The 144179-nt window shown below is 45.9% G+C and overlaps 1 protein-coding gene and 1 long non-coding RNA gene across 2 annotated transcripts; one reads left to right on the plus strand and one right to left on the minus strand.

Moving 5' to 3' along the window:
- Positions 1-50278: 50278 nt before the first annotated feature.
- Positions 50279-69184, minus strand: LOC146202120 (uncharacterized). The gene is made up of 7 exons (XM_084584025.1): positions 69156-69184; positions 68572-68622; positions 63618-63683; positions 56428-56481; positions 54608-54804; positions 52955-53120; positions 50279-50456 (listed from the first exon to the last, which is right to left on the minus strand). Exons 3-7 carry the CDS (start codon positions 63652-63654, stop codon positions 50314-50316), a joined length of 597 nt encoding a protein of 198 aa, XP_084440151.1. The 5' UTR covers positions 63655-63683; positions 68572-68622; positions 69156-69184; the 3' UTR covers positions 50279-50313.
- A 19514-nt stretch (positions 69185-88698) lies between these two features.
- On the plus strand, positions 88699-110473 carry LOC146202121 (uncharacterized). The gene is made up of 4 exons (XR_014703648.1): positions 88699-89079; positions 89998-90071; positions 94271-94560; positions 110317-110473. It is a non-coding gene; the product is annotated as an uncharacterized LOC146202121 (long non-coding RNA).
- Positions 110474-144179: the final 33706 nt, after the last annotated feature.

A 144179-nucleotide genomic window follows, 5' to 3' on the forward strand; every position in this document is an offset into this window, starting at 1 on the left:
CCATGAACCGGACGGTCACGCAGCGTTTTTACCCCAAATAACATTCATCAGTTTAGCGCAAATACCCTCTCAACGGTGCCAGTGATACCTTAACGACTTCGTTTTTTTTTTCTTTGTTACTTCTTAGACATTTGTTCTCTTCGCGTAAATTGCACAGTACACTTGTTGTTAGAGAGCCCGTCTCGGCTGCGGTAGGTTGCTAGTTAGAAACCCGCCGCCGTATATCCACCCATAAAAGTGGGTGCAAGCGTACCCCGGCCTGGCGCTCGGCTTTTCTAGGGGTGTGAGCCTGGGGAAGCTCCGTAAACCCCGCAGCGCCTTCCTGGTGGGCCAAACCCAGTTTCGAACCGCGCAGTCTGCAAAGGTGGTTCATCTCAGCCTCAGCTGCAGTGAGCAGCAGTGCCTGCACTGCAGTGGGTGCAATGAATGAGCCGTCTATTGTGACATAAAGGGTCACGTCCATTTCATGTAGCCCTCTACCTTGTGTTGCTGCCGCTATTACGGGAATACAAGCCCTTCCACGAAGCCAGTGCTTCTCCAAGGGCCATTCATACCGCCCCCCTCTCCCCCACCTCATCCTGGTTTTCAAGCGAAGAAATTCTGCTCGCCAGGTTTGTGTATGACATCAGGCTTGACATAGAAGTATTCTGAGCTACACCCAGCTTCTGCCCCCAAAACAGGTTTGGCCGCCGTGGTGAAGGGGCTTTTGCTATCCAGAAAAGCTGACTTCCATAGTTTTACAAAGGGTTCATAAGAATCAAACCTACGCCTTTAGCCCGCGCTGCCCATAGACGACTACTAATTATACTACCATACGAGAGCAACTCGTCTGACAGAACCCAGACTCAAAAGGAGAAGGAAGAGCGGTAGCTGGCTGGCGAACATGGCGACGAGCAAAGAGAGTTGGTTGAGAATATAAATAAAGTACTGTAAAAAGAGCTGAAGGCGCAAGCAGACCTAGCTAAGTGCTTTCACTACACAATGTACCACTACGCGATAAGAGACATCGGTCGCTAAACCAGGCAGTGAGGCAGATTATACCATGACTTTTGCGCATGAGTCAAGGTGAGAGCTGTAAAGAGATAAACAAAGCTGCTGAACAATTTCCGGAAAGGGAAGGGCATGTCTGAAAGGAATGGGGTATAAATGGCCGATAGATAAGAGGAGATGCTCACATTTCGGGTTTTTCTTAACACATAATGCTGATAGAAAACGCCACAAAATGGAAGCATAGGTAATACAATCGCGCACACTCACTGATGGCACCTTGATATCGTGTCCACGCAAAATGGAGGCGAAAGGCCAGGCGAATGTATGCAGTGCGGTGTTAGTGCAGGTTTAAAAGCCCCAGGTGATCTAAACTTCCGGAGACCTCCACTACGGCGTCTCTTATAGCCTGAGTCCTTTTAGACGTTAAACCCTTTAAATAAAAAACCAACCAAGCAAAAAAAGAAAAGGAATGTGGAAGTCTTGGTCGCGAACGCTACGCAGCGATAGCGGTTTAGAGAATGAGCTTTAATTCGGCTGATTCGGGATGAAGTGAACGGTCACAATTCCGTCTTCACGACAGGGAGCAGGAATACTTGGAGTGGCGCACCGTGAGTGACCACATCAACCGCTGAGCAGATGTAGACCACTGATATTTCACATTTGTAACTATGTGATCACGACACTTGCGTCTAAACCCCTGAAACGTAAGTCAATCAAATGAAAAAAAAAGCAATCTACTGGAAAGAAACACTAAAATAAATTGATAACAAAATACCGTGACATTATTTGTAATCCTTGTTGACGTGGAAGACTTTACAGAGACTCGATGCTACGAATATTCGAGAGCTTTGTCTTCATTCGTGGATGCTCTGATCCTAAACATTTACTTAGGCTTTGCAAACACAGTTTAATCGGCTTCATAATTTTACTCTCGGCCAAATGCCCAGCGCAAAGACAAGTGTGTGACTTTCGAAAGCTTCTCGAAGACACGGAACCAATTGGAAATCTGGTGTGGTGTACGCGCACTGTTTTTGTGCATGAGGTTTACTGAGATTTTATCCTTTTTCCAGGAACGCACCCTTCGTTCTGGCACCAGGCAAAGAGTGTTTCACAGGGCGGGTTGCCAAGGCTCCCTGCCACATTTTCTGCAGAAATTCGTTGCACAACAGTGGAGTGGGCATATTTTCTAAGGAGAAGTTAGGTGCTGGGCTGGTCTCATTTATCATGTGCAGAGACACGTGAGTTATTTCTTGACACCCATTTCTCTCACCTAATCCATGACAAAAGGATACACTGGTGAACCCGACCACATCTCGCTAGATTCGAGCGCAGACGACGACAATGCCCGCATTTCCAAGAGCCTAGAAGATGCTAGCACTGCACGTGATTATTGTGCAGCAGTTAGTTCTATCGATGACGGAGGGGACGTCGTTCGCTGAACAGCACGTGCCAGAAAAACTAACCCCCCCCCCCCCGCCCCCCATTTTTTCGCCTGACATGAACGGCGAAAATGGCGGCCGAGGAGGATTCACGCATGCCCAGGACGTTGCTGAAGAAAGGCTCAGTGCCAGCGTACGTTTCGATAATCCACTCTCGTCATTGCATATATTTCTCATGCCTGAATTAGTCAAGCAGATTAAGGTATAGCTAAACATTTCTGAAATTGTTTCGAACATTAATAAGTCAGCTTATTTGCCAACCTTATGAAGCAAGACAAGAGCTGAAAAGGGTCTACAGCACACCTACATTTTTCAGATTCCTGCGACTTCTTCCCTTCCGAAGTCGAGTAAAAACCACTTCTGTCTACAATTACCGGGTGTTTGCCAAACTAATCCGAATGCAAGAATTTTGTGGTTCACTAGAAAAAACCGAAACAATTCATAACCTAACCCGGCGCTAAAAGGCACCTGATCATGGCAGATAAACAATTCGTTGTTGCTACTAGCGTTTTGCAATGCTAATACCCACGACCTGTACCGGTGGGGACAAAAATAAACGGCACCCTTTTTCCTTCCAAAATTTTTCACGCGTTGCATAATTGTATGTGTGGACCGGTAGTAGACATCCGTGCCTTTTCATTAGGACAAATATTTTTTTCTTACCTCCAGTGCAGAAGACGTCATTTTAACTTGAACGTAAAAGCGGGCTCCGCTTACTTATATCCGTACCTGTACATCGCCCCAAATGTACAGGTGTAGGTAAAAACGTCCCCGGAAGATTCGTCCCTGGAAAAAAAGGTCCCAGGAAGAAAAGGCCCCTCAGGATGCGGCTCCCAGAAGAAAAGGTCCCCAAGGCGAAATTTTGTATAAGGAAGGTAATGTTGCAAAACTCATTTGGTCAAAAAAAAAAGAAAAAGAAAAGTTTGTTCTTTGCATTCTATGTTTCCTTTTATAATAGATGCAACCATTCTGTCGGGACTGGGTCCTCTGGATGCCTGATTAGTAGCCTTGAATAACCGCTAACAGAAAGAGCTACTGAAAACGCCTTGCAGATCTTTCGATGACGAGGTTCAGCCGTTCCGGTGACCACGGTCTGCCTTACCGGTGGTGATAGGGAAATTAGGACGGCCACCTTGAAACACCCGAACCTGGTGGTCAGTGCGCAAGCAAGACAAATACGAGGCCCCTGTCGGAGTATCAGATAATGCTACGGTCATGCAGTGCAGGTCAAGCTATGAAAGAGCACACACGTACTACACTTCGATCAATGACGTCGTTGAAGCGCAGATACGCAGATCCAGATACGCACTTCCCCTTTGTTTTCTGCTGTAGTCATCTTTTTCTGTTTCATATAAGCATGCATCATTGCAATTAACTCGCCATTTAGACTCACAGTCTATGTCTTTGTTGCTCAGTGAGGAGCTATAGCACGTACGGAATAAAAAAAAAATCAAATCAGGTTCAAGTTAAAATCAATAAAGAAGATGCAAGGAATATTAAGCATACAGGCGCAACGTCGTTAGTGCCCTCTTGCTAATTAATCGTGTAAAATCTCACTTGCGGCCATTTTTCCCACAGTTAGAACAAGCACCCTTTTTTCGAAGCAATTCATCCCCGAGAAGCCGAGTCCAAGGCCAGGCGAAAAATTGACGTTTCGATACATTTTGACTTCACCCGTATGGGGAATGTTTTCCTACTTGGTTAAAAGGGACTTTTGCCGAGGACGTTCCTAACGGAACCCAAAATGTACACTCATGGACAATTTTGTGAGATGCCAGAACACCATTTTAAAATTGCCTTGGCCTGACTAGGCGGCGATATTATAGCGGCAAGGTTAGACTGGGTGATGATTAGGCGCATGCGCATCCTATACTCGGCCGCTTGCCAGCGTGATAGCTTGTTTTGCGTGGGCAGCTGCTTTTTTCGCCGCTTGTCCGCCCTTCCTCCATGTCAGCCATCATATGGCCGCCGTACTCAGCGCGTGGTCCGGCGACTGCGATGGCGGAAGCATTCACGGTGATGATCGCATTTAATCCTGTTATTTAAGGAAATAAAGCGCGCTTTTTCTTTCCTTTCACTAATCATTTTTAACTTCTTCCCTAAGAGTGAGGCCGGGATTTTGCATATCGTTCATTGTAGTCTGCTACCACTCTGCTTTGTCATTATTAGTGTTACGATTAAGAAAAAAAAAAACTGCGCATTATTTTCGCCTTAAGAACAGACGGGCGCCGTGAATGCGCCCGTCATCGTAGGTCCCGGGCCGCGTGCCGTGTACGGCGGCCAAATGGCAAAAAGCGGCTGCCGGCGGCCAAGCTCAGAAAAAGCAGCTGCCCGCGTGAAACGAGCTAATCAGGCAGACCAGGGGGTGAATATGGGACACGCATGCGCATAGTCATTACCCAACCTAACCTCGACGTTATCCTTCTTATAATCTGGCTGCTGGCCAACTTTCATTCCTGGGATCAGTTATTTAGGGAAAAGCAAATTCGGATTACAAGAGATAACAAGGAGAGTACATATATGCGGACAAAGACACCAGGCGACCAGAATGCGGCAACAGGTGCTTCCAGACGCATCAGAACGACGCACGAACTGGCCTATCAATATGTCCTCATATGGAGCGCGAATGTTCTCGGTAAGAAAGCTACTCAGGCTGGGGTGAGTGGCGTCCACTTGCAACCGTTACCTTGTTCATCGGTTGACGAGAAGTCGGAGCTGTGTTTTGAAGCCACGCATTCGGCGCTGGGATCTGTCGACCCGGAATTGTCTTCGTCAGTTTCACTACTCCTGGGGCACAGAGGCTATAGTAGTGGAGTAGTGGCCATAGGTGGAAGGGCTGAAATCTTGACTTACACCCTCCCGAACACTTTTGGATTCTTCAGAATTGAGCACTTCAAGTCCAGAGAGCAGGTGGGCAATCTCCTCCACGAAGTACGATATTTGTCTGGAAGCTTGAAAAGCAGCCCCAGAACGGCCAGCGGCATCCCGTAGAAAGGTTACAGCGCCTCTTCGCACTTGGCGAACAAAGCTGCTATCCTTGGAGGTGTCCATGACTGGGATACGATCCATCGAAGTGCTCGCGGGATGGAAGCGGCACTAAACTTCGAAGTTCCACTGGATATGCCGGAGCTGGCCCTGATACGTAGAGCAATAAACGGCATTCAAACAGTGGGCGGGCATGGCTCTGCACGAACTCGCCTGGAATGGGCACGGTTTGAACCTCCTTTTTTATGGTCCGTTGGGCACCTAATGTATGCATTTGCGCACTCATCAAGAAGCCGGTCTGAATTCGTGGCCCTATACAGACAATGATCGCACATGGTGTGGCGACACGGGAGAAGTTTTGGACTGGCTGGTAACGCTCGGCCCGTTGAGCACAAAAAAACATCCGAGCACAGGTTTCGGAAACTTGACCCACTTCTGGTCAAGGCAGGAGTCGAAGCCGCTGAGCAGGTACCAGTAGCCACGCCCCCTTGGCAACCTCTCTTCGGCGCCCTCATCGAAGCGCTTGTATGGTGCACCTACGGAAATGTGTCGATAAGTGGAAATATGACTGCGGTTCCTGCTACCCAGCTTTATCAGGCTGACGGCGAGGGCCTTGGGGATAAGGGCGATGCGGTTCTCTTCTATATTAGCAGATGCTGGGAAACGATTCTCGTGCCCGATCAGCCCACTCTGGAGCAGCTCGCGACCAAAGTTGCGAAGAATGGTCTTCATCGCTGTCGACCGCCTGCGAGCCCTGCACGACAGCCACACGCGCCCTCCACCGCGCAGCAGGGAAAGCAGAAGAAAAACACGACGACGCTTAAATTGTTTCTTGTGCCTATACGATTGCTTGGCTAACTCTCAGGGGATGCCGAGAGGATCGCTTTTTATTTATTTATTTATTTATTTATTTATTTATTTATTTATTTATTTATTTATTTATTTATTTATTTATTACAGGTTCCTGCAGCGCCCGAAGGCATTATTGCAGGGGGGGGGGGGGGGGAGATGACAAATAATCTTGCTGGGAGCGCCAGTGGTACAATAAAATACATAAAAATGAAGAAAATAACACGACACAAGTGATAATGCAGAATGAGAAACATGCATCTAAAGGGGGCAACTGCGCGACGTACAAAGTGATGAAAACGCTCAAAAATGTAATGAAGTAATTAAGGAAACACACGCAAGAGAACTGGCCCCCACGTCACACATCCGATAAAAAAGCCCGAAATAAATTTTCAGTGCAACACTCAGTGATGCCAGCTGGCAGTCGGTTCCACTCATTGATCGTCAGTGGAAAGAACGAGGTTTTATACACACCTGTGCGGCATTTTATTTCGCGGATCTTCCACTGATGATCAAGTCGTCTAGATAAAAAGTGAGGTTGAAGCAGGTACCGGTCTTTGTCAATACTGAACTTTCCAAAATAAATGCGATACATGATCTGCAGTCTGAAATGTTTTCTGCGGTGAGCTAAAGATTCCCAACCAAGATGATGTTTAATAGACGTGACACTAGATGAAAAATTGTAATTGTTAGACACAAATCTGGCAGCATTATTTTGGACGCGTTTGAGCATGTCAGATAAGTAAATAAACTGGGGATCCCATACAGGGCATGCATATTCAAGAATTGGCCTTATGTAAGTGAAATACAGGAGCTGCTTGACATTTGACTGCGCCTTGTTGAAATTACGCTTTAAAAAATCAAATATTCTGCAGGCTTTCGATGTAATATGCTCAACTTGTCTCGTCCACGTAAGGTTAGATGTGAAATATACGCCGAGATACTTATATTCAGAAACTTTTTGCTGGGGAACATTATTTATTGATTAGCAGGTCTGTAGAGGGGAACGCTTACGAGTGAACGAGACAAGTTTGCATTTTGAAATGTTCAAAGACAGTTGCCATTTTGAGCACCAGTACTGGATAAAATTTAAGCCTCGCTGAAGTTTAATGCGTCAGAAGAACTTTCCACAACATGGTAAAGCACACAGTCGTCAGCATATAGCCGAACTTGGCAGGTGAGGTCAAGAACAATATTGATACGTGGCAATATTGATACCCAGCACCTCCACCAAGATGATACGTGGCAAGGCTAGTCCACGAAGGTTAGTCCAGGCTGGCACCGCACACAGAACACAGAAACACAGCAGCGTCGACCTTATTCTAGCATCAATCGTTGCTACCACTTTGTCTTCTTCTGTGTCACTGTTGCTGATCGTTATCTTCAACTTCCAGCGATGCAGGGCATATATGTCACAATATCATTAATAAAAATGAGAAAAAGAAGGGGTCCAAGGACAGACCCCTGGGGCACACCTGAGGAGACGTTTACGGAATCGGAGTGGCAGCCATTAATTACAACATGCCGCATGCGGTCCTGGAGATATGAATGAAGCCAGTCGATGATATTGGGATGCAGACCAAGACAACGTAACTTATGTAATAATAGCTCATGAGGTACAGAATCAAAGGCTTTTTTTAAAATCCAGAAATACACAATCAATTTGATATCCGTGGTCAAAAGAGGAAAACAGATCATTACTGAACTCAAGTAACTGGGTGGTACAGAAAAAACCCATTCTAAAGCCATGCATAATTGAAGTAAAGAAGCCATGAGAGTCAAGGTATTTCATGACTGCACTGTAAATTATATGTTCTAATGTTTTACAACACACGCTAGTCAGAGAAATGGGTCGGTAATTAACAACATACATTTTCGAACCGCTTTTATGCACTGGGACAGCATTAGCATTTTTCCAGTCATTTGGCAAACATGCTGAGTTAAGCGATGTTTGGAACAAGGTTACTAAATAATGAACAATTTCATTCGCACATGATTTAAACAAAGGTAGGTACACCATCAGGGCCGCTGGCGGAGGCGGCCCTGATGTTACTAAGCAGTTTTAAAACACCCTGGTAAGTAAAAACAATTTCAAGCATGGCTTCGGTAATAGATTCACGAGTGTTCGGAAGTTCTCCGATGTACGCTGGCGCAAAGGCAGACTGAAAATATGCATTAAAGCGGCAAGCTTTATCACCATTAGTAGTAACAAGGTCGCCATCGACGTCTAAGTTTGGGATTCCGCAAGATTAGAAAGATTCGCGGAAACATGTGTAGTGGTGCAGGCGAGCGAAGCAGATAAAAACCACGACGAGACACGTGTGAGACAGCGCCATGCAGTTCTGCTTACCAAAGGTGGCCCACTTGGCACTCTCATTGCAGCGAGAGGCCTCAACCCAGAAGACTTCAACCCAGACGACTTCAACCCAGAAGACCTCCTGTACACCCGCTGAAAATTTGAGAATAGGTGGAGGACGTTTCGACCCCAATGCCTCTAATCATTCGCTTGACCAGGTGTGACTGCTCTCCAATCGAGCGCCAGCTATCCTGAGGAAACCAGCTACCACAAAGCGGACACTCGGGCCTTTTAGCGGACAAGCAAGTAAGGGTCTGACCACCTGCCAGGCGGCGTAGCAATGTATACTTCCACTTCACCTCAAAGGTAGACAGCTCATCATATGTTCATTGGATTGCATCCAAGCGTTCTGTTTCTGTATAGACGTTGGTGTTGCGTCGGCCATGTGCTGCCGGTGCCGGCGACCTCACTGCGCTTTAAAAAAAAACAAAAAACGCGTCGCTTCGTTTTTCCGCTAAATTGTTTCTTCTTGCCTTCCGAATTAATTTTTTGTGTTTCTTGAGCGAATACCATGTCAGCCAATCGTTTGTTATGGTGTTTTAACGTCTTTTGTACGAGTAACATAGAATATGAATCGCGGAGGAATTTACCATGCAGCCATCTGTTCGTCCTACGGAAGAGCCTGTGCGTTACTTCTCCAAGGCGTAATCTTACAAAAGTAATTTGCAACACCTCCCGTTTAAAATACAGCTTGTTATTAGCGGCTCAACCATGTCGGAACACGAACGTTTATTTGGCAGGGCTCGAAAAGTGTAATGCGCATTTGAAGTTGAATTGTGAAGGCTGTTTCCCTCAATGTATATGCACGATGTTTGCGCCTTGGTTGATTCGCAAGCACCTCTTTTATTTTACGCGATGCTTGTCATTTCTAAACCATTCTTCTACAGTAAGCTCTAGGTAATGCTGACAGGAACTATTGTAATCTTTATTTTCTGCTGCGAACAGCCGCAGACATATGGCCTTATCACTTTTCTTGTAAGGCGCGGATTGATCTGTGCCGCGAGTATTTATTCTGCGTGCTTTTCTAGCTTGCGCTGTGAGGCCGCTGTGAAAGATTCATACTTAGTGCGCGACTCGGCGGTTTAGAGAATTGGTATTTTGAGCTTATCTCATCAGCTTATTTGTGAGTGTCTGAGGGGGGGGGGGGGGGGCAGACAGAGAGAGAATAATGGCGTGGACTGCCCTAAACGAATCTGCAGGACGAATGCGTTTCGCTTTATCGTGACTTCTTACTTTATTTGCTCGGCTCGCTGTGCTTGCTTCCGTTCTGTTCGTGCCCTGATTGCATTTGGCAGTTACTTTCTGCTTTTTCGTTTCCGCAGTGCTTTATTCGCTTTGGCTGCAGGCTGTTCACCTAAACGTCCCTGATTGAGCCCTGTCGATTTTTGATGTGGACGAAATCAGAGAACTCATTTTGTGAAGTTGCTGCACGTGAATGAACGCAAATGGTTGAAACAGGGAAGCGGCGTTTCGACCGTTTGTCCACGTCGAGACAGCGGTGCTGAGTTGTACGCGTCCGCTGGCCTGGAAAAGTTCAACCCGACCTCCTGAGTTCGCTCCGTATGAACAACTCAGAACGTGGCGTCGCATCTCGATGGCGTTCCATTTCTTCTCAGGGAAAACTTGGGCCAGATTTACTGAAGACTTCGATCGCATGTGAGTGCGCGCCGCGTGAACCAACCAGGCCTCGGCGGTATGGTGCTGTGTTCTCGTTCAAGTCGATGAGCGTCAGTAACAGTAGCGGTGGTGGTAGTGGTTCATTAAATATTAAACAAGGAAGGAAAAGGTCTACGAGCCCGTCCTCACTGTTCGCTTGTTCGTGGGCTTGCTGGAAGAGGACAGAATGCGCCGAGGACGTCTCTATTGAGCGTTTCGTTAAGACTGCTCATACGACTAAACCGAACTGATTTCGCATTATGTAAAACGTAAATTCTCCACCTAGGGACATGTGCGCAAGGGATGCTTTTAAGAAGGCCGAAAGTGTTCTATAAGTTTCGCTCCGTCTCTGCTTCGGCGGCCGACACCCTATCTATGTCCGAGTCGCTGAAGCCGACGTTTTACTCCGCACCTGGCTGCGTTATAATCACTGCCGAGTAACATGTTAGCGCGTTGCAATTCTGGCCGTTTTCATGCTTCCCTTGCCGGTGCAGCCTCAATTTATAGCCGTGGTTAGCGTATTTAAGATATGGGGCGCTCTAACACTTGCTTACCGATGCAGAGCCCTCCAATGTGACTTTGCCCGCCCGCTACAGTCGTTCTTGGATCGTAAATATCAAAAATTGCTACCATGCGCGGTCACGCCGAAGTCTACGGAGTGCGAGGGTTGTGGGCAGCCGTGACACCGCTTAAAATGTCGCAAAACTTCCCACCGAAAAACATAATAGGCATGTTGTACTGGCGCCGCGAATCTGCTCAACGAGGCATCTGCTTGCCTGCCGGGGTGGAGAGGAGGTAAGCGCAACGGGTGAGAGCCCATGTTGCACGGTCAGTCAAGGCGCCGCCGCTGCCTCGACGAAAACGAAAACGCAACACTGAAAGAAGAAAACGCTAAATTGAAGCAATGCTGTGAGTCGCTTGCTGCCCGAGCAAAAATGCATGAACAGCGGGTAGTACAATGTGATCAGTATTCGCGGAACTCGAACTTGGAAATCAAAGGCATACCTGTACAGACAAACGAAAAACTAGAAGAATTCATTGTGAGAATGGGAGATAAGCTCGGCGAAAGCATCTCTCGTTCTGATATCGACGTTCTGCATAGAACATCCGTCGCGAACAGTGAAACTGATAAAAACATTGTCGTGCAATTCACAAGCAGACGGAAACGAGATGCCGTTGTTGAAAAGGCATGGAAGGCCAGGTTGACTTGCGAAAATTTTGGGTTTCAGGCTAAAGATTTAGTCTTCGTCAATGATCATTTGTGCCCAGAGCGGAAGCGACTACTTGGCAGAACGATTGGTAGGAATAAGGATATGAATTGGCTAAATCTACGCGCGTAAGTACTGGAGCAGTACATTGCTCAAGATCAACACTATGGATGATGTATGGTCAAAATCAACTGTAACTAAGAATCCATCAGTACATTTTCGACTCTTTGCTTCCAGATGGCTTCTCATCATCTCCTCTCCTCTTTAGCCTTAAACGAGCTAGCCTACAGTACTGGCCCGGGTTGCATTAAAGTTTTTCACTTGAATTGTCGTTCCGTAAACAATAAAAGTGAAGAAATAGCGTCATTAATTGACTCCTTTAAATTGTCTTTTGATATGATCATGTTCACGGAAAAGTGGTACCACGATGAGTCAAGTCATCTAAACCTTAATGATTATAGTCAATTTGTTCTTAAGAGATGTGACCGCAGGGGCGGTGGTGTTTCAATACAGGCTTTGAAAACACGCAATCTCGATGTAAATAGCAATTTTACAGAATCTACCCCAGACTACGAGATTTTAACTGTAGAAAACAAGAAACACATGTATAGTGTGCTGTACGTCTACCCAATGGAAATTTTGATGCATTGCTACGTGTTTTAGAAATTCTTTTGGACCATGCATCGATGAACGAGACTACGTTATACCTCAGTGGGGATATCAATGTTGATATAACTGCTTCTGCGTCGCAGGAAGAACTCCTTACAATGCTGGACTGTTACGGTTTTCGCCATCTTATTGATGTGCCAACGCGTATCACCTGTTCGACTGCAACCTCAATTGACCTTATCATCACTAACGTTGATAAAAAAAAAAACATGCTAGAACAATTCTGACCGACGTCAGTGATCAATTTCCCATGTTTGCCTTCATTCCAGACCACAGTTATTTTCCGATACCAGAAAGGACTGTTTCATACATTAGGACAGCAGCACTCTTGAGCGTTTCTACGCGGACGCTAGTGAGATAACATGGGGCGATATTGAATGTCCCAAGTAAGTTAACAAATCATATGACACTCTGTTAACTAAATTAAAGGCAGTTTACGATAAGGGTTTCCCACTAGTATGTAGCCGTAAACGGAGAGCAAAGAAACCATGGGTCACCACAGAGTTACTGCGCAAAATAAAGAAAAAACAGATTTACGGGCAGTTTCTGACGTCTAGGAATCTCGCAAAACTTAAACAGTACAAAAAAAATTCTGCAACCGCCTTAACAAGGAGCTACGCAACGCAAAGCTTGCCTACTTTGCTAGAAAGTTTTCTAGATCGCCCAGCGAAACGTTTAAAATATGGGATCATCTGAATAAAATTTCGCTTTTTAATACAAAGACTACAATTGATAGCATCACAAGGAATGGTAAACTTATTTAGGGCGAAGAGCTTTCAAATGAACTAAACAGTTCTTTTGTTAATTTCACAAAGGACCTTTGCGAAATAGTGAAAAGGTAGTGAAAAGGTTCTTTCACTACTACCCCAGGGTATGATTATAAGACACCAAATGTTCCTGAGTCGATGCTTTTTGATCCTGTGACAGAGCACGAAATAATAACAGTATTCACAAACCCTAAAAACTAGTAAAGCAGAGGAGAAAGACGGCTTTCAAATCGGGCCTTTTAAGTTTGTGATTAACTTGCTCGCACCGTACTGGTATACGCATTTACAATCTTGCTCTTTCCACTCGAACGTTTCCGGACCAAATGAAAATCGCAAAGGTGGTGGCTATATATACGGGAGGTGCGAAAACAGAACTCTCCAATTATAGACCAATCTCAGTTTTTCCTGTACTTTCCACGGGCTTAGAAAAAATAAATTATACCAGACTAATCAAATCTTTAGGAAAACACTCGGCGCTTTATGACTGTCAATACGGATTCAGGCAAGGGAGGTCTACAGAAATAAAAGGAGCTGACCATAGATTCCATTGACGACCGAAAAATTGTTCTCGGAATTTATATTGATTTTACGAAGGCTTTTGACAGTCCACCATCGTCTGCTACTGCATAAGCTACTCCATTGTGGCATCCGTGGAATAGGCTTATCTTTAATTGAATCCTACCTAGAAAACCGCATGCCAATGTCAATGATCACACATCATCAACAATTAAGGATATTTGTTCTGGTGTCCCACAGGGCAGCATTTAAGGCTCCTTACTCTTCAATATCTATATTAATGATATATTTTACATGCCCTTACCGGTGACTTTATTAGCTTACGCAGACGATCTCACAATACTTCTGCCCGGTGATAATAAAAGAGATCTATTATTGTATGAAAACCAATTTTTACAATATTTGCGCGAATGGTCGGGAAAGAATAATTTAAAAGTAAATGCTAATAGAACAAATGCAATTATTTTCCGTCCAAATAAAAAGTCTATCTCCATTATCTTTAATCTCATGCCGGGTAATATTATAATCGAAGTTGTAGACAAGAAAAAAAGGCCTCGGTGTGGTGCTCACGCGAACCCTCAGTTGGGACAAACATATAAACAATATCCGCAAGAAATTGAACCGAGTCAATGGCGTCCTGTGTCGACATAGATACATACTTCCAGCCAAGATAAAAATACTTATCTATAATGCATACTTTCTTCCTATTCTTACCTATTGCTTAAGTGTCTGGGGTACCACAACAAAACACAACAAACACAAGCGATTAGTTGCACAGAAACGTGCTGTCAGATTGATTGCAAATGCCCCAGGGGTCTGTCCTTGGACCCCTTCTTTTTCTCATTTTTATTAATGATATTGTTCTTGACCTCACCTGCCAAGTTCGGCTATATGCTGACGACTGTGTGCTATACCATGTTGTGGAAAGTTCTTCTGACGCATTAAAACTTCAGCGAGACTTAAATCTTATCCAGTACTGGTGCTCAAAATGGCAAATGTCTTTGAACATTTCAAAATGCAAACTTGTCTCGTTCACTCGTAAGCGTTCCCCTCTACTGACCTGCTACTCAATAAATAATGTTCCCCTGCAAAAAGTTTCTGAATATAAGTATCTCGGCGTATATTTCACCTCTAACCTTACGTGGACGAGACAAGTTGAGCATATTACATCGAAAGCCTGCAGAATGTTTAATTTTTTAAAGCGTAGTTTCAGCAAAGCGCAGTCAAATGTCAAGCAGCTCCTGTATTTCACTTACATAAGGAAAATTCTTGAATATGCATGCCCTGTATGGAATCCCCAGTTTATTTACTTATCAGACATGCTCGAACGCGTCCAAAATAATGCTGCCAGATTTGTGTCTAACAATTATAATTTTTCATCTAGTGTCACGTCTATTAAACATCATCTTGGTTGGGAATCTTTAGCTCACCGCCGAAAACATTTCAGACTGCAGATCATGTATCGCATTTATTTTGGAAAGTTCAGCATTGACAAAGACCGGTACCTGCTTCAACCTCACTTTTTATCTAGACGACTTGATCATCAGTGGAAGATCCGCGAAATAAAATGCCGGACAGATGTGTATAAAACCTCGTTTTTTCCACTGACGATCAATGAGTGGAACCGGCTGCCAGCTGGCATCACTGAGTGTCGCACTTAAAATTTATTTCGGGCTTTTTTATCGGATGTGTGACGTGGCGCCCAGTTCTATTGCGTGTTTTTCCTTCATGACTTTGTTTTTTGAGTGTTTTCATCACTTTGTTCGTCGCGTAGTTGCCCCCTTTAGATGCATGTTTTTCATTCCGCATTATCACTTGTGTCGTGTTATTTTCTTCATTTTTATGTATTTTATCACTGGCGTTCCCAGCAAGATTACTTGTCATCTCCCCCCCCCCCCCCCACAATAATGCCTTCGGGCGCTGCAGGAACTTGTAATAAATAAATAAATACCATGGCATTCTCATGCGGTTCCTTACTTTAAGCAACATGGTATTTTATTTGTTTACATAATGCACCCGTTGAAATTATGATGTGCATACAGAAATGTAATTAAAACAATTAATCAAATGTTGCTTCAGCCTTTAATCTACATCAATACACACCAGTGTACAGTACACGATGTCTTTTACCCTGGTTTCTACCCTTTTGTCGTACCTCATATCGTAAGCAGTCACTACCCTATAATTTAGGAGATTACCTTAACATATTGCCAGCAAATATATGTACATAAGACATCTAAAAAAATAAGTTATTATCTGTCATGTGCAGTTTCGAGTCAATTGCGGAATAATTGTTACATCGGTTTGTTGCATTTTAATGTATGTTGTTTCTATTATGTGCATTTATTTTGTTGTGTACGCGATCAGTGTTATACTGTTGTACTTTTGCTTTTTTGTGATGATGAGAATGTTACGTTCCCCATAAGCTTGATGTTCGCTAAACACACTGCTGCCCGTGTATTCTTGGGGCACTGGGTGCTATCTCAAGCTGCATTAAGCAGCTTTTTGCCCAGTGTGCCGTCTTCCCACTGTAATGTGTGTGGACAAATAAACTTGAATTCAATTCAATTCAAGTTGAATAAAAGTAGACCTACTGAGTTCACGATGCGACCGGGGTCCGACAACGCAATCGCGTTGCTATCTTAATAAGCGATGCTTAATTAAGCGCACCCATATTTAAAGCATCACCCACTGGATTAGCAGTGACGGTGGATTGGATTCTGGCGATGACGCGTTTCATACAGTCGGGAATGAGTGAAACGCGATAAAGCGAGCGCTTACGACCTTCAATAAATTCTACACTTCATAAATCTTAAATTCGCTTAAGCAGAAGGAGAAAATGTTCTGAGATGCAGCTCTTAACAAGCACTGCTTATAGGTCATTAAATGCATATATGTACGGTGCGCTTGGAGCACCGCGTTTAATTCATTAAATCTCGTACCTGACGCTCATCATATTCGTCTTTACTTTGAACTCACGAACTATAATGAATGACTTGAAAAATGAAGCACCACAAAAATATGCAGCACTGCACTAAACAAACTATTGCTGGTTTACGCAGCAACATATTTTGTTTCCTGTGCGAATTGTACCGATCGTCAGGAAATTCACGATGATGCACCGATACTGTTTGAAGTAAGACAGGAATGATAAGCGGCTTGTTAACGCAAGGTGAACTCAAACAGTACCCCCTCGGTCGTATTGCTTCCCGAGCTGGGACGAGTGAATACAGTCTACAGTGCGTTTTTTTATAACTTTCGATCATTTACCCAAAGGAAAACCATAGGTGGAGATGCCCCGTGGCTTGTGTCACTTTGCACTGGCAACGGGTGGTTTGTGAAATGATGCAAAGCAGCGGGAAACCAGTTCATCACGCAACGACCCCATAGAAACGCACGGCTAGCAGACAACGGCTCCGATCCCAGATTTACTTAGCAACTCCGCCACCAGCGGCGTGGGAGCTAATGCAAGGGAATGATTCCTTTTTTTTTTTCTTCCTGGCCGTGAACGTGCACTACTGTATCTCATCCAAGCAACTTGTTTCTCGGACATGAAGTGTTCCTGATGATTCAACGGCGTTTTGCTGTTGCTTTTCCGAATATCTTGGCATCTCCTATTCACGCAGTCTTCCATTTCAACACACACTTTTTGGCTATCGTTCTTCCTAGCAGCATATTCAGTTCTTGTCAAAGAAGTTCATTGATGGATATCGGTTCAGGATTGGCCTCGATCAGCGATAAAAAGTCGTTGCTTTTCTGCCGTTTCAAAGCCGGCGTTATGCTTTGAGCGCCTGTGGAACTGAACCACAATGTTTTGAACCACAATGTACTCGGAATTCCTTTCATTTTAACATTTTAGCTCCTACAATATTGCTGGCGCACTTTGTTCTTTCTCGATTTCTCTAAGCTGGCTTTTTTGACAGCGCACATGTGCGCTGTTAAAAAAGCCAGCTTAGAGAAATCCAAAGGCAATCCAAAGGCAGTTGTTTATTTCCTTGGGCTCAGCATTCTTTTTCTATAATTCTTCTTCTTTATAATCCTCAAATATTTTCGAGCTGTGATTTCATTTTATCGCCTCTGCATTTGATTGATGTCAAATTCGTGTTTAATTTTAGTATCTATAAGTATAGTGTTTACCCCTGATTCTATGCTTTTAAATTAGGCCTGTAAGTTATATTCTATTTATTTATTCTGTAGTGAACTACACGAGGATATTCTCACCTACTTCATCATCGTCTTCCGCGTATAGACCCCCTTCCGCGTATAGACGACGCTCTTGATTGCCTCCAAGGTGCCGAGTACTTTTCATCTCTTGATTTACGTTCAGGTTACTGGCAAGTACCAATGGCCGCCTGTGACAGAGAGAAGACCGCATTTGTGATGCCGGATAGCCTCTATGAATTTAATGTGATGCCCTTCGGTCTGTGCAATGCGCCCTCCACATTCGAGAGGATGATGGATAACATCTTGCGGAAGTTCAAGTGGCACATCTGCCTCTGCTACTTGGACGACATTGTTGTCTTTTCCACCGACTTCGCTACGCACCTAGAGCGCTTGCGGCAAGTTTTGGTTGGCCTTATTGACGCCGGCCTGCAACTGAATCTCAAGAAGTGTCACTTCGGTGCCAGGGAGTTGACTATTTTGGGGCACATCGTCTCTAAGGAAGGTGTTCGCCCTGATCCGGCCAAGCTGCGCGCAGTGGCGGAGTTTCCTAAGCCGGTTTCGCTCAAGCAACTTCGAAGCTTCATAGGTCTATGCTCCTATTTGCGGCGCTTCGTGCAGAATTTTGCTTCGATAATTGCACCCCTGACGAAACTACTCGGAGGAAACAATGACTTAACTGCGTGGTCGGTCGAGTGCGACGAAGCGTTCAACGCATTGCGCCGTCTTTTGACTTCGCCACCAATCCTTCGCCACTACGACCCGACAGCACTCACCGAGGTCCATACTGATGCGAGTGGCGTTGGCCTCGGAGCTTTCTTGGCACAACGGAAAAACGGTTTTCACGAATACGTCGTCGCGTACGCGAGTCGTGTCCTCTCTAAAGCTGAATGCAACAACTCAGTTACGGAAAAGGAGTGTTTGGCAATTGTGTGGGCATTAAAGAAATTCCGACCCTGCCTTTACGGTCGCCAGTTTGACGTCGTCACGGACCACCACGCGTTATGTTGGCTGTCCTCTCTTACAGACCCGTCCGGCCGCCTCGCACGATGGGCTCTCCGCCTACAGGAATTTGACATCCGCGTTATATATCGCTCTGGCTGTAAACACATGGGCGCCGACGCACTGTCTCGTTCTCCCCTCTCCAACGAACTTGCTTGCTCCACGGCGGCTGATCCCGTCCTCTCCTCTCTAACCATCGCTGACATGCCTGCGGAGCAGCGCAAAGACCCATGGCTCGCATCTCTTATCGACATCGTGTCCACTTCTCCTAACGCTGCTGCACCTTCTCGGGCTTTACGCCGTCAAGCACCACACTTTGCCCTACGAGACGGTCTTCTCTACCGCAGCAATTATATGACTGATGGTCGACGGTGGCTTCTCGTCATTCCCCGCCATTTACGACATGAAATTTGCGCCTCTTTCCATGCCGACCCTCAGTGTGCCCATCCTGGTGTAGTCAAGACGTTTCAGAGAATCTCTCAACGCTACTATTGGCGCGGCATGTACGGTTATATTCGCAAATACGTCCGCTCCTGCATCGCCTGTCAGCGCCGGAAGTTATCCACACCTCGAGCTTCTGGCCCCTTACAACCACTTCCATGCCCGACCCGCCCTTTTGACCGCATTGGCGTTGACCTTTACGGGCCACTTCCCTGCACAGTTTCTGGGAACCGGTGGATTATCGTCGGCATCGACCACCTCACCCGGTATGCCGAGACCGCCGCTTTACCCGCCGCTACTGCCCGTGAAGTTGCCCTGTTCTTGCTACATCATTTTGTTCTTCGCCACGGCGCACCGCGAGAGCTGCTGAGTGACCGAGGACGCGTCTTCCTTTCCAACGTCGTTGAAGCTCTACTGGCCGAATGTCACATCATACATCGAACCACAACAGCCTACCACCCTCAAACTAACGGGTTGACTGAGCGCTTCAATCGTACTCTCGGAAATATGCTGACGATGTACGTTGCCGCCGATCAGACTAACTGGGACGCTGTTCTTCCTTTCGCGACATACGCTTACAACACCGCCACGCAGTCAACTACTGGATTTAGCCCTTTCTTCCTCCTTTATGGGCGTGAGGCGTCGTCCACGATGGACACTATTTTACCATATCGTCCCGACTCTTCCGAGTGTACTCTCCTTTCAGACGTTGCCAAACATGCGGAGGAATGTCGCCAGTTGGCCCGGTGTTTTACATCTGAATCTCAAGGCCGCCAAAAGTATCACCACGACAAAGATCAGACGCCACACGTTTTTCCTGCAGGATCCCTTATTTGGCTTTGGGTTCCCGGCACCCCACCGGGATTGTCATCAAAATTTCGAACCGAGTATCACGGCCCCTACCGCATTATCCGTCAAACCTCCCCTGTGAATTACATCGTGGAGCCACCCACTACCTCTTCGGACATGCGTCATCGCGGCCGCGAAACTGTGCACGTGAGCCGCCTCAAAACGTACTACGATCCGCTCCTCTTGCCCTCACCATAGGTCGCCAGGATGGCTCCTCCTCGCTCCGGGGGAAATTGTAGTGAACAACACGAGGATATACGAAGACGAGGATGAAGTAGGCGAGAATATCACGAAAACGAGGATAAGGACGACGAAGTGTCGCTGCGCTACTCGAGCTCGCTTGTGGAGACCTAGACTGGCTGTGTTCTTGTGTGGTTCGCCTTTCAACTTCGAGAGGGCTATTATCTCTGTTAAAACACAGTAAAAACCCCCTTTCAATTCATTTATAATACTCTAAGCCTTGCTCAGGTTAAGACAGGAGAAGGCACGCAAAAATACACGGATGCTTTGGGAACACGTCTGCAACATTGTAACAACATGTGCTGCAATGCAGTAAAAGCAAAAATAACTCCGCAACTAAAACATCAAAAGAGGAAAGAAGGAAGTATACGAAGAATGCCGGCACAGGTATATTCGTTAGGCAAAACAAGATAGAGGGCAATCTGCTTCGCGTTGTCGCGGCTTTATCACGAGAGCAAGTCTCGTCAGATTGGACTTCAACAATTTTACCAGAACAACCATTCCACAGTTGCACGCAATACAGGAAAAAAGAATACCTCATCGCCATAGAAACGGTCGAACGAATTTTCTGGGGTTCATTTTACTCGAGTGGCGGTTATTTATTTATTTATTGTTTTAAGTAATCACTTTTCTTAATATCGATAGATTCATTGCAGTAGTTAGAAAATGAACTTCTAACAGCTGACTTCTCCGGGTAGCCAAAGCAGGCAGAAGCCAAAGGACATCCCTTCAAATGTCCTAATGCAAAAGCCATCATTTTTTTTTTTTCATTTCGCTGCTTCCCTTCAACACAAAATGTAGAAAAGAAGCATCCTACTTGATCAACGAAAAAATTGGAAGAAACGGGTCGCAGTGGTCTAAAAAAGTAGAAAAAAGAGACATAAAAGCGGCTAAGAAACTCTCGATACAATCCCTGAGTAATAAGACTATAGCAGAGGCTTATAATTACAGCACAAGGTACTGGGTTCGAAGTACAAAAATCCATTGAAGATATAGGGGTGTAATGACAAAAATTAAAAGGAGAAAAAGTGTCATGTGTTACATCAGATCAAGATTGACCACTTAGAGCAATTGTTTTACTTAAACGAAAAAGAGTGGTAGAAGCCTGAAAAAACAATTGGCCGTGGCTTAGCTCAGCTAAGCCAGGATATACGTAGCGAAAGCATTTGGGCCTGGCGCTGGGCTGCCTACCCCTCTCTAATTCAATCTAATGCCATCCATTATAATTCAATCCAAACCAATCCAGTCTAATCAAATCCAGTTCAGTTAATTCCAGTGAAATACAATCTAATCAATCCTGCTCAATTCAACCCAAACCTGAACCAGTTCAATAGAGTTCAATCCAATTCAGTCCGATTTAATCGAGGCCAACCCAACCCTGTTCAATGCTGAGTACACGTTCGCCCGAAATGCGCCGCTTCCAATCATCATCATTACTATCATCCTCACGCTAGAGAAGGAGAATTAAGATGCGCTACACACTATGTCTAGTTATGTTGTTGCATCAAAGACGAGACATAGTCTTCTTCTGGTTGCTTCTGGTTTGCCAGATGGCGTGGCGAGCGCCCGGTGTCCGGCAGCTGCGGTGGTTGCTAGGACGCGGCTCTGTGCCTCCCGCCACGCAAAACGCCTCGTTCGTGGTCAGTGTAGCTTTCGTTACAAAAAGTGTCAAGTAGCACATCGGCATACTCGTATGTTATTACCAACGTTACTAAAATTCGGCCCAGAATCTACGTAATTTTTTTTAAAACAGGTGGTGAGAAAATTGTGAGTGGATGGTAAAATCATTGACCATTGAAGGCTCAGTAAGATGAGCACGATATATAAACTTCTGTCCTATCGCAGAGACGGCATTGATTACAACGGGGTGACGTAGGCTGTAAAGGAGAACTTGCAGTTATGGGTAGGGAACAAGCGGACGTTAGAGGAGCTACAAAATGGGTTCTGAAAATACATGAGGTTAGAGAACAATCTTACCTCATTGACGCAGAGTACATAATAGTAGGAAATGTACACAGACCACTAAAAGCTAAATTTTGTGGATACCAGACGACAATGCAGTTCAAGAATAAGACTGCGGCAATTTAGGCGACTTGTATTTGGAATATGGAATGACCAATGTTTTAAAATATATTTGTTAGGTAAGCAGGGGCTCATACAATGGGTGAAAATGCATCGAAGCCTGTAGAGGTCTGGAACGCTCAGGCTGTTTGATGAGGAAGGAGAACCGCTGATTGCAGACCGCCTCTGTTTAATGAGGGGACCCTGTAGCCGCTGCTGCTCGGCCGTCGGAAGATACCGGTGACGTTGCTGCTCTGGACGATAAGTGTGCTGTCCTCTTGTGCGAGCGTTTAAGGTCATGCTCGTCACTTCAGTCGCATAATCGGCTGCGCGATTATCAACTGTGATGCCGCCGCCGAGGTACAGCGAGGACTTAGGGAAGGGGGTCCTCTGCCACCTTTGATATTGATGCTGTACCTTCAACGTTAGAGACCAAACTATAGGAGCGGACTCGGCTTCAACCATTCCGTTGTCAAGCAAGGATAATGGATAGAACAGTTATTAACTGGGTTCTGGTATGAGGATAATATATAGTACTCTAATCGCTGAAAAGAGAACATATTACAAGGATTCGTGGATATTGTTACAGTCCATATGATAAATGAAGATGAGGAACTCGGGATAGTTGGATGAAAAAGAAGAAAGTGGGAGTGGAAGTGCCGCCAGTTTCGTGTGCACCATATCTTGGGCTCAGAAAGGTTGTGTTACAAAGAGACAAGAGTGTTACATTATTGGTGTAGAGTGTGGTTTCGATCCCACGTCATTTCGCCATCGACGCACCCCTGGAGCCTCATCGTAGCCGCGCCTTGCTGGACTCCCGCCACTGATCGTTACAATGCCTCCGCCGACTGAGCCTAGCCCAGTGCTTCTTGCCACATCAAATCAGGCGAGTTCCGGCCTTTATCAACCTCACCGAGAGCCTCGTCCTTTCACTGCCGCAGCGGAGGAGGACGTTGGCGACTGGCTCCGCCACTACCAACGGGTAAGCCGTTACAACCGCTGGGACTTCGCCACTCAGCTCGACACTTCCTGACCGACACCGCCCTTGTCTGGTTTGCAAACCATGAGGACACGCTGACGACATGGGACAGCTTTGTCACCGAACTTAAACAGTGTTTCGGCGATTCATCAGCGCGCAAGAAGCAGGCCGAGCAGACACTAGCCCATCGTCCCCAACTACCTGGCGAGACCTGCACTACCTAAACCGAAGCTGCCCTTAAATTGTGCAGAACCATCGATTCTCGCATGTCCGAGGAGAACAAAGTTGGACATCTTCTGAAGGGCATCGCAGTTGATGTCTACATCTTCCTGATCGCCAAAGAAGATATCTCGACTGTCTCCGCTGTTCTCCGTCACATCCGCACATTCGAAGCACTGAAGACCCGTCTAGTAACCCCTAAGTTTGGAAGGCTTACCAATGTTACAACCGTCGCCAGCGTTGACGAGCATGTTCCTCCGGACCTTACTTCAACTATCCGGCAGATCATTCGCGAAGAGTTACTCCGGCTTGATTCCCGCTGCCGGAACACGTCACCGGTGTCCTACCACCCATCTTTTCCGCGTGAACCTGCCTACAATCTTCAATCGTACCCTGAGTTTTCTTCTGTTCACGCAGCACACCCTGCCTCTTTCGAAGAATGCTCGCGACAACATTTCTCAAGCCCTGTTTCTTCTAGACATCTTGATCAGCCTAACGACCTTCGGCCGCGAAGACCTAGGCGAGCACCCCGGTTCACAGATCAGAGCGATCCTGGCTTTTATCGACAGCATGACATCGAATCCTCTCAGGACCAACCCCTTCTTCGGCCTACTCCTGTCTGTTGCCGGTGTGGCACCCCGGGCCATATTTCACGACAATGCCGCCGTAGTCAACCATCGCGGTATGATACCACGTGAATATATAGGAGAGGGTACAACAGTTGCTTCGCTTCGCGTTCACCGGCTTCGTCGTTGAGTTCCATAAAACTTTATTTGTCCACAGACGTAGGAGGCCCCCTAACCCCGGTCTTCTGACCAGGAGGCTTAGGGGACGGGGGTCGAGGCTTCCGCGACTAGAGACAAGCGAAGATGCACTGCGTTTTCATAGTTGTAGCCGCCAGGCGAATATTTTTCGCTAATCCGCGAGAATTTCGCTTCGCAGGAGTTGTATTATCAGCATTCTCCCTGGCACCCGGGGACTAAGGGCGTTGAAAATATGATGTGATCGAGAGTACCCCTCTCCCCACAGCTTTTACATTTATCGTCTGGCCTGTCCTCTACGTGTGTGAGGTACAGGTAGGCTGGTAAAGCTGTGGGTTTGGGTTGTTACCACGCGACTGCCGCTTTATTATCTAGTATCCGGTCTGCTGGTGGCAGTGCCCTCCTGCTCAATCTGTATTTTATTTCGAAAGTAACATTACGCCAGGTTTCGCCTCGTCACGTAGCCGGTGGGCGGATTGGCCTTGAACAGCCGGTGCCTAGCAGAAGTTTCAATCGAGCTCCGCTAGATGGCTCTGTAGCCGGCGCCGCGACGCTCGCTCCCGCCAAATGTTTGCCTTGCTTTGTTGCGAAAACAACATTTCGAACGCTAAAGCGAGACCTTGGGTGGCCGCAGCTACGCCGTGCACGTGAAGAGGCATAGCTATCTACATCCCCCCCCCCCCCCCATCATAAAAAAAAAGAAAAAGAAATAGCCGGTCTCCGGTGGGAATCGAACCTCCATCCCTCGGATCGAAGCCACGCCTGGGACTGCTTTTTTTTTTTTTAGCATGATATGTATTCTCTGCCTTTAAATGCAGGAAATTTTTTTTATACGTTATTTGCAAAGTAATCAGCCTGTAGGCGAAACCTTCAATTGAAACATACAAGACCGCACCACACAATTTAGCGCGAATACCTTAAAACGGTGGCAAGGAAAGACAACATATCAACAATGGCAGCCAGTCCGGTTCATAGTCACTATCTTCGTAAATGTCTCTAAGCTGCTGAGCCATCTGGCCGAAATGCGCACTGGGGGAAACGAAAGGCTCAGCATTCCGATCCAACATACGCGTTTTCCACAGGCTGTGCAGTCCAAGGAGGAAAATCATGTCAAAGGGTTCTTGGTCATGTTCGGTGGCCATTAAGTAACACACAGTGTGGGTATTCAAAATAAAGTCTTCGGTGTTCATTTCCAGAACGTCCCAAAATAATATTGCATCTTTGCAGGCAATAAAACAGTGTTCTATGGTTTCAGGTGTGTTACAAAGCTGACAATTAACAAAGAAATTAAAATATTTTTTTTTGTGAAGCACATTTTAACAGGCATAACTTCGGCATGAAGTTTAAAGAAAAACGTTTTAGTACAATGCGAGATCGGTATTTTGCGCACCCTTTTTAACACATTATGCCCCATACAATTAGAATAGAGTGAACGATATAAGGGAGGCGGGGACAACATAGATATCCATTCTTTGTATAAATGTTTCCGTGAGCTAGAGAATGAGAACTCATAAGAAAAGCGAACTGCGAGAAAACGCACTGAATCGTAAACTTATTTCATAAAGCCTAATAATAAGGGCTGATCGGTAAAATTGGAAGAGACCACTAAGTTGGGAAGAAGGTTCACAAAGTTAGTTTGCAGGGATGTTCTGGTAATTGCATGAGAGATATTACGGAAAAAGAAGAAACGAGCAAATAACTGTCTGACATAGAGATGTGTCAAACCTAGTCCGCCAGCAGAAACAGGCCTGAATAGGTTATCAGGCCGCATAAGCTCAAAACTGGAGGACGATATGAACGTCGCACACGTTCGGTGAAAGCTTTGGATTTGTTTCCTCGCGAAATACAGTACCTGTAAAACATAATAAATTCTTGTAGCCAGAAACATGTTACAGGTCCGCGCTGGACGAAAAATTGATAGGCGGTGTGCAACAAAAGTCTCGGCATAGCTTTGGAGTGCCGGGATCCGCTCTTTCCAGTAGCGCCCACTAGGCTTGTATGCATGAAGGGGAACTCCAAAGTATTTAGGGGGAACACGAGACCCTTCAATTCCAGCATAATGAGTCAGCATTGCTCCCCATGAACCGAACCACAGACGCGAACTTTTAGACTTATTCATTTGAGCGCCAGATACAATGCCGAACTGCTCAATGGTGGTTATAATTTTGTTAATGTTGGGTTTGTCAGTGCAGAAAAAAGCCAAATCATAGGCGTACGCAAGCACATTGACTTCATTACTAGAGGCTACATAACCACGGATATTGTTGTTTCGCAGCACACTCAAACAAAGTTGCTCTAGGTAGTGGGCAAAGAATAGTGGTGACATAGGACAGCCTTGCTTCACAGATGATCGAATTGGCACAGGCTCTGAGAGGTAACCATTAACAATCAAGCAAGTGGAAAAGCTGTCGTAACAAAGTTGCACCCCTTTAAGTACAGTTGATCCAACATCCAGAGAAAACAGAAACGACTGCCGGACACGATCAAATGCCTTCGCAAGGTCAATCTGGAGTAGAGCAAGCTGCTCATAAGAGCCAGAACAAAATTCAAGAATTATACGTGCAATATGGATGTTATTTTGTATGGAGAGGCCCCTCAAGCCACACGTCTGATGAGGGCCAAGAGAACCGTCACCACTAATTGTAAACGATTTGTTAGTACTTTCGCAAAAATTTTGTAGTCCAGATTTGCCAGTGTGATTGGCCTGTAGTATCCACTGAGAGCAAATTTTCTTTATCCTCCCTAGTAAAGGACTGAGGAAGGACTCCGACATCAAAACTTAAAGCGAGAACCTTAAAGGGTGCCATTGGATATCATTCCCTGTATCAACTTGGCAGTAGCATGACAGCACTCGTCAAGTAAGGTTTGTTGCTTAGGGGTTTCACATTGCAAAGCACGATTTGTACGAGATCGAACTGGGGCACCCCTGTATCTTTCAGCGTCCTGTTTTTGTAGTTCACACTTTACCCTAGTAATTTCGCCTAAATATACCCCAGGTGCCTCACATTCTAATTCATAGAGGCTATACAAGCTCTTATGCAATGTCCTCTCTTGAAGTGTCCTGTAAAATGACCTGACAGACCCAATTTCAATAGCTATCGCTCGTACCTCCTGTTTAAAAAGCTCCGGAGCAGCAAATATTGGCATGGCACCTGTCAAACACACTCGCAGCTGTGAGCGTATCCGAAAGGAAAACTCTTGGTCATTTACAAGCGAAGCATTTAGCTTCCAAAGCTCACATTGCGGCCTAAATTTTGAAGAGTAAGTTCTACCGAGCCGAGCAACCACCATGCAATGATCTGAAAAAGAAACCGGTGCAATTTCACACAACAAATCACGGGAAACCAGCGATGAAGAAACATAAATCCTATCTAGGCGCGCATGGGACCTCGCCTGGATATGCGTGAATAGTGCAGTTGCATGACATGAGGCCCCTGTATCAATCAGTCCTGAGTCATCTATAACACGCGACAACACTTCACCACTTGTCTCTGAGTGCACTAGGCAGGGTACGATCATTCAGGTAACATACACAACTAAAGTGTCTCATTAGCACACCATTCTTATCACAATATAGGAGATTAGCTATGCCTTCAAACATATCAACACGCTCAACTGCACTATTGGACGCATATTGGTCCATGGCTACCTGTGGAGCAAATATCACGGCTTATTAGCCGCCCTTCAGAGTCGGTATAGTAAGATAACGCAGAATAAGGGAGAGCCTTTCGCAAAAACAAGAAGCAACCCGCCGAAAAACCAGCAGCATGCGGCACGATAACATTGTAACCAGACAAAAATGAAAAGGGTTCAACGCTGCTCAACCGAATATGGAGCGAAAGCATTAGCTGCGGGTTACCGAGCGCTCTTCTTCTTGGTCTTCGTCTTCGCGGCTGTTCAAGACCATTCGTGAGTGCGGCTACGGACTAAACGGCGGGTCAAAACCTGGCGTAGTATTGCTTTCGCAATAAAAGGACCCTAGTGCCCTCTCTCTCCTGCTCACTTCCAATGTTCGTTTCCTGGTCGGTGACAAAATCAAGCCGCCTGCCGCTGAAAAGGTTAAGTTGTACCTAATTCAGATGATACCTAAGGCCTCGCAGATTCAGCGTTGCAAACACCAGCTCCTCAGAGGTCGCCATGGAGACCAAACAAGTGCTAATTAGACTTGCATTTTTTTCGCTCCGGAGACGGCGACGTCGCCTCCGGACCTCCACCACGACTGTGGGAACGCGAACGTTGCCACTTCCCCTTGTGTTTCGACGTTCGCCGGTGGCGGCTTTGCTTCACGCTTACCGGATTACAATCTTCACTTGAGTCAGATGCGAAATGTGCCCGGCGCTTATGAAGATGCTCTTCAACAGGAGGGACGGCCTCAGCTGCAGGTAGAGTGGCCTGACCTGCAAGCTCTTCCTCAACATTGACCTCATCGGCTGAAGTAACCAGGGTGGCATCTTTGGTAGGATTAGAGCAAGTGGACGGCTCCCTACCATGTGCCGGATTCGGCGTCTCATATTGAGGCAGCGTCTCTCGTTCTTCTACTTTCTCCTCGCACTCCTTGAAGTCACAGTAGCGGCTGAAAGCACACCAGCCTCGTCAAGCACTTCCGTGGCGTCCATTATATGCTCTTGTAGAGCGTCGTCGGGGGGCCGCACACGATGCCGCAGCTTACCCGCGTAGGTAACGACGCACTCTTCTGCGGTGTGACCGAAGAGTCGGCAGTCCTCACAACGCGGCATACGGCAGTGCCTACGAATGTGGCCAACACGGTTACATCGGAGGCATAGCGGTGGCCTGCCTGGTATTAAAACAAGGCTCTGTATACCACAAATAGTCAGCACATGTGACTCCTTCAGCGAGAGACACAACAACATCCCGGTTCAGCATTCTCAAATCTTCCATTTTGCCACTTTCCAGTTTTCAGTCGAAATCGAAGTCACCTTCCCGTACGCCTGTAGAGCCTCACGTATGAAGGCGTCTTCCAAGCGCTCGGGAAGCCACGGAAGCTTCATTTTCACCAATTTTGGTTCTGGGTCCGCGATGACACAGCGACGGTCCTTAACAACGAGATCACCGCAAGCCACCAATTTCTCTTTCAATTCTACCGATTTGCAGGTGATCCTCTATACATGGGAAATTTGAAATTATTACACGTGATTATGCACAGAAAAGGTTATGTACACACATTATTTACGAAGCACTCAGCCGTTGCTGTGCTGCACAACAGAAATCACAACTAAAAGGCAGGCAATGATAAACACTGTGTCACCAGCGGAAACCAGTCAGGTTGAAAGTCATTTCCATTATAAATGTCCTTCAGTTGCAGCATCGTTCTGCTAAAATGGAGTCTAAGTGGAACAACAGGTTCAGTGTTGCGATCCAACATGCGTGTCTTCCACAATCATTGAAGTCCAATAAGGAAAAACATGTCATATGGTACGTAATCAGATTGTGTAACAGCTAGATACCGCGCACTGTACGAATTTAGAACAAAGCCTTTCTTCCGAACTTGTTCCCCCGAACTTGCGGGGAACAGCGTGTTGTATCCAGTAAGCTAGCGAGCACCGCAGGCGCGGTGGGACTGTGCGGACATCAATGGCTTGCCCGTCGCCCGAGGGTACGTATAGTACGTCTTCGGACGCGCGGCCGACGCGGCGCTGTCGAGGGAGTGCGTTGGTGTGCTCCTCCTACGGAGGGATATTCGCGGCCGACGAAGAGCATGGCTTTTCAAGCACGTTTTCAATTAGGGCTCCCTACTTGTTTGGAAACCGCACGCGGCATATACTTCTGGAGAGTCGAATTCAGCGTGCATGAGCTGCAATGGGCTGCGAAGCAGCACGCATGTTTAGCTTGCCTCCGAACAGGCCAGAGCCATGCTCGTAGGAGTTCGCGGCTTGTACGTTCTTTTTCCTGCAATGTATTTTGACGCCCGGTAATAAAAAAAGTTTGTGAAAGCCTAGTAAAAAAAAAAAAAAAAGTCTGTCAAGCCTGTCAATAAAAAAAGAAAGAAAAAAGGTCTGTCAAAGCCTGGCATTAAAAAAAAGCCAAAGCGGCAAAGGCCGAGCGTAGATCTCACACCAAAAAATAAACCGGAGTATTCACACAATTTCTCGAAGCCTAAGTCACCAGCAGCGACTGTTGCCAGATGCAAAAACATTTTCAGTCATTTTTCACAGCCGCCCTTTTCATCCAGCCCACAAAACAAATTACACTATGCTGTTAACGACGAGGTCGTTTGCGAAAGTTGTTTAAAAGACTTGACATGAAAAACTGAGCATGTTACACAGTTCAGCACGCAGTTTTCGGGCCAAAAGTTCATCTTAATCACGTCCCCATATGCCACTTGCGCTGCTCCGAGAGGAGGTATTCAGAGGAGAACTTGTCGGAGGAAACGCCGAGGGGCGTTCATGAATCCGAATCGGCCTTGGAGTGGAGTAGCGGCTGTATTCACCGCTCCAAGGAGTGGAGGTGGAGCGTCGAGTCGAGGCGCGTTTGTGAATACGGGCGTGATAATCGGATGTGAACAATCACGAAAAAAGAAGAAACGGGCAACTAACTGCCTCACATGTATAGGTGCACTAGGCCGAATCCCCTGCACAAACAGGTTTGAATAGGTTATCTCGTCGAACCGGTTCAAAATTTCATGACCAAATAAACGTCGCGATTATTCAGTGAAAACGCTGGATGGTATGTCTAGCACAGTGGAAGACCTCAAGCACGTAATACATTTTTGTTGCTAGAACCGTGTTGCAGGCTTGGGCCCGACCAAAGATTGAAAGCCGATAGTATTAGCTCATCTTAATTATCCTTCTCTAGCGTAAGGATGATAGTAGTCATGATGATCGGCTAGTCAGTGGCGTGTTTCAGGCGAGTATATACTCAGCAAGAGCGCTCACTCGGGCCTGCTCTTTCATGTGAGAGGGTTACATTAGAATCAGACTGCCATGACATCTCAATTCACGCTACCCCTATGCCACAGACAGGAGCAGCCAATTCGGGTCGCTCCTTTCATATAGGAGGGTGATAGCAGAATTAGCCTGCCAGGACCGTTTGCATTCTCGTTGCCCCTACGACACGCAGGTACATCCATACGGCTCGGTTGAAGCGCGACTTTATATGTGGGCTGGTAGCTTACGCCATCGCGTCATACCCTTAAAGGATGAGCTTAAGTGTCCCCAATAATACCGCACCATACACTGATAGGGCATAGGGGAATAATATAGCAGGCAAAAGAAGCTTCCGCCGTTGCTTCCGCAATTCAACTAGGGTTAACCAGAGCTAAACCACAGCCAACTTTTTTCAACAATTTCTGCATACGTTTGAAACCTCTCTGCCGTCCTCGTGCAGTTCAACGACTTTTACATCTATCGTCTGGCCTGTCCTCTACGTGTGTTTCTGCAGGTTTCAGCAGTTACCAGCCTGTAGGCGCCGCTAGGCGACTGCCACTTTCTTATCTAGTATCCGGTCTGGTGGTGAAAGTGCACTCCTGCTCAATCTGTATTTTTCAACAATTTCTGCATACGTTTTGAACCTCTCCTCCATCCTCGTGCACTTGAGCGACTTTCCGTGACAGAGAGGTTATAACAGTTGTTCCAAATGGCAGTTTCTATGAGGCGCGCGCCGGACCGAGCGCAACTCTTCAGCGGCATCGTCAGGCCGCGTTCAATCATCCAGCAGAACGTTTACCTCTTTGCATCTATGTTTATAAGAGTTAAAACTAACCAATATTTTGCAATGGCCCATACCGTGATGTCTACGTAGCCCTAAATGTAATCATCCATGGAACTGATATTGACATTTGGCAAGCTTTATTACTGATGAAGATACAAGTTATTCGAGCAGTAGCAAATAATAAAATTTATGAGACACAACAAAGACAGGCCATGGAGAGAAACAGAGAAAAGCACAAAAAAACTTGAATGCAGCGACAACTGCTTTCGGAAGCGAGAGAACGGCACACGGGCCTTCTTATAGGGAGTGTGATGTTCAGTCCACTTGGTAAAGCATCGACTCAAGTTGCGCTGATAGTGGCATCCAATTGCAATGGTTACATTGTTCATCGGTAGGAAGGCTATTTTTGGAAGCCACGCAGTCGGCAGTGGTATCCATCGAAGAGGAAGATCCTTCGTGAGTTCCACCCCGACATCTGGAACTCACAGTGGCCATAGAAGGCAGTAAGACACTTGTGGAGAGGTTTATGTTTAGGTCCATCGACTCCGTGCGACCTTTTGATTCTTCAACGTTAGGTGGTTTAAGCTCAGCGAGCAGCTGGGCAAGCTCCTCTATGGAGTTGGAGATTTGTCCGTAAGATGATCCAGTCGCCGTAGGATGATTAGTAGCATCCCGTGGAGCAACAGCATCTATTTGTCCTCGGCGACAAAAGCGAGAACGTTTGGAGATACCAGAAACGGAGAGTTTTTCCTGCGTGCTCACAGGTTGGTAACGGCAATTCGACTTGGAGTGCCTTTGAACATTCTTGAGCTGGCCCTGGTATGCGTGGCCATAATCGGCATTGAAGCTGTGGCTATCCATGCTCTGTATGAACTTGCACGGGATGCGCACGATATGAACCTTCGTGTGCTAGAAAAGCTTTCCGTCCATTGGGCACTTAATGTAGTAATTCACACGTTCACCTTCCAGAAGACCAGATGAATTGCTGGCCGTTTTATCCAGGCAGTGATATCAAATGATGTGGCCACACAGGAGATCTTTTCGGCTGGCCGTCAACGTCCCACACGTTGAGCAAAAGGAGCCAAGTACAAGATCCGCAAACTTGAATCGCCAGTAGTCGAGGTGGGAGCCAAAGCCGCTGAGCACGTACCAGTAGCCGAGGTTCGGTGATGATCCCTCCTCGGGGCTTCTATTCCGGCGCTCGTAAGGTGTAGGTGCGGATTTTGGCCGCAAAGTACCGCGATGACTGCGGTTCCAGCTGTCGATCGTTTTCACAATGCCGGAGTCGGTAATGTGAATAAGTAGATGTGTCTCTCTTCCATGACTGTACTTGCGAGGCAGATATTTTCCGCTCTCTCAGTGCACTCGAAAGCAACTAGCGATCCGAGAAGTAAAAGAAAAAAATACCTTCGTCTTCATCGCTGCCGATCACCTGGACGTGGTTGTGTGATTCTTCTTCACGCTTCTGTGCGTAGGGCACGTACACATAGTGGACGATTCGCCAGAGTTCAGTGCATGTGTAAGAATCGAAAAGAGGATCACGACTTTAACAATATCAGATATAACTTATTTATTAAGAATAAGTCTTGTTGAAATAATTTGAAAAAAAATTAATATGATAGAAATAGTGAACAATAAAACAAAATATTTAAAAACAGTAATAAAATTTGTAAGCATAATCCAGACATAGAACCGCTAACAAACAAATCTCCCTGTCGCCATTTTACAACTATGAAGTAACTTATAAACCTGTTTAAGGACGTGGTTGCCCCAAAATATAGGAGGACAAAGATTTTAAACGGCAGTCTCAAACGAGCAAGACGAAATTTCAAATAATTTCATCTCTATGAAGTTTGCAACAGTCCACAAGGACCTTAACTTCTTTCTCTCTTGTCTGTGAGCAAACGGGGATTTTAGCTCAAACGTTTCTCTGAATGCAACATTCTGGTCTAGCAAATCTTGCATATCGTCGTCGAATCGCCAGTATGCGTTTGTTGCATACATTTCTTCCCAGCTCACTTCGAATTTCTCCTCACAGCAGCCCTCCAGCACGCATTTCTTCCCGCATTGCTCACCGCCTGCAAGCTACCCGCCCACAATCACATACTACAACATTTAAAGCTTTTCTTTCCTAGCTCCGCCGTAGACTGGAATGGCCTTCCACACGACATTGCTGAAATCACCTGGCGATCCACTTTTTGTAATTGTATAACTGCCATATTTAACTAATAAAATGTATTTTTTGTACATAATACGTTTACACGTGGATCCATCCCTTATGTAATACCCTCGAACTGAGGGTCCTTTAGGTAATAAAGTGATGTGATGAAAACACAACCATGGAAGGCATTAAATGATACAGGTGGACCGAGAGAGAGATGGGCATTGCAATGATAGTAGACGTCTGCCTTGATAGGAGATGTCAGCGGCGTTTGAAAGCCACGCAGTCGGCGGTGGTATCCATCAAGGTGGAAGAGCCTTCGTCTGGTGTAGCATGACATCCGGGACTAACGGTGACGATAGAAGGTACAAAGGCACTTGTGGAGATGCTTATATTTTGGTCCATCGGATCTCTGCGACTTCTTCCTTCTTCGAAGTTAGGGTGTTTAAGCTCAGCGAGCAGCTGGGCAAGCTCCTCCATGTAGTTGGAGATTTGCCTGGAAGATGAACCAGTCGCCGTAGGATGATGAGCAGCATCCTGTGGAGCAACAGCACTTATTTTTCCAGGCGACAAAAGCGGCAACGTTTGGAGATGTCGGTGACGAGGATGAGTTTTTTTCAGATTGCCCTCGGGATGGTAACGACAGTGCAACTTGGAGTGCCTCTGGACATTCCTGAGCTGGCCCTGGTGTGAGTTGCCATAATCGGCATTGAAGCTGTGGCCATCCATGCTCTGTACGAAACCGCAAGGGATGCGCACAATATGAACCTTCGTGTGCTAGAAATCTTTCCTTTCGTTGAGCACTTAATGTAATTCACATGTTCAACGTCCAGAGGCCCAGATGAATTGCTGGCCATATCCGGACAATGATCTCATATGATATGGTCCCACAAGATATCGTTTCGTCAGGCCGATAACGTCCCGCACATTGAGCACAAGGAGCCAAGTACAGTCTCCACAAACCTGATTCGCCTGTGGTCGAGGCGGGAGTCAAATCCGGTGAGCATGTACCAGTAGCCGGGGTTCTGTGATGACCTCTCCTCGAGGCTTCTGTTCTGGCGCTCCTACGGTGTAGGTGCGGATTGTGGCCGCGAAGTACCGAGATGACTGGGATTCCGGCTGCTAATCTTTTTCACAGTGCCGGCGTAGGTAATGGTAATAAATAGATGTGTTTCCCTTCCATAACTGCACATGCGAACCAAATATTTTTAGCTCGATAAGCGCACTCGAAATCAACAAGCGACCTGAGAAGTAAAAGAAAAAAAGACCTTCGTCTTTATCGCTGCCGATCTCCTGGACGTGGTTGTGTGATTCTTCTTTTTCTCGCGTCTGTGCATAGGGCACATACCCACAGTGGAGGATTGGCCAGAGTTCAGCGCGTATGTAAGAAATTAATAGATGATCTCGACTTTCACTGTATGGTATATAATTCGTTAATTAAGAATTAGTGTTGCTGAAATAATTTGGAACATTTTCAGATGATAACAATGATCCAGACAATTATCTCATATGATGTGGTCCCACAGCAGATATTTTCGGCTGGCCGGCAACGTCCCGCACGTTGATCACAAGGAGCCAAGTACACGCTCCGCCAACTTCATTCGCCAGTGTGGTCGAGGAGGGAGCCAAAGCCGGTGAGCACGTACCAGTATCCGAGGTTCTGTGATGATCCCTCCTCGGGGCTTCTATTCTGGCGCTCGTACGGTGTAGGCGCGGATTGTGGCCGCAAAGTATCGAGATGACTGCGGTTCCGGCTGCCAATCTTTTTCACAATACCGGCGTCGGTAATGTGAATGAATAGATGCGTTTCTCTTCGATGGCTGCACATGCGTGGCAGATATTTTGCGCTCTATCAGTGCACAGAAAAGTAACAAGCGACCTTGGAAGTAAAAGAAAAAAAAAAATACCCTCGTCTTCTTTGCTGCCGATTACCTGGACGTGGTTGTGTGATTCTTCTCTTTGCCTCTGTGCATAGGGCACGTACACTTAGTGCAGGATTGGCCAGATTTCAGTGCATGTGTAAGAATTGGATACATGGTCTCGACTTTAAGTGTCTGATATATAACTTATCAATTAAGAATTCGTGTTGCTGAAATAATTTGGAAGACTTTTAAGATTATAGGAATAGAAACCAATAAAAGAAAATATTTAACAAACGGTAATAAAATTTGTAAGCGTAATTCAAACAGATATTCGCTAACAAAGAAATCTACCGGTCGCCATAAAAAAGCTATCGGGTACTAACTTATACTCGTGTTTAAGGACATGCCCTCTGACGGTTGCTCCAAAGGACCGGAGGACAAGGATTTTAAACGGCAGTCCTAAACAAGCAAGACGAATTTTCAAATAATGTCTTGCCTAAGAAGCATACCAACAATTAACAGTCCACAAGGTCCCACAACTTTATCTCTTGTCGTCTGTCAGCAAACGGGGGTTTCAGCTCGAACGTTTATCTGAATGCAACCTAAAGCTATGTCCTGTCTAACAAATCTTGCATATCGTCGTCGAATCGCGCGTTTGTTCGATACATTTCTTCACGGCTCACTTCCAATTTCGCCCTACACCAGCCCTCCGGCACGCATTTTATCCCGCACTAGTCACCCTCTGCAAGCGGCCCGTCCACAATCTCATACTACAACATTTACAGCATTTCTTTCCTCGTTCAGCCGTAGACTGGAATGGCCTTCCACGCGACATTGCTGAAATTACCTGCCCCTCCACATTTTGTTATTGTATAACTACAATATTTAAATAAAATATGTTCTTTTGTTCATAACACGCGGTTTCACGTGTACCCATCCGTTATCTAATACCCTCGAAATGGAAATCATTAAGGTAATAAAGTGATGTGCTGTGACGAACACACATCCATAGAAGGCGTTAAGTGATACAGGTGGAGCGAGAGAGCGATGGCCATTGCAATGATAGCAGAAGATGCCTGCCTGAGGTGAGCCTGGCAGGTTAACTTTCCTGATGCCTGATGAGAGTGAAAAAGAAGTGACGACAAAAAGAAGGATGAAAGAGACATCAGTCACATGCAATGTCACACACGCATACACAGATCAGTTCCAAATGTTACTTATCAACGTGTCCTTAAGATAAATCAATAAGGCTTTTGTGGCTCGTGCAGCCGATGACCCATCGCACCAGGGAGCGAGGACACATCAAGACGCCAAGTTCTGTCCTGGAATAATCCTAATTAGAATATAATGTCCTACGACGTGCGACAAACCTTTGGCAGCAGGATATCAAGTGTTCAAAGCCGTCACGAACATCACGTGTAGAGCTCAAACGGCTGCTGGATATGCCGAGTTTTGAAGAAAGTAATTTGTGTACGACAATCCAAGCGAAATCAGTGCAGGCAATTAGGATAGCGTCTATCCAAACTCTTTGGAATTTGAAAGTCACAAGTGGGGTGAATTGGACACAAGAGTTTGATCAGTGTTTTTGAAGCCTTAATTGGCTTCAACGGACAGGCTTACAAATAAGCAGCCCTATAGTAGCGCCTAAAACGAACAAAACTCGACTAAAGACGGCAATGGTAATTTTCTAAATGCGTGACCGGTGTACTCTGCACCTGTACAAGTCATTTTGTGCCGCGGTAGCTTCCACGCCGGTGTGCGAATCCGTAGTGCGGCAGTGAAAGGCGGTAGGGCCCTAAAAGAAAAGCTGGCAGAACACGCAGGGAAAAATTGCCGCACAACGTGGGGTCCTCCGGCGCAGTTGCGTTTTTGGCAAATTATTTCTTATCGCCGTCAATTGCTCAAAACACTTCTTATATGCACATCTCATGCATATAACCTAATAAAAACCCCGGATTGTCACCGATTTTTCGTTTCGTTTTGCCAGCACCAGCAGAGCTCTCCCGTGGCATACGAATTTCCCCCGGCACCTATTTCCAGTAGTCCTACATTTTGCATCTTCTCATACAATCATACAAATCACTGATAGGCTCGCAAAGCGTGAGAACCCATGTGCTTGTTCATCGCCAACACCCTTTTTCGCTAAGTTTTTATTTTTTATTTTATTTTGGCACATTTCAGAAGTATATACATTTTATTTAGGAAGTGCACCTTTGTTCCGTGTCTCTCCTAGGCTTCCGGGTTATCATGTCATATGCAGACCAGTTTCTCCGTTGCAGCTGAAATCATCCTGGACAGTAGGTTTTCTCCTGTTTTAGTCCTTTATAAGCCCCACTCGTCTGTCAGCTACATGCGAAAGACCTCGAGTGTGTGGATTCTGACGAGTTTTCTTTACAGCCCCATATCAATGTACCATGTCCGACGAAGCACTAGCCGAACGGTAATGGTGGCTCCCTTTCTGCTTCCAGCCTTCTCCGCGCTTTGAAGACGACGAGCGAAAATGGCCCTTGCTTGCCAGTGGCGCTGTGGATATAGGGTATAATTGCTCGAGACCGGCGACGGGATCGGGAGCTGCGGCGTCTGCCCCCACTGCTTCGACATCGGTGATACTTCAGTGGTGCTTCTCAACTCCGGTACTCCGGTGGCCGCTCCCTGCCCTGTGGCAGGTACCATGATTGCGTGCATCCCAGTCGATATTGGCCGATGACAGCTCTGAGATGTTTTAAGAGAGCAGGCCCTCCGATGTTCGCATAGGCCAGCCACTTTGCTTCCTGGGACATGACCCTGCTTTCTGCTGAGCGGCACTTAACATCGCAGACCTTTGTATTGCTAACTTGTTTGATGAACGAGCATCGACGTTTGCTTCGTCATCCTTAGGCGACATTGGTTACTCAGGTTCAGGGCGTTTAGCTTTCCGCAGGCTCGTGTTGTAAGGTTTCTCAGCCAACGAATCAAGAACGTCTTCGGCCCCCATTGCCTTATTCCAGATTCTTCTGAGCTTTGGATCGCTGAGACTTGCCTTCCATCTAGTTACTCGCATTCGGCTCACGAGGTTCCTTGTAGTCAACGTTTGCTTTGGTGCTTTCCCAGCACTCGTGTACTTGTCACTCTCCATGATCCGATAAGTCAACCTTCACGGGCAACTAGGGTCACTTCTTGTACTCTTTCCGGCGGTCTTCATCAAAGCCACAGACAAATCAGGCCCTGCACTCAGTTACGCAAAATGCGGGAGGCGATTGGGCCGTGTAAGCCTTCGTCCACTAGGACAAAAGGTACAAAGCCGGTTACGACTGCAAAGATTAGGGCGACCTTTGTCGAACGGAGCAAGCCAGGAGTGCAACTGCGCGCGGCACGTGAGCTGGGCCTTTTCTATGCCCTAAATTTTTCCAGCACGCCCTTCTATTACACGTTCCCCCGTGGAATGAATCAAAATGCAAGAGAGCAAATCATTGTATTTAAACAAACAATTCGGATATCGCACAAAGAACACAAATACTATTGAAATGGCAAAGTACATTGAAATAGCAACCCCCTCCTTTCTTACTTGAGACACAATATTTTCCAGAAAATCACAATGATTCCTATTCATTTATTTCCCGAAAAGCGTTCAACTTCATTGTGCAAGCACTACCGCACCACAGTGAATTTTCTATAGATATTCCCGGCCGCGGCCGCACTGCAGGCCTGTGACCCCTAATTAAGGGGCACCAGATACAAATTGGCCTGTATTGATATACGTCACAGCATTCTAAAGGCAAAGAGAATGCTTTCACTTACAGCGGAGATTTATGAGTGAAAAAGCAGAAAACAATTAGCTGTCGTTTAGCTTGTGGTTAAACCTGGAGTTACGCGAGAGCTATCCGCATGGCTACGCATAGGTACGGCTTGAAAGTAGACATGGCTTTGGCACATAGTAGTTTACTCTATGGTTTCAGCTTTATTTATGCGATAGGGGGAACTTTTGACCACCGAAGTGTAGAGTCACTGGAAAATTTAGTATCGCCGTCGCTGCTCCAAGAACGCCAAGCCGGCTTTGTTGAAGCATTTTGCGTGAGCTTAATTCTTTTGCGGCGCCGTCATTAAGTGAAGGAAATGTAACGCGCTGGTCGCACCCATTTTCACCCTGAAAAAAAAAAACGGTTTACTATCTCATTGATATCACCGCGTGGTTGTGAATATTGCACTTTTCATTGTGTAATGGTATCTCTTTATGTTGTTTCATCGGCATACACCTCGTGCCGCCAAGAACATCGCTCATTAACTGCCGTCAAAAATTAAAATGACATCGCACATTGATGACATCTCTGGTTGACACACATTTGCCAAAAGTTTCCAGCTGCGAACACACAACAGCTATGGTTGGTTGGTTTAGTTTATGGGGTTTAACATCCCGAAGCGGCTCATACAATGAGACACCGTCGTGGAGAGCTCCGGAAATTTCCAACACCTGGGTTTCTTTAACGTACAACTAGAAATAAATAACTATTAAATCTGTGAATAGAGCTTTATGTACCTTTACATTAACAATAAAAATAAAAAAGGAAAAGCTGGAACGGTCACCGACACGATCCGCACACGAACATGCAGAGTGTGTGTGATTTCGCAGAACTGAATATAGATGCATCTGATGCCGGCTGGCTGGATATTTAATTTAATTTGAGTGTAGCTTTTGCAAACTCCCGCAAGTAAAATGAACGCTGCATATTGCTGCGCACGTGTGGCACACGGCGTTGGAAGGTAAACACATGTTGCCATTAGGCGAACAATGTTCACGTTGAATACTTCGTGCGCTTCTTTCGCGGCTAAACGAACAGAATTTCAAACCAATGAAGCAGCGTATTTCGCGCAAGGTGTTCCTTGATGGCATGAATTTTTCCTGGTCGGTTCTGTGAAGCCACACCTACCACTGGTGCAGATCACTCTTTTCGTCCAGACACAGAGAAAACGTATTTCTAGACTCAGGCCTGCTGCCCCACCAGAGACATAGCAGAATTTCTCACGTGTGCACTGCGAGAAACGATCGGAAAATGAGGAACTTCCGCGCAAGACACGTATTCCGCGCACGCGCTTGAAGGGATATGGCGACGCGAAGTCACGTGACGCCGATCAGCCAGTAGGCGAGCGGCGGCGCGGGGAAAACGAATGCGGTACTCTGACATTTTTCCAGTGATTCTACTGAAGTGCGATGAGGTGAAGCCGCTATGGCGCGGTGGTGCGAAGCCCTCCACTGCGCAACTTTTTTCACTGTTTTCACATCACCTTCGCGATGAAGCGATAGCGTAAGCGACCAGCCAACATACAAAGTCGTGCTTTAAACGAGTCGTAAGGACGTGCCTGCGTAGCCTAGGGATAAATTGAATGCAAGGGTTGATTAACTGGCTGATTTAGATGTCCCCCTCTGTTAGGTTGCGAGCCTTCGGCCGCCCCGGTTCCCCCTCCTCCCCTTGCTCGCTGACTTGGTCCCCCTCTTTTGTGTGCGTCCCGCGGGGCACCCGCGGTGAAAGAATGGCCGTCGCCGGGGGGCTGAGTTTTGTGTCGAGGGGTGCGACTCGGACGAAGACAAGCTAACCGTCCTCGCGAGCCCTTCTGTGTCTGAGAAGTGTGTTTTATGGCCCTCGAGGATGCGGCGGATTTGATGCGGCGCGCGGATGCCCCAGAAATGGAGACGGGATGGGGACCGCTACTATGGCTACTGCTCCTTGGACCGCACGGGTGGCTCCTGCTGCGCGACGCTTTTGTTCGTTAAGTGCTTTTCCGTGTCGGTCCGCGGGGCTGTAGCCATGTGTTTAAGCATCCCACAGTTTCGAGGAAACGTGCGGGGCTGAAAAATAAAAACAACTTCGTTTGCCCCGACACGCCATTGGCCTATTTCAGTTTGACTAAATTCCCGGATTGGCTACCAGAGGTAGCACTGCGATTGATGCGTAGGCGGTGCCCCAGAAACCTGGGAAAACTGATTTAAGGGGAGGTTTTGGCGCGAAATAGGGGGGAGCGCGCTGGGTCTCGGCCGCCTCTGGATTGCCGTCGTTTTAACCGCCCTGTACGTCTGCCTTTGGCTGTCTTAAATAAACAGCTTATATATATTGAAGAAGTCTCCAACTCGCAACGTGTCGCTGGACGAGCGGACGAAGGAGCTTGGCGCTCTTCGTTCCACTGACGCCCTATACGATCGTCAACGTCATTGTGATCACTTCGACGGTCATCACCCCGGTATAACGCAATTTAACTGGTGCCGTGACCAGGATAGTCTGAGCGGCTTCCTGCGATGTTGGAGACAGCACGTTAGAGAAGTGCCGAGAAGCGGGAAGCTGGAGCGGCGGAGGAGGTGAACGGAGCGTGACCGGCGAGGCGGAGCACTGCAATAACGGGCCTGCGGACGCACCCGGTGTACTTCAGTGACACTGGCTACGGGCGACTTCGCCTACCTGGAGGACCTGCGGTGACTGCCTGCGAGACTCCCTCGTGAGCCATCAGCCCCTGGAGAGCATAGCAACGGAGGCTCCGACCCGGCTACCAAGCGAGCACGAAGTCGGCGTAACGCAGGTGGGCCCCTCCTCGTTTTCTCCGGGAGCGCGATGTCCGTCACTACCCGAGCACAGGCGCAGCGCGCCGGAGGGTACAGTGCGAATGATGGGAGCTCTGACGGGGCAGAGTCGGAGAGCATGACGACTATAGAAGGGCAGAGCCCTGCGGCGGCGGTAAATTCCAGCGAGCATGTCAACATGAGCTTGAGAAAGAGAGAGCTGGAGATCGAAGCGTTGAGATTGAAGGTGCAATTGCAGACGTTAATGCAAATGGGTCAGGGCGTCTCGGATAATGGCAGCCGACGGGCAAAATTGGGCCAGTATGCTGATGATTTGAGGGCAGTCCTCGCGCCGATGCCACAGTCGGATGATCTCATCCCAGCCTGGTTTAAAAGCGCTGAGAACATGATAAGAAGCTGTGAAATCCCAGCCGATGTAGCGGGCTCAATCATAACGCCATTCTTGAATGAAAAAACAAGAGCGCTCGTAGCCAATCAGTCAACTGATGCGGTTATGACATTTGATGAAATTCGTGAGCTAGTGCTCACAGAGCTAAAATTGACGGCTGAAGAATACAAACGAAAGTTTTACGCTTGCAGAAAGGATTCCGAAAGCTGGAGACAATTCGTTACCAAATTAGAAGTTACCCTAGATTATTATCTGCGAAGCCGTAAAGTCAGAACTCTAGAAGAGCTCAGAGCCCTAATTGTGGCGGACCGCACAAAGGAAATCATGGCCGAGGAAGTGCGCGAGTACGTTCTCCAGCAAGAGACGGAGAAATGGTTTAAGCCCAGGGAGCTCGCGCAGGTAGCCGAGCAGTTCGAATCCAGCAGGCTGGGGCGTTGTCAAAGGGCGCTAAAGACGCCAAGAAAAAATGAAACCAGGGTGCGCGAGGGAGGTTATCAAGGAAGCCGAGTTAAGGACGACCCCAGGGGTCCTCCGAAATGTTATGGCTGCGGAAAATCCGGCCACGTGCAGTGGAATTGCCCACAAACTAGACCGAAGGTGCCTCGCCCAGAAACGCGCCGCAGACACCAGAACACCAGGATAGCTGCGAGGGCCGCGTGCGAACCATTAGCCCAAGCCGAGGAGGCAGTGAAAGGGGTAGCGCAGATATCGCGACTCACCTTGGTAGACCTCGTTTGTAGTGCGCAGCCTTTCAAGGCATGTCTTGATTCAGGCGCGGACGTGACAGTGCTGAGGAAGAGTGTGGTGCCCGAGGAAATCCGGAAGACGGGAAGTAGGACGGTGCGCTTGAGGGGTGCGTTTGGACACACTGTGCCAGCCGAGTTATATTATGTCCCACTGAGCCTACCTTCGGGGAATGGCGGTACAAACTCACCGTTAATGACATTATGCGCTGTGACCGATGAGTTAGCGGGTGAGGTCGAGGCTCTTCTGACACCAGATATTTTTGAGGCACTTCAGAAGGCGCAGGGTGAGGCCACTGACCTCGAGGTTAGGATCGTGCGAGCGGAAGGTGTAGCTCAAGTCAGTCAAAACGCAACACGGAAATTGGAATATGGTGCAGGTGAGGGCGCCGAGGAGAGCCTCGCGTCGAAACCCGCAGAGCTGGCGCCGCTACAGCTGCGTGGAAGTACAGCTGACTCTGTCGGCCAGTGAGCGAAAGGGAGAAGTCCCTTTGACGGACTCTAGGTCGCAGGTGCAGTCCGCAACGCATGACGTGCTAACAGAAGAGTTTGCGAAGATAAATGCTGTCTCAGAAGCATGTAATGAGAATGACATCGTCGAATTGGCACCAGAAGAATCCACCCACCTGCCCCAGCAACAACTTGGGGAGCTGGGCCAACACCAAACGGGGTTCTCCGGAAAACCGGTGGATTGTTGTATAACCGGGAAACACAAAAGAAATTTCGTACCAGGCGCAAAAGCAACAAAGGTTCACTCAAACGGGCGTCTCCGGCTCTTCCTCGAAAGTTTCAGGTCCCATATGTGCGGGTTCAAAGACAAAAAGAGAGAGAAAGGAACAAGAAAACCGCCACTGGTTGCTGAGTAGATGTTTCGGACATCGCGGGCCAAGGAATGTACGGGAGGGTAACCCAACCTATGTGTTTCTGTTGCTGTGAACTGTGACTCTGTGTTGTGAGTTTGGCTGTGACTGAGTGATTTGATGTCAGACTCCGTGTGACTGCACAGTGATGATTTTACTCAATGTGACTTCTTTTCCTTATTCGTCTCCGAGTGCAGTGTACAATGTAAGAAGTGTTGTGTATGCATGTTTGAAAAGTTTTCGTGAACATTACGCGCCGTGCTAATGTCCGTAGAGTGCGGGGAACAGCTTGCTACTAGTCCCTGTTTTCTTCCATTGTTTATTTCCGCGGCGCCTGTGCGTTGGCCTTGTAAATGTAAAGTGGGGAGCGAGTGTTTTGTTTTTTATGTTGGAGTACCGCAAGCGTCCCCCACCATTCTTGGTAGGGAGGTGTTAGGTTGCGAGCCTTCGGCCGCCCCGGTTCCCCCTCCTCCCCTTGCTCGCTGACTTGGTCCCCCTCTTTTGTGTGCGTCCCGCGGGGCACCCGCGGTGAAAGAATGGCCGTCGCCGGGGGGCTGAGTTTTGTGTCGAGGGGTGCGACTCGGACGAAGACAAGCTAACCGTCCTCGCGAGCCCTTCTGTGTCTGAGAAGTGTGTTTTATGGCCCTCGAGGATGCGGCGGCTTTGATGCGGCGCGCGGATTCCCCAGAAATGGAGACGGGATGGGGACCCTACTATGGCTACTGCTCCTTGGACCGCACGGGTGGCTCCTGCTGCGCGACGCTTTTGTTCGTTAAGTGCTTTTCCGTGTCGGTCCGCGGGGCTGTAGCCATGTGTTTAAGCATCCCACAGTTTCGAGGAAACGTGCGGGGCTGAAAAATAAAAACAACTTCGTTTGCCCCGACACGCCATTGGCCTATTTCAGTTTGACTAAATTCCCGGATTGGCTACCAGAGGTAGTACTGCGATTGATGCGTAGGCGGTGCCCCAGAAACCTGGGAAAACTGATTTAAGGGGAGGTTTTGGCGCGAAATAGGGGGGAGCGCGCTGGGTCTCGGCCGCCTCTGGATTGCCGTCGTTTTAACCGCCCTGTACGTCTGCCTTTGGCTGTCTTAAATAAACAGCTTATATATATTGAAGAAGTCTCCAACTCGCAACGTGTCGCTGGACGAGCGGACGAAGGAGCTTGGCGCTCTTCGTTCCACTGACGCCCTATACGATCATCAACGTCATTGTGATCACTTCGACAGTCATCACCCCGGTATAACGCAATTTAACTCCCTCCCATATAACAGTAGAGCCCCTCTCTGCCCCCCCCCCCCCTTTCGCTGAAAGGAGAGACCCGAGTTGGCAGCTCCAGCCATGTCAGCTGCCAGCTACCGCCTTCTACGACTTCTTTCTTCACTCTTCGGACAGTCACCGGACAGGCATGGGCAGACACGGACAGCCACGACGAAATGGCGAGACTATGGCCAATGAGCTCTGGCGACAAAATAATTCACGGACGCTTTAGCTTCAGGCCAATCACGAATTTCACACGATTATGGTTAGCTGTCATTTTGTAGGATTTATTTTAATTTTCCACAGTTTCATCTTAACTGACTTACTTCGGTTGGCATATCATTATATGCTACTCAAGTTGCCAGAAAAGACGCAGGTGGAAATTCCCGCTTTAACGAAGTTGTACTGCCGTGCCTGCATGGCCTCAAAGTAGCGCGTCTGAATCGGGTTTCCAGGGGTAGGTTCGATTCCTGTCCCAAAAGAGGTATCCCCAAGTTAGGAGCTCCTGCCAATTCGAGAATGTCATGTGACGTTGCAACGTCATACAAGCCGTCGACCAGCCAGCGCCCGGCCGTGCCACTTGCCAAAGGCATGCTCATGTGGAGAGGACAGAACGGACGGACGGACGGATGGACGGACGGATGGACGAACGGATAAATCGAGAGAGGTAACGGGCTTTTGGCGGAGTGTGAACCCTATAGGGCTAGCGCACTAAAAACTCCGTTCCGAGGCTGTGAGATGAATGCTCCGGCATTAACCGTGTTGTGAGAGCCAGGGATGATATAATACTGACCTCAACTACGCCCTAACTAAAGCTAGAGAATGAGCTGTTCCTCATTCAGCCCCTCCCAAATGAAGGTGAGATAATGGATGAGAGGGGCGGAGAGTTTGGGAAGCTAGTTTGTCTAAGATGATCGGAAGTCGTTGGTTTTGGGGAAAGTTTGATCTTTTAGAGTGAAAACATTTATCCCTCTTCTCAAGTTTCTTTGTTTGATTCCTCCACGCTTGCTTGCCACGGCAACGGCAACATCAGTCGTTGTCGAGCCATTGAAGCAGCGAGTGGGACGAAGACATGCACAACAGATACCACTGCGGCAAGTTCCACTCCGCTAATGACCCTTGCGAGAGTGAAACCAGTCTCCAATCAGAGTTGAGGTGCGGATAGATTGGCGGGAGATTACGCTTGTGTCGCACTGTAATTCCTAAGTTGAATCGGGAAATGGGAGAGGAGGTTTAAGCGTGTTTCACGGTTACTGAAGAACCGAATCACGCCACCTGCTCGCACGGTCTGGTCAAGCCAGCATCAGCGGCTGGTACGTCTTGGGAGGACATTAATACTAAAGCACACTCAGCTGCATGAATTGCGTATATCATCCTTGGATTTTTAAACCTGCACTAAACGGACGGGAGCGTGTAGTAGCTAAATTACTTTCATGTGGTGTAAGGCCATTGTGGTGCAGTGTTCTTTTATATGCACTAGCACGGAGTAGAATTGAGAGCCTTTTGCATGAGCGGTCATCACATGATCCCATTAACTTCAAATGCTTGTCATTGCGGCGCCGCCAAGTTGACAGGGGAAGCGTGAATTTTAACACGCGCTGATAGCCGCCTTGACACGCCTGCACCTGGCGTCCCCTACCATTATTAATATAAACAGCGCGAACACGAAGACAAAGGACAAGATAAAAAACCACAGTACAAGCGCTGACTCACAACTATGCCTAAGCCCTTTACTCCAAGGCCCGGAAAAAACAAACATGAAGAAAACGAAACAGTCACGTGAAACAAGCCCTGGGTTCACCTGCTGCATAAAAAATTACTTAAATAAGACACCTCTTTGCTTGAAAGAGCAAGAGAAGTATTGCTGACACGCTTATTGTCCGTTGAAATAAAATATGATTCCACTATCTCTCTCGTCATCTTCTCTTCGTGGCGATACAAAATCCTAAGCTTGTCAAACTGAGGACTGCACTTCTTCTTCTCCTTCTTCATTATTTCACATGAAAGGCAATGTGATACCAGAAACGTTTTGTCCTTTCCACTTTCCAAGTTGTTCCGGTGTTCCTGTAGTCTCTTATTAATACATCGTCCTGTTTGTCCTATATAACACCGGAACACCGGAACAACTTGGAAAGTGGAAAGGACAAAACGTTTCTGGTATCACATTGCCTTTCATGTGAAATAATGAAGAAGGAGAAGAAGTGCACTCCTAAGTTTGACAAGGTTAGGATTTTGTATCGCCACAAAGAGAAGATGACGAGAGAGATAGTGGAATCATATTTATTTCTACGGACAATAAGTGTGTCAGCAAGACTTCTCTTGCTCTTTCAAGCAAAGAGGTGTCTTATTTAAGTAATTTTTTATACAGCAGGTGAACCCAGGGGTTGTTTCACGTGACTGTTTCGTTTTCTTCATGTTTGTTTTTTCTGGGCCTTGGAGTAAAGGGCTTAGGCATAGTTGTTAGTCAGTGCTTGTACTGTGGTTTTTTATCTTGTCCTTTGTCTTCGTGTTCGCGCTGTTTATATTAATAATGAATAAGTACCAACTCGCCCAACAAAGTATCTTGGTCCCCTACCATGCCTACCGGTACTAGCGCTGCCGCTGGTAATATCAGTACGCGAAATGCTAAACACGTATGTTTTGCATTTTGTGTACTGTTTAACCATTACTGGTACTAGAGCGCTAAGGGCCACAACTACACACGTGCTAGATTTGCTGGTGGCTACGACGGAACCGAGACGAGCTCTTTACTGTGGCACCGTAATAGCCGATGCGTTTCGCTTTGACATGGATACAAATTCGAGATTGGCAGGCCTAAGAGAGCAAAACTTATATCAACGTCTAATTGAATGTATGGCGATGGCATTCATACCGGGACGTAACAAAACGCTTGGCACATCACTGAAGGTATTAAGAAGAGTTCAGGGACGATTGAGCTTCCAGCGTAGTGCTTTTCTTCGAAACGATGCCGTACTTTTTCTGAAGCAGTGGCTCTGAATTTGAATAGTACAAAGAAAGTGCGCTGTTTTTGATGCATAATAAACAGGGGGATATTGAAAAGCAAACGAACTACAGAACAGCGCCAGCGACGCCCTGATGATAATTCTAAAAACAGGAGGAGCGGCTTTTCCTCACAATGTGTATCAAGTGTTGCGGGAAAGAGAACTAGAGTGAAGTTGCCGTAACAATGCTTTCTGCAGGACAAGAAAAAAAATGTCCAGCTCGCGAAGGCATCGAGCCACCCTAAGTTTGCAGTTTGCGAGCTTACCAGCGCCACGTATGAACAGAGAGACCTACTTCGTTCTTGGCGGTTCGGCAACTCACGAAGAGATGGCGCTTCACAATCACAGACGCTTTTGTTCTGCACAGACGCAAAGGCAGCCACTGTAGGAAAGGAAGCTAAAATACCCGGTGTGTATGAAAAAAAAAAAAGGCGGAGGGTAGGGAGAAGGGGGGGGGGGGGGGTGAAAGGAACGCAAACGGAATTCCCAGGAAAAATAGACAAAAAAAAAAAAAAACAGCCGTCGAGCTGTATCGCAAAGCGAAAAATGACATTCGGAAGAAGTAGAATGTACCGTTTCATTACCTGCCAAGATGGTGCCTTATCCACATAATTTAGTATGGAGGCTGTTGCAATTCAACTAAAATATTCGCGGGGACAACACCGACGTTTATTTTACATCTTTTCGATTTCGTGACAATATATGCAGATAAAGATTATTAAATCAATTTGAGGGCATCGTTAAACCCATTATCAGGACCGAGGTTTTAGTCTCCCATGGAGGTCCTACAGATCAGACACGGCGGTCAAGGCCATGGTCTGTTTGCTCTCGGACCAGGGTTTCGAAGAGCTAAGCAAAGCGGAGGGGAAAAGGGAGATTATCCCAGGCGGCAGGCCAGTAATCGGCCCATGCTTGGCCATTGCCACTCTGGCCGACCAAAACTCACCGGCCCAACCTCGGCTGCCAAGTTCGGCCCGAGCTTGGGGATTGACAATGGCCTAAGAACGGCCGATCGTCGGCCATTCAGCTTGGGCCGACCTGATCGGCCAACCCATCGACTTCGGGCCGACCTACCCGACCAACCTGCTGCCGACTTGGCCGGCCTCAGGCCGAGATCGGGCCACACAACCAACTCACCGCATCGCCCCCTTGGCCAGTCTCCGGCCAAGGACGGGCCGCGGTACGCAATCAAAGCATTGCCAACCTGGCCAGGGGACAGCCAATGTCGGACTGTGGTACACTACCAACGCATTGCCGACTTGGCCACCCAACTGCCGAGCTCGGGCCATGGCGCACAATCAGTGTGTTGCCGGCTTTACTTGCCCTTACCGTGCAAAACCAAAAATGCTTGGTCATGCACAGCCCTGCAGATTTTGTTTCAGTATTAGTTCAACCTAAAAATGAAATTTTTCGCTAGAAGCTATTAATTCAAATTAATAGCATTGCATATGTTTACGTTTCAGATTTTTCCGAAAATACAAAGCAATAATGAACAATTATTGAAATGCTATTATACACTGATAAGGTTTTTTTTATCTCAGCATGCCACCAATTTGTCATAATTGAGCTTCAAACTTAAGTAAGCTTCAAACTAAGCAAGCACATGGAAACACAATTTTATTTAGCATTAAATACTGTGCAGAGAAAAAATAAATGGTTTCGGTCTTCGATCGGTCCTTAGCTTGTGTCTTTTGTCTTTCGTCGCTCGTTGCGGCCGCCGTCCCTGTCCAGAGCTCCTATTAGCCATCTTTTGGTGACATTTTCCACGAGCTTCATCGTTGCTGTGTTGCCCGAGGGCACGCTATCTCTTCTCACACATTCTGAAAAATACAAGAAAACTGTCAGCTTCACCTTTTGTTATTTCATTTACAACTTTCACCCTGACCAAGCAGGAAATCAGTGTAGTTAACTGGCCTTAGTTTACTCAAATGTCACATAAAGTGAAAGCCCGATCATTAATTCGAACCTCGATAACTTGAATGTTCGGATAATTTGAACTGCACTGATTGGTTCGGCCATGCTCTGCAGTGGTTTGTGCAATAAAAACCCGTTAATTCAAATGCGAGGGATAATTCGAACTGCGCGCCTACGCGTTTGGGTGACCTGGCGCCCAGCACATATATATGGCCAAAGAAACGCGCCTGCGTTAAGAGGCTGTGCACATCATAATTAAACGAGGACAGAAGATAGAACAGAACGGGACAGAACATAGAACATGACAGCATAGGTGCAGCCCAGCGCAGCGGCTGGTCGCTACGAAGGGTAGGAGGCGACCGTGGCGGCAACCACGCTTAATGTCTGTTGCACACGACCTCAGACTTGCAACTAAATGCTCATTAAATCGATTCCCGTTAATTTAGAAAGATGAGTATTTCAGCTGGCGCAGTCCAGACAACGCCCATGCGCATCGAATGGGAGGTATGCAGGTCTCACCAGTCAGACCACGATTGCTTAGAACCAAAAGCTGGGCAAGTTGGTTAAGACACTTAATAATATGGAAAGTTGAGCTAGTTGGTACATGATTGGAAATTACGAGCGCTGCGACGGAGAACGAGAGAGTAGACAAGGACAGCGCCTGTCCTTGTCTTTACTCTCTCATTGTTGTTCTCCGTCGCAGCGCTCGTAATTTCCAACACTTAATAAAGAACAGCGCAAAACACGAGGACTAAACAATGAAAAGAGTCGTCGTAATACAACACCGCAAAGCGAAAAAAAAAATAACCAGGACGATGAAACGAGTAGTGACGTCGATCATATTTTCTGTGTTTCGTCGTTTTTGCGCTGTTGTATTAAGGCCACGACTGCAAGCAGCGATCAAAATAGCACTCCTCTGAAGTACGCATAACGGCAAGTATGAAGAAACACAAATGGCTTTATTGTCTATAATAGGCCGACAAAGTTTCGATTTCAGTTTTATGAGCCCCGCATCAGTCCGTGGCAACGGCGGTCATTGGCCATGCATCAGCCAGATAACCGAACGTAGTTGCTCGACTTTTCCTAAGGCTATCGCGTTCCAATGGTTTTGTGGCAGCCGACGGCGCCTGCCCTAATCGCGACATGCTAGCGAACGCAATGAGCACATAGCCCTGTGCAGATGGACGGGCCGAACAGGCTACCGCCAGCATGCCGCTGGCACTGCAAAGTTCACCCCCCCCCCCCCGTCCGCCACTAGAACTAACATGAAAAGATAAACACACCATGATATTTTTATCACCGCGCAGCACCTGGGCACTGCCAAGAAATGAGCTGTGGACTAACTCTTGGGGGCAAACGTGCGGGATGGGTTAATAATAAGAGTAGGTCTATTACGCGAGTAAAAACAGTAAATTTAGCGTTACTGCAAATGGTTCTGGTCATTTTTTTTTTGAGGTCATTCGATAAATCAAACTTCTGCACGGTCTGGTGAAGTTCGAATTAACGATCGTTTGCTATATATCTTTCCATGATTAACTCAATGGGAGACCTGAGTCTTTAGGAAAATAAAAGATAAATATGTTATGTGCATTCACAGTTTATTAGAGCCGAATTAGCAATGCTTTTTGGGGAAAGGAAAAACAGAGACGGGATGCAAAAACAGCAAAGCAATGGATACAGTGACACTCTCTGAAAAGAAATGCATCCAAAATATGAGCACATTTTATGAGCAGAACAAGGCATCAAACACATGCGTACGTGCAGTCCACTATAGCACTGACTGCCGTCATCGATTTGCAACCACTGCTGCGTACAAGTTTCGTGCTGCTCCTATACTGTTTGCATTTCCTATCATTTTTTTCCCTAATCAACTCAACTCTGTTCATGCCTTCTGTTCCTTAAAAATCTGTACCCAATTATTTCTGAGTTCATCTAGTGTTTTCTTGACCCATGTGCAGCACGAAACCATAATATATTAAATCACTTTTGTAACTTTCTGTAACTTTCTTGAGAATCAAAGAAAAAAATTGTGATATATGTTAAGTCATACCTGGACATAATGTGGGATGCAGTATATTTGTGTAAGCATGTCTTCCTGAGATGATTTATGTACTACTGTTTTATATCAAGCACCATGGTGAACGAGTTTCTTTTACAAATACTTCAACTACCTTAAATTAGCACAAAGGCTGAGCTGGGAGGGATATGGGAAAGGCCTTTGCCCTGCATTGTAATGTATTCAGGCTGATTACAAAGAATGAGCTCATTCATTGCATTAGAATAACATCAAACTGGCAATGCATAAGCCCACATAAAATAATATGAAGCACACCAATTCCGAAAAATCAGACGTACTATTGTTCACTATGCACTCTTAAATTGACAATGTTAGCTGAAATATTACCTAGTATCATTGTCCGGATGTTTTCCAGCTTTATAAAGGCAAACTTTTCCCCCCTGGAGCCTTTCCAGCTGAACTCCATTGCTACTGACTTGGTCAGTAGACTTCTGAGGAGGACTCTTATAATATCGACGACGTCAGTTCCACCCAATCTCGAGAAGTATTTCACCTGGATAAAGAAAACAAAATCTAATCAGTGGCTTAGATTTATGAAAGCACAAATATTCATCATTCTAGAATAACATATTGCCCCGTGCCTAGCACCGCGCAGCGACCGTGCTTGGTGCCGCCGCCGACGAAGCAGTTGTTGGCTCGAGAGGCGTGCTGGTGCTGGGCACTGCTATCACAGCTAGAAGCCGACCTTATTCTTGGGTCCTTGTCTACATATACTTCATGGCTCCCAGTGGCTTGAGTCGTGACAATATTGGATAAGCCAGGCTTGTTGCTGCGGTACTTGTGCAGGTCAATAAACTTCCATATATAATTTGTCATAGAGCTGCATTTAATTTTTCATTTGTTTTCTTTGATGTCTTAAGATATTACATAGGGATGATGTAATGGTTTGCAGCAGTAAACTTTGGGTACACAAGCTCGCCTTTAAACATATCATGATACATTGTTAACAGGTCCAGCCTGCAGCTTCCCTTGCAGGTCTTCTATCCACTTGCAGTCGCTGAATCTTTAACTCTATTTTTTTGCCTCTCTTATCTCATATATATCATTAGCATACAGTCATAAACTAGCAGGTTATGCAGAAGACCACCTGATATAGATATCCATTGATACCCATTTAACTAAGTCGCATACACTTACATGGCTTAAGAGTAGTGTGCCCTACTCCTTGCCCAAGGGTTATGAAAAGTTTTATTTCCATCTCACCCACACATCTGAAAATAAAAGCTTAAGTTGGCATCTCCTGCCTTGTTGGGTGGTGTAATGACATCACACAACCAACTGACCAACCAGTATGCGGCCATGTCAACTTCCAGCTACTACTTGCCTGAGCCATGCTCATTTTTTCGCTCACGCCGATGCCAGACTTTCTGCAGAATGTTTATAATGCTATCGCGCTAAAATTGCAACACGCATAAATGGCAGCAATCGCAAATTAAGTCTGGTCAACACAACAGAAAGAGAAAAAAAAACTTCGTTCAAGGCATACAGCTATTTGAACTTTTAAGAGACAAGTTTTAGTTTCTTAATTAAGAAATGTGTTACGTGACCTCTCTATGAAGTGACGAAGTTAACACAATGTCAGTTCATGAAAAGTGTATGTGAAATCATAAATTCCTTTCTTGAATACAAAATACTGTAGTTCTTTTACACTGTCACTATTTCTTCCATATGCATTTTTTTTCATAGTTTTAGATTGAAAATATCTCCATCTTCTTGCTTACTCACAAGAAACTTTACCATATCATATTCAAAATAAATGTATACTGCACACTGCACTTAAAGATGGTGCACTTGAAGATCATAATTTTTTATGTTTAGATTATTGTCAAAAGCATTTAGCAGATTTCTTTAAATCAAGTAACTTCAAATGTTTTACACATACTGGGGCATATTTAAAATTTTGTGAAGTACCATCAATATTTACTGCAGCTTTCAGAGGTGCTGCTCACGCAACTCTTGTGAATAAAAAAAGACCGTTACCATGCTCTCCATGTTCTTTTCTTCGCCAAGATATTCCTCAAATTCGAACAGATCCTTGCTGCTCACTGCTGGCAGCTGCGGACAGTCATCAGGAATTTTGGCACATTTTGAGCTGTTTGCTGTGGTGAGCAGGGTCCGTAGGCTTTTGATTTCATTGAGCAATAGCATTTGATTGTCAAATACCTTTTTTTCAAAGGCTGCAAGAATTGTGATGGCAAGTAGAGATTAGAACAAGGAATTCAAACAACAGAATTGCACAGCTGAAGGCTAGCACATTTTATGGTGATTCATATACTGTATGGTTCAACAAGTTTCACAATGAGAAGAATGTCAGTACTAGTGAAGAATTATAGTATGCATTCAATATAAGACTACAAACAGAACCTTAATAATATTCATTAATTCATATTATTGCTAATATTGTTTAATACAGTCAGTGAATGTGACAAAAATAATTTTTTATAATAAAATGCCTCTCGACTCTATAAATGATTGCTACACTATCTTAGCTTTTTATAATGTGTAGGAGGGTATAATGCAGCCAGTTCAGGAAGAGCTTGTACACCTTTTCATCTTGTGAGGGAGCTGTTGAAACACCTCGCTCTCAAGACTGCAGAAGAACCGGTTACTCTGCGGCTTCCACTGTGCAAGCACCAAGCACAAAATGCAGTCCAGCGAGCAATTATTAAAAGGTGTATAGACAGAGCTAAATTTTTCGTAACAGCATTACAGATTCAGCATGTAACTGGGCCTACATTACTATTAAGCTGTACCAAAAACCTACAACTCAATAATGCAAAAGCAAAAAGGTATGGAAGTTAAGTCATATAATACCAATCCGTTTTTATGAGCACTGGGGAATACTACCTACTAACTTGCTTTTGTAAAATACTACAGCAAGACACACAGGATAATAAAGATGACACAACAGTTATGACAGGCTATATTGCCATAAGGAAGAAGGAACTAAAGGAAAATTTTTATTGCTTATATTGTGTGTCTCACACAATGCTGTGAATACAAGCTTAACATTATTAGTGTGATTCAGCCTGATTTCAGGTGTTATTCACATGGTGCATGACACTCTCTAATGCACATTTGAGTAAAAAAAAATAAATCATTCTAGCTCATGCAAAAAGCATTGCAAAAATTGCATTGAGATAGTCTCTCAGGATAATCTTGCTATGAAACTAGTGATTGAAGTTTAGAATGGTTGATGCATGTTCACATTGTGAAAACCAAGCTTGTAGCTTTCAGTATTACAGCACTCAGACAAATGCATTGAAGGGCCTTGGTTCATAATATCAGCAAGTAGTACATGTGGCACCTAAGAAATTATTGTAACTTGTTGGCAAATAATGCTGAACTGATCAGTCTGACAATCAGTTGTGCATCATTTTTATGCTAATTCAAGGAAGAGCCAAGCAGTGATAAGTACGGAAGTCTGAAGATTGAGACGGTACTACAGGGTCGAAGACAAGATGTAGAACACAGGGGGCTGTGTCATCTTTGTATTAATTATGTTTGCACCACATTAAATAAGAGCCTGTCATTTAGTACAGTAGTCAATCTTTATGCTGCTGGCCTTGACAAATCTGTGTACTTTCCTGCATTACTTTAGGTTGCCGTGCCTTTATGTGTCCCTGACTAGTTGTGATGTTAACCAGAACTAAACAATACGTTTTGCATCAGAATATATTTTTTGGCATTTATTTATACTCTGGGCAAATGACTTGTTGACAAACATGATCTCTGAATTTTTCTGAATGCACCATAACTATGCATATATATATACATGCAAACTCATAACAAAAACTTACATGCAAATCGAGACTCCAGGTTTTTGACCCGACTGCACACATCTAGGAGGGGGGCTGTGAATAACAAACAATGCTTAAACATTCCAGGTTGAAAAAGACCTGGTTTGCAGCTGGATTATTGGAATGGAAATCATACCCTTATAGTTTTAAACCATACATTGTATTAAGAAACCACCAATTCAAGCTGGAATGACATTTAATTGTTTCGAGCTGGATTTCTCAACTAGAAGACATGCCGTTCCAAAATGTTCTTGCTATCCAGTTAGAAAATTTACACCTCTAGTCAAACTTCACCTGGAATTGTAGTGTGTATTGTATTTTTTGTTGTTTTCTGTGTGTGATTGTTACCTGGTATGCCCCTCCTGCTTGGGCCATAAGGCCTGCAGTATCTTGAAATAAATAAATAAATAAATAAATGACCCCAGTTGAATCTTATCCCCTTCCAGCTGAAAAATGACAGTCCAGCTAGGAATTACTACCAGCATGCTTTTTCTAGTTGAAATGGAAAATGTACACTTAAGATTAACCTGAAACTTCAGTGATATGATGTGCATATTGGAATAGGTAATTTAATTGTACAATGGGTTCAGATCTCACAGCACAAATATATAATTAAAGTTTTTTGAAGGACGCAGGAAGCATTACTCCTTAAAAGTTAAATAACAGGTTTATACAAGCTACATGCACTGCTGCTCATTCAACAGTAAAATCTTTACAGCTGAAATGGCAATTCTAGAAAGTTTTTTTTCTGTAGTCAACAGCATTCAACCTTTGAATCACATAATTATTATATGCACGCATTGTGAAAGATTACATCTCAGTTTATTGAACAATGTTATAATGAACACTGATATGATTATTGAATAAAATGTAGAAAATACAAGGTACTCCAGCAATACTTCATTCTAGTTAGAATTAAATTTTCACAGCAAAATGAAAAATGCATATCTTGGTTCGGTATCAATCAAAGCAGAAATGTGTCTCAGATTTGTGCCATTGGATGTAATTTCTAGAACAAATGCATCCTTCCTTTTTGTGGGCCTTAAAGGTCCACAGAACTGAAGGATGCGTTTTCTTCTGCTTCTTCCTATAGACACACAATTTGTGGGTTCAGGTTTTATCTTTTGTAATGATGCCTAGGACATTACTGTGCGCGGATCCCCACATCATATTAGCCTAAGACTGCAGAAATATTCATAACCGAATTTCTTTTCTCGCCTGTTTCTGTTTCGGTTTCAACAGCCTATCGATGGCTGTGACGTCGAAGTCAGGTCTAGGTCACGTGAGGAGTGAAAATACAGCGATATAATCATTCCTGTGTCATTTGAATTCACTACAATGATAAAGCTAGCCTGCAACAATAACAGCAATCACCACAAGTGAACAATTAACGATTATATCGCTGTTTTCATGCCACGCATCAAGGCTTGATTGTGACGTCACAGCCATCTCTCGACTGCTGAAACCGAAACTGATTATAAAAGAAAATCCAATTATAAATTATTTGGTGGTCGCAGGTGCAAAACATTCGGATCGATATACAGGAATGGTTTATGCATCATTAACAAGAAGAAAAATTCCACCAAAATTTGGTGTCTATAGTCCTTTAAGGGCTCACAGAAAGGAGCAGTCACTGATGCTAAGAAAAGTCGGGATACTAGCAGACTGAATGATCGATCCGCACAGGAATTTTTGACCTAGCTCAAACAGAACGAGGGAAAGCGGCAACTGAAAATGACTGAGGATTTAGGAATACTGAAGTTCATTACCAAGCGCCTGATCTGCTCGCGAATTTAAAAAAAAAAAGGCTCTTTTTAAAAAAAGAGTACTTAATCGCTGGTTTTGTTCCAAGGAGTTATACTTTGGGCGATTGCTTTGAGCGATTGCCTCTCTTCTGTATTTTCTCTTTATTTTCCCACCCTGCAGCAGCCCGTAAGAGCTTACAGTATTGTAAATAAATAAATAAATTAATTAATTAATCACTCGCCCTAAACACTGAATGCGTTTATCAGCATCTGTATCACCCTCTCGACAGATATATTTGAATCGCCCGCGTTTGTCTATACTCGCGCCATCTCTCAGCCAACAAGAGAAGCTGGCACCGCATGCGCGTATGCAAGGGGCAGCGGTGCAGGGGATGCGGGGTGACGTGAAAACCGCAGTTGCTGTATGGTGGCTAGAATAGTTGCTGTATGCTCCCTGGAAAAGCCATAGACTACAGTTCTTGTTCACCGCGGAAGCCGCGGAGGCCGCAATGGAAACAATGATGGCACGACGCGCAGCCTGCGGCTGTGAGGATGCTGTGGCTGGCTATGAACCATTAGGGGCGCCTGTAGTACTTCGAAAGCAAGCTTGTAGTGAAGTTTTTAAAGTTACCTGTGCATGTCAACCTCTCCTGAATACAGTGCCAGAAAACCATTAAACATTGCTGCACATTGCCAGTGACGAAGATCAAGAAGCAAACCAGTGTACGTGCGGCAAGGATCCAACATGTATATAGGCTCAAGCGAAGTAAGTGGGAAGAGGCGGGCTCAAGAACCAAGAAGAGCTCAGCTAAGTTGTAATTCTTTTTGTTGTCCCTGTTTCCAATGCTGTCTATTTGAGGGATAAAGTAACAGCACATAACAGAAAAAACACAAGAAAACCGACGCAGGACAAGCGCTTGTGCTGCTTCACTCTTACTTGCGTTTTGTCTCAGTTATTCGCCTTTACTTGATCCCTCAAATATTACGCACCATCTAGCCCAAATAAACGTTCTTTTTGACAGTGCTGTCTGATTCAGTATGGCACATTCCAAATTGCCCAACTGTCTCATGTTTTTTCAGGTTGGCTTTTGAAAAGTGAAAGCATGAGGATTCACAGTAATGTTCTTGTGGCATCATGTTTATAACAAATGGAATGGGCATCTTGCCGCTTGTGAAATGCCCTATTTGCCACTGTGACCTGCAGGGACAGCTTTACTTCTGCACACACTAGCGATCTAATCTGAAGTCCCCCTTTCAAGGTCCTCTCAATGCCAATCTTTTTATTGAACAGCTACATGATTAAATTGTGCGACATTAACTCAGTCTTCTATATAAAGCACTTGCAGAGAGGCACTGTGACTGAGGTAAAAGGTAGAACAACAATCTCATTGCTGCTTCACTGACACTTAAGGTAAACTCCGGGTTTTTCTTTGACATTTGCATATTCTGGCAGAGCTTTTACTGTAGGCTTTTCTCTGAGTCCTGACCTATTCTACCAGATTTGGAAGCCTTGTGATAATTAATTTTTGCACTACTCAATATTAAAATGTGCCATTTTTGCGGGCTCAGTTCAGTTGATTTTTGTGGGCAAGACCGTCTGCGACATCACAATTATACCCACATAACTGCCCACTCAATGCATGAACAGAGTTTAGCGGCCTGTATTCGGTCATCTTAGGGATTTTATCAGCCGCATCATGATTTTCAGTCTCTATTTCTGCCAACACATGCGCAAGTGTTTTTGCAATACTGTATGCGGTATCATTGATGCGTCAATGCAACTTTGCTTGTAGCAGTCAAACCAGTTTTGGTTTCAGTTCATTCTTTATTTGTTATTCAACAGTTCTACATAGTATTATGAAAAATAGTTTTTGTGTTGGAGGCAGGTGACACCGAGGATTGTGGTACAGTCAGTAACTAAAAATGACGAAAAGCTATTGAAGTTGCCCTTTAAAATAGTCTAGTTTGCTCAGTTACCAACTGAGTAAGCCATCAGAAAAATTGTCTACCATATACTCACAGAATGCCTAACAAACTATAAGGATGCTTCGCTGCATACATTATTATTCCCTAGATATTCCTTTGTGCAGGTAAGAATGCCATCTCTTTCCAGATTTGGGATTGTGGCTATTTTTGAGCATTGCCAACATTTTGAGTGTCTAGCATCCTTGCTAGCAAACTAATGCAAGGGAGATAATCAAGGGCTTTGTTATGAGAGGAGGGAGCCAACAGCCATTGACACAAAGGAAAACATAGGCGAATTATTATTTTATTAGGGTGAAGTAATAATGTCGGGAAGATAACTTGAAAGTATAAAAAACTGCACGCTACCTGCAGGATATGAACTCGTGAGCTCCAAATTTAACGTTCGGTGCTTTACCTATTGCAGCAAGGCTGAATGGTGGGCCTGTTGGTATGGCATGCTGAAGGGTATTTTACCAGTCAAATAAGGTGCACACAGAAGAGAGAACAATGCAACACAAGAGCTGGTCCCATGTTGTTGCCCTACCTACTGCAGTACAGTGGCGCCCGTCTTCTACTCTCTACTTAACTGCAGCTTTTGTCGAAAGTGTAGAGCCTGGGGAACCTGCTTCTGAACCGTGTAGTGGCACTGATTTAGCATTCAGTGGTGGAACTGTCAACTGGCTTCTTGTAGCAGCTTTTAAAGCAGAAGAAATTGCAGTTTGTAGCAGAAATTGCAAGTTTTGTACCTAGAAAAATAGCATTTTGTAGCAAATATTTGAGCTTTTGTAGCAGAAAAACATTTTGTAGCAAAATTTCAAACTTGAGACGCCTAAATAAAGGAAGGCTTGTTTTATTCCTGGAACCCAATTGCTCAGTTGTTTATAATGACCACAGCCACGCAAAAGCAAGCTTCAAGCTCAAATGCAGCCTAAAGTGATGTTCTTTCCTTAAAAAGCCCCAAATTAAGCAAACAGGACGTTTTGCTAAAAACAGAGCCATTTTTTTCAGAGGGAACGCATAACGAGATATGCAACTACACTATAAACACTGTAGCCTTGGAAAGAAAGTAGCTAGCTGTATTAATATAAAACGCTCTATAGAAATTCAAAACTGCCGCTTCGTAAAACTGCAACTTTAAGGCACTATTTGTTTTCTTGCCTTGATGACTTCAGCTTGGACAGTGCCGCTACAAGCCTTTCCTGTCCATTCTTCAGAAGGGCTTGTCCACTCTCAACGTCTGGAAAAATTTTACACTTAACGCCTTTTGAGAAAAGCAGCTCAGCATTGGTGCTCATATTAATTACCAGCCTGATGTCTTCCTGTACTTTTTTCTGATTCTGACCTCTTTTCTGAGTGTCCTTATCCTGCACATCAGGGTAACATTGAGGTGCCTTTTTCCTTCAAGATCCGTTCTGATTGGAGGGGAAAGGGGGGAAGAATACTTTTGCATGTCCTGGGTGGAGAATTTTTTTTTTTCCCTCGAGAGGCATGCTGCTGGTGCTGCCAAGTCAGAAGGCGCGGGGATGTAGAGTGTGTGCTGATTCGGGCATTCGTAATCTTTGCTTTCATTCTTTTTCTTCTGGTGGTTTGGCGAGTGGCTGGTTAATCAAAGCGACGCAAGCACTCGGAGTCGCGAGTCTGCTTTTTCGCAGCTCACTGCAGGGATTGTGTGTATGCTTTCCTCATTGTAATGAAAATGTCCAAGGGTAATTACTGACCGCATGTGGGGCTGCAAATATATTGAGTACCTGCATATGAGTTAAACTGCGAAATTATACAAGATGTTCCACATAACCAGTTGAACTTAAGGTACAAAGTGGCCAACAGAGTTCAATGCGCGCACACAGAAACAGTCAAATCCTTAGCGCTCCCTCCGCTGCTACTCAGGCCATCGCAATCCATACCTCACTGGTACGAAAAAAAAAGGAAGCAAGCGTGCATACTGCTCCAGCTGTGCTTTGCTCAGCGCATGTCCGAACAGTCGCTCATTCGAAATCGCGCCGTCTGCATTGGCCGGCTTTCTCGAACATCCTTTGCACTCACAGCCGCGCAGCCCAGGGCAGCTCGAAGCCGTCACGCGCTTGAACGTGCTTCGAACCTTCGACGGCCAGCCTGCCAGCCTCTCCTTTCACCTTTTTCATGCATTGGACTTAGATATATTTTGCAGAACGCTCACACTCCCTCCAAGTAAAAAAAAAAAAAAAAAACACCAGCAGGAGATGCAGAAGTAACGTAAACAAACGTAAATTTTGTGTCACGTGATTGTCTGCCTAGGGCTAACGTTGGCCCAAGACCTGCAAAAGTATTCTTCCGCCTTGCACAGTGTTGTCAGCAGATGTCAGTTTTGGTTTCGCAACAATTCGGTTTCGCTGTCGACAGTTAGCGGCTTTTGGCACAGGCATGGCACAGAAGTAGGCAAAAAATTGATTTTGTAGCAGTATGTAGCAGGATTTCCGATTTGGTGCAGTTTGGTGCAATTAACGCAGCAGTTCCACCACTGAGCATTAGTTCAGGTCCTTCCCATTGGACAGGGCAGGACAAAAAAATCTTACCATCAAGGGATTCGCAATGCTGGAAATGCATTACAAGCCGCACGAAGTGATCGGAAGCAGACCTCTTCGCTTACACTTTTGATAGACTGTACTACATAAATACCCAAGTGGAAGCTTGAGCAGTCATTGTCGTACTATGCCAGCTGGTAGAGAAACAGATATGCGCTTAGGAGGTTCCGGGTTAAAATCCCATTGGTTGCATGTTGTATTTTATTTTTCTTTGCAGTATAGCAGAAGTCAGGCTTTTTGCTTCAAGGAGCCCCAACAGCCAATATATGCTTAGGAAGCCCCCCCCCCCCCCCCCACTTTTCCCCAGAAAAAAAAGTATTCTTCCTGTTTGTGTTTGTTTCGTTAACTTTTGTAAGACATTTTGTAGTTTGGTTTCAAGGTTTAATGTCTCAAAGCAACTCAGGTTATGAGCAATGCTGTTGTGGAGGGCTCGGGAAATTTCAACCACCTGGAGTTCTTTAACGTACTCTGACATCGCACAGCACACGGGCACTGAGCTGCCGCCCGGGATGGGATTCGATCCCGCATCCTTGGGCACAGCATTCGAGCGCCGTAACCACTGCACCACCCCGGCGGAGCAGACTGTTTGCTTTCATGCTTTTCATAGTCTGCTTTTTATCAAATATCCATCTCTCATTATTGACTAGACCTCTAAATTCAAAACAGAAACGCGGAAAAGTAGTCACAAGATCAACTTTTTTCTGCTATTACATTATTACTTGACATTAGTAAAAAAAATCCTATATGCTTTTCTTTCTGTTATTGGCTGTTAGCTCTCTTCTTATGTCGCATTCTAGTTCTGATTTGATCAGTAGCATGATAGTTTTTTTCCCTAGAGAGTGGCCTCATGGAATGTGGATGATGTGTACAGCTAACGGTAGAATTGTTTATTTAATAAAGAAAGAAGTTTACGGCTTACTGTATTCATGAAGGGGCTGAGCATCATGGAGTCCCATTCCAGTGAGGCTTTCGATAGATGATGTGCCTGCAAAGTTAGAAGCCCATAATTATTATGCCACTCAATACTACAACCAGAAAAATACTCAAATATAACAGTGGCAACCACCTCTCAAATGAGGCCCTCCAGCCAGTGGTATTGAGCAATTGTCATAATTTTCCATTTATTGCCATTTGAGGGGGCCCCCTCCTATCGATTTGTGATCTCAGACTAGAGCAAAAACTGTGACATTGTGACAAACAGTCAGCACCATTAAATGGAGGACTATCTTTGAGATGTGTTTGCTGCTTAATTCTTTAGTTGTATTCAGGTATCGTCATAATACAAACACTACTTCAGATATGCTTTTTTAGCATAATCAATTTTACTGGTTCAAAACAAAGTTCAGGAAAAACAGCATAGTAGCAGTTTTTCAAACATTTAAAGAAAACTCTTAGCATGGCATGTGATTTCAGGAAAATGGATGGCTCTTCATTTATAGCAACAGCAGTTTGTAGACACTTTTCATTGTTAGTGGGAGACTCGTTGCACTTTCAGTACAGTGCCTTGCTACGGGAGAAGGGCATCACATAGGGCTGCAACTTTCCATCCTCTCCTGCAATGCCGCTGCACCCTCTAAGCAGGCCATGAGGGAGGAGAGGCAAACTGGAAGCTGAAAGGGAGGTGAACTCACAGCACTGCATGGCTTGCTTACTGTCCTAGCAAATGTGATGAGAAACTGCAAAAAGGTGCATAATTGTGAATGCGTTTAGTGCACTCTACATTTTTTGTGCACCTTATCTCCAATTACTCATTTTGCACTCCCTGTCTCATCATTGATATCAGCGACAAGAGACAAACCTGCGACGAGTCCTTCATTGTGTTGGAGTCCATATCACCACCCATTCTTAACAAGAAAGCATGACAGAACATGTCCGATAATATTAGCAAGCAGCATATCTGTTAGTGCTTTAAAAGGGTAGAGACACCAAATTTGGGATTCATAATGTTTTCTAAAAACATTTCAGACACTTCAGAACTAACTGCAGACTTAAGTAGAACTGTTGTCTTTACCAAGTCTCCGAGTGTTTACCTACATTTTTCTTTCTAGATCACCTCATTGTGCCCTAGTTTTCAGTATCACAACTAGAATTGTCAAAATTGGTTGATTGTGCAAAAAAGGCATTCCATACTGAGGACATTATTATTTTAAGTTATATTCCTTTCTCAACCAGATACACCTGTGTTAAATGGTTTCTCTTGAAGCTAATGAGGACTGCTATGACAAACCTATCTCAGTTCAGTTCAGTTCAGTTGTGTCCGACTCTTCGTGACCCTATGGACCATGTCACGCCACACTTTCCGGTCTCTCACTATCTTCCTAACATCACATAACTTCATCTGCAGTGCCTCGAGGATGCCATTTAACCATCGCGTTCGCTGCCTACCCCTTCTCCGGCAACCCTCAACCTACATCTACATAACTTACCTACATCACTACTATATCAGAAATATAATCTTCTAAAAACAATGCAGGTCCACATATTTCTCTAGTTGAATCATATCAGTCGCAGTATTTTGTGCCCCATCCTTCCTAGCTGCCCTGTCAAACTCCATCGGGCAAGAAAGAAGCCGGCTCCTTAAACCAATGAAGTAGGTAATTATAGAAGGCAGAAGTTAAATAGATCCCAGTTATTCTAAATAATCCATCTTCAGATATTGAGTTGTGTCTCTTCATGAGCAAATTGAAAAAAGATACTAAAAAGCAAATATTTGTGCTAATGTAAATGAAATACTTCTTTGTGTGTTAAAAGTGAGTGCACTGCACAGGAAAATTATGACCCCATCAGGCCCTACCACCTGTTGTCATAGTTATGTCTCTTGAAGAAGATAAAAGCTCAACCTTAACCTTGTAAATGATTTATAAGACATATTGCTGTACATGGTTTACCATGTGGTATTTGCCTACAACTACTAAGAGAAATTATAAATAACTTTGTAGTTGTAGGCAAATACCACATGGTAAACCATGTACAGCAATATGTCTTATAAATCAATTACAAGGTTAAGGTTGAGCTTTTATCTTCTTCAAGAGACATAACTAAGTTATTTACAATTCCTCTGCGTCTCTCATAGCCTTAGTCTATTTGGGACGTTAAACCCCACAACAGAAACCAAACCATTTATAATTCCTCTAGCCTGTTTCCATTTTTGTTTCAACAGCAGAGTCACAGTTGTGATGTAAAGTTCCATATAGGTCACATGAGACATTAAAAAAACTATAACATGCGTTAAGACTTCAAGCTGGGCTAGTTGGTAATTTCTTGTAGGAATCATTTTGTTAGCGGTATAAACACGAATACAAAGAACACGATACACAAGGCACACCCGCTAGACTGCAACTAGTTTTACTATACAAACACATGATATATATATATATATATATATATATATATATATATATATATATATGACAATCAATGAGCACACACAGGTGCCTCGTCAATCACACATGTTCTCAACCCCACCCCCCACCCTCTTTTTTTTGTGGCATGCAATTATGAAGATAAATAATTTCTTTTCTTGCCAATGCAAGAGAAGGGGTACTAACACACATGTCGCTCGCCTTGTCAATTGGATAGGCTTCAATTATTTCTCTTTCCTTTTTTTGGGCCCCCACACACATCACGGATGTAGCCCCACATACTGGAAAACAATCCGGCTATGTTCCGCAGTCACGGAAACGAAGAAGCCATGCTGCAGCAAAAAGCACCAAACGAAATTTGTGACATGTAGAACAGGAGTCATGTATTCAATCCTGCTTGCCTGTGGCAAAGTGTATATTGGCCAAACTGGAAGGTGTGTGAGTGACCGTATAAGAGAGCACCGTAGAGCTGTTCAATCACTGGCCGGAGGGTCGGAATTGGTGAAGCATTGCAAGAATTGCAAGGATTGTTTTCCAGTATGTGATGCTACGTCCGTGATGTGTGTGGGCCCAGAAAAAAAGAAAGGGAAATTATTGAGGCCTATCAAATTGACAAGGTGGGTGACATGTGTGTTAGTAACCCTTCCCTTGCATTGGCAAGAAAAGAAATTGTTTATCTTCGTAATCGCATGCCACAAAGAAAAGAGGGTGGAGGGGGTGGGGGTGAGACCATGTGTGAATGACGAGGCACCTGCGTGTGCTCATTTCATTGATTATCATATATATATGTCATGTATTTGTACAGTAAAAACTAGTTCCAGTCTAGCAGGTGTCCCTTGTGTATCATGTTCTTTGTGTCCGTGTTTATATCGCTAACAAAATGATTTCTACTCTAGCATAGTTGCCGCTTCTTCCTCATTGTGGATCTAGCTTTTGAAGAAGGCTGACTTTGGCATTGTATTGAGTCAGAATGAAAAAGTGATAATATCGCAGCTTTTTTAAATCCTTGATTGACCTAGATAACTTTGATGCCATAGCTATTTCTGCATTGTTAAAAAAAAGCCTTAAAATAGGTAAGAGAAGAAAATTCGATTATAAGCCTTTATAAATTGTTTGGCAGTCGTATGGGAATACCGCATGGGGTTATGTGTATACAGTATGCATCATTGCAAAAGAGCAAAGCACTAACCAAAAATCTGGCATCTATACTTCTTAAGTACTGTAAGGAGATATTTTGGTCCATTGCCTTTGTATTGCTTTTGCAGTTAGAAATTGTTTCGAGCCACTGAAAAATATAATACAGGCATGATGCCAGTAGCTAGCCTCTTCAGGCACAAATTGTGATCGATTAGTGGTAAGCTTTTCATAGCTTCAAATTTTTATAAGGACCATGGTCATGATTACACAAAAAGTATTCTAACCTTGTCTGATTATTTATACAATATTTGAGTCATCGTGTATAGAAAATTGCTACTCGGCACTTTTTTCAAGGTATTACTTATACTGCTTTATAGACACCTCTGTCATAATAAGCCATCGTGCAGTGATATCAACACATCTTGCATATGGTGAGGCATGTGCTTGCGAAACAAGCAGATGGGTATTGATACTCCTCGCAGCTTTACTTGATCTCCCATAAAATATGGAGCCGTTCATATAAAAAGTGCATTCCTATGTCTCTTCTGCATGCCAGGCTCGTTATCTTTTATTGCGATAACAATACTACGCCAGGTTTCGGGCCGTTGCGTCGTCCCGGAAAGGGCCAGGTTTGACCTTGAACAGCCGAGAAGAAGAACGCTCGACCACCGGCAGCTAATGCTTTCGCTCCACATTTGGTTCAGCAGCATTGAACCCTTCTCATTTATATGTGGGCTAGTAGCTTACACTCTCGCGTCATACTCTTAAAGGATGAGCTTAAGTGTCCCCAGTCATGTAGCACCTTACACAGATAGGGCGTGATAGGGGAGTAATGTAGCAGGCAAAAGAAGCTCCACCATTGCTATTGAAATTCAGCTAGAGTTAACCAGAGTTCAACCACAACAAAGTTTTTAAAAAGATTTTTCAGACTGAGTTTCCCTTAACTGTTTCCACGTTTCTGGAAATTGTGACTTGGTAAACACAAGATTCATGTGGTATCAAGACATGTTGATGCAGTGCATGATAAGGCTAAACAAGCATTCGAAACAAAGCACATTTATGTTGCAGTGAATATGTCACTTTCATCGCAGATGTGATTGCCAAAATGAAAATGTTTTCCAGTTACGGAGCACAACACCCTTGCAGGGGCGAATTGCAGTTCAGGTGAATATGTAATCCATAAGAAACTTGTTTATTCAATTCCCTAAAAGTAATGCGCTTATGAGTTTGCCAGATGAACATCAGAGAGAATCCAGTTTTCTTTTTTGCATAAGGTACAAAATATTTTTTACAACATCTAGTTCAGGTCGACTGTGGTGCTCTGTGATTCATAGACAGGAAGCAGTATATCTCGCAGCCTTTCTCAAAGCTTACCTGAGAAGCAGGATACACCAGGTGGGGTGCTAGGGTTATGTGATGGAAAATCTAGAAAAGAAACAAAATAAATCGAATGCAGGATACTGGTTAATTCAAGCACATGACATATACAACTTAAGCATACTGACCAGTCAAGAGAACTGCAAGTTATTGAAGGCCTCGGCAATATTTTAGACTGCCCGGCGTTCTTTGACATGCTAACAATGCAAAATAGTGCTTGTCTCTGTATTCACATGTCAGAATTAAGTTTGCTGTGCCTAGCTACGTTCGTTACCTGTGCCTCATGCTAAGCAAGACAAAACTTTGATGCAACGATGTGCTGTGGAGGAAGTGGAGGCTGTGTGCTAATTTAAGCATGTCAGAAAAATCTGCTGTTTTGCTAGGTTACCTGCACCTTCCTAGCTGTTGTTGTGACATACTTCTTAGAAGGGTTTGTATTAGTACCACACTATAAGAAGATGGAGCACAAGGCTTTCGCTGGTGTGCCTTGTGGACAGTTTACTTTGATGGCTGTGGTTTCCTTGAGTGAGCCTACACTGCCTGGTCTTTCTTGTAATGGTTTGGTGAGAGTCGGATCTTACCGTTGAAGCTAGATTGCCGCTGAACCACTTCCCGCTCTTGACTGCACCATATAATCGATGATGGAGAATCTGCAAGCCGAATGAGATACTAGCCATTTATGCATGGCACTTTTAACAGAGAACACCAAACAAAGTGGCAAGAAAAAAGCTTTACTCTTTGTAAAGATTCGTGCTTCTGTACTAAATGTAATGTCATTCTACAGCATGGCACATTGCGACTAATAACAGAGTTGATTCGAAACATGTAGCATTATCATAATATAATATTTTAACCCTTCTATAGTACAAGCAGGTGTTTTCACTGAAGAACTGCTGCCATATGAACCTAGTAACAAGGAAGAATACTGTATACCTATCTTTATTAACTCAGTTTATGTTGTTATAAGTCAGGGGTTCTCAAACTTTTTAGCTTGGAGGAACCCCAAAAGCCTTCAAATAGTTCTAGGGAAACCCCCCCCCCCCCCCCCCCCTTCTTTTCAGAGCCAGTCTCATATCAGCTGCCGGGTCAAGACGGCTCCTGTGCTTGTTCTTCAGATAGGCGAGGGCTGAAAATGCCTGTTCACAAGGCATATGTAGTTGCAAAGGGAAGCAAAATATCCACTGCCCTTTCAAAGAAGCATGGAAACAACGGAGCAGTCCCCATCCAAAATTTCACCAAGCCTTCACCTATAAATTTTTCTTTGAGAGCAGTGCTTGCCCTGAGCTCTGAGGATTCTCGTGGAACACAAGAAGACAGCCCGCGGAACCCCTGTGTTCCGCGGAACCCAGTTTGAGAACCCCTGTTATAAGTCATACTATTGAATTCAATAAGATTCACTGAAGAGCATCTATAAACACTAATAATAAAGGCATTATTGCAAGCTTCCTCATTACATGTGGGCTCAAATGAGGCAACGGCCTTACAAATGCAGGTGTTACTCAAGTTTAAACATTTTATCATTCGTAAGTAGAAGGCTGCAGCTCCTTCGGCAGCACATTTCTATTATCGATTTCAGAAACAGAATTCAGCTTTGAATGACTCATCAGTAGTCTATTTTGGAAGCAATATCTGCAATACAAAACAAGGATCATGTATTAATTTTTGTTGTCAACTTACCGGCGTGGACAAAAGTAAATGGAACATGCTTTTTGCTTGTACTACATTTTCAGGCGTAGCATAATTGAAACTGGCAGTCGTGGTATGTGCAAACTGGTTGTAGATGCCAGTGCCTTTTCACTTAGACAAACATTGTTTTCTTATCCCCAGTGCAGAAGGCGTGATATTAATTTGAATGGAAAAGTGTACACCATTTACTTATGTCCGCACCTTTACTTATAGTCCATGAAGCAGTGATGGAATGCCCCTTAAAGGAGGTTTTCCTGCCAATGTGGTCTGCCAAACAGTTCTGTCATTCCATAGTCACCCCCTTTTCACTTATCAGCCCATTTCTTAAGTTCTGTCCTCATAGCCTGAGTTACTTTGGGATGGCCATTAAATTGGCCATTAAAGCTCTGTCTGGATATAAATATCGAAGTTTCTTTTTTTTTTTTTTTCCCCTAAACAGTGCAGTAAGCCACTTCTAAATTATGAACCCTCTTCTTTCTTATTTAAACCTTTCCACTGATCCCCACACCATGGCTCATTTCTCACCCAATCCCTCTGTACACTTTCTGGGAAGTTAAATGAAATAAGAAAATGCATGGTTAGTGGGCAATTTTGAAACTTAACCATCTTGCATCTTGAACCACGTATCAGTCACTATTCACGGAAAGGTTTTTAACGGGGTTTGTTATTTTTAGAACCTCACAGGTTCAGTTTTACTGGTATACAGATTTCAGGCCTAAGGGTTTAGGTGATGATGTCACATTTGTTATGTATGCCAGCCTATTTGCATTGTTTTACTTCCTACAGCGATGTCCTGAAGCAGGTAAATGATACTGGACAGTGCACTCACTGCATTCCGCTTCGCGCCTTTTTCGTTTCATCTCATGAACTGCTTTTCTTGAGAAACCTGCAGCAGTGGGTGTTGAAATTTGCCCTGAAAGAATAAGACACAACAATGCTATATATTGAATAGGAAAGCCTAAACAACTGCTTACCTGACTTGACAGATTTCTCTGTAGAACGATGCATTCCCTTCCAGCTTGCTTCAAGAGGTGAAGCCCTCTGTGGCTTCTCAGAAGCCCCCGTGTTCACTGAAAAAAATGAGGAATCTAATTGGCTGGTTATAACTCTTGTGCATACTAGCTGTAAAAAAAAAAGCAGAAAAAACAAAAGGAGGGAACTTGTAAGCTCCGCCTTTAAGGTTGTGATGTGACGACACTAATGGCACCCATCTCTTGACTCCCTTTGCGGATCCCTGTTCATGTCCAATCTCTTCTCGTTTAATCAGTAATTGTTTAATAACCTAATGGAGCTAAAGGGGCTGTACTCACAAAATCTGGCATCGGCATTGTGAACAAAAAATCACATGCGTGGCACAGGCAGGTGGAAGCTGGCAGCTGACATGGATGAGCATTGATTCTTCTATAATTTGTGCGACATAAGAGACCACATATAATCAGAAAGTTAGGAGGAGCTGCCAACTTAGGCTGCACATTTGAAATGGGAAGGTAAAATAACAATCAGCCTTTTAGTGCTCCTGAATGCCAGGTCAGGCATGCTGCACCTAGGCTACGGAGGCATGTTCATACCCCTTGGCCAAAGTGGGGCCAACTGGTTGTTTCAGTTATATGTCGGGCGTTCACCTATGCTCTCGTGCCCTGCCCTTAAAAGAGGCGCATAAGTGTCCCCCATAATTTTTTGTGCCTCTAATATTCAACACATTCTCATTAGTTTACAGTCATAAGGTACACCGTTGTATGAGAGACTACACGATACAGATAATATGTATAGATTCTCATTTTAACATAGCCACACGAGCGTGCCTGTGTGGCCTAAGGAGAGCATGTCTGACTCGATCCAAAGTTCCTGGAAGATTGCATTCTAATTTCACCCTTCCATCTTAAAGGTGAAGCTCTATTTGGAAGCACCTGCATGGCCATGTCACCTATCACCTACCACCTGCGAGAGCCATGTCTGTTATTTTTGCAGACAATGTCAATGCTAGATTCCTTGAAGATTGGTATCTTTGACACTATTGCCCTAAAAGGTACCCTGAAAAAACAGTCATTTATTCCTTCTGTTTACCTTCATTTTCGTCGTCGATGAGTAAAATTCTTCGTCTTTTTCTATGGACTGCATCTTCTTCGGAATCTTCTGATTCAAGGTGTGAGGTAACTAGTGCGCTGGGCTCCAGGTCTCTCGCTTCCTCGTAAGTTCCTGGTTTAAAAAGGAGTGCAGTGCTGCATACATGCTGCTTGTAACACACAGGGCATGAGAGAATGTGGCAATCATTTTCTACCCATTTAACAGAAATATGCAGATGCACCTGCACTTTTTGAAACATCCCTATTTCACAACAGAGGATGACAGTACAAGGAATGCGAAGAGGAATAGCAATGCAACTGCAGCTAATGCTTATATGCGCTACGTAAATTAGGGCAGCACCAAAAGAGAACTGATGTTTCATTCTGTGCCATAGGTAAAAATATTAGGCAAAGTAGAGAGTTTTGCAACACAGGTACAGTCTACTTTGCAAGGGCTACATCATGCGGCTTTAGTGTTGAAAGCACTGCAAAGAAAATGCCGAAGTAAGCACCAATAAAACACAGTATGGAATTTGTACATGCTGTAAACTACAAGCTTAGCACCGTATAACTAGAAGAACGTGTAGCTTCAAAAACTGCAAGCCCTGAGAAGTGAGGCTCTGAAAATTCAATAGTGACAGCGCTGCCGAGTGTCCGCTATAATTACTTATCTTATGAAATAGCTTCGCTTCAGCCATTTAGGTTGTGCCACACAAAACACAAAAGGAGAAGAAACAGAACAACACCAGGAACAGAAAGGAAAGCACCTGTCACTATTTTTGTAGGTCTCATAGTTCAGTGTTTTCCACTATGCAGCTTACGTGGTAGATCACCACCTAGACAGAAAAAGACAGCTGTTTTTTTCAACTACTTTGCCTACCCTTTTAGCGAATCAAAAAAATTTTATACTTATCTCGCTTCCGCAGAAAGCAACTAACTTTCAGTACAGCTCCAGGAAAGGGAAGTCTGCACCTCTCGAGCTAGTGGTTGTTTAAGCAGTAGGACAAGAAATAAATAACAGGATTGTGGCTGATCACTTATGGAAGACAAGCTGTGCTTGTTTCCTAACAGTTGGAACGTATGTCTTGCTGATAAATTTGCTGCTGTTGGAAATAAGGATAATCATTACTAGTAGACTAAAAGTCATGGACATGTCACACAGACATTTTGTAGTTAGAGGGAGCCCTGAAAAATGAAATAAAAAAAATTGGGCAATACTTTAAGCTTAATAAATATGAACACGACCAGGGAAAGATAAATTTATGTGTTCTGTACACTGTTTGGCGAAGATATAGCCAGGACAACATTTACTGTGCCTGTGTGCCATGCTCATGCCTTTTAATCTGAACATAATTGAGAATTAGGGTGCAAGTAAGCAATAACATATTTGCAGTTAGCCATTATTGGTTCTTTTTTTTTTTTCCATTGCACCATTAGATATTCTTAGTACTTTTAGCACCATTACTTATTCTTCAGCCCAATTTTTGCTGCTGTCTTATTTATTTATTTACATATAGAGAAATACTTTAGTAATTACCAGTGGCTCCATGCTCTGTGATCATCTCGCATTTCGTTCAGACATTAGTGCTCAAGCTAGTTATGATAAAAACTGAATAGATTCTATTGTACAAAAAATTTCTGTTTCCCAGTAGGCAGAGTGAGCAGTGACTGTAGCACCTGCACTAGTGGAGCTGATGCACGTGAAAAGAAAATCCTGACATCATATCACATCTCCTAAACCTTGAGGGCACTACATTTAAAAGAGATTTATAAATGTGTATACTTACGTTTGGTTGCCAGGATCCTGGCATCATACTTCTTCCAGTTTTTTTCCACTGGCACAGATTTGATTACCATTTTTGTGACCTCATATTTTGATGCTGAGGGAGGCCAAAAGCACACATTGCCTGTGCCTTCTTTAAGTACCCAGCCTTCAGGCACAACTGATGTGCTTCCTTCATCGAGAAACTCGATGATGTGATATCTGATGAATAAAGTCTCCATCAAGGTGTAATGAACAGCTGGATTGAGGCTAGCGTTTGAAACCTATGGTAAGCATTTTATTGCACTGTAGCAAAAATTACGACAGTCCTTTTTTAATTACAAGGGACAACATGAGGCTGGAAATACTTTTGCTGTTACAGCTATATTCACAATTGTCAGTATCTTGTCATCTTCCATGGGCCTCTCTTTTGAGGGCTTTTGCCTTTTGAGGGCTCCTATTTTACCTTAAGCCAACACACCACAGCAGTGAAATAGCTGCATGCCACTGGCTTTTATCTCTTGCTTTTCAAGGAAAGTGTGCAAGATATATCTGACAAAAGTTTGTAAATTGCTGCTTTTGCCTTAGGCTGGGTAGTGGGGACATACTTTGAGAAACACTGCCTTTAATTAGGGAGTTTTCAGTATGAAGTTCAATACCAGCACAATCAGTGGCGTGACCAATGTTGTAGACAACAGGCAAGTGACATTATAAATCCCAGGTGGAAAGATATGCTGGTCCAGTGTTGGTTCTGAGAATGATGCACTTTTTTTTTTTTTACACATTAATGTTAACAGCAGCTACCAATAGCTACTGAGACCAACAGCTGTTGGAACAAGCACCTGCTGGAACCAATAGGTTCCCTGCCTACATTGAAACATAGCCGCTCACCGGTAATAAGGAACTGGTACTGACGTTTTGCTGTCTACCTTTATGAAATATTGCACTTTAGCTCTGAAGTAACGGTTCCTAAATGCTATGTTGGCACCCAAAACAAATTACTGAAGACACTCAGGACCTATGTTAAAATGTTAATTACTCTGCACGACCATGTGAAAGCACAAATTAAGTGTAGCTTCAAACCTCACTCAGTAAGCAGCCACTACAAGAGCAACTACAATGTATTAAAATACAACTCACATCTAGAACTTCACTCACGTTTAAACTGATTTCTGGGCTCAATTTATATGTGCCCTTTGTTAGGGTGTATACAACTTGAGTAAGGAATATGTAATAAGTCTCCTAGCTTTCATACTTGATGAAATTCATTGCAGGCATAATTCAAAATATCTAGTTAAAAATGTTCAACATCATAATTCTCCAAACAATGCAAGAAATTCTTCAAACTGGGCAGCAAGAACTTAGCTGGAACCAATAGATCTCAGTTCATAACCTCCAGGCCCTTAGTTGGAGCCATCAAGTTTCCTCCAAACCAATTGGCCCAACACAAAATTAGCAACCATTTCATATAATACAAAACTAGCAAGGTTCCTGCTGGTAGCATTTGGCCCAGCTTTGCTGCCAGAAACAATTGGCCCAGCAAATAAATAGCAAAGTTCTGGACCACTTGAAGCTAGCAAATACCAACACAAACCAGTAGATTTCCAGTTAAAAACTTACATCTGGGGATACATATTTGGCTTCAAAGGAGATGAAATATGGGAAAAAAGACATGATTGGTTTTTAATGGCAAAAGCAGCCCTTTGCAGACAATGTCAGAAAAGGGAAACACACTCAGATTTGTGTTCCTAAGCGAAACAACGAAAATGGATAGCAGTGAAGAGCGGCATGGGTGGATATAGAGATCACTTAGAATTTTGCACAGTCTTCCAACGATAAGAGTTTCCGATGCAGTGGACAAGAAGTTGGATGCAACAATAATTTTGTTACCAGTAAGAAGCAGGCAGTTATTTGGCCTTTTAGTGTCAAGAGTAGTGTAGTTCCAAAATGCCCTGGAAAACTGATCCCAGTCACTGTACGACAAAGCTGGGCCTCTGACATGCCTGGAGGACTGGATTACACCGCAATTATTTACCTCCTCGGGCCTACTACAGGAGACAGGTGATGCCCGCTGCTCGGAGATCCGCCTATATAGCTGCTCCAAAGGCTTGTTCCCTGATCTTATTAGAAATTTCAAATCCTTCAGATGGTTTTCAAAGGGAAAGCAGCTGAATGTGTCGAGAACACCGAGTCTTTCACAATCACTAGCAAGATGTATCAAGCAGTGCACATTGTACACCAGTGACTCTTTTCCATAAATTCCACGACATTTCTGTACAAATCTACGGAGCATTTCGTCTGCAAAGTTGACCCTTTCTGACATAGCTGGGCAGCAAAGAATGACGATGCCTACATGTAGGATTATAAAATGCTCATACATTCGACGCCTCAGAACTTTCTTTAGAACAACAGGCCCTAAATACAATAAAAACATGCGAAGCTCTGTAGCCTTCCACCTTTCAAAAAGATCTAGCGGTCGTGGTTTCCGTGCAAACTCTGCAGGAATCAAGCCTTTACAAGAAACAAGCAACTGTGACACAAGTTGCACTGAAGAATACGGCAGGCGGACTGCAATTGTTCCTTTGAGCCAGTAACCGATTAATTTACGGACAACACCCAGGCAAACTACATGCATATAATCAAGTGGGAAACCAGTCACCATGGGCAGGCCAAGTGCTGTTAATGGGGAGTCACCCTTATGATGTTCTTCCTGCTCAAAGTTCCTAAAGGAATTATCTGTTCTTAAACGGCTATCCATGCTTTGGTAAGTCATGCGGCCAAGGTAGGTGCCTTTTGCAGAGCATTTGTCGCAACCATAATAACCTGAGAACTGTTTTGTTGCCTTGATGAATGCTTTGGCTGGTGCATCACACAGAATTGCCCGGACTTCAAAACTGTAGTGTTGCATGTTAAAAGTGAAACCATTAGCCAGCAGGCACTGCAAGTCATCAACAAACTGCTGTAAGTACTCATCTAGGGAGCTTGGCTTAGATGTTCCATAGAATACTCCAACAGCGAACACATTGTCCTTATGCCTTTGGTGTGGATGATGTACTAAGGCTAGTATTGGCCAGAACTGTTTGTTGCTGCTTTTGAAAAGAGGGAGGCCATCAATGTTGAAAGAAAGCTTCAGAGGTTCAGGAAAGTTCTCAGTTACTTGCCACACTTTGAATGTGTGCATGAGGCCCTCCTTAAGCCCTAGGTGGACATATTGACCACTGCCCATAGGCACAAAGGGAGTTGCATATGGCGTGCGTAAGAGAGTTCTGCTGTCCTTTGGAAGTTCCGGAAAGTAGGATTTCAGAATGCTGAGGATTTCGTCCACTGCTCCCCTTTCAACATGGTGCTGCACTGCCCAAGCCTGCAATTGATCTCTTATGTTACCATTATTTGATCCCGTAGGCTCTAGACAACATCTTTTAGCATTGCTCTCATCATCATACTCTTCGAAGAGGTCTGGTCTTTCTTGAAAATTATTGTTACATCCGTCTTCCTCTGAATTAGTATGTGGTTCATGGTCATCACGAGGAAAATTAGTATCACTTGGTTGCTCTTCCACCAAAGTTCGACTGGTTTCATATTCAGCATGTGCAGAATTGATGTTGCATGGCACAAAAATGGTCCTCGGTATGTATGCTACTGCCTCTTCCTGCCTCATGTTGGCAGAGACATCTTCAGAGCAACGAATACTTGCGCTTTTGACAAGCCTCAGCTCACGCCTACGCTTCCCTTTCAAGAACTTATCCATGACAGATTATTACAATGGATACTTTTTTCCACGACCTTCGATTGTGTGTGCCATGGTACCTGCAAAATCAAGGAAATAATGTGAATTGCAGCTTCTTGGATGCTACAGTGTGATCCAAAAGCAAGATTCTGCACTAACCAGCCTGTATAAATTCACCGTAACACTGACTGCTTGCATTGCCCAGCCGCAATGAAAGATATAAAGCCGTAAGGTTCATTCCATTAGTAGCCAATTATATCATCTGCCTGTGCGGTCACTTTAATTACTGCATAGAAAATGCTCCAAGAACGTGGGTGACCCAAATTCACCACAAGACCGTGACACCATTGCCCTAATGATCCCTAAGGCCACTTGGGGCTCCCTTGGCACACCTTTTGCAGACATCAACATGATTTTTGCCATTAAGTACTGCATTGTAATCCGGCAAATAAGCCTCGGTGAGGTAATAAGGTCTCGCTCCTTATTCAGAGGGTCAGAGGGCAGATTCTAATGATTGCCCATGATTATTTTTTTTCTCTTTTATTAATGAATGCTCATGCTGCAGCTCGACCAATCACAATTTTTCTGTCTAACTGACGCCGGGTTTCCCGCCGAGCAGTACCTTAACGTTATCGCACTAATAGACCTAGTTCGACTGCGCTTTAAATTCCTTATGAAACACTGGACCAGAGGACAAGATGAAGGTAGTGCTATAATAAAAGTGAAGGCAGTTTATTTTACATGCAAGCTAGTTAATTCTGGTGAGATGTAAGACGTTTGCTGCGGTCGTGAATGAGCGCAACAGAAAAAAAAAAGGGGGGAGGGGGGGGGGGGGGCTACTCTAGGTTTTCGAAGACTGCATATGCTAGCATTACATACTCGATCGTGGAACTCCGCTGCTGTGCCAGATTCGCACGCGCATCGAGCGCCTGGCGGAGGTCATTGCGGCGCTGAGGGCAGCGAACGCGCCGACGAGCTCGCGAGCGCAGCGCATGAACTCCCGTCTCCGTCCCAGCGACGAGTCCCTCGCCCTGGAGACCACCTGCGGTACCTCCGGACGCAGCGCCCTGACCCGCTCATCGCACGAGATGGTGAGCGCATTCACAGCGTCAAGGGCCGATCGATGGCTCGGCTACAGCGCGCAATAATCCTCAGTGCGCGCATTGGATGCGTGTGGCCTGGGGAACGACGACGCACCACGGACTCGCGACCAGTGACGTGTATGATGGCTGCGGCGCGATAGAAACCTTCGAGCACCTACTGCATTGACAGAGCATAGGGTGTACTTCCGGACAGCGTTGCGTGCTCCCTAGGGAGCATATGCAGGGACACTAGCGTTGCTGTGCTCCTGTGGTCACCTAGCAGTAGGTGCATCCGCGAGCGAGCACATGTGAGCCTGTATGAATACTTCAAAAAGCGGGCTTTTTTAAGGCCTTACAGCATCCCCCTATTTGAACATCCCGCGCTGGCGTCTATCGCTATGGCAACTAAATGACGCGCGTGGACGCTAAGTTGAGCAGTTGTGTGAATACAGGTGAAATCCTACTTCTGACGTTTTAGCGCTGAATTTTTGGTATACGCGGACATCTTGTGGCAAAAGCTTTCTGCACTATTCATTTACCGCTAACTTGAGACGGAGTGAAGGCACGTGAAGAGTGAGGCGAGTGATGCGCTCACTTGTTCCCCTGCTTCGGTGGACGTTGGTCAACATTATAATCAACTTCAGTGTGACAAAACTTCAATATCTTCAATGGTATTCTGCTACCCGTGTAGCTCGTGTAGGTTAAAAAATGTCCCTGGTACCAGCGCTAACGTCTTCCACTAAAGGCCAGGCTCGCAGGGCGTTTACGTTCTGCCCACATTTACTAGCACCCGCCGATTCTTAACTCAAGGTCACCGCATTTTGTTGACTGCGTGTACATGTACTCTGTAGCAGTTCAAGACAACAGCGCAAACGATAAGCCAGTTCCTGTTCCCTCTGCACGTAATATCACCCCAGGCGTGAAGGCGATTTAAGTGCCGTTGACAAAGAGGCCCTCAGGAAAATCATCAGTGCTCTCGAACGAATTCCTCCCGACTTGCCTACGTATTTTGCGTACGTTAACCCGACAGGCAATTTTTTAATGCGAAAGCATTATGCCAGACAGCACAAAAATGAGCGGTTTCAAGACACACCGACTACTCGATCGTGCGAAAGCACGCTCCACACTCTGGATTTATGAAACTGGGCGCGGTGCGTTTACTTGTATACCAATTTTTGTCCAGCTTGGCCGAGGTCAATCTTCCGTTGACCCGTACCAATTTTGGGGGCTTGGTCCGGGCCAGATTACGGTGCGATAATCGAATTTGGTGCAGTTCGATCGTTATACCAAGAAATCAATTTTGATCGAATTTGGCCTCTGTCAATTTTCAGGTGGCTCGGTCCAAATTAAGGTTCGATCATCGAATCTGGGCGCGATCCATTGTACCTGAAAATCAATTTTGGTCCAGTAATGACTGCGACATTGCAACTAGCGCCCGGGCCAAATTTTGACGGTGACCATCGAACTGGGCGCGTTCTGTAATACCAGTAAATTAACTTTGGCCCAATTTGGCCGAGAGCAATTTTCAGATGACCCGGCAAAATTTTGGGGGTGCCCCAGCCCAAATTTAATGCGACCGTATCGGTCCAGGCGCGGTCCATCACCAGCACATTTTCATGTCTTGCTAACGGTTATAGCGCCGTTATGCAGCTGCGACACTGTTGCAAGCAAAAAAATATATATATATTTTCCGGGGTAGTTGCCTCCAGATGACTGCATTCGCACTAAAAGCCGGCGTCCACCGTTGACCTCCCACGGCAAGGAATTTATACATTTTGGAGCAACGCTCGATATACTAAAAATCAACTGCAGTAAAACGGAAAGTCGAGCTGGGCTAATTTCTACGAAAAATTGAGATGGCACTGCACCAGTGTACGATCTCAGCCCATTCAAGAGAACACAGGGTCGAATGATGAAACGGAACGCACCATGGCCTATATAATGGTCACGGCTGTATAATCGTGCAACATTTCTTAGCTCAGCACTTTATAAAATACATACTGCAAGGACTGTACTGAATCCAGAGTCCTGAAATTTTGCCTGAGAGGAGACGCGGTTTCACTAACCAACCGTGACTAATTATTCGCATTAAAGAAAAAGTAGAACTATTATGATTTTTCCTTATCAAAAATTGGCAATCATGAATCTGCTTTTCAGTAATAAATATACAAGGTGATGTGGGCAGTTGATGCTATACACTCATAATCATGTAACAGGCACTGACTAAAATCCCTGGAGCATTTTATTCCACAAAAAAGAGTAAATAAACCTTCGAAAGTGCTGTTTTTAAAATATGCACATAACTACTCTGAAAATCGGCACAATGTACGCAAGACATGACCTCCCAAAAAATATGGTAGAAGTATTTTTGAAGCTGCGAATTCCAAAATATTTCTGTCGGCTAAAAACAAGAACTATATAGAAGGTAGCCAAGTCTAAATTAGAGGACAAGAAAATACAAACAAAGCTTCGAAAACGATAAAAGCATTTTGGAGTCGTCATGACCTAATTGTAATTTTCTGTAATCTAAAGATGTACTCTCTAAGGACGTCGCCCTGTACCACGATTTTTTTTTTTTTTTTTTGAGAAGTTTCACACCACCTTACTGTACAGCTTAGTGTTCCCGGAGACTGCGAGAAGTCATCTATTACCACCATACAGTACTTTCCATCTGAGAACGGACCACAAAAGTCAACCGAAACTTCCACACACACTACATACAGCGCGAGATAGACAGAAAAGTCCGGTCTGTTATTAAATTGCATTAGTCTTATTTCTGTGCGTACTTTAAGTTAATCAAATGAGCCCCTCAAGTCCCTAAATTTGCTCATTTAGCCGCCAGAACCATGTTTTTTTTTTTTTTTTTTTTGCCTTTCAGGCTGCATGATGCAATACAAGGATTGAATCAGGCACAAAATTGCTAGACAAATCACGCCGCTTACACTCGTTATAGCTCTGCACTAACTCCTGACAGGGCATATATTAAAAGTCGTAACTTAAATAAAAAATTGTTGCGAAACAACTTACATGAAAACGCCTTGAATGATCCGCTCAGTTGCCGTGCTGGCGATCGCAGAAGTGGCTGGATCACAAATGGCAGCTTCGGCGGGAGCAAAAAGCGCGCGAAATGCGCTGCCGTCGTGATACCTGATAGGGAACCAAAGCTGGAGTTTGCTCCGCGACGCCAGCGCTCGGTTTCCAGCGGAGCGGAGAGGAACTACAAAACCTACGCGCATCCGCGCCCGCGCTGCGCGTGGCTGTCTGCGGAGTCTGCGCAGCCTGCTCGCTCGGGAGCGCGTGCTACGTTCAGCCGCGCGTGCACGCGGAGCGGGAGAAGGAGAGTCAGGACGAGCGGGGTTGGTGGCGCGTCTTCGCGCGCAAAAGCGGCGCTCTTTGCCAGTGGGATTTCTTAATTTTGCTTTTTTCTGTGCCCCGGCTGACATAGAGGCTGGCTGGAGGCATGTTTTTTATCGGTGCTTTCGAAAGCAAGAAATTATGATTAATTGATCGCCGGACATTGTTTTCAAAGAGCGCTTGTTGGCAGGCTCAAACATTAAAAAAAAAAAAAAAAAAAATGAACGCGAATTCGCTACGTGAAGGCGGGAGGCAAACGACAGGTACTTTGAAGGACTTGAGGCGGCACCTCTTGATGCCTCTGTCCATGTTCACAGAATGAAGGGTCCAGCCTTCTGGTTGAGAATAACCGATAGGCTTGTGCACAGCGACGAGTGCTCCTTCCTTTCCCTTTCTGACTGGTCACTTGAAAGGGGCCTATTCAGCTCTTTGGGGACAAACGTTTTAGGCAGTGCTGCCGGCGCCGTGGGGCCTGTTTTCGGCGCGTTTAGGATGCGTTCCCTACAAAGGCACAAAGCATGCCGCCTTACCCTTTGGTTCCTGCCGACACCGGCCAGGGGAAGTTCGCTGCTGCGGCGCTGCCGTTCGAAATCAATGACCTATCTACCTTTAACGATGAGGGGTTCCTAACGACTTGGGTCATTCCCCAGAAGCCGAGGCATGCCATTTTTGCGGCAGTTTCCTCTCCGCGAGACGAACAGCGAGGAAATGTCTGACGACTTTCCATGCAGACGGGGACATCTCTCCACGGATACCGTACCAACAGAAAGTATTAAGCGCGAAGCGGCTTTTTGGAGCTGCGAGGCGGTGGGTATCTTCAAGCTCTTTTTTTTTTTTTTTTTTTTTTTTGTTAACGCTTTCAGTTGCCTTTTTCATTTTAACAATGTATGCCTTTTTCAGAGAAAAATTTAAGAGCCGCATGAGCACCTTGGATATTTACTGCCAATTCCCCTTTTAAAGCACCTAACTTTACTAACAGTGCCCTCTTTCTCTCTCTTTTTGTTTTTTTTTTTTTCCTAGTCAGCGCATAGTGCTCAGACTTGTCATTCCACAGAGCAACAGACATTCTCTACCTTCGGCGTTTTAAAAGTGTGAGGCGGATGTGTGATTGGTCCGAGGAGCGAAAAAGGCACAGGAGACATACGAACAAGACAAAAGACTGCCGACGAGATACTGCCAGCGGTGCGCGCTACCGAAAGGAGAGTGGGCTGCACAAACACAAAAAGAGACGATACGGCGGCGCGGCCGCCGACGGGTGTCGTCTAGCTCCCGCGCAGGGGTTTCCGATGGGTATCGGGTTAATGCTGGTATTTGCTAGGGTACACACTCTACACAGACCCGGTCCAACGTTAAAATGGCGAGGAGTCTCTGGCAAAAACCTTTCAAGCACTCTTCTTCACAACAGAATAATTCGTTCTACGAGAAGATCACACTTGCCAGTCAGTGGCACTGTTGCGCGATTTTCGCGTCTTTACACAATAATTATTTCGCTCCCCGCCCCTTCTTCCCTCTTTTCGATTCTGCATTCATAGCGAAGCTTGTTTTGTTCCTTAAGCGCAAAATATTGCCTATGTGTTGCTATTCCATCACATCAAACTAAATGTTTTATAGTATTTCGCGCCTTCCCGCTGTGTTTTGGCTGTAGGGGCTCCGGAGGGGGGGAGGGGGGGGGGGCGCTGCGGTGAAACTTGGCTCCTCCTAATGCAGAACCCTGCGCACGCCTACGAACAGAACAGATTGTGTTGGGACCTTGATAGAGGTGCCCTCTATCAACTACTGTACTTCCTGTACGTGGCAGATCTAGCACAGAAGCTGATTCAGTCTGACCTTGGATTTGATTTAATACACGACCAGCGGGATCGACGAAAAGCGCCAACTCCCGGCTTTGGCATTTGCGGACGACCTGGTATTGATAGCCGAAAACAGCGAAGACCTGAGATGTTTGCTAGATATCTGCCACACGTACAGAGATCACTTACCACACTGGGGCCTCGTTTCAACGCCCGAAAATTAATCGTTGTACGACTGGCCGGCGCCAAAGGTGACTTAGCTGAGTCCATCTGCGGGGAACCTTTGAGCGCAGATATGGAGTATAAATACCTGGGAGCCATTATCTGCAATCAAACTGGCCTATATCATAAGTACGCTGTCAGTGTACGCCAGACGGCCCTTCGAGCGCAGTGCATACTTCGCCGCCGATGCTTATGAGGCTATAACCGATTCGTTATGGTCCGAGACTTCTGGAATCTTGTCAGTATTCCTGCCCTCATCTTCGCGAAAGCGGTTGTCTGTCTCCCATCAGGGACGAGAGGATGATTAGAGCGGCGCCAGGGAATCGAAGTTGGCCGCACAGCAGCTGGGTGCCACGTGCAATATCCAACGAAGCGATTCAGGGCGATCTCTCCTGGTCATCCCTCAAGGCGCGAGAAGCTTCAAGTAAGCTGGCCTACCGGGACCGCCTCCAGTTCATGGGCCGCAACAGATGGGATCGAAGAGTGTTTGAGCACTTGGCAGCTACGTGCATCCACACAAGCTGGGTCAGAGGCCTACCGTGGGCTATACTCAATCCACGAGAAGAAAATTGATCTGTTACAGGCGCCAATTCAGGAACACCTCAAGTCCGATGCGCGGGAAGGATATGAAAGGATGGGGTGGCAGGCTGGGTCATCGAGAGAAACAGCGTGTTCAAACAAGTGCCCTCGGCGCTCGCCTAATTGCGTGGGGAGGGAGGAAGGGGGTATAACTCTCCTGCGACAAAAGCAGCCACGCTTTCCTTTTTTTTTTTTTTCCTATAGTGCGGAAAGGATGAAAGGGGCGGGCAGGCTGGCCACCGCGGACGGCGTGGTTTCAAACGAGTGACGGCTTGGCGATGCCTTCTGCACAGCACACAGCAGTATGCAGGTTTTCTTCGTTTTTATTATTATTTTTTCGTAGCAGTGAGGCATTGACTGCGATGATCTGAGCTGCAGCGGATGGACCACTTAAGATTCGACTGCTTATGTGCGCGCGACCTGGGCTCAATTGGCCATTTTTGTACTTTAAGTTAAGCCCCTTACGTGACACAACATCCTGCATAATATCACAGCTTAATTCCAAGCATCAACGTACGTTTACGCGCCCTTTAGAAGATGCTCTCACTCTTGACAGTTCTTTACCGCCACTACAAAACTGCACGTGTGTGCGCGCAAATAACGTTTTCGTTAGAATGAGGGATGATGATGAATAATTTCATTTACGCCCATCAAGGAATATTCCTCCCCTTTTAGCAGGATGGAATCCCTTGAGATTTAGCGGTGTCCAGGGCCAGATGGATGATTTTATTTTGGACGTCTTTGTTTTGGCTGATCATTAAAGCCTCCCAGGAATCCAAATTCCGGTCTGGTTCGTTGTATCTAGGGCATGTCCACACCATATGCCTGCAATTTCTTTACAGTATTTGCACCGCGAGTCCTGTATCGCCGGATGCCATCTGCTCGTCCACATCAACAAAGTGCACTTCGAGCGTGTTTTGAAGAGCACCAAGTAACATAGGCAGTGTCTAGAGTGGCGTACGACGGTGTTTTTATGCAGCCTTCGAGTACCGCGTACCACGGTACGTGCAGCACTACGTACTGCTGCCTCGTCACGTCCCGGACAAGTGTTTTACAGCGGCGTGTTTAGTGAGAAGTGTCAAAAAACATCGGGCCCCAGCTACATAATGAAAGAGAAGTTCCCAAATGAACACGTGCGGCGCCAAATGCCGCGAGTTTGCCGGAGTGGTGCCGCCGCTAGCGCGGTGGACGACGGCGCACTGCCCTAGTCGTCACTATAGGCCTATATTGTTTCGCATCGAAGCCACCGCTAACGGTGCTTTCGATTTGATCAGCACCGCTGTAAATGGCCTGCCCAGTGTAAAAAATAAAAAAAAAGAAGGTCTACCTACTGTCTTGTCAAAAAAAAAAAAAAAAAAAAAGGATATGACCATATATGGGCCAGGCCTTAGCAGCGGAGATAGCGTACAAGAAGGCCGGGTGGGCCAGCGCTACACATGCGGCAGCTGTTATGCAGAAACTTGCTAGTTATCACAGTGATTCTCACGAGGTGGTCAGTTCGGATACGCCTTTATGTCAGGCTTGTTATTCTAAGAAAGACTATTTCACTACGCACGCTGGCGCAAGAGATCCGCCGCTGCCGTAGCACGCCTCGACGCGGTGATAGGACGATGCTTGAGCGCGCTATTGACGCCAGAGTCGGAAGCAGCTCCACGCATGGTGTTATAAATAATTAGGATATTTGTAACTGCAGCTTCGTTATGCAACGGTTGCGCGCTGTGCAGCAGTGGTGAGCTGCTATTCGCGTTAACTGCGGCTAAGTTCGGTCCTCAGTTAAGGCGTCCGCGTATGTTGATGTGGTCCTTATTGATCATCTTCATTTTTGCGTCTGGAATTAAACGGATTAAGTGGAATGCTGTCAACTGCAGGTACGTTCTTAGGGCTGCACAGGTGCGTCCATCCATGTTTATATGAAGCCCCTATAGACGAAGGCCGTACCTGAATATTACCAAAATGCATGCCAAATTCGGCATTGTGAAATAATGTTAAAAAAAAAAACGGAGGCAGTGTCCAACGAGCGCATCGCGAAACGGCGAGGTAAATAGCGTATACCTTTGGCCGGCCTCGTGGTCCGGCTTGTCGACTGCTATTTTGGCCCGCCGTGTGGATGCTGTCGCGGGCCGGACCCAGCCGGACCATGCCAACACCTTCTAAACTGTCTAGGAGGTGTTGACCATGCGCGATCGACACCACGCGACCGGTCCGCGGCCCAGTCCGTGGTCCGTCGTGTGGATACACCTCAATCGGGCTCAAACGCGCCTCCTCCGTTCACAGACGCCGCCAGGTCCGTGGTCCGCGGTCCGAGAAAAATGCCCAGCCATTTTCGCCCGCTCCGGTCCGCGGACTTGGCGCGGACCTCATAAACCGGAAGTGGAACGTCACGTGACGCTTGCGGACCAAAACAGGTCTGTGGTCCGTCGTGTGGATACACCTTTAGTGCGAGTTGGTAGAGAGAGAGAAAAAAAAAAAAAAAAAAAAAAACGCCTGCAACTTTCTTTTTATAACCGCTTGTTTTCTTAGAATTTTGTCTGCTCGAGTCAGTGTCTGTTTTTCTAATCGGTAATGATTGAGAATATCATATGTTTTCAGCTTCTCGCTCTGAAGGGGCTCTCTGCTCGACGAAACCGCACTGGTATCCCGGTGTGTAAGTCCTCGGGCCAGTGCATGCGCTATCTCGTTTCTTGCCCCGCCGGAGTGGTGCAGTGGTTAAGACGCTCGACTACTGTGCCGGAGTACCCGGTTTCGAACCCGACCTCGGCGGCTGCGTTTCGATGGAGGCGAAACGAAGAGGCGTCTGTGTGCTCTGCGATGTCAGCTGTCCGCGCACGTTAAAGATCCCCAGGTGGTCGAAATTACTCCGTAGCCCTCCACTACGGCTCCTCTTTCTCTCTTTCCACTTTCACTCCCACCTTCCCTTACGGCGCAGTTGAGGTGTCCACAGAAAACAAGTGAGACAGTTACCGCGCCTTTCCCTTCCTATAAATCACCAATATATCTCGTTTCCTCGCAGGCCCTCGTGGGTCGGAGTCCAGACGTGGTTAATTAGCTCCACCGGTGGTGGTCCGGCAGGCATAATCTTAACTGTTTCGGCAGATACCCTGCCTACGTTGTAGTTTCGGACAGCCGATTAGGAACTGGTTACAATCGCCCTTACATTCTGTTGAGTTAGGACCAGCGTAATGGCCACCTCCTCAGCCGCTGTTGGGTCCCTCACGAGCCCCGGTTTCCGTCCTCCCTGGTTGCTAGGACTACGAAACCCGTTCTGCGTTCGTATTCCGCCGCGTCCGTGTAAACCACGTCCTGTCTGTTTACTAGTTTTTTTTCTGTAGAGCTTTCGCTCTGTCTTTTCTTTTACCGTCATGGTGTACCGGGTGCATGTTCCTTCGGAGTGGTGGGATTCTTATTTTGTTCCTTATGTTTGTTGGGTTATCCTCAGTCAGTTTGAACCTTGCTCAAGGTTCGAAGCCCAGCTTCAGTAATATTTTTAGTCCCGATCGGCTGCGTAGGAGTCGTTGCTGCTCTGTTACTCTGGCAGCGTCAATGAACTCGTCTAGTGTGTTTGAAATCCCCATGCCGAGAATTTTCTGGGTGGATGTGTACGGAGGGAGGCTCAGGATGATTTTGACACCTTTTCTAATTAGGATTTCAATCTTGTTAACAAACGCACCACCCCAGGAGACTCGCGTCTCCACCCACCCTAGCCAGAGGGGCTTTAAACAGCGCGCCTCTCTCTCTTAAAAACAAAAAGAGAGAGAGAAAAAAAAAAACACGACAGTGTGAACGTCACCAGTGCCTCCTGGAGGAGGCACTGACGTCACCCATCTGTCACGTGATTGCACACTCTGCATCTGCATGCTTAGTAAAGCACGTATCACCTAGAGACGTGTGACCGCGCGCCCATTTCTGCTCGTGTTTACGCACTATGCGCGCGTTTTGGAATTTTTGGCTTGTGTTTTGTAAGTGAAGAAATGTGTATACTCGCGTAATGCTGTCAGCAGGCCGCACTGGACGCAAAGTGCCACAACGCAGCGTGCGCACTTTTGGCAAACGATTGGTGCCCTGTGTCACGTTTGAAAGGTTCGAAAGAAGGCCTGAACGATTTTCTGCCCGACTACGGGGTAGACGTGCAGTTTACAAGGCAGTGACTGAACTTGCACTGGCTGGTTTGTTGCCGGTGATCGAAGGCGAGCAGCGTTGTATGTGACTACGGCATCGCCTGTAATGGAAGTACTATGTTAAGGTGAGTAATGTTCTTCTGCATATTCTCAAGCATGTATTTCCGGAACGGTGGCGTATCGTACCTGCTGTGCCATTTTTTTTTTTTTTTTTTCTGGCTACTTGCTACAAAAATGTCATCGCCGATGTCGGTGGAAGTTGCGGCAAGTTTTTGCGCAGATGTGCCGCAGAGATAGCATAGGACTCTGTTTTGACAAAAATAACGCTACCACACTTGTGATATGCTGCTCATACCTTTACAATCCGCAGATGATTGGCTCACGAGTGTCCTTTTGAAAAAAAAAAAAAAAATGCTACCACGCTTGCGATACGCTGTTCATATTTTTAGTGTTCCAAATGCTTGACTGGGCTTTGCTTTTGCTTTTTTTTATTTTGTACCTTGCAAGTTTGAAGTTTAATATTTATTTCTCACTATATGTGCCTCATTCTGTACACTGGTGCCGGTTCACACCACGGCGCAAGTTAAAGGAAGTGCACTTTGGTTGTGCGTCAAATTTGTGGTTGGCTTTCGAAGTAACAGCACTTTGCGGACGCTGGGGTTGAAACCACTATTCATCCGCCGCGGTGGCTGAGTTGCTTTGGCGCTCTGCTGCGGATCCCGAGGTCGCAGGTATGATCCAGGCGAAGCGCACGAACTGTTAAAACGCATCTCGGTTTATCTTGGTTTGCTGCTACCACCGTAAGTAATTTTATATCCACATTATTTGTTCTTATGATGCCGATATTGTTTATGGTTACCTGGAGTGTAATCTTTCCTTTCGATCACGGTGCTTTTCTTATCGTAATGTTTCACGTATAGTTTCGAAGAATCGTTGGCGTCCTTATTCTGTGCACACATGAGAGATTCACTACTGCGCCGTGTTTGGTGATTCTTTTAGTGTTGTCGTCAGTAGCTGCAATTACAATGAGGGGATATGTGCAGGTTATACATCTGCCTTCAAGTAGAAGCCTGCTGTGTGGACTTTGTGGCCTCCATATGGGATTGAAAGCTACGCTGTAAGTTGGTGTCATGAAATGTTTTTGGTTGCTTTATTTTTCCTTTTCTTTTAAAAGTACCGCTTGCAGCTGCACGAACAGCTTTATCTCATGCATTTGCCTACCAAACCTACTCCTATTAGTTGCTTATTAGAATGGACATACTGCAGGCAAATTGGGGTGCTGGGTTTTCAATTGCAGTTTTTTAATATGTTGCATTTTAAAAATAAAGTTCCAAAAGTCCTCATGGCTTTAGTTGCATTATGTGACACTGCTTTGATTAAATGTATTGAATGAGTGGTGCATGCGTTTTGCCTTTTTTCCTTAAAAAATTATGACTACGATTTAATGGCAGTTATAACAGCTGACTGAGAGAGAAATAACTAGTTTTTAGCACTGTCCCAGTGAATAATAAGGGCCTCTGCTATCTTTTGTGTCTGTGTCATGATTATAGCAAAGCAGTGTGATTGCTTATGTACTGTGATTTTGACTTGAAGTGAAGAGAGTCCTTGGGTGTTGACATTAATTTGAAGCTGCTCCGGACAGCATGTTTCATGAATCACAGGGCTGCTTTGTTAAGAAAAACCATTCATTGACTTTTTTCTGCCAGTTGTGGGATATAGCTTGCAAGCAATAATATACTAACCAAGTTGCCCTTAATTCATTATGTAGTGCAAGCGACATGAGAAAAGCACCGCTGTGTTCTGCTTTTGTTTATCATTAATGCATTCATTTTACCCCGCTGGGGTGGAGTAGTGGCTACAGTGCTCGACTACTGTTCCCAAGGACACGGGATCGAGTCCCAGCCTCGGCGGCCGCTTTTCGTTGGAGGCGAAAAGCAAGGTGCTTGTGTGCTGTGCGAAGGCAGTGCACGTCAACGATTCCCAGGTGGTCACTACGGCGTCTCTCATAGCCTGAGTCGCTTTGGGACGTTAAACCCCACAAACAAAACCAACCAACCACACCATTACTGCATTCTGAAGGAGTGAAAATTATTGAACCAATTTTGGCAAACATGCCTAGGCTTTCTTTGTGAAGCTAACTAGTGTTTTGCTTAATAGCTACATATTCTACTTTGGTAAGTATGAATAACTGGCTTATTTATTTAATGATAATTGGCCACAGTGGCCTAGGGTATGAGCCTTGCATACAGGTGGTGCATTCTATCCTCTAATGTCACTAGGGAGCTATCTCTGTCTGGTGCTCTTCTTAACTGGAATAAAATGCTAGAGAAATGGGCTAAAGTGGCCATTGCACCTTAAAAGTTGGTCAAGATCATATTTATTGTTTCTTCCTTAGCTTTACGTAGTACCAAACTGTTTGGAGCATTAGGACCTCTGTTATGCTTTTTCATATCCTTTAGTTTCTGCTACCTCTTTTTCATTTCAGAAGTCAGTACATTATTTCAACTCTGTTGTTTTTCGAGTGAAGATCTCGGTAACACAAGCCAAAAAAGCTGGTTTTACTCCCAGTGCATTATTTTTATCCTCTCCGTGATGACATCACAGTGATAAGCAGCTTGCTGTCATGCTAGGGGGCATCACGGGTATGCTGCCTGTTGGCAACTGATGATGCACGCTCATGACGCAGCAAACTCTGTGACAAAACTTATATGCCGTGCATGCTTCTTGTGCCTGTTTATTGATATTTTCACAATATCTTGCTTATTTTCCTTGTTGAAAGTAATAAGAGTTTCATCAGCAAGTGATATGCTGTACTCATGCCTTATGGAATTGGAATTATGGCCCACTTGGCGGTTCATAATTAGATGACAAAAGTGTGAGAGCAACAAGGGCATAAGAAGACTGAAAACAATGAGCGCAAAGATTAAACTGATGTTTATGAATGCAGGTGTAGTGTGCCAATAAGAAAGATTTTTGGCATATATGCTGAAATATTAGATAAAATTAATTTCCAACCTTATGCAAAAAAGCAGCAACAGAATAAACAAACGATAAATTTTTGTCTATAGAGGCCACTGAAAAAATTCTGACATGTTTGTTTCCCGGAAACGTGCATTTTTTAAGCCTCAGTCAATTCTCTTTGCCCTTTAATTCTTTCACTGATCTTTGTGTTGCAGAGGCGGAGTAGACAGGGACAAATGCATGGACGAATGTGTAAAGTTTGAAGACAGCATGCTCTCAATGCCTTGAGGAAAAAATTCCGAGCACTTATCACTGCATTAGTGAATCAGGAAGACTGTTTTATACCACAGACAGGTTTTGTTGCTCCTTTGAGTGCACGAGGTGCAGATGCAGTCTTCCGATGGCTTTGAAGACTATATTATATTTCAACTTCCTAGTATTCTCTTTATTTTGTGTGTTAGTAAATACATGTTAGCATGTAATTTTTTTATTTGACTTTTTTTATTTGACCAGTGACATGTTTTAGGAGGCATGCTCACTTGGGCACAAAATCCTTCAAGGGGCTTTTTACAGTCGTCTTGTTTTGTGGTGCAAATAGACCTGCACATTCCAAATTTGTCGAGATGAACTGCTGCTCTATTTGCTCCAACTATTCCAAACGGCTTTCCCTGCTCCACCGTGCTCCAAAACTGCCAAAAACCAGCTGCCACAATAATATACTATTAGATTTAGTGGAGCATGTTTTTGTTCTGCAGTGGGCAGTAGTATTGACTACAAAAATGCAGTCATCCAATTCTATTAAGTGAGAAGCGCAGCTGGCCAGTGGCACGCTGTGAGTTGAGTATCTGTGCTATAAGTGCCGCCATAGTCAGAATGATGGCAGCACACCGGTGGTGGAAATATAACACAATTGCATTATTGCTGATAAGAATAAAGTTTTTCATAAAATAGAGAAGCATAGAGCATATTAAGCATTTGTTTGGAAGTAAACTTGGATGCGAGAGTTGGACGGTGAAAAAGGCTGACCGCCGAAGAATTGACGCGTTTGAATTGTGGTGCTGGCGAAGACTCTTGAGAGTTCCTTGGACTGCCAGAAGATGAAATCAGTCGATATTGTCGACCATAAACCCTGACTGCTCACTGGAGGCTTAAATTCTAAAGTTAAAGCTCTGCTACTTTGGTCATCTGATGAGAAGAGAGGAGTCGCTGGAGAAAGATTTGATGTTGGGAAAGGTTGAGGGTTGCCGGAGAAGGGGTAGGCAGCGAACGCGATGGTTAGATGGCATCCTCGAGGCACTGCAGATGAAGTTATGTGATGTTAGGAAGATAATAAGAGACCGGAAAGCGTGGCGTGACATGGTCCATAGGGTCACGAAGAGTCGGACACGACTGAACGCCTGAACTGAACTGAAACTTAAAACGAGTCACAGTTGATTGCAAAAGAAAACACTGTGCATTGATATAGGACCCCCTTTCAGTTTTTTTAATCATTGGTGGAGAAAGAAGGGAGAACAGCAAGCGAAGCAGATCCCATTAACTACTGTGAGCCGTTAGGAAGCTTGTCCGGCTGCAGAGAACTGCACTAGTTTTTCTAATATTTCTGTTGTGAAAATGAGCAGGTACTTTACCATCGAGCCTCTTATCAATAAATTATAAGCGTGTCAAGCCTTTGTTAGACAAAAGCATTAAGTGTTATGGGGCTGGTGCACCAAAAGTGCCGCCCGCTGGGGTGGCGCAGTGACTAAAGCGCTCGACTACTGTGCCCAATGATGTGGGAAGGAATCCCGGCCTCGGTGGCCGCTTTTCAATAGAGGCGAAAAGCAAGGTGCCCATGTGCTGTGCGATGTCAATGCACGGTAAAGAACCCCAGGTGGTCGAAATTTCCGGAGTCCTCCACTACAGCATCTCTCATAGCCTGAGTCGCTTTGGGATGTTAAACCACCACAAGCCAAACCAAGCCAGTCATAAAGCACGCAAGCATTCCATTTAATGCTCTTTTACAAATTGTTGCTCAGGTTAGCTGTATTATTTTAAGCATTGTACATGTTTTCGTCATTTGCATTTTCTGGTGAAAGATGCTTGCGTAGTTAGCAAAGCATTGAGCGTTAAATGCATAAGGATATGTTTCTTTTTTTTGGGGGGGGGGGAGGGGGGGGAATAAAAAAATGGCAATTATTAAAGGTGTTTGACTCTTGAAACTTGTTCTTGTACATAAAAAAATGCTTCAAAACTTATTTTATTGCCCTGAAGCTGCTCAAAAACGATATTATTACTACAATTTTACTAAATAGCAGCTTGTTTATGAATCTTGTTTTATGGCATAAATACTGCTTGAAACCACCTTTTTCAATGCAGGCTCTTCTACTCTGAATCTTTGCTTCGCTGGAACTGCTTTTGACCCTTCTATCCTGTTGCTGCTCATCATCTCGGCAGCATAGCTTTCCAGCTACGTGTGGCTTTCAACAAGAAGGCTGAAGTAGCAGTGCATTCACTGAATCTGGCTTCATACCTTATTCCGGCCTGGCTACTACCACTTTGAAGCAGCACCTGAATCCTGCGTCACCTACACAAGCCATCACTGCCTTGGGATCGCCTGGGTCATGAAAATGCTATGAATGCAACCTGCAATATCCCTTCTCACACAGGTTAGTTGCCTGCCTCAAATCTGTTGTGTTGGTGTCAGTGTTGTGCCCCCTTTTTCTAATTTCTACTGTAGGTTATCCATGGCTGTCAACTTCATTGCTTCAGTGGCCATGTCATATGTCTGAATGTTTTGTCATAAGGCATTGAACTAAAACTTGGAGAGAAACAAGCAGCTCACTTGAATTCCATCCATTCTGTCTGAAAAGGGTCAGTGCAGCTTAGGGTTGGCAGAGTTCATCATTCTGACCTCAAATTTCATGAATGCATCTTGCACAAATAGTTATTGGAAATATACTTGGCTGTATATCTTTCCATGGTGATGCACCGGAAAGAGTTGAGCTAGGCAAACCAGCCAATTCAGTTTCTTTTTTGTGTCCTAAGGAGAAACTTAGCAAAAGTCTCCTTGGAAATTCAGGCTTTCACTGACAAATACAAAGTTTATTTTCTTTTATTTTATAGATGTTAGTGATGTAAAGCTGTCGAAATCTTGGATCGTTTCTCTGTTTGCAGTAACTTAATACCAGATCTACTCATATGAGCTGATCCCCCACTTTTTGCATCAAGAATTTGTTTTAGTTAGGCATAGGTTTTTCTTGTATTCGTTAATCTTGTGATGTCACCATCACCAGTGCAAACCATGGCAGCATGCAAACATTCCGCACTGATAAAGTCTGTTTTCATCTTTTGCCTTGGGCTTCTGCATTGGTAGCATGTTCTTCGAATTTGGCAGAATGTTAGTGTGCAGTTTACCATGGGGGACAGTCTAGCATTGAGATGAGCGTAGCAGTTCTAATGTTATCACCAAAACACTGTTAAACTGTTACATAAAATTTTATTGAAAAAGCAGGACCTTCAGACCCTCAAAGGATTTGTCAAGCTTGAAATTGGGAATGAAAAAGCCCAACCCCTCTCATGTCATAGCTGACAAACATTCGCAATGCACACACATGACTGTCCAGCATGTTTCCTTAATCTCACGTAAAAAACATGCTTCTGAACTTATTTTAGCGCTGGTGTACATGTTTGCTGTATCTCACTGCATATGGCAGGCACTTTGGAACTGATGGTTGGGCAATTTGGTATGCCATTTCAAGAACAGGTGGGCTTAGACAAAGAGGACAAAGGGAAGGTACATACAGATGGGTGCTGACTTGCAACTGAAGTTTTATTGTTTGGAACATAGAATGAATAGGTCAGGCTCCAGACAACAAAAACAGAAATTAATCGCACTGATTCATGCACATAAACAGCTAACCAAAAGAAGATGAAACAGCATCATCACTTGGCTAACAATCCCAATTTTTGCTGATAATTCTAAGGACAGGTTGCCAGTATTTTGATCAGGTTTGCACAGTTTCAGTAACTTCTCTGGTTAGTTTATAGTATCTGAACATACGATATCTGTGCCTTTGAATGGCACAGATGCTGTATTTTTGCAATTCTAACTCTAAAAAATAAAGAAAAGTTTGCATTCAAACCTAAACACCGTCTTTTTGGCAAGGAACAGCGCATAGACAAAGCTGCCAGTGCACTTGCTCTCTGAGTTGTTGAGCTGGAATCATCGAAGTCTCGAGAGGGAACAGAGTCTATGACACGATTTTCAGCTTCTTGCGTAGCTTCATTCTGACACTAAATGACAGCTGTTGTCGCAGAACGCCATAGTTGGCCAGCGTGATGTCACATGCATTTTGAACCTGCGGCCATTCGGTGGCGCTCAGTATGTTTCGCAGGCATTGCGGGAACATGTTGCTCAGTTCTGTGGCAACAATTTGTTGGCCATGGCGGAATCCAGAATAAGTTTGAGAGGGCAGCCACAGCTTCATCATTAAGCGAACTTATTCACGTTTGCACGCAGCGGTGGCGTAGCGGTAGAACATCCGCCTTGCATGCAAGAGGACCGGGGTTCAAATCCCGGTGCCGCGCAATTCTCCACCGGATGAAAAAAAAAAAAAAAACTTGTCGATGGAATTGCATAAACAGGTTTGGGGTGCGACCTGATGCCGGTGAACACCTTCGGCAACACACTCCCCTCACCAGAACAGGAGTTGGCCACCCTGGTGCAGTAATTGGCCGCAACCTCTCATGATAAGCTCCACAAAACCCCGGCCCTCAGTCACCAACGGCTGCGGAACAACTGACCACGGCGACGGTCAGACCTGTGACGCAGCAGGGGGTGCTAAGAAAGCCTGGCTCCGCTGGACAGGCCGCCATTGGAAACTGATCCTGGAACCCTAGCTAGTGAAGCTAGTTTAGCGGTGCTGTTAGAGGAACTAGATGGTATGAAAAGGGATGTCATAGGGCTTAGTGAGGTTAGGAGGCCGAATGAGGCATATACTGTACTAAAGGACGGGCATGTACTGTGTTATCGAGGCTTACCAGAGAGGCGACAACTAGGAGTAGGTTTCCTTCTCAATAAGTATATAGCGGGTAATATAGATGAATTCTATAGTATTAATGAGAGGGCTGCAGGCATCGTAATTGGGCTTAATAAGCGGTATAAACTGAAGGTTGTACAGGCCTATGCACCTATAATGTAGTTATGATGACCAGGCAGTTGAAAGCTTCTATGAAGATGTAGAATCGGCAATGCAAAAAGTAAAGACGCAGTATACTGTACTAATGGGCGACTTCAATGCCAAGGTAGGGAAAAAGCAGGCAGGAGACAAGGCAGTAGGTGACTATGGCATTGGTTCTAGGAATAGCAGGGGGGAGTTACTAGTTGAGCTTGCAGAGCGCAATAACTTACGAATCATGAATACCTTCTTCAGCAAACGGAAGAACCGGAAATGGACATGGAAAAGTCCTAATGGGGAGACTAAAAATGAAATAGACCTCATAATGTGTTCAACTCCCGCAAGATGTATAGGTAATCGGGAAAGTGCGATGCAGTGACCACAGAATGGTGAGGTCCCGAATTAGTCTAAATCTGAAGAAGGAACGCAACAGATTACTAAGAAAGAAACCCATAAAAGAATTAGCGGTGAGTGGGAGGGCAGAAGAGTTCAGGATCTCACTACAGAATAGGTATTCACCTCTAACTGAGGATGGCGACATTACCCTAGAAGCAAGGAACATTACTAAGTGCGTGGTAGAAGTAGGCAGTAAAATAGTTAGAGAGGATACCGGTAAGCTGTCTAAGGAGACGAAAGATTTGATTAAGAAACGCCAGAGTATGAAAGCTTCCAATCCAACAGACCGGATCGAATTGGCCGAGATATCAAAGCTAATCAGTAAGCGCAAGGTGGCCGATATAAGGAAGTATAACATGGAGACAATTGAGCATGCTGTAAAGAACGGGGGAAGCCTTCAAGCGGTAAAGAAGAAATTGGGCGTAGGCAAAAACCAGATGTATGCGATAAGGGACAAAGCGGGCAACGTCATCACGAATATGGACAAGATAGTCAAAGTAGCCGAGGAGTGCTATACAAATCTCTACAGTAGCCAAAGTAGTCAGGACCGTAATGAGATTGGCGGTAGAGAAAAACAGTCAGACGTTCCACCAGTGACAAAGGACGAGGTCAAGAAAGCACTAGAAACTATCTTCATCATCAGCCTGATTATACCCACTGCAGGGCGAAGGCCTCTCCCATATTTCTCCACTTAACCCGGTTCTGTGATAGCTGCATCCACTTGACTCCTGCGAACTTCTTAATCTCATCCGCCCACCTAACTTTCTGCCGCCCTCTGCTACGCTTTCCTTCCCTTGGAATCCAGTTTGTTACCCTCAGCGACCATCGGTTATCCTCTCTTCGCACTACATGTCCTGCCCATGTCCATTTCTTCTTCTTAATTTCTACTAGAATGTCGGTAACTTGAGTTATTTCTCTGACCCACTCTGCACGCTTTCTATCTCTTAATGTTACCCATATCATTTTTCGTTCCATAGCCCTCTGGGTTGTCCTCAGCTTAAGTAGAACTCTCTTGGTTAGCCTCCACGTTTCAGCCCCATAGGTGAGTACAGGTAAGATGCAACTGTTGTATACTTTCCTCTTGAGCGATACCGGTAAGCTGCTAGTCATAATCTGCGAGTGTTTGCCAAATGCGCTCCATCCCAATCGTATTCTTCTTGTTATTTCCTTTTCGTGGTCCGGATCTGCGGTTACTACCTGTCCTAAGTAGACATATTCGCCTACTACTTCCAGTATTTCGCTACCTAATGTAAACTGCTGTTCCTTCCCGAGGCTGTTGAACATTACCTTAGTCTTCTGCATATTGATTTTCAAGCCTACCTTTCTACTTTTCCTGTCTAGGTCATCAATCATTATTTGCAGTTCATCCCCCGAGTTGCTTAGCAAGGCAATGTCATCAGCAAATCGCAGATTACTGAGGTATTCTTCGTCTACCCTTATCCCTAACTGCTCCCATTCCAAGTCTCTGAATACCTCCTCTAAGCAAGCTGTGAATAGTACTGGGGAGATTGTGTCTCCTTGCCTAACACCTTTCTTTATGGGAATTTTGTTACTTTCTTTATGCAGAACTATGGTTGCTGTGCAGCAACTATATATATCTTCCAGCACTCTCACGTATGGCTCGTCTACCCCCTGATTTCGCAATGCCTGCATCACCGCCGAGGTTTCAACTGACTCAAATGCTTTTTCGTAATCAATGAATGCTATGTATAAGGGCTGGTTATATTCCGAGCATTTTTCTATCACCTGATTGATGGTATGGATATGATCGATAGTAGAGTACCCTTTCCGAAACCCTGCTTGATCCTTTGCTTGATTGCAGTCTAAGGTTGTCCTGATTCTATTAGCGGTTACCTTAGTAAATACCTTATACGTAACAGACAGTAAGCTGATTGGTCTGTAATTTTTAAGGTCCTTAGAGTCCCCTTTCTTGTGAATGAGGATAATGTTTGCATTCTTCCATGGTTCCGGTACCGTCGATGACACCAGGCACTGTGTATACAGGGTGGCCAGTTTTTCTAGCACGATATCCCCCCCCCCCGTCCTTCAGCAAATCTGTAGTTATCTGATCCTCTCCAGTTGATTTCCCCCTTTTCATAGTTTCTAGTACTTTCTTGACCTCGTCCTTCGTCACTGGTGGGACGTCTGACTGTTTTTCCCTACCGCCAATCTCATTACGGTCCTGACTACTTTGGCTGCTGTGGAGATTTGTATAGCACTCCTCGGCTACTTTGACTATCTTGTCCATATTCGTGATGACGTTGCCCGCCTTGTCCCTTATCGCATACATCTGGTTTTTGCATATGCCCAATTTCTTCTTTACTGCTTCAAGGCTTCCCCCGTTCCTTATAGCATGCTCAATTTTCTCCATGTTATACTTTTTTATATCGGCCACCTTGCGCTTATTGATTAGCTTTGATATCTCGGCCAATTAGATCTGGTCTTTTGGATTGGAAGCTTTCATACTCAGGCGTTTCTTAATCAAATCTTTCGTCTCCTTAGACAGCTTGCCGGTATCCTCTCTAACTATCCTACCGCCTACTTCTACCGTATTAGTGATGATATCTCTGAAGTTATTGTTCCTTGCCTCTAGGGTAATGTCGCCATCCTCAGTTAGAGCTGAAAACCTATTCTGTAGCGAGATCCTAAAATCTTCTGCCCTTCCCCTCACCGCTAATTCGTTTATGGGTTTCTTTTTTACTAATCTGTTGCGTTCCTTTTTCAGATTTAGGCTAATTCGGGACCTCACCATCCTGTGGTCACTGCATCGCACTTTCCCGATTTCATTTTTAGTCTCTCCGTTAGGACTTTTCCATGTCCATTTTCGGTTCTTTCGTTTGCTGAAGAAGGTATTCATGATTCGTAAGTTATTGCGCTCTGCAAACTCAACTAGTAACTCCCCCCTGCTATTCCTAGAACCAATGCCATAGCCACCTACTGCCTTGTCTCCTGCCTGTTTTTTCCCTACCTTGGCATTGAAATCGCCCATTAGTACAGTATACTGCGTCTTTACTTTTCGCATTGCCGATTCTACATCTTCATAGAAGCTTTCAACTGCCTGGTCATCATAACTACATTATAGGTGCATAGGCCTGTACAACCTTCAGTTTATACCGCTTATTAAGCCCAATTACGATGCCTGCAGCCCTCTCATTAATACTATAGAATTCATCTATATTACCCGCTATATACTTATTGAGAAGGAAACCTACTCCTAGTTGTCGCCTCTCTGGTAAGCCTCGATAACACAGTACATGCCCGTCCTTTAGTACAGTATATGCCTCATTCGGCCTCCTAACCTCACTAAGCCCTATGACATCCCTTTTCATACCATCTAGTTCCTCTAACAGCACCGCTAAACTAGCTTCACTAGCTAGGGTTCCAGGATCAGTTTCCAATGCCGGCCTGTCCAGCGGAGCCAGGCTTTCTTAGCACCCCCTGCTGCGTCACAGGTCTGACCGCCGCTGTGGTCAGTTGTTCCGCAGCCGCTGGTGACTGAGGGCCGGGGTTTTATGGAGCTTATCATAGGAGGGTGCGGCCAATTACTGCACCAGGGTGGCCAACTCCTGTTCTGGTGAGGGAGCGCGTTGCCGGAGGTGTTCACCGGCATCAGGTCGCACCTCAAACCTGTTTATGCAATTCCATCGACGCGTTTTTTTTTTTTTTTTTCATCCGGTGGAGAATTGCGCGGCACCGGGATTTGAACCCCGGTCCTCTTGCATGCGAGGCGGATGTTCTACCGCTACGCCACCGCTGCACTTATTCTTCTTACGAACATGAAACGAGAAACTATGAAAAGGGGGAAATCAGCTGGAGAAGATGAGATAACTACAGATTTGCTGGAGGACGGGGGGGGATATCGTGCTAGAAAAACTGGCCACCCTGTATACGCAGTGCCTGGTGTCATCGACGGTACCGGAACCATGGAAGAATGTAAACATCCTCATTCATAAGAAAGTGGACTCTAAGGACCTTAAAAATTGCAGACCAATCAGCTTACTGTCTGTTACGTATAAGGCATTTACTAAGGTAATCGCTAATAGAATCAGGGCAACCTTAGACTGCAATCAAGCAAAGGATCAAGCAGGGTTTCGGAAATGGTACTCTACTATCGATCATATTCATACCATCAATCAGGTGAAAGAAAAATGCTCGGAATATAATCAGCCTTTATGCATAGCATTCATTGATTACGAAAAAGCATTTGACTCAGCTGGAACATCGGCGGTGATGCAGGAATTGCGAAATCAGGGGGTAGACGAGCCGTACGTGAAAGTGCTGGAAGATATATATAGTGGCTGCACAGCAACCATAGTTCTGTATAAAGAAAGTAACAAAATTCCCATAAAGCAAGGTGTTAGGAAAGGAGCTCACAAATCTCCCCAGTACTATTCACAGCATTCAGAGACTTGGAATGGGAGCAGTTAGGGATAAGGATAGATGGAGAATACCTCAGTAATCTGCGATTTGCTGATGACATTGCCTTGCTAAGCAACTTGGGGGATGAACTGCAAGTAATGATTGATGACCTAGACAGGAAAAGTAGAAAGGTAGGCTTGAAAATCAATATGCAGAAGACTAAGGTAATGTTGAACAGCCTCTGGAAGGAACAGCAGTTTACATTAGGTAGCGAAGTACTGGAAGTAGTAGGCGAATATGTCTACTTAGGACAGGTAGTAACCGCAGATCCGGACTATGAAAAGGAAATAACAAGAAGAATAAGATTGGGATGGAGCGCATTTGGCAAGCGTTCACAGATTGTGACTAGCAGCTTACCGGTATCGCTAAAGAGGAAAGTATACAACAGTTGCATCTTACCTGTACTCACCTATGGGGCTGAAACGTGGAGGCTAACCAGGAGAGTTCTACTTAAGTTGAGGACAACCCAGAGGGTTATGGAACGAAAAATGGTAGGGGTAACATTAAGAGATAGGAAGCGTGCAGAGTGGGTCAGAGAAATAACTCAAGTTACCAACATTCTAGTGGAAATTAAGAAGAAGAAATGGACATGGGCAGGACGTAGTGCGGAGAGGATAACCGATGGTCGCATAGAGTAACAAACTGGATTCTAAGGGAAGGAAAGCGTAGTAGGGCGCGGCAGAAAGTTAGGTGGGCGGATGAGATCAAGAAGTTCGCAGGGGTCAAGTGGATGCAGCTAGCACAGAACTGGGTTAATTGGAAACATATGGGAGATGCCTTTGCCCTGCAGTGGGTATAGTCAGGCTGCTGCTGATGATGATGATGAATCACGCTTGCCAAATAAAATGTAATTTCTCATGCACATCTCGTCTAGATAATGGTGTGAAAATAAGGAAGTGGGTATACTTTCCAAATCTAAGCACCCCTCACTTATGGCATTGCGATCATAAAAAAAAAAAGGGAGGGGTGCTTACAATTAAGTGAATACAGTGTAAACTTTAAGTGCTTTTCAAGGCACACTGCACACTTTTGAAAAACATCTCAGCATCCACAATAGTGACTGAAAGTAAAGCTTGCCAGCTATACTTCCATCAAATGTAAGTGTTAAGCAGTCATGGAGATAAGCTAACAAGGGAGATTATTGAAGCTACACAAATCGCCTGGCCAAAAGACTGCATGCGTCAGCAGCCCTTCCTTAGGATTGTGAGCAAAATAATTACAATTTCTAGCTACAGGGAAGTGATAATGCTGTTTCATCTTTTAGTTGGTTATTTATGTGCTTGAATTAGTTTTTCTTTTTTTTTTCCTTTTTGGTTTTTTTCTTCACTGTTTTGAGGCTGACCTATTTATTCCACGTTCCAAGCAATGAAACTTCTTTTGCAAGTCATTGCATGTAAGTCTTCATCTCAGGTATGCAGGTCTTGGAATTGAACAGCGGCGCAACACGGAAACGGACACAGACAAGAAGGGGACACCACATGCGCACACTACCAACTATTTATTAAACAGAAAGGTGGCATATTTATACTTCCATCTCAGGCATCAGACTCATCGCCACAGTCCGCTCCAAACCCAACACGTGAACGCCGAGCAGCACCAACAGGATATCGGACAAGATATTTCTAACCTCAGTAGATAAACTATCAAGAACGGGAATTTTTCTTCTTCTGCCCGATTTTCGAGCACAATCCGCTCAGCTTTTTTGGGCGCGGAGAAAACGACAGGTACGTCGTACCGGCCGGCGACCTTCTTCAGGTTATGTGCCACTCGGTGAATATAGGGGACCACTTGTGGTCGCCTTGATCCCGGCTTAGCATGGGATTTCTTCTTCTTCCCTTTCATTTTTTGTAGGAGGGTCTCCGCTATGCTGCAAACAACAGAACACAGGAAACCAGCCATTCGAAGTCTTTAATCTGATTGTTGAAACTAGCCTCAGCCATGTGAGCACAAGACTTAAGTAATGCGGACTCTAGGCAAAGCGAAGCGATCGCCCTTTTTACAGTCTTAGAGTGTGCTGATTTGTACGGAAGCAGTTTCGTTTTGGCATGGGGGGAATAGAGCGTAGCGTAGCGGAGACGCTCCTACAAAAAATGAAAGGGAAGAAGAAGAAATCCCATGCTAAGCCGGGATCAAGGCAACCACAAGTGGTCCCCTATATTCACCAAGTGGCACATAACCTGAAGAAGGTCACCGGCTGGTACGACGTACCTGTCGTTTTCTCCGCGCCCAAAAAGCTGCGCGGATTGTGCTCGAAAATCGGGCAGAAGAAGAAAGCCGTTTGCGAAAAGAGGCACGGCAAGCATTACTGTTCCTGTGCTGCCGGAGTGGTCTACGAAATCCCACTGACATGTGGAGGGGTCTATATAGGCCAGACGGGTCGCTGTATTAACGGCAGAGCACGGGAGCATGAGAAATCGTTAGAAAACGGAGGCGGGTTAAATTTGTCTACCCATTGCAAAGAATGCAACTTTGAGCCAATGCTTAATGGTATAAGGATTCTGGGCAGGAGTCGTGATCAGGTGGCACGGGAAATTCTTGAAGCCTTTATGATCAAAAAGAAGGGTAGCATTTGTGTTAGCGACTCGTCTGTATCCCTCCGTAGAAATGAAGTTTCATTCCTTGATAATTTTTTGACGGCATGCACTGTGCGATTTTAAGCCCGGAATTTTTAATGGCCTTGTGATGTTTAGTTAGGCGGGTTGTTAATTTCGTCGCTCGTTTGATTCTGCATTTGCTACCAGTGCATTTTGTTGCTGTTGTTTTAGGTTTGACCGCTGTAGTTTCTTTTGTTTTGACTCTGCTTTTGCTACGATCGTTTTTAGTTGCTTTTAGGTTCCTGACTGTTTTTGCTCCCCCTTTTTTTGACTATGCCTTTGGTATACGATTGTGTTTGACTGCTTTGCTTCATTTCTTTGACTCTCCTTGAGCTACGAATGTTGGTGTTAGTTGAGGTTTTTGACTGCTTTTGCTTCCTTTGTTTGACTCGGCTTTTGCTATGATCGTCTTTTGTTGTTGTTGGCCTAGCTTTTTTTTTTTACTGCTTTTGCTTCTTTTGTTTTGAGTCTGCTTTTGCTACGATCGTCTTTTGTTGTTGGCTTAGGGTTCTGACTGCTTTTGCTTAACTGTTTTGACTCTGCTTTTGCTACGATTGTTTTATCGTTTTATTTTTTATTTGTTAGGGTTCGGGCTGGTCGCTTCTCATGTCTTACTCTGCTGTTTTCGGTCCACACTGCATTTGCTATGAGATATAGCCTGCCTTCCGTTTAAAAAAAAAATGAAAAGTTTTTTTTTGTTTTTGTTTTTGATAGTTTTTCAACTGAGGTTAGAAATATCTTGTCTGATTTCCTGTTGGTGCTGCTCGGCGTTCACGTGTTGGGTTTGGAGCGGACTGTGGCGATGAGTCTGATGCCTGAGATGGACGTATAAGTATGCCACCTTTCCGTTTAATAAATAGTTGGTAGTGTGCGCATGTGGTGTCTCCTTCTTGTCTGTGTCCGTTTCCGTGTTGCGCCGCCGTTCAATTCCATCATGCACCAACTCGCCCCCCAGGCCGTTATTGTGAAGGTCTTGGAAGTGGCAGTGAACACCTTTTAAAGTGAACAATGCCAAGCACTGTTGACAAGTTGTGGCTGCATATAGATCTGGACAACAAAAGGGAATTTTTTTAAATAACTGGAAGAATCAGATTGGAAATGAGTGTATTTGACAAGTGCTCTCAGATAATGAATAGTATTATATGTGGGTCGAGGCCCCATCGGTAGCGTTGGCCTAGCTGCTCCGTGACTCGGCAGAAGGCCTCAGTGGTGCCGTCAACGACGAGGCGTCGACTAACAAAGCAATGTTTAATACAACATCACATAGGAACGGGCAGAGAAGCAGGCCCGGAGAGAAAACTGACATGCTTCCGATACAGGTGTCTGACGTCGTCTCTGCGATGTCGCTGAAGTCTCTCTGTAGTCTCTCGCAGCGGAATCAGCCGCTGCTTTTTATACACTCGTCAGTTCAGAGGGAAAGGGAGAAGTCATGTCCGAGCAAGCCCTGCTGACTCAGTCTCGGTGGTGTGACAGAAATCTCCACCTCCTCTTAAAGAGCCACTGTCCAGGCAAAGGCGCCCAGTCTTTCGATCAGGTACCGGAGATAGTCTGTGCAAAATGCTACAGTCACACGCGCGCTGCAAAGCATCGCAAATACAATTCAAAGCTCTCTCATGCTCTCCTTTGGGAAGCCAGCTTCCCCGTTTACTGCGGTGGCCCGACGGGCCACGATAATGACGTATGTACCGCGAACGACGTCAATTGGTCCGTCTTGCTGACTGACGGGAGAAGGATGGGTGTCTACCGCTCGCTGCGCGCTTTTCCCTCGCCACGGCCAGACTGAATCCAGCGGCGCGTGCTGCCTCGGCGGTCTTTTTTTTTTGCCCGCGCCCGCGGAGTGCCATGCCCCACCCCCCGCCAAACGCGGAGGAGGAAGGGGAATTTGTCTTGCGGAGGCTAGACGACCTCAGGCAGGAGAGCGAAAAACCTTTGCGAGGGAACGGAAGGAGAGAAGCATGACAGAATCGGGTGATTGCGGTGGCTGTAACTGCGTTATCAGTTAATCTTTTCAAAAACATTTTGCGGCCTTGCGTTCTAGGGGTGAAGTCTCACAGTCACCGCGGAAGAAAATATTTTCGACCGGAGGGTGGACAGTGGGCCTTTAACAGGAGAGGGCGACGCTCTCTCACTTGAGCATCAGGCTTGGCCAGCGTTTGCACACACTCACGCACACAAATTACGGATTGCACACAAATTACGGCACGTGTAAATTCGACACGCCGGATCACGTCAGCGTTGGGCGGTTGTTTGCACGGTGCTGCAATGGGCGAAATGCTTGCTGCTTTGACTGATGTTACGCTGCGTCGGCTGTCGCACATAAGAGGCAAATCGTAACAATGGCTGTATACCAACATCCCTCAAAAGAAAGTTTGTGGCAGCCATTTGTTACCGGCATTCACCTATGAAACAGAAACATGAAGGCTAACGAAAAAGATTCAACCTAAATTGAGTACAACATAGTGGACTGTGGAAAGGAAGATTATAGGCATAACGTTGAGATAGGAAGTGGGCAGTGTGGGCCAGACAGCACATGTTCTAGTTACAAGTGAGCAGAAATTGGCATGGGATGGGCATGTACCAACATCCCTCAAAAGAAAGTTTGTGGCAGCCATTTGTTACCGGCATTCACCTATGAAACAGAAACATGAAGGCTAACGAAAAAGATTCAACCTAAATTGAGTACAACATAGTGGACTGTGGAAAGGAAGATTATAGGCGTAACGTTGAGATAGGAAGTGGGCAGTGTGGGCCAGACAGTACATGTTCTAGTTACAAGTGAGCAGAAATTGGCATGGGATGGGCATGCAATGCCCATCCCATGCCAATTTCCATGCCATGCCAAGAGTAACTGAGCAGACTCCAAGAGGAGGCATACTTCGCAGGGGGCGACAAAGTTAGGTGGATGGATGAGATTAAAAAGTTTGTGGGGTCAAGTTGTGTGTAGCTAGCACAGGGCCAGATTAAATAGAGGAATATGGGAGAGGCATTCCCCCTGCAGTTGGTGTGATCATTGGTAGACCTAGATTGCTTCCCATTGAAGCCACAGCCAAAGGCACTTGCTAATTGATCAGTGGTATAGTAAAGGATTTACTTACGAAACAGCCTTCCTTTCTATCTCAGTGTCTTATAACAGCAAAAAAAAAAAAAAGACAATGAATTTCAATGATACCTCAGCAGCAGAGCTCATATACAAGAACCTGAATGAGTCGGCACTGCACCAGCAGCACCTGCTATACGGTTGTGATTAAAAACTTGCTTGTACTGCAGATCACAGTCAAAACACACTGATATTGCAGTTATCACTCAGTGCAGTCTGCAATCATCAAGAAGTACAGTCGATGACCAATTTTTCTGAACTCTAGGAACTGCAAAAATGCCCAAAAATTGGGGTAGTCAGAAAACTCAAATTTTGCAGAAAAAAGTTACTTTACACAAACTTCCGATTGCCACTGTGGTGGAAGAAGTGGTAAGTAGAAGCCCAGTCTGATGCTTAATGGTCTCTCCACGCAACAGACAGTGAGCGGCAAATTGGTGTTTGATGGCTGTGCTGCCATATCGGCACCTCGCATGCGAACATGTTGGCTTAGACAACGTCCAGATGCGAAAGCAAACCTGCCAGTATGAGTTCGCTGAACTGCCACTTTTTTGAAGGTGCTTCACCTCATAGTCCTATGCCGTGCCGTGAAGCATCTCCAAAATGCTGCAGGTGTATTTGCAGCGGTGAGCCCATATTTCTGGCTTAAAATTTGCTTTATGCAATCACATTTTCAACCCCCTGTAAGTCTGAATTTATTGATGTTCTACAAAACATGTTATATAGAGGCTTGGCTATTGGCAATGGTGCCGCGGTGAATGCAAATGAAATCTGAAAAAGCAAAGAATCAATCATGCGTCTAAAATTTCAGGAGCTCATATACTCTGGAGCATGGGTACTGCCATGAGAAAGTCCGAACAATCAAGTATTTCTAAAAGTTGAGTTTGAATTTTAGGTCGTTGACTATATTCATTTTTTACATACCTTTATCTAAGGGCTTCGTAAGGAAAAAAATTTTGCCATGCTTTTCTGATGCTGGCACAGGGACCCACCATAGTGGCATGTTCAGGCAGTGCTCGCATTGGATGATGACATTAGTTTTGCTGAAGGTACATGTGAAGCAGGAAATGGATCATGCAAGGGTTACAGTGCTCTATTGATGAATACGTTGAGTAATGTCATTAACAGTCATGATGGCTTGTAAGCAAGTGCAAACATTGTGCTCTGTATAGGCATTTTATTGGGGCTGGCACTGCAGATGATGCGGCGGCTAAACTGTTTATGATGTCACCAGAGAATTTGAACATGCTGGTTGCTGTCAGTAGGAGGAAGTTAAGTCTCAATTTCAATTGCATATTTCAGGAAAAAGGATGCCTCTATGGAGCCCAGACTTGAAAATAAAATAAGGTGCATTATTATCTGCTCAAATCCAAAACTGCAATATGTTGGATGATTATGTCATGGCATTTTTAACTGAACTTATGGGGTGTGTGCTTTGGCACCTTGAGTGACACTTTATGCTATGCAGTAGTGAATGCACTTGTAAAATAAGATATCAATGTAAAACGAATCGAATGTCTGAAGAAGCATACAAGAAAGAGCAGTTCCTAAAAACTGATCAATGTCGTAGAAGTAAAAACTTATTTAACAACAACAAAGCTGAACATTTTGTATTAAGGTATAAGTCGACACCATCCAAGACAAATTCTTAGCCTGTCAAGAATGGCATTGTGCAGTAGGCCAGAATGAAATGACTTCATGGTGATTGGAAGTGGATTGGTCATCATGTGTTCACCCCAGCAATTGGCTCACAAATAGGAAACATTGAAAATAGCAATGCTGCAGCGTTAGCGTGCCTTGCAACATAGTTGTATGCATTATTGTTTTTTGTTTGATGTTTCGCTCTTTGGTATAACAAATTTCTTAATTTTGTTAAATTAAAGCAGGGTTGTATGTTTTAACATAATAGCAATAAAGGTACTATTCTCCAGAAAATCTGGCATCGGCATTCTGAGCAAGAAATCACAGGCACGTCTCTGGGATATGATAGCAGGCAGCTGATATGTCCAAACACTAATTGGTTGTAGGGTTGTATGATCTCAGGCTACCACGTGACATGGACGGTTTGGCAAGAGCTGCCAACTGTGGCTTCTCATTTCAGATGGGAGGGCGAGAGGAATCAAAACCTCCAAGACCCTTCCATTTAGTTAGGAACATTACTCCTAGGCCATGCAGGCACATTTATGCGGCTTGGTTTAGCAGAGCTTTTTATTTATTGGGTGATCTTTCAGATGACATAGTAGCTTATGACATAGTATGCTAGATTTGTAGTGAGATAATAGTGGCACAAATTAAGGTAGTGAATAAATGAGTGGCAAAGTGCATTTACGTGGGCGAGGGTCCACAAGTGGAATGAGCCACAGGTCAGTAGATGTTTGCTTAAAGGCTGCCTCCTTTTTTGTTTATTACAATTTGTACCTTAACACTCAGTGAGGCTACATACCTGGTCAGCTGTTAGTGCATTCCATGACTGCACTCCTAATGGAGTGCACTCCACTTGCATTGTTTGCCTGTACGAAAGTGCACTTTCGAAATGGCACTCCCTATACTCGTGCGCTTAAAAGGGGTATAATATTATGCTGCAGTCAAGAAACGCAGAAAAGGCAAGGAGATATTCTTTGTCCTCATGCAGTGAATGGGGTGTGGGTCTCATTCCCTTCCTGAGTAGCCTTGGAGAGCTATGGAAAGTTGTTTAGGGTGAAGCGTGATAAGACTAATGTTGAAATTTGATTCTTTCTGCAGAGTTCGTTGCCCGGTTTTTCCAAGCTCGCCATTCACTGCATCAACTGACTGAAGCCTGCAAGTCAGCATGGGTATATAAAGGCTGTTTCTTGGGAGCCAGCTGAGTTGGCAAGTGGGTGAAGAGCACGAAAAAATAAAATTGGTTGCATGATTTGAACTTCTTTGGCATATTTGTCTTCTCATTATAGCATATTTGCAACAGTGTACCAACATCAGCATCACGGCTTTTCGATACATTGTGCTGTTCCAATCTTCATTATCAGCCATATATTTTTTAACAGTAATCCGCCAAGATAGGGATCGTAATTTAATATTCCCATCATTGGCCTCAGGTGCCATAGTAAACAATGATGCATGTACTCTTGCTGTATTCATGTTGCAAATCCGCAGAAGAGCTTTCAGAGAACTGCAATCCATGTGCTATCCCGCTGGTTTCTGCTGATCCAAAGATAAAAAATTTGTCTCTTAATATGTTAAATTTGTTTTTTGGGCCTCATAATTGCTTGGTGCTATTGAGTGCTTGCTGCTACCTTTGAGGCCTCTGATCAATTTAGCTGGAACATAACTATTGTTTTATATAATATTTTAGTGGTGCAGTTCTGCTCTTATTGCATAAATATGCATGAAGTTAACCATCTTAAGAGTGAATTTGGCAATGTCTGGCAGGCCTTCAAGGCCAGCTTTACAGTTACCACTTTTTTATGGAATACAGACTTGGGCCTTCAATGCTGGTCGGCTTCTGCCAACCTGGTGTGTGCCCGACTGTGGGCCCGTAATCGGCCAAGCACGTTTGGCCGGCCAGGTGGCGTTAAGTCAGGCCTACGTGCTTGGGCCGAGGACGATGGCCGGCTTCTGCCCAACTTATATCTGGCCAACTGTGGGCCGGAATGTTGCCAAGCACGTTTGGCCGACCAGGTTGGCATTCAGTTGAGCATTCGTGCTTGGGCCAAGGACGCTGGCCGGCTTGTACCCAACCTAGTACGTGGCCGACTGTGGGCCATCAACCTGCCGAGCACCCTTGGCCATGTAGGTCGGCTGCCGACCTGAAACCAGTGAATGGCCATTGGTCGGCAGTCGGCCAATGCTGCCTGGGATCATACAATGAAAAGATGCTCACAGATTTTTTTTTCTTTTTTTTTTTGTAAACAAGGACGAGGGGGGGGGGGCGATAACTATTGTTTATAATAAATTCTACCTTGCTTGCCGGCAAATCCAACATTTACGTAGCGCACGTACTGTTCCGAGCTGTACAGACGCACCGTAGCGGAGTTGAAGGCAATGTGGCTTTGTGGGTGTTTACATTGCTTCCATTTGTCTGTTTTCACCTCCTAGTTTTCACACACATGAAATGAACCAGAGTATGCAATTCTACGAACTAAACTCGGTCGTTCACTAATAAAACAAGCGGATTTATATATTTACCTTACTTATATAACCACGCATACAAACATAGCGGCGGTTTCATTTTTCTCAACCAAAACAGCAATGTAGTGACATATAAATGCCGTTTGAAATTCTTAGGTTTATAGGGTATCAGGCTATGACGGACGCCGCAGCGAAGGGGCCCGAATTTCGTCCAGCTGGAGTTCTTTAACGTCCACTGACATTGCACAGTACACGGGCGCCTTGATTTAAATCTCCGTCGAAAAGCAGTTGTCGCAGGCGTAATCTAACCCGCGTTCTTAGAATCAGCATTAAGGAGCCTTCAATTGAGCCACCACGGTGGGGCGGGTGAATATTAGTGGCTCTACTGGCCTCTTTTTAACTCTCAACTCAGTACAAGCTTACTTTTTTTTTCTTGGAGGTGAATTTATGGGTCAAGTTATTTATGACTGCCAAGTGAGAACCAAAATGTTATAACACCACCAAGGAAAGCTGCACAACGAAATGTTTTGTCACAGTTCCAATCCAAAATCACGCGCCTGTCTTTTTCCCACACTCATTTTCTCTACCACCTCCCACACGGCATTTGACATCCGACGGACGACCGTCGGTACGCCCGCTTCGGACGTTCGGACCTCCGTCGGACATCCGGTTTTTGTTCCGAAGTCATCTCCCGGACGTCCGACGGACCGTCCGATGCAAGACCGCAGAACATGTACAGTTAAACCAGCGGACGTCCGAGCGCGGACGTATAGACTATTCTCGGACGTTTTATAGTAGCATGCATACCTAGCAAATCCGCGTGGTTTTCACATGCATTTTTTGTAAAACGGTGGCAAGCCACTGTTTTCATTAAAAGAACCAGTCGTAAGTGAAATGAAAGTTTTATTTCACAATATGTACATACATCAAGAAGAACATGCTTAGTCAGATGTGCTCTTGCGGGTTGAGCTGACCGTTCCGATGAATGCCTCGGCCACGATTTCGCGACTGCCTCAGAGGTGCCCCTTGAGTCCAGGTGTAGGCTCCTCACTGCAACTAGAAAAAAAAAGCAGTTCAAAACACCACACTGAGGAGTCGAAATTGTTTCGTCGCGCAAAACATTTCCACTGCGAATGACAATCATGGGATGAGATTACTACTACTACTATCTACAAAGGTAAAAGCAGTGCCTCTGGAAGCAAACAGTGGGAACGTATGCGATTTTAACCAGAGCTGCGTTCTAACTTGCAACTTGTAACGCTAAACGCGAATCGTAACATCTTTCTATCGGTTAATCCGCTCGCTTATTCGGCTGTTATTTGCCAGATAGTATATAACTGTATCGTTTTTAATATCAGTTTCGGCAATTTACTTGCCTGATACGATTAGAATCAAGCTGAAACATGTGTCTGCAGCATCGGCGGTCGGCGACCCAGATAACGAGGCTTGGCTGCTTATGGGTCGCCGCGGCAACAATGCTGTAGAAGGATTTCGAATGATTTGTGGTCGAATCAGGCAAGTAGATAATCTAAACTGGTATTAAAAAAGACAGACGGTTGTATGCTATACGTGTTCCCAATTTCAGCGTGAATAAGCGAGCGGCTTAACCGACAGAAGCATTTTGCGGTCCGTGTTGACCGTTGGAACACTCGTACCAAATGAACCACTCCCAAAGGCAAAATTTGCGCTGTTAATTGCTAGACAGATTGAAGAGCACTTAAATAACCCTGATGGGTGCATTAAAAGATGTTTACTTACCACTACACGGCTAGATGCTCCTGATTGTGAATCGCACGCCGACGAGCGAAGCTACGGTGATAACACAGCAACTCGTGCTGAGCGGCTAGCGGCTATGGCTGGCGTAGGCTTAGGCTGGCTTAGCCGAGACTTTGGATGAGCAGCCAGTAACGTATATGTAGCATGTTACCACATTATGCCGAAATAAAAACTTCGAATTAAACTTTTAATGTGTCACAATGAACAATACGCAGCATTTTGTAATAAAACAATTTTTAACAGCAGTTTATTAATATTATTTGTACACTTTGAGTCAAGACAAGCCGAAGCCATCTATGATATGTAAACAAACATGGCGGATAAAACTTCGACAATATATTCAATATACTAAAGTTATAGTGCGTTTGAAGCGCGGGATCATGTGCGATTGAAGTTCATGAACTGAGGACGTTTCTTTGCGGTTAGTGACATTATGAAGGTAGTAATTAGGATCAGAGCGCTGTGAGCGCGTCCAAGGAGCGGGGCGAAAAGGCCAGCGCACTGCTGAACACCGCAAAACTGCTCTGACAGCTTCTTACATGGATAGCTTTTCGTGAGAAAACGCGACCATTGATACCTTGGTATAAATTGCAATGACTGGCAGGGACTATTGCTTTTTTACTGGTACTGTGATGTTATAATGAGTGCGCTCAGGTCGGAATTCTCTTGGTAGCCCATTCCACTAATGAGTGCCGACCAGTGCCCACGCATGAACTGATGAACACGGGTTCTGTCAAGGTCTGTATCGAGACTATTTTTCTGAAATAATTGTTTGAATGTTGATCCGAGAAAGATGATCCCTCGTAAACCCTACGGACATCCCAATACGGATGTCCATTTTCGGCTGTGTTTCGTTCCTACCGGTTTATGTCCCAATTCGGATGACCGTTTTCGGATGTGTTTCGTTATTCCGGCGGACGTCCCGCTCCGGCTTCGGACGTGTGGACTTTAACCGGACGTCCGACGGACATTATTGGCCGTGTGGGCTGTCACGGCGATGGCGAAATTTTTCGGCCGAATAGAAGTACGTACGCTTTGCGGAACATATGTTCTATGAAGAACTGCTTAGGAAAGAACAATAACAGCAGGGCTGCTAAGAGGTTCCCCGCTATTAACCATGCATCGCAAAAGCAAGTGGTCGCTAAGATCATGGAAACAAAATGCAAACAGGAATATGAAGGTACCCTAACGCAAAATAATTACAAGCAAAAGTGACAATAATTGGCGAAAAAGAACTGGGCCAGTAGTTGACACGACGTCTTGTGGAAGGCAGTACATTCACTTGGTGTACGTAGAATTGGCGAAGAAAATAAAGTTTTTGTTGCAAGGAGCGATAGTAGCACTTTGTGAATCTGATCAATGCGCATGCATAAAAAGGGAGGCGAGTGATGTATTACTCGATAGCGTATACAGCTCGATCGTACAGCCGAAAAGGCACCGCCGCCGTAGACGGCAGTCAGGAAAAATTATTGATTGTATGATGGGTTATGACGAAACAGCCACATACCCTGCCGTGGAAATTTCAAACACACCACATTTAATTAAAGCTAACCATTTGGAGGAGGGTTAAACTGAAGCAAGAAATGGGAGGAGGCTCCACTAATTAAGGTGTTTTAGGAAATAAAGTAACTTGAAATTAATTTGCCGCCTTACCGGCTCGTACTCCGGGCTCCTGCACGCCAGGCGGGCACGCAATGCAAAAGCCGCGAAGGGTGGTTGGAGATACCCCTCATGAACGCGTTGTGGTGCGTATATAACTATAATTAACAATGCATTGGATACGTACTGAAGTCACTGTAGTAACATTTCAAAGAATTTAAATAAAATAAACAAGACAAATAAAAAAATGTGGCGTGAAAATGAGGTGTGAAAGATTGGCATCTACCTTTCCTTGTAATTTTTGACAACTTATCTGGGGATGATAGTATATATTATTAAATAAACCTGCCATGTTCAATTGTTATTTTTTCACAAATGTCAGCTACTTGTGGGGTTATATAGGATGTTTCATGTAACTTGTGCCACGCTTTCAAAAAGGTCAATGAGCTCTATTAACACTCAATTAGGGGAAAACTACAGGCTCCATCACAGCATATTTCTAAACGCGCATATTTCTTCAGAGACAAAGACACCTTACATGACTTTTTATGCTTAACTTGGACTCTGCAAAAAGACTAGAGCCTGTTGAGAAATACTGGCACATTAGATTTTTCTACAAACTTTAACGTTGCTTGTTTATTTGAAACAATCCCTGATACCTTTTAAATATTCACAGGTCATCAATGGCTCCATTCAGCGGTAATAAATGGACATGGCTCGTAGGCGCTACATATGTCTCCAAACATGCTTTCTTCCATTTTTTTTTCAACTTGTTACGGTTTGTTTTTCATTAAGCGGAAAAAGCATGGGACTCTTAGCGCGTGGTCTGCGCACGGCAACCGACCTCTTCTTGGCAAGGAATTCCTTTCCAGCTCATATGATATGTGCGATAAATAAGAAAAAGGTGGTACAGTTTGAACGTCGTTTCTTTCATCTTTCATTGGTGGCCTTAGATGACGGACAGTTTCCTTTTTTTTTTTTTTGGACATTGGTCATCTGATGTTCATGGATAAAAATTGCCGCGTAGCGGCATTGTTCCTCTGGGCTTGCTCTGAAAGAAAAACTTGGGTACACAGCGCCGCAATCAGAGAACTGACCACCGAATACGGCAATGGTTCAGCGAACAGCATCGGCACTTCGTTTTGCTAGATGCTGCAATATAAGCGCGCGACGGGGAAGGAAGGCGAGAAGTTATCTGTGCTCTGTCGGGGCGCGTTGACCGAATTTCGGCACTCCTGATGCGGCAGAAACCTGGATAAAAAAAAAAAAGGAGGGGGGGCGGGGATATGATCGAAGCTGGAACTGTGATGTGGTAAGGTTACTTTCAGTATGCAGTTCATGTTTACCTTTCAGAAAAGATGGCGGCTATATTTGCTTCTTTAGGGAGGCCCTAAGATGTACCGTCTTTGCCAAAAGTAACCATGCTGGCTGCACGGTTTGTTTCTCACCTGTATTCTAAAACCAATACGATTCCCAGACGATCACAACTTGTTAAGAAGTGAGGACAGGATCTCGCCTTTACTTTGCACTGATTTACAGCATCACAAGTGTCATACATTTTCGGTTACCCGACTGAGAAGAGGAACACGCAGCCTGGTTACTTTTGGCAAATGCGGTACATTATCACGTCATTGATTGGGTAACAAATACATGTCGTTTTTCATAGCAATGAAAATTATTTGACAGCAACGCCAGGACCGCTTGATCCTGATGCGATAGCAATTAGGCGTCTGCCTTTCCTGCCCGACTGTTGAGGCAATAGAAAGAAGACACGAAGACAAATACGGTTGACGAAGAATTGAAAATCCCGATGAGAGCCAGACAACTAATAATCAACGGAATGAATAGAATGTTCTCCTAGTTTTCTAGAATCGTCCACTATCTTTTTTTTTATTCTTCTCACTGTTGCCCAGCAAGCGAAGCTTGTCCACCAGTAGAAATTCTGTGTTCTCAGCGGTGTATTCTATCATGATCCTAATATTCCTTACGCTGACCCAGTTAGTTTTCTCCATCAGTACTCATTTATGAAATTTATAAAGAGAGACCGCTACCCGGTGTTGCACATAACATAAGAATCTACTTTTCGTGTCTGGATCCTACTAGTTCAACCCGCTCCTCGCATATAAACAAAGTGAGAGAAAGGATGTATAATGAAATTCGGAAAATTTGACAGGCATCGAAACAGCACTGATATATGCTACTCTGCACTGAGCAGGAGTTTTGGAAGAGAAAGACGGAAAGAGAAAGTGGCACAAAGTACACACAAAAAAAAATTAGAGGACACTTAGCCTTGCCATTACGGGTTAAACGCGATAGCGTTTCACACACACTAAAGTAGATTTCTCGGTTTTTCTCTTTATTTTTATATATTTTCTCTTGGTGCCCTGCCGAGCGGTGATGTCAGCGGCAAGCTCGAACGCCGCTTCTCAAAACTTGAGGCGTCCCTGTGCGGTTTTAGCGGAACGCCCTGTTTGCGTTCGATGCAACACCAGGGGGACTCCGCCGTTAATTACGCAATAGCGTTTGATGCGCACTGAGGATGTTTTAGCCGTTTATTTTTCTTTCATTTATTGTTGCTTTTCGAGTTAAAACGAACAACAAGAACGCAGACACCGGCTTCACTGCGATACGGGGCCCTACGCTGTCGCCTGGAACACCAAATACTGATATGCAAACAATGGATTGCATTTATGTACGGCAAATAAAAATGCGCTAAAGTTTCACATTTAGTGCACCGGTCCGATTTGCTGCAGGCGTGATGAAAAACAAAGTATGGGCACTAAAGAATTAATGGTTTCGTCAGCTCTTGCGCATCCTGGTTCGCGTACATTAACATGGTCCTCATCGACATGCACTTAATTTACTAGTCGGCTAATCACTAATCCATAATTAATGCCGCGGTAATCTCACGCATATTTAATAGCATGCTGTCGTAAACTATCACATTATTTCAACGACCACCCAAAATCAAAATAAAGAATCGTTTTACAGAATTTAATTACGGGCGAGCCTGCGTGGCTTATAAGGGTGTAGCGCGCCTAACACGGGATCCAGCGAGTCCCGGGTTTTGTTACAATTTCTGCTCAATTCCAGTTTTAGTTTCCCGCGCGATTGATTTGCTTTGTATGCTAACGTATCCTAACGATGGTTTAGCCAGGTTTCGACCTTTTAATCGCAATTTGTGTGACCTTTTAATCAGTTTTCATCTCCGCCATTCCACGTGTGACGTGAAATCTTTTGTACCAATCCGGTTTTTCTCGAGACGCCAACAGCGCCGCTACCGGAGCTGCGAAGTACTCGGATGAATGCAAGCCCTGCCTCTGTCACGTTAAATCTCAGGTAAAACACGCACAAGAGACAGGTGGAATATATAGGGGTGTCCAAATCAAAAGTGTACAAGCTTTCAAAAATGCTTAGCATCTAGAACAGCTGAATGTGATTACTGCGTTGAGTCGCTTGACGTTGTTAAGCTCCTCTTTAATATTCAAACCATAGAGTTGTTTATTGGAACCATTCGGGTAACTTGCGAAGTTCTTACTTCGAAAGAAGAAAAAAAGATGTCAGCTGCAAAGCTTTATATTCTTACATACATGCACTGCGTCTCTGAACGTTAAAGAAGACGACGATCAACAACAGTGAGACAGAAGGAAGACGAAGCTGTAGCAACGGTAGTTGGTGCTAAGAGTAGGTTGGCGCTTGCCACAACATTCACACAAGTCATCAACCGTTGTGTTTCTTGAGCTGACCTTCTTGCCACGTATCATTCTGGTGTAGGCGCGGGGAACGTCATCATCACCCCTCATCTTGGCCTGGAGCTTCGGCGCCCTGCGTCTTCTTGCGCCTTCGGCAGAAGGTTAGGAGCTAGGCATCGCATGGCTGGTCCCCAGCCTGCCGGACCCAACAAGACGTTGCCGTTCCTCCGTCTCGTCCCCAGCCCCGACTACAAGACACAACGAAAGAACCGAACGACCATATGACTCGACTGACCAGATGTCCCGCCCAAAGACCCCACGGCCCAAGACGCTGCTACGCTCAAAGACATCGCCCCTGCCTAAGCCATGCGGTGCGTGCCTCTGCCTCCGCCATCGAGTATTGGCGGCTTGTGACCCGAAAGCGTCCTGGGCCAGGTTGCATCCTAGAATCATCGCGGTGGCAAGCCGTTGTCTTATTCCTTCTTTCTCTTCTTCTTCAGCCATCCAGCAACGCACATCGTCATGCCATTGACTCACCAACATCGACAAACTTCCTCGTCCACGATCGGGACGATCGCTCGGTGGTCGCTGGTAATGTTATGCACGAGGAAGAAGCGCACAGTGGCACGGGTAGGCGCGCTCGCGCTAGGTCCTCAAACATTTCATTAAACGTGATATCACTGTTATCGAACGTCATCTCTCAGTTCTCTTTCTTCGGTGGTCACCGGCTTGCCGCCGCATCTCCATAGCTCTTTTTACCGACCGAAAAAAAAAAACATCTGGCGAGATGCAAGAACCGCTACGAAGCAGCACCTCATGAACACACGTTCAAAAAAGTAAATTACCTTTTTTTTTCTCATAAACGCTACTTCCGAAGGGGCCAAGCGTTTGAGATGGTGTCGAGCGCAAAACGTCTTAAGTTGGCTTTTACTCGCGCTTATAACTCTCATTCTTAAGCCATCGGTTAGCCTCAGCAGAGGAACCCTTCATAATAACTCGAGTTAAGCGAATGTATCTTTTGTCTTGCATCTTGTTTTCGTTGTTTCTACCCAGATTCAAGGCCGTTAATTCTTGCTGACCTATGCCTAGATCAGTGTCCTGTGAATACATCGGACATGTATTTTAGGCTCATTCATCGAAGAAAACAGATTTGACAGTCATAATTTTAGAGAACGCACCTTAAACCTTACACGTTAATAAAGTTCCGCGAGATTAGGAGATAAAGTGTAAAGGAGCATACAAGTAATTGTAAATGTCATTGGTATCAACATGAATCGATTACTTGCGTCGGACACTGAAATAGACTACGAAAAAATGTAAAGATAAGAAGGCATCTACTGACTTGTGGTAAGCACGATGCAACGCAATTAAAATAAAAGCAAATACTTAAATAGCTTCGAAGCCGACTTCATATACTACCGCAAAGGTTATTTACCCTCTGTTTTTTTAATCCTAATAGGATTTTGACATCTGATCACTGACTTGGCCCTCGTTAGTATTGCGGGCTCGTTGCGCTCGGCAAACAACTGCCGTGATGAAAGAAGGCAGTGTCTTCGCCTAAACCCCCGTCTTAACCTGCATCCGAGTAAGGCACACCTGCTGCAGATGCAGACGCCGTCTCGCGAAATCAACTTCCACAGTGTCGTGAGGCATGTAATGATGCAAGCACTACAATGCAAATCTCGCGCCCTGCGCTGAATGCAAATGGCTCATTTAGCGGTAACACTGGTACCCGATTTGGTCCGTGTCGACACTTTCTGACTATTTGCATGCCGAGCAGGTATATAGGCGTTCGCGTCGCGAGACGTTGCGTCGGAGTCGCCGCCTGTGGGAAGACGCATCCTAAAGAGGAGAACGCCTGGAGCCCACCAATCGTGGCGAGATGCGTGCACTATTATGTCACCAAACGTGCGACGAGGACGAACTAAGGGGACATGGGCGACGTGACACCTCGATCCACTACGAGTATAAGGCGCGCTCTCTAAAAGCATCAGCGATAGTTGAGTATCTGCGACCTTCGAAAGCGACGTACTGTGGAAGGTAGCAGCGTACAAACGAGCGTGTCAACGCAACTTAATGTGGATAAGTCCATCCTCGTTTTGTTTGCCAGGCTTATACGCGAGAACTAATGAGCACATCAGAAACGAAGAAATCTGCAGCTTATTCAGTCCGGTCCGCACAGGTTTGCCAGTCCCCCTCCCCGCGGTAATCGAAAAGTCGCGGTCAGTGACCAGCAGGGACTAGCTGATTCATCATCACGCTGGCCAATTTCGGGTGTAAAAGAAAGCGAAAAGTTTGAATGACGCCCCCCGTCAGCTAAAGGGTCACTTGCGGATATTTGCTGAGCAAGAATTTCCTTGAGCGAAAGAAAAAAGAACTAAGTTATTTCAAAATAAACGTTGTGTACCTGGCAGTTCATTTTTACCTATAATTTAAGCATATGCTCTTGAAGGCCACAAAAAATCACAAATCATATGACAGTAAAAAGAAAGAACATTTTGTCATTATCCAGCAAATATTGTACACACACAATAGGAAATCTTAATCAGTTGGCTCATTAAGCGTTCCAAAATGAAGTAAAGAAACTATCTGCAAAAGTAAAAACTTGTTCCGAAATTGTAGGAAGCACGATAAATGTTTTTCTCATTTTGGTTGTTCGTTTATTTCGAGTTAATTGTCCTGTATTGTAGACATTTCATAACGACAAGCCCCTAATATGCGTGCCCTTTACTGCTCAATATCTTAGCTAGGGCCTCAGTTCTGGCACTCCTTGATGCCAGGGCTAATTAGGGGGTTCTCGGCCAGCTGCCGCCCTCAGCGTCTGCATTCTACGTGACACACGCACTAATAAAGAACGCATAATGTTCACCGTCGTAGAGGAAGGTGGTGCTGGAGAACACTCTGGAGCTTAGCTTACACACAACATAAATACCCCGAAAGTAGAAGTTCGGGCAGGGCACCACACGGGACATTGGAGGTCGCGGGTACAGATCCTAGCAAGCAGTTCCCCTTTTAACGCGAGTGCATTGACGGCTTCTTTCTGTAGAAAATCCGGAGTTGTCAGCGCAGGCTTTGACCGCGAGAAATCGCGGGCATATGGTTCTAGCAGGCGGTAGTTGGCACGAGAAATATTTGGGTACTGACTGGTGGCCGAGTTCTGTGACATCACGGCATTACATGACATGAAGTAGCTGCCAAGTCTGGCTTCTCCTTTAAAGGGCCACTGTCCAGGGAAGGCCCTTTTAGGCAAAGGAGCCCAGTGTTTCAATCAGGTACCGGAGATAGTCTGTGCAAAATTCTACAGCGACACGCGCGCCGCAAAGCATCGAAAATACAATTCAAAGCTCTCTCATGCTCTCCTTTGAGAAGCCAGCTTCACCGCTTCCTGCGATGGCCCGACGGGCCCCGATAATGACGTACGTACCGTGAACGACGTCCATTGGTCCGTCTCGCTGACTGACGGGAGAAGGATGGGTGTCTACCACTCGCAGCGCGCTTTTCCCTCGCCACGGCCAGACTGAATCCAGCGGCGCGCGCTCCCTCGACCGCTTTTTTTTCGCGCTCACGGAGAGCCACGCCCCACCTCCCGCCAAACGCGGAGGAGGAAGGGGAATTTGTATTGCGGAGGCTAGACGACCTCGGGCAGGAGAGTGAAAAACCTTTGCGAGGGAACGGAAGGAGAGAGGCAGGAAAGAATCGGGTGATTGCGGTGGCTGTAACTGCGTTATTAGTTACTCTTTTCAAAAACATTTTGCGGCCTTGCGTTCCAGGGGCGAAGTCTCACAGTCACCGGGGAAGAAAATATTTTCGACCGGAGGGTGGACAGTGGGCCTTCAAGATGGAAGGCTGAGATGGGAACCGATTCTTACGGGACCCTCGAGTCCTGAGTAGAAAAACGGCATTCCTAGGCAAAGTTGTTGCGACTGAAGGAAGAGAGAGAGAGAGAGAACAACTTTTATTTAAAATGCCTGCAGAATCGGTTAGGCTCCCTCCAAGCAGGGAGGACAAGCTTTTACCGTGACGCGGCCACTACGTCAGTCTCGTGCGTTGTGCTCCATGAGGTCTTGTTACGTCCCTCGCTACTTCCGCGGGTTCGAGAGGGCCGCCGCCCCCTTCTTGGGGGTGCTGCCCCCCTCCCCTCTCCCTCGCCTCTCTAGAGCTGCCGAGACCTGCTGGACGGCCTTGAGTTGTGTCTCTTGATCACAGCTCCTCGTTGCAGCCTCTAGCTGCGGCGGGATCGTCGTCTTCTCGCTGGCTTCGCGCGGATTTACGCTACAGTCCCAAAGGATGTGAGCCGCGGTGGCTCTCTCCTTCGCGCACAGTCTACACATGTCGCTCGCGTGCACACTCGGACACATGTGCTTAGCTAGCACCGGGGTGAGCAGGGCACTGAGCAGGGTCTGTAACTGTCTGTATAACACTGCCTCCTTCCGGATAAGCCCCGGGTGAGGTGGCGGTATAGTCTGTCTGTTCAGTCTGTACCATTTCACTGTTTCGTTGAAGGTGGTCATCTTGTCCTTGGCACTGCGCCGCGACCAAGACTCCGAGTCGGCCGTGCTTGCAGCCGCGCGGTTGGTTAGTCCTCGCGCGGCCGAGTTGGCCGTCTCGTTGTGGTTCACGTTTCCGCGTTCCGACACGTCACTGCCCATGTGGGCCGGAAACCACTTGATCACCACAGGACTTTTGCGTCCGATGTCTTCGGCCTTGCGCAGTATGCGCGCGGCCTCACTACATACCCTACCCTTGGCGTAGTTCTTCAGTGCCGTTCTAGAGTCACACAACACTGTAGTGCATCCGGGGTCGGAAACGGCCAAGGCGATAGCCACCTCCTCCACCCGGTGCGCTTCTCGAGTCCGGATGCTCACCGCGGTCTTCGTTGCACCCGTCGATGCCCCGACAACCACCGCCGCGTATGCGTTGGTGTTCCTTCGATACTCCGCCGCGTCCACGTAGGCGGCGCCTTCTTCTCTGGCGTGGAGGTCTACGAGAGCCCTGGCCGTCGCCAACCTCCGCTCCCTGTTGTGCTCGGGGTTCACGTTCTTCGGGATCAGGAAGACCCTGAGCTTTCTGTTGATGCTATCTGGTATAGGTACGTCTTTCTGCTGCTTGCCTTCCCTCGGTTCGAGGCCAAGGTCCCGCAGTATCTGTCTTCCGGTTCTCGTTTCAGAGAGACGCTCGAGTTGCGCCGTTCTCTGTGCTTCGGCTGTTTCGTCCAGCGTGTTGTGTACTCCCAGCGCCATGAATTTTTCGGTGCTCGTGCCCCCGAGGAGACCGAGTGCCGCCTTATACGCCTTGCGTATGGTGGCGTCTATCTTGTTACGTTCACTCGGCCTCCAGTTGTGGAAGGCGGCCACGTACGTTATGTGGCTAACTGCGAAGGATTGAACGAGCCTAGTCAGGCTCTCCTCCTTCATCCCCGCTTTTCTGTTGGACACCCTCTTGATGAGCCTCATTGCCGCAGCCGCTTTGCCCGCGAGCTTGTTGACCGTTTCACCGTTGGCTCGGTTTCGCTGGATGAGCAGCCCGAGTACTCGAATCTTCTCGACTTCCGGTATTACTTGTCCTCCCGCCGTCTTGACCGTGATCTTGGGACGCTCGTACTTGACTTCCATATTCTTTCTTTTCCTGCCCGATCCTTTCGGGGGAATCACCAGCAGTTCTGACTTGGCCGGAGAGCAAACGAGTCCAGACCCGTCCAGCTGCTCCTCGATGGCGTTGACCGCTTCTTGCAGCGTTGTCTCGATGTGTCCGTCGCTTCCTCCCGGTACCCATAGCGTAACGTCGTCGGCGTAGATGGTGTGCCGGACTCCCGCTACTCTTTCTAGCCTGGTGGCCACCCCGATCATCACGAGGTTGAAGAGTAGCGGGGAGATTACCGACCCCTGCGGAGTTCCGACGCTGCCCAGCTTCTTCTCTTCGAGCTGCAGGTCTCCCGCACAGATTTCGGTGGTCCGTTCCGTCAGGAAGTCTTTGATGTACTGGTATGTCCTCCTGCCCATGTTTAGCCTGGATACTTGGGCCAGGATAGCCGAGTGCCACACTTTATCAAAGGCGCTCTGCAAGTCCAGCCCGAGTACGGCTCTGCTGTCCTTGGTGCCCGTCGTATCGTCGATGATCTCGTTCTTCAGTAAGATTATGGCGTCTTGCGTCCCGAGTTTGTTCCGAAACCCGATGATGGAATTTGGGTAAAACTCCGATTCTTCCAGGTAACGCTGCCACCTGTTCATGAGAACGTTCTCGAGGACCTTTCCCACGCACGAAGTGAGCGAGATCGGCCTGAGGTTCTCTATGTTGGGCGGCCTGCCAGGCTTGGGGATGAGGATCGTCTTGGCTGCTTTCCATTGCTTGGGTAGCCTTCCTTCTTGCCAGCGCTTGTTGTGGAAGTTCGTGAGCGTTTCGATGGCCGATTCGTTGAGGTTCTTGAGCGCTCTGTTGGTCACTCGATCGGGACCCGCGGCAGACCTTCCATTGAGATCCTGCAGGGCAACTCTGACTTTCCAGGTCTGGATGTCGCGATCTAGCGTCTCGTTCTCTTTGCCTTGGTAATCCGGGTGTCTTTCCGTGGGGGTGGTCGGCAGGTACTTGGCGTCCAAGCGCCGCTTGACCTCGTCTTCCCCGTGTTCGCAGATTGCCTTCTGTAGGATCCTGGCCAGGTTGTTGTGTTGGTGGCCCTTGGTCTTGGTATTGTCGAGGAGGTGCCGCAGCATGTTCCACGTCTTCTCTTTGCGCATCTGTCCGTCGGCTTCGTTGCAGGCCTCGTTCCACTGTTGGGTGCATAGCACCCTGCAGTGGATCTCGATCTGCCTGTTGAGCTCGGCGATCTTCTTCCTTAGACTTCGGTTGGTTCGTCGCTTCTGCCACCTCGCCTTTATGGACTGCTTGGCTTCTATCAGGTGGGCCAGCCGACTGTCCCTCTTGTCTATCCGTTCGTCCGTCTCTAGCTCTTTGGTGGCTCCTTCCGTCGTCTCAACGACGTTGGCCGCCCATTGCTCGATGTCCGTAATGTCCACTTGCACCGCGGATAGCGCCTTTCGAAAGGCATCCCAGTCTGTAATGCGATGCTTCCTTATGCCGGTGTTGCCTTGGCCTTCGATCGGTACGACGACCTCCACGATGTAGTGATCGCTGCGCAGCTCTTGGCCCGTGTTTCTCCATTTCGCTGTTCTTGATCCTCCGTCAGTTTTGACGAAGGTAAGGTCCGGAGTTGTGTCTCTCGTAACAGATGTGCCGATCCTGGTGGGAAAGGCCGGATCCGTGATTAGGTTCAGTCCGACGTCGGTAGCGTCTTGCATCAGCTCTCTCCCCTTGACCGTCGTTCTGTGGTAGCCCCAGTCTTGGCTCGGAGCGTTAAAGTCTCCGCACACTACGAGCGTATTGCTCCCCGCGACTGAAGTTGCCTTGTGGAGCAGTGCCTTGAATTTCTGTTGTCCGTGGGAAGGATTGCTGTAGACGTTCACCAGGAAATTGCTCTCCTTCCTCTTCTTGCCCGTGATTATTTACACCGTGCAGTGTTCGATGGCGCTTCTGCCGATCATTTCGTGTTCCACGAAGGTGATCCCTTTCCTAACGAAGGTGCAGACCCCTCTGCCCTTGCCCTTGGACGTGTCCCTTTTGCTCGGCGGGCTGTCGTGCGATCGGTAGCCCGGCAGTCTCGGCGTCTCTTCGCTGTGTGTTTCTTGAATCATTATGACGTCTGGTTTCCTCGTTAGTTGCTGCAAGTGTTGCTGCAGCACCGCTCTCTTGCCGGTAAAGCCGTTGCAGTTCCAGTGCCAGACCAAGAGGTCTCTCACTGGTGGTGTGGATGTTGCTGTACGTGCAGTCCCGTCCATGATTGCTGCAGTTTGGCGATGATCTGTGCTTCCATACCTTGTATTTGTGCCTGTATCTGCGTCTGCAGCTGTGCTTGCGTTTGCGCCATCATGTTCTGGATCGTGCTCTGTATGTTCATTGTCATCTGCTGAACCGTTTGCGTAAGCGCAGTAAGGCTTTCGTTGGTTACCTTGCTGATCGCCTCGAGACGGTCGAGTCTGTCGTCCTGTTTTTCGATTCTCTCCATTGTCTTTCGTTCCTTGGCGCCCTCTATGGCTCTCCTCTTGGGAGCCGGTCTCGCCGCTTTCGTGGCTCTCGGGTCCACCTCGACCTCTGGTTCGTCCTCGGTTATCTCTTCTTGTTTCCTCTCTTGTGCGGGCTTCGACAGCAGCTGCTGCTTTTGCTGCATCGCAATTAATGTCGTTAGCTTCGCGTTGATTTCCTTGATGGTTGCGTCCTGTTCGGCGATTCTCTGTTTTAGCTTCTCGTTCTCGTCTCTTAGGGCTTTTATTACCACCCCGTTCTTTTCTTGGAACTTCTTCGTGGCGTTTTGCGCCGGTGGTTGTCTCTTCTCTGCCATGTTTGCCTTGACTGTTTCGGCCCAGGCGACTCTTTCCCCCGATTGCGACGGTCTGTGGCGGCTGGCGCTCCTGCCTCCCTTGCTGTTGTCCCTCTTGCGGCTGCTGTCGCGCTGCCTCGAATCTCCGCGGGGTCTCTCGGCAGACGGCTCTCGCAGCGGCGGCAAAGCTTTTCGGATCCAGTTGTTGCTGCCTGGCTTCCATCTTGCGTTCCCATTGCCGTTTTTTGAGCACATACGGCATCTTGTACTTGTTCTTGCATTCCCTCTCGCCCGTTGGATGCTGTCCCCCGCAGAGCCTGCACTTGGGCTTGCATTCGCGTTTGTGATCCTCGCTGGGGTTCGCGATTCCGCAGCCGAAGCATACTCTGGGGTTGGGATTCGGGCATACGTCTCTTCTATAGCCGATCTTGCCGCATTGCCTGCACACGTCAAAGTGCTTGCGGTAAAGGCCGCACCTGACTAATATCGAGCCATACTTGACGTAGTTCGGTACTTTCTCTCCTGCGAAGAGTACTATCACCGTGGTTGTATTGCCGATTCTGTGCGCCTCCACCGCTAGGGGGTTGCACGGTTTCACAATGTTTTCGGCTATCTCCTCCGGGGTGTCGTCTACGGCTATGCCTCGGATGGCTCCCTTGACCGTGCCGTCCGGCGCCGTTCGGTAGGCGCTGACTTCGTATGTCCTGTCTCCTACGTTAAGGGTTTTGACCTTAGAGTACAGCGTGGCACGCCTCTCGTCCGGGGGGCTGACCACGATGATGTTTTGCTGCGCGTTCGCGCAGATGTTGTCTGCTTTGGCTTCTTCCTTCGTTACTCGAGCCGCCGTCATGACGGCCGACATAATTATTGTAACCTCAGTTCTCGCTACGTTGAGACCTCCCCGTGGTCTCATGACTATCTTAGTGTCTTCCTTCGGCATGTCCATCGGCATCCTCGCCGCTTTCGTTACCGAGGCTGCAACTCTCTTAGCAACGCTGGCCCTAGTCTTGGGTCTAGACTGGCGAGTAATGGCGGCGGACTCACCGTTTTCCTTGCCGGCCGTGATCTGCTTGACGCGCTTGCCGGAGGCCGACCAGCCTTCGACTTCTTCCGGTGTAATGTCCTCTCCTTGAACTTCAATGCACGTACGCCCGCCGAGACTGCCGATGCTCGGTGCTGACGTCATGTTGTCTCCCATCGACGTGGCCACTTCCATTTCGTACGCCATCTTGGTCGTACTCGTCGCCGGGTTAGGCCTAGCGGCCGGGCCCGTCGCCACCGGTGGCCGTACTCGTGGTAGGCCGACGTTAGGCTTAGAGAAAAGTCCGCACCGCACCAAAGAAAAGTCCTCGTAAATCGGGAGAATCACGTACCGCTTGGTCAAAACTGGTAACGGTCGATGCCCCGCACCTTCGCGCACACTTTGGTACCAAATATATCGCGGTAACTGTAAAATAACACTGCGTTAATTGGCATAATAGCAGGGGCCGATGAGAAGCACGTCCCCTCCCGTCGGCGACCGCAGCGCCCTCCCACTGAAGGAAAAAAAATGTACGGGCCTGCTACTTGCTCTGCAGCTGAGCCACCTCCGCTGCCTCGTGCGGACAGAAGAGAAAATAGAGAAGAAAGAAAAAGAAGACGGCGAGAAAGATGCGCGGCGCAACAGCCGTCGTCCACCACCGAAACGGTAGCGGGTGCAATAACGGCCTGCAACAAACAGATAAAAATATGGTGGCAGGCTAGCCCCCGCCGCAAGCAGCAGTGATCTACCAGGCTCAGCCCGTAGGGCCAGTAGCAACCTCCTAGGCAACGTAGGCAGGTTCGTTAGCGTTTATTAAAGCGTGGACTTGTATCTATGTCGTGTGCTCTTTCATATAATATAGTAGTTTAAGACAGTATGCTAACGAGTACGCGTGAGCTGATAGATCCTCAAATTCAGGGATTATTGATTAAGCGAGTAGCAGAGTGCACGTATGCAAACAAGGATCCGCAAAGGGAGCTTGTAAATGGCAGCCATTAACGTTGTCGTGTAACACTCTTACAGGCTGTGTCCACACAATTTCTTGTTTCTGATTAACTATATTTCGGATACAATTACGGTACTCATTTCTTATTAACGACAATCATAAATAAAAATTTATAGAAGCAATTCCCTCTACGTTCCTTAGTTTCAGTGGCAATGATTTGGCTTTCGTACCAAGTATGCTGCGTCACAACAAGCCCCCCATTTACCTCACGTTGTCTGCTCTGTATAGTTTACGTAAGAGCTCAGTTGTGCCCGTCTTGGTACCACAGTTAGCTTGAGAGCGTTCGATTACATTCGATTCATCACTTGCGGTATTATAGGACATTCTCTTTCCGCGGCAATGAACGAGGGCGGTAATAGTAAACGCTTGCATGTTTAGGTCACATGCAAAGTAAATGCCCTCGAAATAAAAAAAAATAAAAAATAATATTCCTCTATGTTTCCATTGGCCTCGTTCACGTTATTAACGATTGGCTTCCTTATCATGAACCATAAGGAGCTTAGCAAATAAGCATCACAGTGCGACGCTGGTGGTCCTACCACGAGCTTCAACTGACACTAATCATTGATGGCATGGGGGCGAAAGACATCAATAGAAGGGATGAAATATCAACTCTGGTAGGAAATGAGCAGCTTGATGCTTCAGCCACAGCGACTTGGTTACTCCACTGCCGAAACGTTGGTGCTATTGCCTGTGAAAGAAACGAACTCCACAACTAACATTTTGAAGGCGTCCCACAAGACAAGTCTGATGAGGTACAGCTTAAAGGCACTGTATGTGTATCACATAGGGGATTTAGCAACTTTTCAAAAAGCCGGGCACTGTTTTCCTAGCCTTCCGCTGTGCTCGATTTATTTAAGGTTATGTTGTTTAAAACGTGCTGCACGGTATGTTTCATTGATACCTGAGACACTAGACTGAAGCATGTATTAACGATGCATGTTGCATGATGTTATATTTGCTGGTGTTTGTCAATAAGTAGCACATTGTTTTTATGCTACTGTTTTTCAAAGTTTCTGAGTTTCTGTCTAAACCACTCCATGGTCTGAGTGGCGCCCCTGCAACGTCACAAACGCCGCAATAAATTACACTGCAACCGAGGAGCAGACTTTAATTATTTTACTGCCTCTTCTTACGAACGCCGCCTGCGCTCGCATGACAGCGCAGCAAGCGACCGCAGAAATGAATTATAGCCCGGACCTCTTCGGCGCACATTTTGATGTACCATGGAACCAAAACAAAGAACGCAGCAGACGCCGCAAAGTGCATCATGTGGAGCGTTCGTGCCCCAGAATTTTAGAGCTTCGGGTCTCCTATTCAAAGTAGACGTTGCCATTGGTGACGTAAAACTTCCTACTTTAACTCATTCTTTTAGCGTTCAGGCAAATGAAAAGCTCACCAGCGTTAAAAACAGCTCTCCGCGGTCCCTCGCGTTCCCATAACGACCAGTCACGGGAGAAGAAACTCCAGAATCGAGGCGATGGCTCTCACATAACCAAACGAAAGTAGTCGACACAGGGGAGACGTCGTCTCGATTCATGTTACTGACCTCGGGTGCAACGGGAGCGTGGTAGAGATGTCCAAAGCGCAAATAAATAAAACAAGCTCAAGTAATAATCGCAAAATAACCACGTGCGAGTTATAATAGAGGTCTCGGTACTGGGACACGGCATAAATGGAAGCAGAATTGCTCCGGTATAATCCCCGTAAATAACTCAGTGGTGCGTATATTGACGGTTCCATCGAACTGTGGCACTTCACGGCCTGTTCGTCGGCGGCAGGGACATGCTTTAAGCCTGTGATGCGCCGTGAAGGCCGTTGTGCGCATGCGTGGATTCTCGACTTTGTACAAGAGAATAACCAATTTCGCGCATAGCGTTTACTCCACGTGCACAAGCGTCAATTTGAGCTCTCATTACCAAAGCTTATACACTGCACTCCAGGAGTGCGCCTATCGCTTTGCCTAAACCAACTGGCCCATTAACGCCACAGCAATGAAGCAGCATTTCTAGAGCAGTCACGCACGGAATGCAACGCTTAATGATATCGTGTTAAAATATATATTTCAATGTGAAGTTTCAAAGGGTAAAAAACAGATTACGAAGGCTCCCGGCCTTTTTAAGAAACTCTCCCTTTTTAATAACCTCTCAGTTGTCATGTGATATACCTCGCGTTAGGCAAGTATAAAATGCCATCAGTACTTCCAAATAACAAACCAGAGCATTTTCAAAAATGTTGTCTAATCTTGTTTGAATGGTTTGATTTTAGCCTTATTTATCTTACGCCCGTTATATGTGGCTATCAGTTTGTGTACTTCACTGCAATGTAAAAATAATGCCTCCTTATTTGTATTAGGAATGGACGCTGCTTTGTGCTCATAAGGTACGCGCCCACTTGTGGCCAAATTGGCATGCCAGTTCTCTTTTGTGCGAAACTAAACGTACTCGTTATTGTTATTATTATTATTATTATTATTATTATTATTATTATTATTATTATTATTATTATTATTATTATTATTATTATTATTATTATTATTATTATTATTATTATTATTATTATTATTATTATTATTATTATTATTATTTACTCTATGAACTGGGATAGTGAGCTAGACTTATTATGATTGCTGCCGTTGTAGTTGTTTGGATTTTTATGTGGAGATAAATGCACTTACTGTTTACTTGGTTAAAATTGACGCCAGTCTGGGATATCATAGATAATTGATTCTACATATTACGGCACTTCTTTAACGTAGTACGCTCGCTACACTGTGTCAAAAAATTATGGAATTCAGTCATGGAATAAAGAACTTACTACTCACCATGCTTACTCTAAAATCTCTAGAGAAAACAAAAATGAATAGCGGCGGCTTTCATGTTCTAGAGACGCAGCATGGCGTGAAAAAGAAATGCTGTTTTTTAATAACTACAGTGTTTTCCTGCGTTTTTAGAAAATTTTCTAAAGAGACAAACAGCAACTTGTTCGACGATATAATTAATTTTTTTTCTCCTCTTTTCGTTCTCGGTCCGAGCGCACACCCATGTGCCTATGGACCGGTTTGTGTGCGCGAAAGAGGTGGCCGAATTTGATGCAACCTAAGTTCAACCTCCATAATCAGAGTCGCACTAGTGGCCATGTGAGCCTTCCCAAAGCCTAATGCACGGAGGTTTCCAGCTTTTCATAGTTCGGCTGCCTTTGTCCGGGGTTCGATTTTTGGAGACCCGTAAATTCGCACACGATGTTCGGAACCTACCTGCAAGACCGAATGCGAGAAAGCTATTAAAAAAAATGAAAGTTGAAGGAAAGCCCGGTTTTTAATTAATTCTTGAATTAGGTACTATAAATTAAGCACCACTTAAATGCTGAAAGCAGAAAAGCGCCTCATTTAGTTACACCGTACAAAGCCCAATAAACATAATAAAATGTATGGCGTTGCCTTCGTAGCTACTACAATCGGCCGTGCACCGGACAGTCACGCAGCGTTCTTACGCCAGAGAAGATCCACCAGTTTCGCGCAAATCCCCTCTGAACGGTGCCAGTGATACCTTAACGATTTCGTTTTTTTTTCTTTGTTGCTTCTTAGACATTTATTCTCTTCGCGTAAATTGCACAGTACACTTGTTGTTAGAGAGCCCGTCTCGGCTGCGGTAGGTTGTTAGTTCGAAACCCGCCGCCGTATATCCACCGATAAAAGTGGGTGCAAGCGTACCCCGGCCTGGCGCTCGGCTTTTCTAGGGGTGTGCGCCTGGGGAAGCTCCGTAAACCCCGCAGCGCCTTCCTGGTGGGCCAAACCCAGTTTCGAACCGCGCAGTCTGCAAAGGTGGTTCATCTCAGCCTCAGCTGCAGTGAGCAGCAGTTCCTGCACTGCATTGGGTGCAGTGGAGAAGCCGGCTTTTGTGACATTAATGGTCACGTCAATCTCTGTACACCCCGCCGGAGTAGCGCAGTGGTTACGGCGCTCGACTCCTGTTCCCAAGGATGCGGGATCGAATCCCGGCCTCGGCGGCCGCTTTCCGGTGGGGGCGAAAAGCAAGGCGTCCGTGTGCTGTGCAATGACAGTGCACATTAAAGACCCTCAAGTGGTCAAAATCTCCGGAGTCCTCCACTACGGGCGTCTCTCATAGCTTGAGTGGCTTTGGGACGTTAAACCCCACAAACCTAACCAAACCGAACCATTTCCTGCACCCCTCTACCTTGTGGTGCTGCCGCAATTATGTGATTAAGAGCCCCTCCGCGAAGCCAGTGTCTCGCATGTGCCGTTCATAGCGCCCCCCTTACCCTACCTCGTCCTGGTTTTCAAAAGCGAAGGAAATCTCCTCACCAGGTTTGTGCCTGACATCATGCTTAGCATTGGGGTACTCTGCTCTGCACCCAACTTCTGCCCCCGAAACAGGTTTGGCCGCAATGGTGAAAGGGTTTTTGCTATGCAGAGCGGCTGACTTCCACAGCTTTCCAGATGGTCCATAAGAAGCAAACCTACGCCGCTTGCGCGCGGCGCGCACGAACGACAACTAATTACACTATCATACGATAGCAACTCGTCTAACAGAACCCAGACCCGAAAGGAGAACGAAGAGCGGTAGGTGGCTGGCGAATATGGCGGTGACCAAGGAAGTAGAGTTGGTTGAGAATATAAAATAAAGCACTGTAAAAAGAGCTGAAGGCGCAAACAGACCTAACTAAGTGTTTTCACTGCACAATGCACCACTAAGCGATAAAGGAAATCGGTGGCTAAGCCAAGCAGTGAGGAAGATTACACCATAAATTTTGCTCATGAGTCGAGGCAAGAGCTGTAAAGAGATAAACAAAGCTGCTGAACAATTTCCGGAAAGGGAAGGGCATGTCTGAAAGGAATGGGGTATAAATGACCGATAGATAAGAGGAGATGCTCACATTTCGGGTTTTTCTTAACACATCATGCTGATAGAAAATGCCACAAAATGGAAGAATAGGTAATACAATCGAGCACACTCACTGATGGCACCTTGATATCGTGTCCACGCAAAATGGAGGCGAAAGGCCAGGCGAATCTATGCAGTGCGGTGTTAGTGCACGTTTGAAAACCCCAGGTGATCTAAACTTCCGGAGACCTCCACTACGGCGTCTCTCATAGCCTGAGTCCTTTGAGACGTTAAAACCCAAAAATTCAAAACCCAACCAAGAAAAAAAGAAAAGGAATATGGAAGTCTTTGTCGCGAACGCTACGGTGCGATAGCGGTTTAGAGAATGAGCTTTAATTCGGCGGATTCGGAATAAAGTGAACGGTCACAATTCCGTCTTCACGACAGGGAGCAGGAATACTTGGAGTGGCGCACCGTGAGTGGCCACAACAACCGCTGAGCAGATGTAGGCCACTGATATTTCACATTTGTAATTATGCGACCACGACACATGCGTCTAAACCCCTGAAACGTAAGTCAATCAAATGAAAAAAAAAAAAGCAATCTACTGGAAAGAAACACTAAAATAAATTGATAACAAAATACCGTGACATTATTTGTAATCCTTGTTGACGTGGAAGGCTTTATACAGAGACTCGATGCTATGAATATTCGAGAGCTTTGTCTTCATTCGTGGATGCCCTGATCCTGAATATTTACTTAGGCTGTGCAAACACAGTTTAATCGGCTTCATCATTTTACTCTCGGCCAAATGCCCAGCGCAAAGACAAGTGTGTGGCTTTCGAAACAATGGAAACCTGGTGTGGTGTACGCGCACTGTTTTTGTGCATGAGGTTTACTGAGATTTTATCCTTTTTCCAGGAACGCACCCTTCTTTCTGGCGCCAGGCAAAGGATGTTTCACGGGGCGGGTTGCCAAGGCTCCCTGCCGCATTTTCTGCAGAAATTAGAAATTCCTTGCACAATAGTGGAGTGGGCGTATTTTCCAAGCAGAAGTTAGGTGCTGCGCTTGTCTCATTTATCATGTGCAGAGACGCATGAGTCATTTCTGGACAGCCTTTTTTCTGCACTTAATCGATGACAAAAGGACGCACTGGCGAACCGGACGACGTCTCGCGAGATTCGAGGACAGGCGGTGACAATGCGCGCATTTCCGTAAGCCTAGAAGATGCTAGCACTGCACGTGATTATGTTGCAGCAGTAAGTTGCATCGACGATCGGGGGATGTCGTTCGCGGAACAGCACGTGCAGCGACCCCAATTCCCCCCTCCTATTTTCGCCTGATATGGCCGGCGAGCGGCCGAAGAGGATTCACGCAAGCGCAGGACAATGCTGGAGATGGACTCAATGCCAGCATGCGTTTAGATAATCCACTGTCGCCTGTGAATACATATCTCATGCCTTAGGTAGTCATGCAGATTAGGTTATAGCTGAATATTTCTGATATTGTTCCGAACATTGATAAGTCAGCTTATTTACCACCCTTATGAAGCAAGAAAATAAACTATAAGGGTGTACACCACATCTAAATTTTTCAGATTCATGCGACTTCTCCTCTCCCGAAGTCCAGTAAAAACCACTTGTCTACAATTAGCTGGTGTTTGTCAAACTAATCCGAATGCAAGAATTTTGTGGTTCAGTAGGAAAAGCCGAAACAATTCATAACCTAACCCGGCTCTAAAAGGCACCCGTACATAGCAGATAAACACTTGGTTGTTGCTATCTAGCATTTTGCAATGTTCATACCCACGACCTGTACCCGTGCGGATAAAAGTAAACGGCACACTTTCTTTTTAAAAATTTTCACGCGTTCCATAATTAAAGCCTGCAGTCATTGTATGTGCGTACGGGTAGTAGACATCAGTGCCTTTTCACTGGGACAAATATAGTTTTCTTATCTCCTGTACAGAAAGAGTGATTTTAAATTTGAACGTAAAAGCGAGCTCCGTTTACTTATACCCGTACCTCCATATCCGTACCATATCCGTACCGTCTGTACGTCGCCCCAAATGTACGGGTGTAGGTAGAAACGTCCCCGGAAGATTCGGCCCCGGAAAAAAGGTCCCGGGAAGTTTTAAAAGGCCCCTGAGGATGCGGCTCCTAGAAGAAATGGTCCCCAGGGCAAAATTTTGTCTAGGGAATATAACGCAGCAAAACTCACTGAGCAAAAAGAAAAAAAGAAAAAGAAAAGGTCTTTGCATTCTATGTTTCCTTTGATAATAGATGCAACCATTCTGTCGGGACTGGGTCCTCTGGATGCCTGATTAGTAGCCTTGAGTGACCGCTAACAACAGAAAGCGCTACTGAAAAAGCCTCGCAGATCTTTCAATGACGAGGGTCGGCCGTTCCGGTGACCACGGTCTGCCTCACCGGTGGTGATAGGGAAATTAGGACGGCCACCTTGAAACACCATTGCCAGCGTCCACCCCCGAAGCTGGTGGTCAGTGCGCAAGCAAGGCAAATACGAGGCCGCTGTCGGAGTATCAGATAATGCTACGGTCATGCAGTGCAGCTCATGCCATGAAAGAGCACACCCCTACTACAAGTCGCCATTTCGATCTTAACGTCGTTGAAGCGCAGATACGCAGATCCAGATGCACACTTGCCCTCTTTTCTCCTGCCATCATCTTTTTCTGTTGTAGTGAACGCCCCACATAAGTATGCATCATTGCAATTAATTCGCCATTTAGACTCACAGTCTATGACTTTGTAGCACAATGAGAAGCTACAGCACATGGAAACAAAAAAAAAAAATTCAAGAGGATTTCAAGCTAAAATATTAAAGGAGATGCAAGGTAAGTTAAGCATACAGGCGCAACATCGTTAGTGTCCTCTTGCTAATTAATCGTATAAAATCTTACTTGCGGCCGTTTTTCCACCGTTAGGCCAGCACCCTTTTTAGAGCGCAGCTGTTTGGCGCCCGTTCCTGGGTTTCGCGGCGGCGTCGGCGTTGTCCCTCGTAACCAGCTCCACTTTCACTCCCACCTTCCTTCCTTCCCTTACGGCGCGGTTGCTGTGTCCACAGAAAACGAGTGAGACAGAGCTGCGCCTTTCCATTCATGTGAACCAATTATGAAAGGCACGCTTCACAGCTCAAGTGGACTTTCACTCTCACCTTCCTTCCTCCCCTTACGGCGCGATTCAGGTGTCCACAGAAACAAGTGTGACAGATACTGCGCCTTTCCATTCATGTGAACCAACTTTGAAAGGCACGCTTCAGAGCTCAAGTGGACTTTCACTCTTACCTTCCTTCCTCCCTATCCAGCGCGATTCAGGTGTCCACAGAAACAAGTGACCAACACTTCGCCTTTACATTCGTGTGAAACAATTATGAAAGGCACGCTTCACAGCTCAAGTGGAAGACGCGACCACAAATGGTGCACACTGCTAAGATAATTCATGAATAATGCGAGCGCCCACACCGAACTGCAGGGTAACATGTGCAGTAACCGAGAATTCACACACTCACAGAGAAAAGCATCATATTTTGATGTAGCTTGCTTATATACACCTAGTTCACCACGGTAAAAAAAAAAAAAAAAAAAAAACTTCGCTTTTCAAAATATGTCTCGAATGGCATCGTTCCAGCATTAAGCTCTTTGGCGCCTGTTCCTGGGTTTCGCGTCGTCGTCGCCATTGTCCCTCGTAACCAGTTGTCTGTAATTGTACATATATATGTCTTGCTCGAATTAGTTGCCTGAATCTATAGAAAAGCTGAAACAGCTGACGAGCTGCGCTCAAATTTCGCATTAGAAAGTACCGTAATCGTCGTCATTTTTTTCCAAGCAATTAATCCCTGAGAAGCCGAGTCCTAGGCCAGGCGAAAAATTGGCGTTTCGATACATTTTGACTTCACCCTTTTGGGAAATGTTTTACTACTTGGTAAAAAGAGACTTTTTCTGGGTGCGTTTTACCGGAACCCAAAATGTACACTCATGGACAATTTTGCGAGATGCCGGAACAACGTTTTAAAACTGCCTTGGCGTCACTAGACGGTGATATGACAGCGTCAAGGTTACGCTGGGTGATGATTAGGCGCATGCGCATCCTATACTCGGCCGCTTGCCAGCGTGATAGCTTGTTTCGCGTGGACTTTTCCGAGATAGTCTGCGGCCGGCCTGTTTTCGCCGTTCGTCAGCCGCCATATGGCCGCCGTACTCAGCGCGTGGCCCGGCGACTGTGCGATGACGGAAGGAAGCATTCACGGCGCTGAGCGCATTTAATCCTGTTCAATAAGGAAATAAAGGGCTTTTTTTTTTTTCGCTAATGAATTTTAACTTCTTCCCTAAGAGTGAGTCCAGGTTTTTGCAAACAGTCCGTCGTAGACTGCTATCAGTCTGCTTTGTCATCGATTAGGATTACAATTAAGAACCAAAAAGCAGCGCATTATTATCGCCTTAATAACAGGCGCAAATGCAACAGGCGCCGGGATACCTTTGTGTACGGTACGCCCAAGCGAATTCAGAGCAGGCAATTACGAGAGCACCTATCCAAGCTGTGTGGAAGTCACAAGTGGGGTCAGTTCGATGGAAATATTTGTATCGATACTGTGGAGCACACCTCAAAGAGCGCTGCGTTCGCCAGGATTCAGCCGCCACAAGTGAGTCGTGAGGTGCGGCCTTTTCCAGTGGCGTGGGCGTAGTCGCTGTCTTTGATGCCGGACCGTGCAAAAGCACAACGGGTTGACGCAGCTTGCAGGCCTTCCCGACGATTGTGTTGCGCGTAGTGATATGTCTGTTACCTAAAGTCACGTAAAAAAGATAGCAGGAGCTCATTAGTGCAGTGCTACAGTCGTTTATATCTTGGAGTCCATCTAGACCGTAATTTAAAGCCACGTTTTTGCTTTCATGCGGTCTTTTCTTTCGCCGTACATGCATGGTTTTCACAGAAATTACTGTGACAGCCGCTTGCAACGGCGCGACGCCGAAAGCGTGAGCTTTGTGCCTGCAAAAAGTTGTCGCTCGAACTTATTCGTTGTTTTCTACAAGTGTGCTTGCAATCACGTTCCATAAGCTTCGTCTTTTGACACGTACCGGGAGCACAGAGACAGCAGTCCGAATGGTTCTCTTCCAAGAGTTGAAAGCAGCATGTTTATGAAGCTCTCATAGAGTACGCGCGATCGCATGAACTGCAGAGAACCGCCTGCATGTTCTATCGCATCGATCGAAACAGCCAGCACAGCAATGCTGTTGCAAAAGAGCGCAGCCACAGCTGTTGCAGGCCAGCCACAGGCCGCTGCGCGTCAACCCAGCGTCTATAACATAGGCTACTTCGGGCCACAGCACGCCCGCCCGAGGCTCGCCTCTCGCACAATGCTCTGGGAGCGACAGTATGTCCGCCCTGTCGTCTGCCATTATCTCCTGCCCTGTGAATGCCCGCCCCATAGCAAAATCTGATGTATAGGTGTCACAAAATCGGCGCACAATTTCATCAAGCCGACACGGCGCGAGGCCCGCGCGGCGTCGTGTGGAAAGCAAGTATAGAAAAACCCCCTTCCCCGCGCGGGAGAGCGCGTAGCTTTGTACGCGTTGCCGTCACCCTCTTTCCCCTTGCCCGGGGAGGACGGTGGTTCATCGGCCTGGAATGTGCCAGGCCTTTCGAGAGCTTTCTATGGGACCTGGCCAATGACGACACGCGGCTCAACGGGAGGAGAAGAGGGAGCTATAACCAGCGAAGCTATGTGTGTGTGCGCGCTAGCTTTGGCGCATGTTAACAAACAGACGCGGCGCGCCCTATTTAAAGCGACCGCGCCGCTTGTTGAGTCAGTCAGTCAGTTCGTCAAGTGTTTTGCGACGTGCTCGCCTGTGTTTCGGCTGGACTCCCGGGGATAACCCGCTGCTGGCAAGCCCACGGACTTTCAAGGGAGCGGCGCTCGTCTCGTATGGCGGCCACATCGTGACTCTTGAGGCGTCGGATTGCAACAGTGCCCGGTGAACAATTTGGTGTTTGTTTATGTAACTCTCTCGTGTTTGATCTGTTGTAAAGCCTCTCTGTTATTGAATCATACTGTAGTTGCATGCTTAGCGTTTGTATTCTGTGAACCTCTCGTCTGTGTATTTCAAGCGATCTTGTGTATTCCTTTGTATCGTCTCTTGCTGTGCATAAATTGTGTTTTGTTTCTTACTTCTGACTCCGATCCTTACTCTGGTATTGAACCGGCGACAGCTGGGCACCAAACGACCATCCCCTTCTGTCACTACAAGGTAGTTGGATTCCGGCTGAGCTTGCACGCAGGTCGAGGGCATCTCCTTTGCGACCGGAACAGCTACCCCCACTCACTCAAAGGGTGTCTGGGAGTGTGCGCACCTTTAAGGGCGCATCGTTAATAATACCCCCTAATTATTAACGGGTGACAATTATTCTGGCGTCCGCGACAGGACGTTTGGTGCATTCAAGCTCAGAGGACGGAGAACGAGTTGGAAGAGTTTACGAAGAGGTCGTAAACGGCGTAACAGCAGAGCGATAGCGAGAGGTACCGCGCTGAAGCGGTTGTGAGGGTCCATTGAGAGTGCTATATGTTAGCACTAGGCAGTTCAGATTGAAGATGAATCTCAAGGAGATTATTGCGTTGGGCCTAGAGAAAGGTCTTAAAGGAGCTGAACTGCGTGAATGGGTGGACCGAAAAGAAAGAGAGGCTCGAGAAGAGGCTGAGAAGGAAAGAGAGAGTCAGCGAAAAGAAAATGAGAGGCGAAGGCTGATTTATATAGAAGCCTCTGCGAATGAAGAACAGCGTAAAAGATACAAGACAGAGAGCTCTCGAGTAGCTGCTCAAAAAGCCCGATTAGGGGCGCCAAGAGAAAGGGCAAGAACCCGAGAAGTAACCGAAATAACCCATTTTGGGAGAGAAGAAAAAGAAAGCGCCCGAGGAAGGGCAGTGAAATATCAAAGGGCGCAAGAAACAAAATTTGACCACCAGGAGAAATTGCGTTCATTGAAGGTCAAAGAAGCGCCTATGAAGAGTGAGAGGCAGCAGACAGCGCTAGCCAAAGGAAGGGGCAATAGTGAGAAATTATTCCGCCCCCAAGTTAAATGCTACAGGTGCAATAAGGTAGGGCACTATGCCTCAGATTGCCGTAGCAACCTTGTGCACACAGGAATGGTTAATTGTTTTAGCTGTGGTGGTAAGGGACATAAAGCAGTGCATTGTCCAAGGAAGCCATTCCTACAGCCGTCATGCGTCTGCGACTCTTCATTTGAACGCTGCGATGAAGACATCGGCATCGACAGTGTGCAACAAAAGAGCTGGGAGAAAACTCCAGTATTATGCACAGTTGCGTGCACCGCGCCGGGATCCAAGAGTGCGGGAATTCCGGTTCTCAGCGGAAAAATTCGAGGCAAATCGATTTCTGTACTGACAAGCACAGGGAGCACTGCAGTGTTTATAAAAAGAGAATTAGTTCTTGATGAAGAGCTTACCGGAGAAATGACTCCTGTGCTTTTCCTCGATGGTTCCGCTAAACTGTTTCCTGAAGCCAAAGTGCATGTGAAGACTCCGATCTTCACCGGCGTTGTGACTGCGATATGCATGCAACACCTAGTGTACGATCTAATCTTGGGTAGCATCAAGGACGCGGGACCACCAAATCCCGAAATTTGTCACGCCGACGAGGCCGAAGAGATGTTTGCTCCCAAAGCAAAACCAACTCTGTCAGATGAGTGTTGTACACTAGGTATGCCTACACTGAGAGAAGTGAAGGCTCAGGACACAAAGTTCCAACTATCTGACTCTGGAGAGAAAATGGGCATTACTATCGAGGTTGACGAACTAGAAAATGTTGCTAAGTGCTCTACTGCTTACTGCCCGGCTGCGGAACCGCCGCTGCATGCGGCTACATTGTTTGAAAAGGTACCGACTGGCTCCCTGACCACCACTGAAGAGGGTGAGACTAGCTCCAGGGGTCAGAGTAATGTTGTGGAACAGTCCGTTCCCGCGACAGAAAGTTCAGAAAGAAAACACTTTTCTGGAGCTAAGATTTCTCAAGAAAGTGAGATTGTCCCCTTCAAAATGACAGGTTGCTGCGAAGCTGTGAAGGTAGTTATCGAGCCAGAAACCTCTTTCGTGTTTTCAACGCCTGAAGATGAAGAAGGGCAAGATTGTAGCTCCTTAATAAATGACACCATGGCTGACTACATGAGTGACCGGGATGAGGAGCTTTCAAATAGCAGTGAGCACGAAAGCTTGGATGAAGGTGGCAGTGCAGATCCTAACCTTGAGGATTCAGAAATGGAAGAAAGCGAAGACTGCACTGCAATGAAAAAGTTCAAGAAGCATTTTAAGGAACAGGATGTAGCCAAAAGTGAGGAGGATGAGCCTCCAGTTGCAGCTGAGCTCTGCTTCAAGAAGGTACGACTGAAGGTCGTAAAGAAAAGAAAGAAAATGAAAAGGATTAAGGGAGAACAAAGTTCTCAAAAAGACGCTCCTTTCAGACAACAATGTTCTGACTATGCGGGTAAAACTGGATCAAACGTTCCTCGGCCAAAGGTGCGATTAAAAGTGGAAACGAAAAGAAACAAATCCAAACCTGCCAAGTCAGGCAAAGTCGACAGGGAAATGTCTCACAGAAAAAGAAGGAACAAGCGGCTGAACGACTGGAGGCGCAAGCGCATGGAGAGCCGCCCAGAACGAGAAAGAATGAGACGGCGTCCTCGAAGCGCAGCTAGACAAAGTAGAGTTAGTTCTGGCCAAGCTTCCGATCGGAAAGCAGAACTCAAGAGTAGAGGGAGGAGCGAGACAAAATCGCGGATGAGAAATATCATTAGAACCAGAAAAAGAGTCAGGACACGCGAAATAAATAAAAACCAGTGCTTTGTGAGAATGAAAACTGGCGTATCTGAAAGATGGAGAGGAACTGATACGTTCCAAGGAGGAAGTGCAACACGAGTTTGGAAATATAGGCGAAAGCATGCCGTGGGTTTGTGCGCATCACATTTGAATAACTATGGGTTTCTGTGTTGTTGATTCCTATGTGTATCCGAGAACAGTGTGTTGCTATGTTTGGCATTGATGTGTGAATTTTGTAATGTGTTATTGTGAAATTTATGCAATGTGTGAACATTTGCCCCATACAATTGTGAGCGCATGCATGTGCGCGCGATGTTCGTGGTTGTTGTGAATATTGTGGGACAATATTCTTTAAGGGAGGGGCAGTGTCACGAAATCGGCGCACAATTTCATCAAGCCGACACGGCGCGAGGCCCGCGCGGCGTCGTGTGGAAAGCATGTATAGAAAAAACCCCATCCCCGCGCGGGAGAGCGCGTAGCTTTGTACGCGTTGCCGTCACCCTCTTTCCCCTTGCCCGGGGAGGACGGTGGTTCATCGGCCTGGAATGTGCCGGGCCTTTCGAGAGCTTTCTATGGGACCTGGCCAATGACGACACGCGGCTCAACGGGAGGAGAAGAGGGAGCTATAACCAGCGAAGCTATGTGTGTGTGCGCGCTAGCTTTGGCGCATGTTAACAAACAGACGCGGCGCGCCCTATTTAAAGCGACCGCGCCGCTTGTTGAGTCAGTCAGTCAGTTCGTCAAGTGTTTTGTGACGTGCTCGCCTGTGTTTCGGCTGGACTCCCGGGGATAACCCGCTGCTGGCAAGCCCACGGACTTTCAAGGGAGCGGCGCTCGTCTCGTATGGCGGCCACATCGTGACTCTTGAGGCGTCGGATTGCAACAGTGCCCGGTGAACAATTTGGTGTTTGTTTATGTAACTCTCTCGTGTTTGATCTGTTGTAAAGCCTCTCTGTTATTGAATCATACTGTAGTTGCATGCTTAGCGTTTGTATTCTGTGAACCTCTCGTCTGTGTATTTCAAGCGATCTTGTGTATTCCGTTGTATCGTCTCTTGCTGTGCATAAATTGTGTTTTGTTTCTTACTTCTGACTCCGATCCTTACTCTGGTATTGAACCGGCGACAGCTGGGCACCAAACGACCATCCCCTTCTGTCACTACAAGGTAGTTAAATTCCGGCTGAGCTTGCCACGCAGGTCGAGGGCATCTCCTTTGCGACCGGAACAGCTACCCCCACTCACTCAAAGGGTGTCTGGGAGTGTGCGCACCTTTAAGGGCGCATCGTTAATAATACCCCCTAATTATTAACGGGTGACAATAGGACATAAATACAACACATTTTGTCGGATT

This window comes from Amblyomma maculatum, chromosome 1, assembly GCF_055883805.1.
Source record: "Amblyomma maculatum isolate TAMU_Amacu chromosome 1, ASM5588380v1, whole genome shotgun sequence".
Classification (NCBI taxonomy): Eukaryota; Metazoa; Arthropoda; class Arachnida; order Ixodida; family Ixodidae; genus Amblyomma; species Amblyomma maculatum.

Bases quoted from the DNA above. Each gene is read 5' to 3' on its own strand.
- LOC146202120 (XM_084584025.1), bottom strand. From the start codon at position 63,654: ATGGGACTCCATGATGCTCAGCCCCTTCATGAATACA. The intron at 56,482-63,617 runs GTAAGCCGTAAA...TGTTATTCACAG, and splicing joins TCAGCCCCTTCATGAATACA to CCCCCCTCCTAGATGTGTGC. The intron at 50,457-52,954 runs GTAATATTTCAG...TGTATTTTTCAG, and splicing joins CATCCGGACAATGATACTAG to AATGTGTGAGAAGAGATAGC.